The sequence below is a fragment of the Amyelois transitella genome, chromosome 26, assembly GCF_032362555.1.
Source record: "Amyelois transitella isolate CPQ chromosome 26, ilAmyTran1.1, whole genome shotgun sequence".
Taxonomy (NCBI): Eukaryota; Metazoa; Arthropoda; class Insecta; order Lepidoptera; family Pyralidae; genus Amyelois; species Amyelois transitella.
The window spans coordinates 1,929,108-2,058,721 of NC_083529.1; the positions used below are offsets into that span (position 1 = coordinate 1,929,108).

Consider the following 129,614-nt stretch of genomic DNA (forward strand, 5'->3'; position numbering starts at 1 on the left):
ACACCCTCCATGTATATCTGCTTAGCTTATAATCCGGTTTCGAACATTGAATTGTTGTATTACAAAAATCAAATGTCGTGTGGTTCCCGGCACCTATAGAAAAATGAATATGACCACTCCATCTCTCTCCCAGGGATGTCGTAAAAGGCGACTAAGGGGTAGGCTTATAAACTTGGGATTCTTTTTTAGGCGATGGGCTAGCAACCTGTCACTAGTTGAATCTCAATTCTATCGTTAAGCCAAATAGCTGAACGTGGCCTATCAGTCTTTACAAGACTGTTGGCTCCGTCTACCCCGCAAGGAGTATAGACGTGATTATATGTAAGTATGTATGCAAAAATCAAGCTCTAATATAACTAAAATGGGGTATGGAAGTTGTATGAAATCTTACTAATATTACCTTTGCAAAAGTTTGTGAGTATGTGCGGATGTTTGTTACTCTTTAACGCAAACTCTTCTTAAACCGATTACGATGCAATTTGGTATGTAGATAGCTGAAGACCCAGTATGAAACAAAAGCTACTTTTCATCCCGGATTTCCCCGTCATTGATTGTTACTATAGGGTTTCCACGCGTACGAAGTCGCGGGCGGAATGCTATCGGGTGGCTAATATTTTATACTAGCGACCCGCCGCGGCTTCGCACGGGTGCAAAATTATAAATGTTATCATAAATAAAAACCTTCCTCTTGAATCACTCTACCTGTTACAAAAAACCGCATCAAAATCCGTTGCGTAATTTTAAAGATTTAAGCATACAGACAAACAGACTAAAATAGCGACTTTGTTTTATACTATGTAGTGATAAACATCTAGCCTAATCAAAAATGTTCGCATTACCTCGTTATCACAAAAGAAACCAAGTTACCTTGCGCGGTCTTCCCTCCATCTCCAAATGCTCGTGATCGGCATGCTCGTGGTGCAAGTCAGCGTGCTCGGAGTGCTCGCCGTGCTCAGCGTGCTCAGCGTGCTCGTGCTCATGCTCGGAGTCCGAATGTCCACCGCTCTCGCTTTTCAGTTCCCGATCTAGGACAATTAGAAATTAAATCGATAATTGCCGTGTGGTTCTCGGCAGTTTAGGACAGTACTGTAGCGGCCGTTCAGCACTTTTTAACTTGACAATTTAAATGACCAAAACCGACTGACAGACTATGAAAAAAGGACAATCGACCAAGACGACAAGACGTATCTTGAACGGGAAAAATTCTTTTTTTATTCAGACACAGACACAGACAGACAGACAACAGACCCTCGGCCCGTTCAAGTACCAATTATCAAAAGTTAATAATTGACCTATAATAATCATTGAATGTCAATTACTACTTTCCATTAAGGCAATGAGTATACCAATTAATTAAAAAAACCAATACAATAATTAAGTTAATCCTTGTAGGTAATTCCCGATTCATTTAATCCTTGTACATACATACATACACAAAAATCACGCCTCTTTCCCGGAGGGGTAGGCAGAGACTACATCTTTCCACTTGCCACGATCTCTGCACACTTCCTTCGCTTCATCCACATTCATAACTCTCTTCATGCAAGCTCGGCGGTTTCGGGTACTTTTGACCTTAACTATTTGTTGTTAATCCTTGTAAACTACAAATAATATTTAAATAACAATCAAATAATTTAATTGTAATGATGTTAAATCTCATTGTTGCCAACTACTTTCCCACCGTTCTATAACGTGACATGACATCGATCTTATAATCCCAGTTGCCAACAAATCGACTAACAAACATACAGACAATTCTACGACCGAATAATTCGACCCCTCAACTTACTACCTAATTAAATAAATACACAAGCAAAGACAAAGCTTATACTATTAGCATAAAATTGATTTTGCAATTCAACTATAAATAGGGATGTCCCCCCATACCAAAACAACATTGATAAGTACGCGTTTTTTCTATACATTTAACGTCAGTCGATAAATACGCGTATTACTAATACCATTTTAATTTCATTGTATCAATTGTTAAGGGATTTCGAGAGATCAGTGCTAACAAAGTAACAGACAAAATGTTTATTATATTAGCTATTTTATTTTGAATGAACTCTCAACCTTTTGATTTCAATGTGTTTTTGAGCATGTTTTCATTCGAGTGGTACTTTATGATTTCTTTTATTAAAACTCGGAACGAAAAAAGTAGTTGAAGATCAACTAAATTAGCATAGAATTCAAATTCAAAAGTTTTATTCATTATTATGGGACACTTCATATCACTTAATAATTGTCATATCTTTTGGTTTCACAACATTGGTTGATTTCAAATAAATTACTTAAAACTAAGTTTACTGCCGCTTCCAAAGCTGCAGGGCAGAAGAAGCGGCATAGAAAAAGTCTATTTAAGTAAATGTATATTTTCATTCAGTATATTAGAAATAAAAGATGTTTCTTATTTTTATAAATTATTTTAATTATGTAAGTCGCATGTTTCACACCGTCTACAACTGTACTTTCCTCCGAACTTTGGATAATAATTGCTTTTGTTAAATTCCAAAATTGGTTAAATTTAAATTGTAATCGATAATTGATCAATATTATTTCGATTTCTTTTTTTTTAAACATAAGGTATATTAATTTATAATATGGAGATTTAATATTTAGTTCTAGTTAATTTTAATTAATTTGTAATTATATTATAGTATTAAAATGTAAGATAAGAATAACAGCAAATAGCTATACCAAAAGGTTGTTCATACAAGAATGTCTACTACATATTTAATAATAAATTATAAAATATTCTACTTATAAATTGGTATAAGTATTTTACTTATAAATAATTGGTTAAGAGACATCTGTTTTTCACATACTTACTCGTACCTGTAAAAATTTAACAGGTTTGAGTGGCCACTAATGCCATGTTAGAGTCTTACCACAAATAACTGTCATACCTACCTTACGGGGTAGACAGAGCCGATAGTCACAAACTCTGCCACGTTCATCTAGCAAGAATTCCAAGTTATGCCCTTCGCATGACCGTCTTTACAATCATCAATTACTTAATACATAAATAAACCCGTTTTTAATCCAAATCTCATAATGTCAATGAACAAAATAATTTTAATTAACTCTCTGCCATTTTGACACCCGTTCGTGCGAAACGCTTTTATAATTACACAGTCTACTGCTTACAATTGAAATTACATTTCTCATAACAATGTAACACGCCAAATTGTTTAACACGATATTAATATTCCGATGGCACTCGCCGTTTGATGTCTGAATTCACTCGAAAGTATCGCAATTAATTAGAATTAATAAAATTTAATTTATCACTTCGTTTGTGAAATATTACCTAAAATGTTCTGATGTGAGTAAAATCTCAATGAACAATAACTTTTTTTAGTTTAAATAAATACACAGACTATCTTACTCCATAGATTTCGGGAAACAAAATGTTTTGGGAAACAGGTATTACCAATTTTCATGGATTTATACATACCTACATTTTTTATGATCACTCTTCGTGTGGTTCCCGGCACCAATATAAAAAAAAGAAAAGGACCTCTCCATCTCTTTCCCATGGATGTCGTAAAGAGCGACTAAGGGCTTATTAATATGGGATTCTCCTATTAGGCGATGGGCTATTTGAATCTCGATTCACGCCAAACGAAAATGATTAATGATTTAAGCCGAGCCGCTGAACGTGGCCTATCAGTCTTTTCAAGACTGTTGGCTCTATCTAACCCGAAAGGGATGAAGACGTGATAATACATGTATATGTATGCACTCCTGTTTCCTAATGGAGTAGGCAGAGGCTTCATCTTTCCTCTTGCCACAACCCCTGCCTACCTACTGTATTTGCTCTGTGAAAGCTGATTAAGAGTTAACATTTTTTTATATTACGTAAATTTTACTCATAACAGACGTACATATATTTAAATTCCATCCACAAACCGATCGAAGGCCTTTTGAATCAGTATTCGTTTTCGAGTAATCCTGTCAAATTGGCACTCATGTCTCGTTACTAGCTTTACCTAGTCTGTATTTGCGTTCGTAACAGTTCTTATTTTCTACGCAACAAGGTCTCAAATCGTACATAATGGTGTATATGCTCTTGATACTAGTGAACGCTAAGCGGATTTTTATGGAATACCTGTTAGTATAAAACGGCTTGCGATAACATGTCGAGTCAAATGAAAAATGGTTTCAATTAGTTGGCTAGCTAGCTAGCTAGGCTAAGGCAAACCATTATGTCATCGTCTCTAAACACTTATTTCGAATTCCAATTAAGTACTTATAACAATGTAGATACATTTTTACAACGAACTCTTACTCTTTAGTAATTTACCACGTATTCAATCTTCCTGTAATTTCTGACATACAGAAAGAAGTACCTACTAAGAACGGTGTTTATTACTTTATTTATTTTAAAAACATCAAATGCCAATTACATTGTTACAACGAACGTGGGTTAGTTTTTCATTTACATACTTCTTTAGTAATTTACCACATATTCAATCTTCCTGTAATTTCCGACAAACAGAAAGAAGTAATGAGAATGGTGTTAATTGCTTTATTTATTTTAAAACCATCGGTAAGTATTTTACATACCTTCATTACAATGGTACAAGCGAAATTAAAAACAATTATTTAATGTAATTTTATAACAATCAATCAAAATTAATATAATAGATATGTTTTGTGATATTATATATGTATTGATTGTAGAAAATGTAGGATTATAGGTAGGTAAGTTCTAATATTTTAACAAAACAATATATACTTTTGTGTTATTATGGTACTGTATGTATTATTCGGTATAGGTATATGTAGTTGACGTTGAAAAGATGAAATGCGAGCCAATGGACTGAAATCCGAGGACGCCGAAAACCGGACCAAGTGGAGAGAGAAGAGTCGGAAGGTGGACCCCGGGTCCCGAAACACTTCTGTGGGGGGTACAAACAAAGATGAGAAGTGAGAGAGAGTTGACACGATGTACAAAAGGCATATAATAATAAATCGAATATTCAAAAATTTCTCCTCATATCAGACAAAGCAGTTTAAGGGTTTTAAGTGAAGTAAGTACTTCAAAAAAAATCTATGAAAAACGCATATTACTTGCGGTCACAACAACTCTGATATTCAAAATCCGTGGTTCTCAAGAGCACTCCAAAATTGCTTATTAGTTTTGTAATCCTTTAATAACTAACGGAGTGTGATAATCTCTTTCATAACGGCCTAATATTTATTATATTCTTTGTAATAACATGTGTTGGAATATAATAACAAAATATTGGCTTTGTCGGACGCTCCGGGGGGCGGCAGTGAGCACAAAATGTGTTGTTAACGATGATAATTTTGGGTTTTTGTAGTGTGTAACCCGGGGATAATTACCGTTACTCTCATTGGGTATAAGCGCTTTAATATTTAGCTACTGTATGTGTAACCATGATTCGATATGGGTAAGGTTTTCCAGTAAAGGAAAAAAGGCGGGAGTCGCTTCGTGCATAGACTTTTCCAAACCATAACACTATTTTTTTTAATAAACACCACCACCCTTGGTTCCTCCCGAGAAAGGTGACAATGCTACCGCTATTTAGGGATAGCGGTAGCACACGGGTGTCAAAAGTATCCGAAACCGCCGAGCTTGCATGAAGAGAGTTATGAATGTGGATGAAGCAAAGGATCGTGGCAAGTGGAAAGAGGTAGTCTCTGCCTACCCCTCCGGGAAAGAGGCGTGATTTTATGTATGTATGTATGTATCCCTAAATGTTATAAAGGATATAATTTTAACCTCTTTTTTTATTAATTTATTCATCTCATTCATCAGAACTTATTTGAATTTACATACAATTTCAAACATTATTATCTAGATTGAAGTGAACGACCTTTCTTCTGATTCGACTTTGTTACCCCATTTGGGAGCCATCCATTTTGTTTTAGTACCTTTAATCTTTGTTTAAGATAAAAAATGTCACAGATGTAAACACCTAAACAAAATGTTTAAAATGGGCTTAAAAAATATAAATAAATAAATAAATATCAGATGCTTTTGTAAAAATAAACATATGAAGAGCGTGGGTTTTTGTTTTTGAGATAGTAACGTCCCATCGATGTCTTTTGTATGGAGCTAACTATTGATCTACTGATAAATTTAGTAACGACTTGTGAACGTTTTCTAACTGTAAAAATTAATAAATATTAAGTAGTATTAAGTATTTAGTTATTAATAAATATTAATGAGGTAGTTTTGTATGTTTTTTGAACGTATTTGAAATGACAGCGTAACACATTTAAGTAGGTAGGTACATTTTATTACCGACTTTGTATAAAATATGTAGGTAGCTGACAAATTTATTTTTTGTGTGATAATTTTGCGGATGACCGTATACCTACATTAGTATCTACTAATACGATTAAAAAAAGCCTAGAACGAGTGTTTCTATTTGTCTGTTGACTACAAATATGTCGTTAATCTTCCCCAAGTGTCATTATATTTTTTATCAAGTTCTTTGGATTATTTGATACTAACTTTTACCAGCAACTTCGCCCGCGTGTATTTGTCTCTTATTTACATATAGGTAATTTCAAGAAGATTGGTCCAGTAGGAAAAGCAAGAAGAGACACAAACAAATAACTTACTTTCGCATTTATAATATAAGGTACTAGCTGTGCCCGCGACTTCGTCCGCGTGATATAGTTATTTTGGGCATCATTAAAGCCCTCATATTTCATATACCTACTTATTCCATTATTTCTTTGCTCCTTATAGTTGCAGCGTGATGTTATATAGCCTCAAGCCTTCCTCGATAAATGGTCTATTCAAAGCAAAAATAATTTTTCAATTCGAACCAGTAGTTCCTGAGATTAGCGGTTTCAAACAAACAAACTCTTTAGCTTTATAATATTAGTATAGATTTGTGATTGAATGAGGGCTCAATTACTTAAAGTGATGGTTTATTCCACTTTGATCACCTGGATGATAAAACTCCACATATTTGTGTCCTGAAATTACCTAATAGCATATCACCTGGGTGATCGAAATCGACAAGATTTGATTCTACATACTACTATTATTACCTATATATAGGTAGGTAGGGATGTATTTTTACCATTAAACTTACCTATAGGTATACATACATAAAATCATGACCATATCGTCTGCGAGGTAGACAGAGCCAACTGTCTTCAAAAGACTGACAGGCTACGATGATAGGTCTACAGCAGTTTGGCTTAATGATAGAATTGATATTCAAATAGTGACATTACCATGCAACCTTTAAACCTACTTATATATATTTTACCAGTTAGTATACAAGCATATACTTTTGCGATATATTTTTTTTCAGTAGGTAGGTACGGAAGAATAAAAGTAGTTAGCAACAATTGTGACAAGTTAAAATCCTCCGGTAAAGATTCGTATCTAACATTTTATATGAAGGTAGGTAAGTAAGAACCTTACAAAGTTGGTAGATGTGTAATACCCCCGCTCATGTAATAAATGACCTACTGTTTTATACGCGTGTCCTATGTAATACTAGCTGTGTCCGCGACTTCGTCCGTGTAGAATAGTTATTTTGGGCATCATTGAAGCCCTCAAGGGTGAAAAATTTTCCCCGTTTTATTTTCACATTTTCCACTATTTCTTTGCTCTCTTAAAGTTGCAGCGTGATATTATATAGCCTAAAGCCTTCCTCGATAAATGGTCTATTCAACACAAAAATATTTTTTTTAATTCGAACCAGTTGTTTCTGAGATTAGCGCATTCAAACAAACTCTTCAGCTTTATATCTAATATTAGTATAGATAATAAGCGTAATGTGACGAATTACTTATCTAATTATAAAAATACTCACCTGTTTGTCTGTCTGTGTGTCCAAGTATACTGTCTATGGTGTAGACAGTACCTCGCCTACCAGTATCTGACATTGCTAATAGTCCACACTTCACAAATTATAATAATGAGTTCATAAACTTCAGTGTCAATTATCACTTATAAAACTAAACAATTAAAATTAATCAATGTTTATTACATTAATTAATTTCCTAAAATCTTTTTTTTTTTGTAATTCTTATAAGTACGCGTAAATTTTTAAACAATGTTAACCCTCAAGATGCTCACAATCCAAAACCCGAAGTTACACTGTCAAGTTTTGCACGAACCCGGTTCGTACCGCCTGACAAGCGACACAACCTTTAATATCCTTTACTCTTTCCCTATCGTTACAATTCGTATCTATCTATCCTTTTCTATAGCCACGCCTCTTGTTTGCTATTGGCCGAGGGTTAAGAGTGGGGTTGTAAATTTAAGCCTGATGAGTTAGTAAGTTAAGTAGACGAAATCCGCCACTCACATGAGGCGGTTGGTTCTGTCGCCTTTTTTTGTATTGACGTATTCATGTTTCTTTTTTAAGTTCGTAAAATCACTGTTCGGTTTATAGAATTAGTAGATTATTAGTTTTGTTATATATAAATACACAGATTGAGTTAGTATCGAAGTAAGTTCGGGACTACGAGATAATAACTCAATGATAGGTACTATATTTTATAATAAATACTTATAGGAAGTTTATTTGATAATTATGTCTTTTATAATTGACGTTTATTTATTTTCCCATGATTAAATTAAAAAGTTACAATTATAATAAAGCACTAAGTACTTAAAGTATAATTTATAAATGACTACACAGTCACTGTAAGTCTGACATTGTCATTTATTAATAAATTGTTAAGGTATACAAGAAGGAATAAGAGTATTGTCATTCTAATGGCTTTTGCGGTTTCCATGTTGGAAACAAAAGGGTTTTTAGAAAACTAATGTAGGTAATATAATGTAATTCCGATAACAATTGAAACTTGACTGGGACTCGACTTCACACATAGTCACGTCTATATCCCTTGCGGGTTAGACAGAGCCAACCGTTTTGAAAAGACTGTAAAGCCACGTTCAGCTGTAAGGCTAAATGATGGAATTGGGATTCAAATAGTGATAGGTTGCTAGCCTATCACCTACAAGATCAAGTTTCCCTTAGTCGTCTTTTACGAAATCCATGGAAATGATATGGATTGGTCCTATTCCAAAGTGACGGGAACTACACGGCACTCGACTGCACTGTGCAGAAAATTATAATTATACATACAACAAAATTAAAATACGTCATTTCTATAATTGTGCGAGTACTTAACTATACCTAATACGGCATTTCTTTAATCTCATGTGGTTCCTAATTCTATAATTCCTACAGAATAAGAATCCCCGACCGACTAAGTATGCTAGCATAGCGAATAGCAAACTTACTTATGCAACACTTTTAACAACAACAAAAAAAAATTATAACTTTTAGGACCTACTCAAATACACAAAGTCAAAGCTAAGCATTTCATACCGCAAAATGCATTAACTTTTTTTGCATTCCCCGAAATTCCTATAAACTTTTTTGTGGTTACACATACATACACATGGTCACATGGTCACGTCCATATCCCATGCGGGGTAGACAGAGCCAACAGTCTTAAAGACTAAATGGCCGCATTCAGGTATTTGGCTAAATGATAGAACCGAGATTCAAATAGTGACAGGTTGCTAGCCCATCGCCTAAAATCCCAAATTTATAAGCATATAATAGCCCTTAGTCGGCTTTTACGACATCCATGGGAAAGAGATGGAGTGGTCCTATTCTTTTTTGTATTGGTGCCGGGAACCACACGGCACCAATACAATACATTTTTGGTGGTAAACATCTGTTAAGTATGCTGCCCACTCGGTTCCACATTTCACTACCCAAAGGTTGGCTGGAAGAGATTGCTTAGCGATAAGATAATAATCAGAAAATCACACAGATGACGTATTACGACGGTCGTCAAGACACTGTTGGCTCTATCTAGACCGTAGAGGAGGAAAGACGTGATTTTATTATAATTAACATTGTATTAGCCGTTCCTTGAAAAACTAATACAAGGAACTGCATAAAATAAGACTTTACACAAGTCAAATTTCCTCGAAATATACTGACTACAGTACAAAGGTGCAAAATCGCGAATTCTTTCTTTTTATAACTATTTGGGTTAAATTTTATTGTTAAATTTAAAAGAAAACATTTCTTATTGTTTAACTAATTGTTTTAAACAGTTTCTTCATTGTTCTATTTGTTTCTATTGTCAACTTAGTTTTGTATTTATCTTAGGTATTATAAGCGGCCATATTTCTTATAAACTATCTTTCTAATTTTTTTCCGTGTGGTCGTTTGAAAAATTGAATGCGTTAAGTATGTTGTTGTTAATGTCTTGGAAAGCGATTTACAACTAACACTAGTGGCTAAGAACGTCTTAAACAATCGATGTTATGATTGCCTCAGATAACACTCGCATGCATTTCCATCCATCTATATCGTAGAAGGCGACTAAGGGAGAGGGTAATCAATGCTAAGCGATCATATTATTGAAATGTATTTGCTGCTATTTCTTCCTAAATATTTATAAGTAGGTATATAGATAATCAATAATAATTGGTCAAGAGTACCCGAATGTGGATGAAGCGAAGGAAGTACCTATGCAGAGATCGTGGCAAGTGGAAAGATGTAGTCTCTGCCTACCCCTCCGAGAAAGAGGCGTAATTTTATGTATGTATATTGATAATAAATAAAAATCTAATCTAACTGCATATTTCCGTACCAAACATTTGATTGCCCCATGTTTAAAATGTTAATATGATGACTGCATCTTAGTTTAAGCATTTTATTGTAAATTCTTTTCTTATGTAAGTGGATTCATTGTAATCTAGTTATAAGAATAAATTCTTTAAACCAAAACCTAACAAACTTGGGATTCTGCTTGTAGGCGATGGCCTAGCGACCTGACACAATTTCAACCTCATTTTCATCATTTAATTTATAGGTACTCGTATCTACTTAATTCAGAGAAAACAAACTATTCTAAGGATTCGTGAGAAAAAATGAAGTCATATGTCTTTATTCACTCTGTATTATCTACTCTAATATTATAAAGCTGAAGAGTTTGCTTGTTTGTTTGTTTGAACGCGCTAATCTCAGGAACTACTAGTTCGAATTAAAAATTCTTTTTGTGTTGAATTTATCAACGAAGGCTTTAGGCATATAACATCACGCTGCAACTTTTTGGAAGCGAAAACATAATGGAAAATGTGAAACAAAACGGGGAAAATTATTCATCCTTGAGGGCACACTTTCAATGATGCCCAAAATAACTATTCCACGCGGACGAAGACGCGGTCACAGCTTGTGTAAGATATTAGAGAAACTATTTAGGAACACCTTGTGTAGGGTGGGGAGGGAATTTTTTACAACAATGAGAAATAATTATACATACATACATATGGTCACGTCTATATCCCTTGCGGGGTAGACAGAGCCAACAGTCTTGAAAAGACTGAATGGCCACGTTCAGCTATTTGGCTTAACGATAGAATTGAGATTCAAATAGTGACAGGTTGCTAGCCCATGGTCTAAAAGAAGAAACCCAAGTTTTTAAGCCTATCCCTTAGTCACCTTTACGACATCCATGGAAAAGAGTGGTGCTATTCTTTTTTGTATTGGTTCCGGGAACCACACGGCACCGGCAGAAATAATTATATACCTATCTGTAGGTAAGTACACATAAGTATGTATAGGTTTCTATTATCAAGTACCTAACCCGAGACAAAGCTGCAACTAGCCGGCAGTTAGGAAGCGATTAGATCAGTGGAAGGAAGCGCCAGTCGGAGGCGGCTTTAATTGTTTGCGGCATTGGCTTTGAACCGGCCATTGTATAACTGTCTGTAACTATACATGAAACGATGAAATTATAATGGATTTAATTACACGATAAAGAATAGATAATAGGAAAAAAAGAATAGGACTAGGTACATCTCTTTCCCATGGATGTCGTAAAAGGCGACTAAGAGATAAGCTTACAAACTTGAATAATAATAGGACCACTCCATCTCTTTCCCATGGATGTCGATAAAGGCGACTAAGGTTAGGGATAGGCATACAAACTTGTGATTCTTCTTTTAGGCGACGGGCTAGCAACCTGTCACTACTTAAATGAATCTCAATTCTATTAATATGCCGAACAGCAAAACATGATCTATCAGTCTATTTCTAGACTCATGGCTCTGTCTACCCCGCAAAGAATATAGACGTGATTGTATGTATATATAAAGATACGTTCAAGAAGTATGCAGGGATTACTTACCCCACCGGAATTTTATGTTTGTATAGAATAGAATAGAATTATTGGCTTTTAAACTTGAGAGTTTTACAGACAATGGTTTAGTTAGGTTATTAAACCATTGTCTGTCACTGATTATTTCCAAGATGGTATAATGTGTTGCCAAAATATTTTTAGCTAGTAATAATATAAAAATAAAATTTTGATCAGAACTATATTACTGTTTTGTTATTAGTATGCAGGTAGCAATAAACACGAAAATCATAAGCAAATGGGTAAGGCAAATTCAAATGAAAGTCTTGGAATCCCTTGCCAAGACTTGACAAGACGGTTGATGAAAGTATCTTAATCAAAACAGTCACGTTACAGGCAGAAATTCTGATCAAAAGAGAGAAAAATGTACATACATAGGTAGGTACTAGACATAATCACGTCTCAATCCTGGAATGGCTTAATAATGGAAATAAGATTACTTTGAATGACAGTCTTTTACGTCGAGGGAATAATTTGTGAAGAAACCTGCACATTCATGCAACTGGACTTACCATGATCCAATACGGGTTAGGTTCCCTTGCAAAGGTTGCGGTGCTCAGAGGGATTAGTGCTTGTTTAACTCGATCAAACGCGTCGAGCAAGTAAACGCGAATTTGTATGTAATTTGATCAGCGCCATCTAGTGGTAACGCGATGGAACTAATGCAATTCCATACGAATTCGTGACCCTCGCACTAAATAGCCCCTCAGATAGGAGTAACTTCGTGAAAAGACCTAACTGATACTCAATCCTGGATGCATGGCTTGTCCAGAGTGGTGAGGATGTAACCGGGATTTAAGCCAGAAGGAAGGAGATGGAAATGTGTACTATTATTATAAAGCTGAAGAGTTTGTTTGTTTGTTTGTTTGAATGCGCTTATCTCAGAAACTACTGGTTCTATTTGAAAACTTCTTTTTGCGTTGAATAGACCATTTATCGAGGAAGGCTTTACTACCTATAAGGAGCAAAGAAATGTGGAAAAAACGGGGAAAAATATTCATCCTTGAGGGCTTCAATGAGGCCCAGAATAACTATTTCACGGAGACGAAGTCGCGGGCACAGCTAGTCAGATTATAAAAGATGGAAATTAGAATAGACAAGCTCAAAGTGCGACAGCCTATCGCCTTAAAGAAGAATCCCAAGTTTGAAGCAAAACAAAGTACTTATTCAAGGATCATGTTACGCTCAAAGATGTGGTCTCTGCCTACCCCTCCTCCTTAACACACGGAAACCGAGATCCGACTGGTTTGTAATTAAGTAGTAGGTATGAAATAAAATCGTTTTCTAATGCCGCTGAATGACATAAGCGGCGATAGGGTGAGTATACGATAGAATCATTTGAGAACATTTTCATTTTTAATACTTGCGTTTCATTTAACTGGCTGTTTTGAGAAACATTTTGAGTCTTTATTTAGATAAAATAGAAGAGGAAACTGATTTACCGAATCTTGATTGATTTGAAACTTGACATGTTTGTTTATAAATTATAAAGTCTAGGTGTGCACTAAGAGAGGTTTTCACGAAATTTCCACGAATATGGAAATTAAAAGCAGTTTTAGTTGTAGGCTGGCGAAGCAGCGGGCGAATACTAGTCATTTCTTTTTAAGTTATAGCTTTAAACCGTTAGTTTACTCAGTAATTTAATTGTATTGAATGATCGATTTTGTGTTGTATATTATATTGTATTGACGGCCTCTGTGGCGCAGCGGTTATATGCTTGTCTGTGAAACAGTAGGTCCCGGGTTCGAATCCCTGTCAGGGCATGATGAGAAATAAACTTTGCTGATTGACCTGGGTCTTGGATTATCTTTATAGGTAAGTAAGTATTGAAGCAATTATCAAATATAGTAGTATCGTTGAGTTAAAATCGAAACTCGAACTTACTTCGCTTCGTGCTCGGCTCATAACCTAAGTGGTTGATCAGTGACGAATATAATATTTTTTTAACAATACACATCAGTGAGATGACATGACTGTAATATTTCCGTTTTAATTACTCGATTCTGCAAAGAATAAACGCTACAAATTCACCATGAAAGCTACCTAACTGAAATTATAATAACTCTTCCAGTCATAATTATCTACCTACATTATTTTCTATTTTATATGTCGAGACGAATGTCTGCCGTCTGTAGTCTTCCTACACCGGGTGTAGCATCAGCGCCGACGTGAAATGATCCGGAACGCGCCCCGACTCAAAGCAGAGCGTAGAACGGTAGAAACGTCAAATTTATTTCCGCCGATTAGCGTGGTGTCTTTGAGCGCGCGGGCGCCCTAATGGGGGCTATTATTTTATTTTCCGGCGCTCGGCGAATTGCCTTAATTCGCGACAAAGTACTTACGGAATCGCTTTGTGCCTGTTATTTATTGGGAAGAAATTAAGCGTGTTAAAGACTTTGCTATTATATTTTGGTAGGCGAATAGTTTTGAACTTTTGTTCGTTAATGGTCGCAGAATGGTTAAGTATTTCCAAATTTTGTTTCATGAAAGAAAAGGACATGAAATTTATACACAAGTCTTTTAAAATACCTACAGCATTATCTTCCTTGTTGTTATTGTACTTATAACATCAAGTTTCCATAGATTTCGGTCACAGGTTATGAGTCCAGCTGATGTCAAAATGTTAAACATCTTCAAATCACGAACGCTGGCATTAAAATCCTTAGCCAGAAGGCTTCGATTTTTCTCTGTGGCTTAACCACTCGATCGCAGCCATGTTAAAAGCATCATACGCCAAACAATGAACTGGAAATTAAGGTTGCATTAAAATAAAAGCGGCTATCGACTACCGTATGAATCGCTAAGCCGATAACATGGATGCTGAGTGGTTAATGGCTCTGGTTGGAATAGGGTGGGGGAAGAAAGGCGATATAAAGAGCGGAAAATATAGGGTGCGATTTGTTTCAGCAACTCATTTTGAAGTAACGGAAATCGACGTCTTATTATCTGACCAAATTCGGCGAGGGCCCAAATTAATATGTACCTAATTGTCACACACTTATCAAGTAAAGTCATCTTCTTGGTGTAAGTAATAATAATAATAATAATTTATTTATTTCATAAAAACATACATATTTGGACTTACGTCTAGTTAGGTACAGTAATAATGTATTTAGGTAATCGTAATCACATAATTATTGGTTGAGTCCATCACACTAGTGTTTAACTAGGCCGAGCCTGTATTATAAACACTAGGTCCCTTCACAAAATAACATTTTAGGAATATTTATTTACATTTAGAAAGAACATTTATTATTTTCTCAAGTTAAGTACAAAATTATAATATATTACGAACATAACGTAACGTAAGTCCTACCCCCGAAGCGTGGCACGCGCGACGTTATTTTTATCGCGCGTGAAGCTATCGCTGTTTCGGCTTTTATTATGACGTGAAACGGGACCGAGATAGTTTTTTAGCGCGATAAAAACGGCGTCGCGCGTGCGATGCTGCGGTGGATGTTTGAGTGCTCAGCATTGCGCCTTTTCTGACCATAATCCTGGATTGGGTGAGTTACGTTTTTACACGAGGCGACTCACGTCTAACCTCCAGAGCCTTCGCAGAGAAACTTAATACATATTGTATCATGGTTGGTTACATATACAGTTGCCTGTATGTGCAGGTTTTTTTCACGATGTCTTCCCTCACCTTAAGGGCATAGGTAAGTATAAATTAAACTAATGTACCTACAAATCACGACTCATTGTTAAAACCTCGTTTAGTAAACTAATGCTAGATATAATTACTTACACCGAGGTGACGATTTTCTAAGTGAGGACACCAAAAAGTATTTGTATTCTTCAACACCTATAAATGGAATTAACCAAAGACTGAAGTTATAAAACCGCTTATACCACCATAACCATATCTTCAAACGGCTTAACGACGCAAATCGAATGCTTTACATCGTGTCGCGATTTCTCGATTCTCAAGTGGCTGCCACAATACGCCCCGCATGTAGGGTTGCCAGGTACACAGACAAGCTTTTTACCGCTTTTCTGGCAAAAATTTATGTGTCCGACATGTGTGGATTTTTATTTATTTGTCGCATCGAAACTCAGGAGCGCGGAAGGATTTTAAAAAATTTTGGTAATATCCCAATAAAAAAAAAAACTCATACTGTCGATCAAATCACGAAATGACGACAAAAATGACGGTGTCAGGTGCCTCCGTCTGCGTAATATGAAAAATCTCTGTATCTCCTGTTCCTGCAGGTCTTTCGGGAAATTCTCTCATAGCACCCCTAGTCCAAGAAACCATAGAGAACCTACACGCCATATTGCAATTCGTCAAACCCAGCGGCATAGTGTGTGCGTTACTCGGTCACTCAGTATCTCAAGAGTTTTATATAATAAAGTTAATATATTAGGCCACACTCGCAGGTCTGTCCATCCATTCAAAATTTAAAAATTCAAAATTTTTATTCATTATTATAGGATACTTCATATCGCTTAATAATTGTCAAAACGTATGGTTTAACAGCATTGGTTGACGTCAAATAAATTACTTAAAACGAAGTTTACTGCCGCTTCCAAGGCGTCAGTGCAGAAGAAGCAGGTAACAAACTGCACTGCAGCATTTTCTTCTTCTTGTATTGTATATTATTGATTTACTAACATTGTATATTATGGCGCCTTGGCACAACCCTGCCAGCATCGATTTTAAATACGGAATGTGCATTACCACTAAACAATGCCTTAAAGTGTAATACGATTAAATGGGTTTCAAGAGGTAAAGGCTATACGTCTTAAATAAAATCATACCTCTTTCCCGGAGGGGTAGGCAGAGACTACATCTTTTCATTTGGCACATATTCTTTCGCTTCAAATAGGAGGAACAAAAAAATTAAACGAAAGTTATATTATAAAAACGTTTGCATATATTTTCATAGACATAACAAATGGCTAAACATTAGTCTTCTATGATTTTTACTTGCTTAAATTGCTAGCGATTTATTTTTACTGTAATTCATAATGTTCTGGAAAAGGTTTGTAATGGTTCTAAGATTACCAATTTTTTTAAACTTATACATTCATTGCATTTTTTTCCCAAAATAGTTATTTTTTTATTTACATCTGGTAACCTTTAACCGAACATAACCTGTAAAGGATGATAGACCCCACATACATTGATAAGAATAAGATAAGGTTGATAAATTCAGCTAATTCCAATAAATTTATCACTAACAGCTATGGCAAGCAATATTCATGATAGACTTACATGAACATTCCACAATTTTTAGCTACGAACTTAAGATTTACTACCTCAAGATAGCATCTCAATGTAACCATAAATAAACAAAATGAACTTATGGCTTATAATACACATACAACAATACATACTATTATCAACTGGATGTGTTACATACATACATAAAATCACGCCTCTTTCCCGGAGGGGTAGGCAGAGACTACCTCTTTCCAGTGGATGTGTTACCATGACCCAATATGGGTTAGGTTCCCCTGCAAAGGTTGCAGAGGTTAGACGGGAGTCGCTTCGTGTAATAACCTGACTCATACAATCCAGAATCATGGATAAAGGCGCACCCCGGGCTCCTCTCTAGAGAGGCTGTAACCAGGATTAACGCAGTGGAAAATGATCGTCTAGAAATAAGAATTAGATAAAAAAAAAATTATTTGATCATACACGACATTATCTTCTGAAATAACAAAACGAGGGAAGCAATATTTGTAGTTAGTTATCAGCCATTATTGTAACTTTGGTACATAATGAAATGTTAACCTCATATGACGTATCATTTGTAGTTTCCGGCACTTTCTAATACGACCACTCACACATCGTAAAAGGCGATTAAAGGATAGGCTAATAAACTTCTTTTAAGCGATACGCTACCAACCTGTCACTATTTGCATATCAATTACATTTTTAAGCCATACATAGCTGAATGTGGCCATTCAGTCATTGTCAGACTGTTGTCTCTGTCTTCATATATGTCTCCTTCTCTAACAGTCGAATAAAAATTTTCACACTATCTTTAAGTAGCTAATCTAGAATGAGTATAACAACGATACATATAAGTATTATATTGGCATAGTCTACGCGTATGTACAGCCAACAGCATACAAACCTACCCATCATTTCATTGCAAATCGCCTCTATTACGGCGTCATACATTTCCATATGGAGTAACTTGATATTATGATGTTGACTGTACGTCTGTTAGTATAAACATGTATATCTCACTTGTTTTAAATAGAAAAGAAAGAACTTTTTCTAATATTCAATTTGGTTCGTTATACATAATAAATTTAATTTTACAAATATTTTGCGCTGACTTGCTTAGATATGACACATTTTTATAAAAAATTGAAAATCACGTACGGCGTATGATTTTGGGACACCTATTAGAATAAGACCATTAGAATCTTATTCTGTAGATGGTAGAGGTCGTAAAGGCCAATACAATGTAGTATTTTTTTTTTATCAAGTAGATATTTATTTTTATATCGTTGAGTTACACCGTATAGTGTTAGGGCGCAGAAAAGACTGTAAACCATAGAATTCGGAATAGTATAAGACTATAGAAGTGGTAAATACTGGTAATTGTAACGTCTCAACGGTTGTGACATGATCAAAGCACGTGTTGTTTCCATCTTGTCTTCATTCGACAGCTTTACAACTGATCAGAAAATGTGCGCGATGCCAATATGCCATTTCTATTGTTTTATATTTTTTCGAAGTCTTTGCAATAAATGCTCCATAAATTGTGTGAAATTATGGCATTTCTTAAGTTAGACGACAATTAACATCGACCCTTTTATAACATTTACTAGAATAATGAATTTAAAACATCTAATTTTAAAATTTTAACAGGATTTATCCCCGAATTTATCAACTCAATTTTATCTAATTCGCAGAGAAACCTATTTCTTTTACAAATAGTATCAGCTTGTTGATGCAATCAATATAAGGAATGTTAAATTTTAGGGGCTTATTTTACGAACATTAATTATAGAATAACATACATACAACATACAGTTTAATAAATTCGTTAACAGATACATCATAGTGAGCTTATTTTATTCTTATTACAAAGCGGTAAGGTTGTTTTTATACATGCTTTGTCTTCATAATCGTCCGGACATCGTCACTGGGGAATGCCAGGTTTCACCTATAACCATGATCCTAAATTGGGTAAGTCAGGTTTTTTTACGAAGCGACTCCTGTGTGACCTCTGCAATCACACAGAAGTCGCTTCGTAAAAATGCAGGGGAACATACCCTGTATCATGGTTACACATCCAATCGCCTGAATATACCTACACTTTTCTCACGATGTTTTCTCTCACCATAAGATCATAGGTTAGCATTCACACTAATGTACGACACACACAAGATCTCTCGTTTACCATTCAGATACATTTAAATACTCTGTCACCGGTTCTCGCAAAATCTACTACTCGATAAAAAACAACATTAAATTTAAAATGAGACACAACGCATATAATATTGTCTTAATTATAATATTTTGTAGTAGTAATTTCACCTTACGTATTTGTATTTCGTCTGAAAAAAAAATCATTGAAATTTCTCGGTGTTTCTCGATGCGATCTTCATATAAACCTTTAGCGTACGGACAAAATAAACTTTATTTCATTAAAAAACAGTACAAATCTTTATAAACTTAATTGACATATACACAGATTTAAACAAAATCAGACTTTATTGTGACATTATAAAACAGAGAAAACATTAAACACCATCACACCCATAAAAAAAACTTCATAAGAACGATATAAAGAAATTTTAAACATCATAATACATTTTATCACAGCTTCAATTTTGTTATATGCCCAAATAAAATATGAAATTTAAACAAACACACTTCATTTTACAAGCGAATTTAGACCTATAAGTACAATTTTTTTATCTGCATATCATTCAGACAGTATAATTAATGAATTAATGGTCACTCATTCTTGTTTTTGCGCTATCAATCGAGTAAACATTCAAACAATAATGAAAAAGGAAATATTTTACAAGAAGAAATAACCAACTTAAAATTTTAACACAAATTGTTGCGCTTAAAACGTAGTATAATTTGAGTAAGTACTTACACTACAAACTTATCCAGAACTTATTTTGCAAGCCAATTTAGAGCCATTTTGCGCTTATTTTTTTTTAATTCTTATTGTTTAAGCGCTAAAGTCAGAGCTTTACTCTGCTTAGGTCTTTACGACAAGGTATAACTGACAATGCCAAGACTATATAGGTACTCCCATAACTTTAACTTGTTTTAAAAATATAACTTCATATTTATGTGGAGTTCAGATTTTTAAGTATTAACCTTCTGTTTAGGCCTAATATGTATGGGAATGACATGAATTAAACAAGATATAAACAAGTTCTATATAATATCTAAGTGTCAATTCTCTCAGCGTGTTCGTATAGAATAGTGACGCCATGTTTTTTCCGCCAAACTGACACTAACAGCTATATTTATATGTGCGTAATGTAGTTCAGCTATTTAACTATTAGTTATACTCTGTTGAAGGCCAGATTGTTAAGAAAATTAGTGATAAAACTTTAACAAGTGATGATAAAAATCCATATATATCTTAATGTATATTTTCAAATTATTGTTGTGTTCTGACGCCATATTTTCTTAGCACATTTTCCTTTAGCGCTTAATAATCAGAGTCTATCAGTAAGTCTGACTATAAATAAGTACATTCTATTAAGGTCCAATATTTAAGTAAAATTATATATAGTACAATAAACTGTAATTTTATAAACAAATGTAGCACATTTAAGTGTCAATCCTCTCAGCGTGTTCAGATAGAGTACTGACACCATGCTTCCCCGCCACTCTGACATTGTGGGCACTAACAGCCGTATTTATATGTGCGTTATGAAGTTCAGCAATTTGTGTGGAACAAGCCGCGGCCGGATCGCCGGAACCTGTGAGGCTGCCTAGCCTGGGGACGGGAAATCAATCAATCTATCATTATACGATACTTCATATCGCTTAATAATTGTCAAAACGTTTGGTTTCACAACATTGGTTGACGTCAAATAAATTACTTAAAACTAAGATTACTGCCGCTTCCAAGGCGTCAATGCAGAAGAAGCTGTAACAAACTGCACTGCAGCATTTTCTTCAACAACGTCAACTTCACAATTATCCAAACTTAGAATAGAATGTAGACTGATCGATCTGAATCTGTCTATCCCATAAAGGATTAAGACTTAGTTAGACAAACTTAGACTTAGTCTCCACTCACCAGAACTCATTCCCTGGATGCGCATTCCCGTCCCAAGGATAAGTCATAACGAGTAATTTGCCGGCGTGTTCTCCCGTCAATTTCGCGGCCGGTTCACGATTTTCCAATTGAACGTTGATACCACCTTGAAAACGTAAATCAATCAATAAATCAATTTATTTAAAACTAGCTGTGCCTGCGACTTCGTCCGCGTGGATTTGGGCATTATGAAAACCCTCAAGGATGAATAATTTTCCCCGTTTTTTTCACATATTCCATTATATCTTTGCTCTATTATAGTTGCAGCGTGATGTTATATAGCCTAAAGTCTTCCTCGATAAATGGTCTATTCAACGCAAAAAAAATTAATTCGAACCAGTAGTTCCTGAGAAACTCTTCAGCTTTATTATATTAGTATAGATAAATCAATTCAGGACGTCCTGACAAAGGGTCAGGTCAAGAGTACCAGAAACCGACGAGCTTGTATGAAGAGAGTAATGAGTGTGGATGAAGCGAAAGATGTTTGCAGAGATCGTGACAAGTGGAAGGATGTAGTCTCTGCCTTCCCCTTTAGGAAAAAGGCGCGACATTATGATTATGATGTATGTAATCAATTTGTTTAATTATACACAACAGGTTACAACCAAAAGTAGCAAGTAACATTATATATAATTGTATGAATTTAATTATAGAATGAGGTATTATTTTTGTTAGTTTCCAATACTTTTTAGATTTTAATATTAATATTGTTATTTTAATAAGACAAGCTTTCAAACTGGAACCTAACTAAAGTACAAGTCTTTTATCTTTTTGTGCAAGCTACCATGAGGACCGCTTACCTTCCCCCTTATATATCATCTATTTGGTTGTATGCATATTTGTAACGCGATAACTTTCGAACCGCCCATCTGATTTTGATGAAATTCAAAAAGTAATTAGGGTATGTCAATAGAATTTTTAAGTTCCTTGCAACAAAATCAGTTCAGTCGTTTTTGAGATACTCGGCGACCAAATAACATAATGTGCCGTGTGGTTCCCGGCACCAATACAAAAAGAATAGGACCACTCCATCTCTTTCACATGGATGTCGTTAAAGGCGACTAAGGGATAGGTTTACAAACTTGGGATTCTTTTTTAGGCGATGGGTTAGCAACCTGTCACTATTTGAGTCTCAATTCTATCATTAAGCCAAATAGCTGAACGTAGACATTCAGTCTTTTTAAGACTGTTGGCTCGGTCTACCCCGCAAGGGATATAGACGTGACCATATGTATGTATGTAAATAACATAAGAAAAAAATATAAATAAAAGGTTTCTCACCTCTTGGATGTTTCTTGCATTCAAAGAATATCTTCTTCTCATCGCTCTCGCCAAATAAAGCTAGTATACCAGCGCTGGGGCGAATATACGCGAAGTTTACATCCGAGACGTGATTCAACAAGTCCTTTTTGAGGTAAGACCTTATCCTTTCTAGAAATGATAGCACGTAAACGTCCGTTTGGTGTGGCGATATCTTCCACACTCCTAAACCTGGGAAGAGAATTTTTCTTTTATTTACTTACTTGACTTTTTTTTTTGACGGCCATAATTGTTTTAATCTGCCGTTTGTGAATAACTGATTTTTCATGCGAGTGTACTTGTTTTTTTATGTTTACTTTATTTATAAGATTTACAAAAAAATAAATTCACTAGACAGTTACATACTAGAAACTAATAAATTGAATTATATCCATACTATTAATAAAGAGAAAAGATTTGTATTTTTGTAACGTAATCCGTTACAAAAATACTCAAAACTACTGGCCTGATTTTTATAAACAGCCTCTAACAAAGTAGTTTTGCTCTAAGATGCTCAACCTCTTATAACACACCTCTATATGTAATATTATCTCATGTTCTATTAAAACGTTTTAAATACATACTTACGACGCCTAATGATATTGATAAATGCGTATTTTTCCACCTTTCGCTCTATAATCAGCCGCTAACAAAGTAGTTATGTTCTTAAATGTTCAACCTCATATAAAAGACATCATAACCTTTTTAAATGTGGCAACTCCTTAAATACTTACCTATATTGACTTATTACTTTATTATATTGACAAAACAACTTCTTCCGCCTATTCCGTTCTATAAACAGCCTCTTACAAAGTTATTTCGACTAAGATACTCAGCCTCTAATAACATACCTTTGTATCGAATATTATTTCATGTACTATTTTTTTTTTTTATTATATTTTTTTTTATAATAAATACTTACCACACCCAATGATATTGACAAACGCGTCTTTTTCCGCCTCCCTCGCTCTATAATCAGCCTCTAACAAAGTAGTTTCGACTAAGATGCTCAACCTCTTATAATAGACCTCATTGTCGAATATTATATCAGTGCCAGGAACTTTGACGTAACGGTCGGTATAGCGTTTGTCTTCGGATTTCTCCGATATATTGACGTAGGAAGTGAGCTCTTCGTGCGTGTAGCTGTGTACCTGAAAAAAAAAATGAGTAATTGATCACATTTTTTATTAAAATGTGAATATTTGAGAAAGGCCGAGGCGAACATAGCTTTATTAAATACATACATATGGTCACGTCTATATCCCTTGCAGGGCAGACAGAGCCAACAGTCCTGAAAGGACTGAATGGCCACGTTCAGCTATTTGGCTTAATAGAATTGAGATTCAAACAGTGACAGGTTGCTAGCCCATCGCCTAAAAAAGAATCCCAAGTTTGTAAGCCTATCCCTTAGTCGCCTTTTACGACATCCATGGGAAAGAGATGGAGTGGTCCTATTCTTTTTTTGTATTGGTGCCGGGAACCTCGCAGCACTTATTAAATGTCTGAGAAAATTTAAAATTTTCAATATACCGATAAGCTGCCTTAAACATGGTATGCAAGGATTTTGAAAGTTGTACTCCGCCTACCCCACCGGGTATAAAAACGAAATTCTGCCAGTTTGTCTGTCTGTAACAATTTCACGGAAGAACCGCTGGACGGGAGAAATACTACGTGCTACGTATATAATGTTTGTGTACTCGTATTGAGCGTTACTTCTTCAAAGTCAAACCACTGAATCAATTTTGAGCAAAAATTAAAGCATTAGAACATAAGCAAATTTTTCTTAATTACATACATACATACATAAAATCACGCCTCTTTCCCGGAGGGGTAGGCAGAGACTACCTCTTTCCACTTGCCACGATCTCCGCATACTTCCTTCGCTTTATCCACATTCATAACTCTCTTCATACAAGCTCGGCGGTTTCGGGTACTTTTGACCTGACCCTTTACCAGGACGTCCTTAATTTGATCAATATACGTTCGTCTAGGTCTTCCCACTTCGACTTTTATTAACTTTTCCAATTTTTCTTAATTACTACGAGAAAATGGAAAAACTGGAACTCTTACCTTACCATATCATAAAAATCAACATACCTGATAGAATTCCGACCACATCTGCCTCCACATGTGCTTAGTGGACTGATTGTTCCTCACGTAAGTGGTCTTCAACACGTTCAGACATGTCGTCGGCGTCACTTCCTCACCGTAGCCGTTGTCCAAACTGTTCTGCTGTTCAGTTATCAATATGTCTTCGCAATCCATGCGCAGTTTGCGTTCGAATCTTGCGCCTATTAAGCCTGGAATATGAAATAAACTTACATACATAGATACATATAATCACATCTATATCCGTTGCGGGGTAGACAGAGCCGAAAGTCTTGAAAATACTGATACGCCTAAAAATGAACTTGTAGGAAGTATAGTTACAGAGTTAGTTATTCCCACAGAAGATAGAAGGAGAAAATAGGTGAGAAATAATCAGTTTAAAATTACTATACTATATTATTGAACATACAAATTAAGAATAATTGACAATAAACATTAAATCTGACATACATATATACATACATATGATCACGTCTATATCCCTAGCGGGGTAGACAGAGCCACCAGTCTTGAAAAGACTGATAGGCCACGCTCAGCTGTTTGGCTTAGTGATAGAATTGAGATTCAAATAGTGACAGGTTGCTAGCCCATAGCCTAAAAGAGGAACCCCAAGTTTATAAGCCTATCCCTTAGTCGCCTTTAACGACATCCGTGGGAAAGAGATGGAGTGGTCCTATTCTTTTTTGTAATGGTGCCGGGAGCCACACGGCATAAGAATTAAATCTGTCATTTTTCTGACTAAACAAAATCCATGGCAACCGTTGCTATTAACCGTTCAAGAAGTTTGCCTACAAACTCACCAATTATAACTGCATTCTCTTCCACTCCCTTCTCCATGACAACTCCTGCATTATTTCTAGAACCATCGTTGATACATTCCGTATGGCCGCTGACGTATACCATCGCCGAGAGTTTCATTTCGTCGTAGGAGAGACAGTTTTCAAGGATCAATGGCGGTTTCTGTTGTAGAGTACCGATCGACTCCCATCCGTCGTAGCTGGAAGCATATAAAACATACATACATATTATATTCACGTCTATATCCCTTGCAGGGTAAATAACATACATACATACATACATTTAATTACGTCTATATCCCTTACAGGGTAAATAAATACGTACATACATACATATAATTACGTCTATATCCCTTACAGGGTAAATAAATACGTACATACATACCTACATATAATTATGTCTATATCTCTTACAAGGTAAATAAATACGTACATACATACATATAATTACGTCTATATCTCTTACAGGGTAAATAAATACGTACGTACATACATACATATAATCACGTCTATATCCCTTGCAAGGGTAAATAAATACATACATACATATAATTACATCTTTTTCCCTTACAGGGTAAATAAGTACGTACATACATACATATAATCACGTATATATCCCTTGCGGGGTAGACAGAGCGAATAGTCTTGAAAAGGCCACGTTCAGCTGTATGACTTAACGATGGAATTGAGATTCAAAGAGTGACAGGTTGCTAGCCCATCGCCAAGAAGAATCCACAGTTTTATAAGCCTTTCCTTAAGTCGCCTTTTACGAAATCCATGGAAAAGATATGGAGTAGTCCTATTTCGAAGTGCCGGAAACCACACGGCAGTAATTAAGCCTTTGTTATTTATTTAAAAGTAACTAACCCCGTCTCTCCGGTCAGTAACAAATAATGGTCATTTTCCTCCATGAAGGTGACCGCTCGCTTCTTCAATATCCTGTCGATGAGGTCTGGCACCGTCATGTCTTTATAGAAAGCTTTTTCTATGGCGGTCCCAAACTCCCTGAAAAAAGGCAATCATATATATGTTTATATATATTTCGCCTTCAATCACATATATAATTTTTGCCTTTAGTCAAAAGGTCGCCTTCTACAGAAAGCATTACTGACACAAGAGTAAGGAACTATGTATAGATTTGACAAAAGCAATCATGTTTTTTAATCCCACAAATATTTCGACCAGAATTGGAAAATAAAGAAACATATTTGTATTGTAGGTATGTTATGCTTAGAAATATTGTTAGTACGAAGTAGTTAACACAAATTATACAGGTGTTAACAGCCAAAATTTTTAGTTTATATTCTTGTCTTTTCCATTAACTTTACGTTAAAAAATCCTTACCTTTTATAAATGAGGAAATGTGTCATAAGATATAGCACCCTCTCGTGTATGATGGGGTATGTAGAGGCAACATTCTTCTTTAAATTCTCTATAGGCCTGCTTTCTTTGAGCTCGTGTAATCTGCGAAAAAATGTTAAGTAATAATTAAATGTTTATATACATACAGAGACTGTTGTTGAGGGATTCATATAGACGTGATTATATGTATGTATTTAATTATACATATCATCCCGCGTGATTCCCCCACAGGGGTAGGTAGACGATCGTAGAAAAGATAGATAGATAACCCATATTAAACAGTTGATACTCATTTACCTAGTGTACTTTCAGGTCACATCCTCTTTGAGAGGAGCCCAGGATATGGTCTTGATACTATAGATTGGCAAGTCTGGTATTTAAAAAGGTATTTTCCTGCCCAACTGGTCCATAACTTTTGCAGGGGATTCTTAGCAATATTGGATTATGTTTACACAAATAGTTGCCTGAATGTGCAGGTTTAAAAAAACTTGAGACTTATCCTTGTGGTTATGGGCACCAATAGAAAAAGAATAGGACCACTCCACTCATGGATGTCGTAGAAGGCGACTGAGGGATAGGCTGATATAGGTACTTGAGGTTCCTCTTTTAGGCTATGGGCTAGCAACCTGTTACTATTTGAATCTCAATTCTGTCACTAAGCCAAACAGCTGGACGTGGCATTTCAGTCTTTTAATGGCTGTTGGCTTTGTCTGGCTCGCAGAAGATATAGACGTGATTATATGATTCAAAATTAAAATGCCTAAAATTAACTTTTACGAAAGACTTTAGTAACTACCTCATAATAAGTCGCAATACAGTAATAAATGATATCACTTCAATAACGAAACAAAAACAAACAAATGAATTACTAATAAAATTCCAGACTATGATTTCATCCTTGTTCTTCCATTACGTATGAAGGTCAAATACATTAAGATGTTATATTGTCTGTAACTCCATGTTATCCCTTACTCGCTCATGGCATCTGTCCCAATGTCTGTTTTTATGTATGTACGTTTAGATCTTTAAAACAACACAATTGATTTTTATGCAGTTTTTTTATAGACGAAGTGATTCAAAGGTTTATATGTATTAATGCAACCCATGCAAAGTTGTGTCGAGAAGATGAGCGTTGGTGGTTGAATTGGTAAGGTGCCCGCCTAAAATATGTGTAGCGCAAAAAAGATATAGGTTCGAATCCTACCCTGGCCATGTACCAATGACTATTTTCCAAGTTATGTACATTAGTTTGAATACTAACTGATGCTCTTACGGTGACGGAAACATCTTAAGGAAACCTGCACATTCAGGCAACTGGATGCGTAACCATGATCAATCCAATATGGGTTGGTAAAGTTGCCCTGGCAAAGGATGTGGAAGTCAGATGGAAGTTGCTTCGTGTAAAAACCTGACTCACCCAATCCAGGAGTCATGCTGCATACAGCTGGGACTAAAGCCTACAGGAAGAAAGAAAAACTGGTGCGAAACCGGAGCAGTTGAATGAGATGGAGTGATCCTTTCTTTTTAATTTTGCCAGGAGTCACACAGTACATATTAAATTGATTGTTACATCAATACTTTCAGATTTATTTACCTCACAGTCTCAATGGGGAACGGCACTGGAAATGCTTTGCTCTTCTTGATGAGTTCATCCAAATCATCTGTTACATTGGCTTTGGGTAGGTCTATACATTGTCTCAGTAGCTCATTAGTTTCTTTGCTCATACTCGGAAAACACCAGTCTGGTTTGCACCTGTGATTGAGTAAAATTTGATGATTTACTTATACATTGTCAATTTAATACAAGTTAAAATAATTTATGAAGAAAGCGAACTTGTTGTTAGGTTAAATTATTTCAAATACCCTCAACAATTAGTATCCCTAACATGCTCAAAAATAAATCATGCCATTGATTCCAATTTTGTGAAATACGGCTGTAAATTTGGTTTTCATAAACCCTTTATGATTATTTAAGTTACTTGTTTGTGATTTTTATACTTTGGTAGCCATTGCACAGGCAGACTACTTTTTCTGGAAATCCCCATGGGAGCAATGCCCATGGGGATTTCCAGAAAAAGTAGCCTCTGTTATTTCAAAAGGTCAATTCTATCTGTGTACCAAATTTCATCAATATCGGTAGTAGTTTTTAAGTTTATTTGTTACAAACATACAAAAATGCAAACCTTCCCTCTTTATTATTAGTTAGGAATAATTTAAAGAAAACCGTATCTTACCAGGACAGATTTAGGAAATGCCGAAGATCCATCTTATATGCCGTTGTCTGTAATATAAAAAAAGTTAAAGAAAATAGTGGATTCATGATGAATGATTCATTATCACTGCGCAAAATCTCGGCAAAGGATAACTCAAATTCTATGAATAAACCTGTTTAATATTGTATTATTTGTAAAGAGACCAAACTAAGATTGCCCGGAAAACAGAGCTCTACCGATTACCTACAGTACAATCACGAAATTTATGAATAAATAATGAACTTACTGAAACTTTGTGATTAAATAATATTTGTACTGTTCTAACGATGTTCATATAACAGTTATGAAGTATTAATGCTCACTTCCCTTAACTAGAAAAGAAAAACTATTTATAAACTACAGAAAACACAAATGAAATAATAGCAAATAGCACATTAACTAATAATTTCAGAAATCGTGTTAATCGCAAATTCGCATTACGAAATTTGCAGGTAGTGCAATAGGTAGGTACCTACTTAAAATGTAGGTGCATGACAGAAGACACTGACTGACAATCGCACTGTAAATTTTAGTGTTGCAATTTATAAATAATCTACTGGAAGTATAGAAATCTGAAGCATTCACTATTAAAGTGAGAAAAATTACATTATTTGTTACACACTTTAATTTTTTCCATTCTGGGAATTAAAAACTACCAATGTCAAAATTAATTTAACTTTTTTTTTTTACTTCAGCCCCAGCCGTTAGCGATGGCAATGCTTATCTTTTGTTGTCAAATGTCAATGCCATTTTTGTCAATTTCATTTATTTATTTTGGCGGGCAGATTGTAAGAAGACACATACGCTACCTATTCAATTCAATAAATAGTAGGAATTTCATTCGTTTTTCTCTGAAAAGTGCTATGTTATCAAAAAATGGCAGATCTGCAGAAAATTCGATCTGATGTTCACAATACGTTTAAACTCAGTGGTTTTACAACTCGGCGGGAGGCGACTACTTTCGTCGCTGAACAACTTCTTCCACTGACTATTCAAGAAAGACAGAAGATGCTAGATAAGCTTACCACACGCTTACTTCACCAGTGCCTCTCACAGCCTGTCCTTGAAAAGGAACATGTAGAAACTGCCTTCAAAGAATGTTCTTCACAAGGTCTTGAGGAGACTGAAACTGTTTTGAACATCATTGATGCATTTAGCATTCCGAAGTTAAAGTATGACACAGAAAGGAAGAAATTCACGAAAGATCTGTTAAATACCAATAATTTGTATCCTGACCCGAAATGGAAAGCACAGTTTTTGATAGATAGATATATGATCATATGGCAAAGGACTGTTAGAAATAAACTTTTTGCACAAGAAACTTTACCGAGTATGGCGGAAGAAAAGAGGTTTCAATTGCGTAAAGTAGAGGTACTGTTGAGTTCTTCTAGTAAAATTGATGAAGTTATTGTTTTGGGGCTATTGACACAATTGACAGAAGGAAAGTTTTACATTGAAGATCCAACTGGAAGTGTGCTACTTGATATGACCCAGACTAGGTATCATTCTGGTTTGTTTACCGAAAATAGTTTTGTTTTGGCTGAAGGTTATTATGAAGACAAAGTGCTACATGTCATGGGTCTTGTGTTACCGCCTTCAGAAAATAGAGCAACATCTTTACCATATTTTGGAAGTTTAAATACTTTTGGAGGAAAATCAAAGACATTGTTGAAAAACTCTCAAAGTTTACTTAAAATTGAGCAAGAGAATGAAGATGGCATGTTTATATTTTTGTCAGATGTTTGGCTTGATAATCTAAAAGTTTTAGCAAAATTAAAAACTTTGTTTTCAGGGTTTAATGAATTTCCTCCAATAGCAATTATACTTATGGGTGAATTTCTCTCTTGCCCTTATGGATATGAACATAGCACTCAGCTTAAAATAGCTTTGACAAATTTGGCAGATATCATTAATCAGTTCTCAAAATTAAAAGAGTCTTGTAAATTTGTATTTATACCAGGTCGTGGTGACCCTTCTGCTCCAAATATACTCCCAAGACCACCAATACCAAGCTCTATTACCACAGACATAAGAGACAAATTGGGCAACTCAGTAATATTCACAACAAATCCATGTCGAATACAGTATTGTACTCAGGAAATGGTACTTCTCAGGCAGGATTTGGTCATGAAAATGTGTAGGAATTCAATACATTTTCCTGACACAGGAGATATTCCAGATCATTTGACAAAGACTTTGTTAAGTCAATGTACTCTATCACCTTTGACATTAGGTGTTCAACCTGTTTATTGGAAGCATGCTGATGCATTGAGTTTATATCCTTTACCAGATTTAGTTATTGTTGCGGATCATTTCCAACCATATACCAGAACTTACCAAGACTGTCAAGTTGTGAATCCCGGGTCATTTCCTAGGACAGAGTTTTCTTTTAAAGTTTATATACCTTCAAGCAGAACTGTTGAGGATTCTCAAATTCCAAAGGAAGAAAATTAGTAAGAAAAAAATGGCTTTGACACCCAACCATCAGTGGTTTTGGGTTCATGTTTATATCCTAAGAAGGCTTAAAACTTGTTTTTGGTCTCAATCAATTGTAGACTGATATTATTACCAGATAACTGATTGTAAATAATGAAATAAAGAACATATTTATTCTAACATCTTTATTATTTTTAAATATTGCTTACAAAAACTATATTTACAAATGAAAGATTTTATTAAATTCATCAAAAATTTTCATTCAGGGACGGATTCATACATTATTTATTGTTTAAATTGATATTTAACATGTCCATGATATACTACAAAATAATTAAATCCTTTATATTATAACAAGTCATGGTAGTTATAAAATTATTAATGTCTACAAATTTATTAATGTTCAATAATTAAAAGGTTTTATTTATTCATGCTCAACTATTTAGAATATTGTTTGGTACCTAATTGGTTTTATTGTTAAAAACAGAGTGACTAATTTAGAATACTGACTTGTTACAAATTAATAATATAAACAGGTAAATAATTGTCTTTATATGAAATAGAAGATAGATTTTTTGACAGAGAAATTACAAATAAATTAATGGCTGAAATAATTATGGTTAATTAATGAGACTTAACTAGTTCACAACAATTAAATATATTGCTATTGCTTAAACTTTAAAACTAAAGGCTAAATATATGTGATGTTTTTCAAAATGTCAATTTGGTTAAACTTACGACTAATATAGGTACCCCTAGGCAGATCTTTTTTTTCTTGTATTTACAAAGATGTTTGACGTCATTTTAAAAACGAATACCATATTACGTAAAAACTCGATTGCCTACTTGAACTGAAGGCAGAGGTTTATCTTATCTGGAGAGTGATTTTATCCCATAGGTTTTTTTTTATTTACCCAGTAACTCATTCTTAGCAAATAAGATCCTTGATGGATGGTAAAAGGAAATGAGAATAAAAAGCACATGTAATGAGGAGGTAAGCAAGTAGAAAGGTTGGTGTCAATAAATTTGATAAAATATAAATGATTTAGTAATTATTTGAAATTACAGACTATCTGTTGAAAACAATCAAGAATTTGATTCCTCTGACAATTGTCTATAGCCATCTACAATATACTTATGACTTTTGTCGTTGTTACCGGAGTGTGAAAAATGTAGCCTATGTCTTGAACTAGGACAGGAATTTACGACGAAATTTTTAATGCAGGTAGTCGGAAAGTCTGTCTCTGTTCTTTCAAGACAGGTGGACTTTTACATTTTTAGTATCTATTTGTATGCACCTTATATATGTATGACTGAGTAGCAATACTTTTACAGCCAGACTAAGTAATCTAGTGGGATTCTCGTTCTTTGATTACAGTCTAAGCTCCCATAATAGTGTTGTAGGTATCCACAATGGGCGCCAACGCCACTAGGCAAATCATGGCGATTGCGAACAGCACTATAATTGGCGCGTATATTCCTAACAGGAGTTTTCGGAAGCTGGAGTACTGTGGACAAGAGACATAAGTTATAATTATTGTATATCGAAATAGTAACACGAAAATAAAAAATCTAAATGCAGACTAGACGAAATACCTTTAGTAAGTTGGACTTGTAACTTTGAATATATCTTGTAGATTTTGAAATGGCAAACCAAAGTCGAAAGACAGGGCCCTTTTTGGGCAAAGTGGCCATCTAAGTTCTTGGCTCTTTTCTGAATTCTTTTTTAATATTAGATTCTAACCTCTCTCTCTCTCTTTCTAATCTTGGACGTTCGTCCAGGGGTTCCCCTGGGTCCTATCTAGGACGCAACTTGGACCCAAGCCTAGAGGATGACAGTCGAAAAATGGGTCAAGGAAAGGAAAGTTTTTATACAGATTTTATAAATTTTTTTTTTGGTCTTGCAAATAAAACCGGTGAACACGATGAAGGCACATACCGAAGAGTCGGTATTGTCGATTTGCGTCGTCTGCCTCGTCTGGCCCAGCATGTCTTTCATCGGGAAAGCATTCACGCGGCCATTGCTGATGCGACCATCCGCTACGCACACCGTTAACTGTAACAAGGAAATTGAATAAATTCGTTATCGTAAAGATGTTGACGCGTATGCAGACCGCCAATAATAGTTTGTAAAAGTCAAATGATTCGATGCGCCATCTTGTTACAGCCTCTTGCAAATCATGCAAAAGACAAACTGTTAAAAGATACGGAATTCAAAAACTGTAGATTTAATCGTTGCGATTTTAAGAATGCTCTGCTCTGCTGAATGTTGTGTTTTGTAACGAACGATAAAACACTTACACAACTTACGCTTCTCTTCCTGCGCAAATTGTAAAAGTTAATCAAATCCTTGTTTCATAGCTTAGGTAGGCAATTGATGCAAATCTATTTTTATTTTCATAATTGGATAGGCAAGGTATCACTTATTGACGTCACATCAATTAAATCTTATTATATCTACTATAGCTTCCAAAGCGCATGTGTAGAAGAAGTGGCGGAACAAACTACACTGCAGCATTTTTACCGGACATCAATTTACAAATATACATAGATCTCTTAAGTCTAAATCCTGGACGAATGCACATTGTCAACATAAAAAAAAATTATGAATATAAAACTAATTATTTCATTGCGAATATTTCGTCAAATAAAATAAAACAGCCTTTGAAATCTTGTGTGTGATATGTGCGTGTGTGTAATTTAAGGATATCAATTAATAATTTAATTTTAGGTAGATATCCTTTTTCCTTTCTTACTAAATATTATTTACAGTTTTTTTATTTTTGTAAATTTAAGTTTTTCATTTTGGTATCTACTCATATCGTTAGTAGGTAAATACTTACAGAGAGAACCACATGCATTATGACATGGAAGACCACGAAAGCAGCCAAGATGTAGACGCTCCAGGGCGGCAACTCAGCTTTCTGGAGGTACACCGCCAGGAAAATTGTTGCAACTGAAAACGTAACATATTTAATCACGTCTTTATCCCCTGCGGGGTACACAGGGCCAGCAGAATTCAAAAGACTGAAAGGCCACATACAGCTGTTTGGCGTAATGATATAGAATATGAGATTAAAAAATAAATATTATAAGAACCTACTCAGGAAAATTGAATTTTTAGCTTTAGTTTTAATTTGATTTCATTTCATATTTAGGTAATAAAATTTTATTGGAAAGTAAACGAAAAAAAAAGTACCCATATCGGATAAAGAGTACCTACTTACAAAAGTCATATTAATTAAATTATAGAAATCTTATCAACCTACATGAAAGCTGTAAACTAAAACTAAATTTATATTAACATCCTAGGTAGATAGCTAACTTACTTCCTAAGATATGAGCAGCATTCCCCACGAGCCAGTGAAGCCAGTTGAAGACTGGCCTCTTCTTAGTTCCGGGGTGCGGCCTGAAGTATGCACCTGGAAAATAAAAGTAGTAAAATTTAATACATATTTCACATACATACATATACCTAGTTACGTCTTTATCCCTTGCGGGGTAGACAGAGTCAATTATCTTAAAAGCCTGATAGGCCACGTTCGGATTTATGATAGAATTGAGATTCAAATAGTAACGGGTTGCTAGTCCATCGCCTAAAAGAAGATTACATACGTTGTTTAAATTAGGACGTTCTGGAGAAAGTCGTAGTCTCTGTCTACCCCTTAGAAGACGTACCTTATTATATTATTATGTATGTAGGTATATAAATTTCATCATAAGTAATATTATTGTGTGGCAGAAATCTCCAAAAAAGATTTTCACTTTTGACTGTTTGGAAGCGGCATGAATCCAATATCTTATTGCAACCTTATTACGCCGTGTGGTTCTCGGCACCAAAAGAAAAAGGACCACTCCATCTCTTTTCCGTAGATGTCGACTAAGGGATATGCCTGTAAACTTGGGTATCTTCTATTAGCTGTGACTATTTGAGTCCTAATTCTATCATTAAGCCAAACAGCTTGACGTGGCCATTCAGCCATTTCAAGACTGTTGGCTCTGTCTACCCCTCAAGGGATAAAGACGTGACCATATGTATGTATAAAGAGTTTAACAACAAACAAACAATAGTAACACCCATCTCGTCACTCGGAATTATAGATAGATAGATAAAACTCTTTATTGCACCATAAGAGTAAAACATACAAAACAACACAAATTATAAATTAATATTATATTTATTTTTTTTATTTTTTTTTTATTTATAAAGTCTCACCAATGGGCTGAATGAAGCAGAGTACAACGGTGACGATGCCGGTGATCGCGTGAGGGTTGTCTCCGGTGGAGGACCAGCCCCCCACCTCCACCAGGATGAGGATGAAGCCGCAGACGGTCAGCAGCCACGTCAGCACCATCAGGATTCTGTGGTACTGGAATCAGGATTAATAAGTATGATGAATAATATTTGAAGACCTATACGAACGTATCTTGATCAAATTAAGGACGTCCTGGTAAAGGGTCAGGTCAAAAGTACCCGAAACCGCCGAGCTTGTATGAAGAGAGTTATGAATGTGGATGAAGCGAAGGAAGTATGCAGAGATCGTGGCAAGTGGAAGGAGGTAGTCTCTGCCTACCCCTCCGGGAAACAGGCGTGATTTTATGTATGTATGTATGTATGTATGTATGTATGTATGAATAATATGACTTGTATAGCACATACATCTAAGTGCCACAAAAGCATACCCAAAGAGGGTTGAAGTCAGGAAGGCGGCCGGTCATAAAACTAAAGCCAAAGCTTTCCAGTATGATTAGTGATAAAAAAAACTAACATACTGTGCCTACCCCACGTTGAAAGTGGAAAAAGGTAACGACGAGAAGAAGAAGAAGAATATGACTTGTATAGATGTACCTTCTAGGTCATCTAGGTAGGTACACAAAAAAAGGTTAAAGAATGCCAGCTGTTTTATTTATTTCCATGCAGATTGTAAATAATAATTTTTTAGACCATTTTCAGACTAGGTAACTAGTTAGTAATATTTATTTATTTAGGTATTTAAACTTCATTGCACAAAATACAAATGTATAGCGCAATTGGCGGACTTAATGCTAGAAGCATTATCTACCAGTCAACCATTGGATCTGACAGATTAAAAAAGTACCTACGTGTTATGAAAAAGAAGATAAAAAAAACATAATAACTAGTCTCTCACCAGTAAAATCAATTTTTTACAGGAAATTCGCTAATAACGATCATTTTTTTACCATATCATAATCAGATCAAGTATCAAATAAGGATTATTTTTTTTCAAAATGTATTTGTTTATTATCGATTCAGTGCTGCATATTGATAAAAAATCGATCTTTTAAGATAGAAAAATTGATACTTCGATTAATCTATCTCAGATCACCATCCCTTATAATGATGCGCCAAAAGCTATTCCAACTACCTACTGTGGAAGCTGAACTTACCGCAAACCAAATGTCCTTGCCGCCCAGTTGCTTGCCCACCCACACTTGTCTGAAGTATCTGAAAAAATAATACGCAAATGGTTAGTTGTTTCTTGTAAGTTTTTACATACATATGGTCACGTCTATATCCATTGTGGGGTAGATAGAGCCAACAGTCTTGAAAAGACTGAATGGCCAAGTTCAGCTATTTAGCTTTATGATAGAATTGGGACTCAAATAGTGACAGGTTGCTAACCCATCGCTTAAAAAGAATCCCAAGCCTATCCCTTAGTCGCCTTTTATGACATCCATGGGAAAGAGATGGAGTGGTCCTATTCTTTTTTGTATTGGTGCCGGGAACCACATGGCACTGTAAGTTTTTCACCGTCTTCAAGAAAAGGAGCAGGTTTCTCAATTCGACCGTATATTTTTTTTAATGAGATAAATATATACAAAAAAAAAATTACACAGAGTTGCGCCCCCCATATTTAACCGGAGATCTTGTATGACTAACAAAAATCAATGTAAAGATAACATGATTAACCCATTCGGGAAGGTCCACCACCGCTAAAAGACAGCAAAATGTAGCCTAGTCTAACCTAGCGAGCAAGATCCCCAGGGAAGCTGTGCCGAGCCAGGCCGCTAGCATGAAGGAGCCGTGAAGTTTCAGCAGCAGCCGGGAGCTGCCGGCGGCCGTGCCCACGGTGGCCAGCGCCAGCGGTTCTCCCGTCGACTGGTAGGCTAAGCTGTGGAACCCTACGCGATCTGCGTCTGTGAATTAAATATACATACATTATAGTTAGGTTTATTTCCTTGCGGGGTAGACAGAGCCAACAGTCTATAAAAGAGTGAAAGGCCGCGTTCAGCTGTATGGTATTGAGATATAAATAGTGACAGGTTGTTAGTCCGTCCCAAGTTTATAAGCGTATGCCTTAGTCGCCTTTTACGACATCCATAGGAAAGATAAGGAGCTTTAGCAAATCTTTTAACAATATGTTAGGTGTTTTATAATTATGATACATCATTAGATATGATATAAGCTATTCTATTCTAAGTTAAATTAATATTGTGAAGTTGACGTTGTTGAAGTGAAAATGCTGCAGTGCAGTTTGTTACCGCTTCTTCGGCACTGACGCCTTGGAAGCGGCAGTAAACTTAGTTTTTAAGTAAATTATTTGACGTCAACCAATGTTGTTAAACCATACGTTTTGACAATTATTAAGCGATATATAGTATCCTATAGTAATGAATAAAAATTTTGAATGTTGAATTTTGAATTTATTTAAAATTATATTATTGACTCTCACATTCATACATACATATAATCACGTCTATATCCCTTGCGAAGTAGACAGAACCAATAGTCTTGAAAATACTGAAAGACCACGTTCAGCTACATATTTGGCTTAATGATAGAATTGAGATTCAAATCGACTCTTACCTTTCATACTATCCCCAGCTACGACCATAAGATTGTATTTATTATTCGCCAAATCAAAAGTCTGTCCCTTCACAACTGACACTGTATCTCTTCTATATTTACAATACAATTTGCCATCAATGACAGATGATTCCAGCAATTGCACAATGTCCTGAGGCGAATCCGATCTCCTCACGTAAGGTTCTTCTTTAGGATAAGTCCAGGAAGTGAATATGGAGACTCTCCCATTATCGTTTCTGACGCATTCTACAGCGCTGTCGTCACCCATTTTGCTGTCCATACTCAGGCCGGCAGACACGTATTTCGGATTCTTGGTAGCTTGAAGTTCGAATGTGTAGACGTCGCCGGCCACAAACACGGCAACTATCGCGTCGCAGTTGCCTTTCGGTATGCAATTGTCGGGAACACCAAAACATAGTTTGTTGTCGTCGCACCCTTGATAGATGATGTCGAGTTTCCTCGGCGCGGTATTTGGCTGTGGAGTGGTAGAAAAAGTGTTATTGATGTTTTTTGTCTGTGGTTTGGTTGGTTTAATTCAATGGATGTCTGATGGTAATATTGACACACTTAATAGATGAATATTTTTATTGTATATTTTGTATCCTACTAATTAAGAAGGTGACTGAGGTTTTTTCTAATGACGTAGGTAGGTACAGATCAAAAATTATGAACCTATTTCGCTGAATATTGGCATAAATGCGAATTGGGATTCTAAAAACATACATACAAATGATCACGTCTATATCCCTTGTGGGGTAGACAGAGCCAACAGTCTTGAAATAACTGATAGACCACGTTCAGCTATACGGCTTAATAAAAGAATGGCATTCAGATTCAAATAGTGCTAGTTCATCGCTTAAAAGAAGAATCCCAAGTCTATTATCATATTCCTCAGTCGTTTTCTACGGCATCCATGGACAGATGGAGTGGTTCTAAAACATTTTTCTGTTGGTGCCGGAAACCACACGGCGCAATTCTAGAAAGGGTTTTTAATACTCTAATGCTAGGGTAGCATAGGTATATTTATAAAGAAAATTGTCCTTATAGAAACTATCAATACTAGTAAAAACAAAACAAAACATTAAGCTATCATCATCTTTATCATTGCACACATTGGTTGGATATAAAAATATTTATTTACAAACAAACCTTAGACTCCATGATAACCGGTGGTGCCTGAGTGCCCCCCGTGGTGGTGGGAATTGGAGGAGACGTCGTGATGATGGTGTCAGGAGTGACCACTTCCACTAGAGGGGACTCCACGTTCTTCCAAAACATAGCGTATGTTTGGGCTACGGTGGCTCTGTAATAAAAAGGCATTTAGAAACCGTGTGGTTCCCGGCAGAAATAAAATAATAGTGATTCTCCGTCTCGTTCTTATGGATGTCGTAGAAGGCGACCAAGGGATAGGCTTATGAATTTGGGACTCTTCATTTACCTACGCGATTGGCTAGCAACCTGTCACTGTTTGAATTTCAATTCTATCATTCAGCCAAACAGCAGAACGTGGCCTTTTCAAGTCTTTTCAAGAATGTTGGCACTGTCTACCCAGCAAGGGATATGGACGTGATTGTGTGTATGTGCGTAAGAGCATATCGGTTAGAACTCAAACTGATGTGATTACCCTGAAAAAACATAGTTGGGTTACGGGCGAGATAGGATTTGAATCTATGCCCTCCACATACATATTCAAATTCAAATTCAAAATGTTTATTCATTACTATAGGATACTATATATCGCTTAATAATTGTCAAATTACACATTCCCGCTTCACATCCGCATTCATTAATCTATTAATTTAAAGCCTGCTCGTTGGTTTAAGTTGGGTATTATAGAATCTTTAAACTCGACCTTTACTCTGATTCTTCAAGGTCCTTACCTAAACTCGACTCCACCCAAGAAGTCAGTGGGCGCCTGCCACTGGAAGGTCATGGCTGGTTTGTCCTCGGGCGAGGAGTGGGTGACTGTATCATTCGTTCCTCTACAGCTGGTCAAATGTGTCGCCTCAGGGTCAGGCACTTTCAGGAACCGGCCTACTATTGCATCTGGGTTCTGAAAAGACATTCATTCAGGAGTAAATAGAAGGGGATAGTTACTGATTGACTGACCGACCGACTTATCATTGCACCGCCAAAATGGCTGGGTCTAGAGATTTGAAATTCGGCATGTAAGTTTCATTTTTCAGAGGAATTCGCGAAATTGCCGCGGGAAATTAAATTAACGGGATCTTACGTTCACGGGAAACATTTCTGGCAGGCAACAGACCTTAATAATTGTAACTTGTAAAAAGAGCCTTCTTTCGAGAAACACTTTCCTGAAAACCGCATCAAAATCGGTTCAGCAAAACGCGAGATAATCTTGCGCAAACATAAGTACATATAAAACAAACATACATACAGGTCAAACTGAGAAAAATCTTTTTCTTTCGAAGGCGGTTAAAAATTAAACAATTATATGTAGTTTCAATGTCTTGTGTCCTCATTCTAAAACCATTTACCTGCTCGGGTGCTTTCCTGTTTATAAATGTGATGGATACTTTTAAAAATTCGTCACCATAAAGTACGGAAATGTTTCGCTGAAGGACTTATTAGTTATGAGGAAATCGAATACCTGCTGTAAAATATCCCAATGTTTTACCAAGTAGTAAGTATTATTCATGGTGCGTAATTTTGTGTATGTCCTCGATATATTTTCCTTGTTTACGGTCAAGGGTTTTGTTCAAATATTCAGCTATTCATTGATAATGGGAATTTCGTAAATCTTCTCCCAGCGGTCAGTCAATCAGTTAGTATCTTATTTAAAAGGTACATATAGAAGAAGAAGACACCTTTTTACTACGCTTTTTTATACATAAAACAGATATTAAACGCGTAAGTAACATAGGTTCTACCTTTATTTTATCTCGGACCATGTAACATTGTACCATGTATCATTGCAACATGATTCAAAACGTCCAAGATAAAACAAAGGTATGTTACGTGCGCACTTAAAACCTGTTAAGTATTATTTTCAAACTAGCTGTGTTCGCAACTGCGTCTGCGTGGAATAGTTATTTAGGGCATCATTGAAGACCTCAAGGATGAATAATTTACCCCGTTTTTTTTCACATTTCCCATTATTTCTTCGCTCCTAATAGTTGCAGCGTGATGTTATATAGTCTAAAAATAAAAGATATTCAAATTCTTTCGCTGCTACAGCTGTCAGACTTTGGAATGCACTTCCCGATTCCGTTCAAGCTTCTCCGAGCCGCGCCAGTTTTAAGTCGCACGTGGTCCAGTTGTTTCTGACTCAGTCATGGGAGAGTAAATAATCTCTGTATGTAATCTGCTGCAAATATATATATGTATATATATATTTATATATGTATGTATGTGTAGTGTAGTTTATGGGTATATATATGTAAATTTTTATTATCACCCACACAAAGGTTCTCTGCTTAACCCAATGGTAGACTGTTAGATAATGCTATTAGCATTAAGTCCGCCTATTGTACTTTAAAAATTGTAATTGTTACAATAAAGAATAAATAAATAAATAAATAAAATAAAGTCTTCCTCGATGAATGGTCTATTGTAAGACCTACACAAAAATAATTTTTCAATTCGAACCAGCAGTACCTGAGATTAGCGCGTTCAAACAAACAAACAAGCAAACAAACTCTTCAGCTTTATAATATCAGTACAGATAGTACAATATAATACAATGCAAAAATTTAAAATAAGAAGTCATCTATGAAGAATTCTTACCTGTATCTCCCTAGCCTGTAATATGAAGCCTCCAATCGGGATAGGCGCGCCGGCCGGGCTCCCGATCGTGACGTTTAGAACGTCGCCCTGTCTAACTTGCGATGATGATGTTAGAATGATGTACGGGGGCACCGATGATTGGGGCTGGATGGTCGAGTGGCGTGGTAGCTGGTCTATGCATGCCTGAAATAGAAATTTATAATTTGTAATTCGAGTACAACTTAATCTATGAGTGTGAGGTAATCCTATATAAAGAGAGAAATAAATAAATAAGTAAATATATATACATACATACATAAGGGACAAATTACACAGATTGAGTTAGCCTCGAAGTAAGTTCGAGACTTGTGTTACGAGATACTTACTCAACGATACTATATTTTATAATAAATAGTTACTTATATAGATAAACATCCAAGACAATCAGAAAAAGTTCTTTTCTCATCATGCCCTGCCCGGGATTCGAACCCTGGACCTCCGGTGTCACAGACAAGCGTGTGTGTCACAGAGAGGTGAGGATATAACCGGGACTTACAGCAGAAGGGACAAGAAGATGGAGTAGCTCTAGGAGTTATACAGACCAAATTCTTTAATTGATAAAATGCATCAATTGATTTTCGCTAATTAAAAAAATAACCTTATACGAATAATACTTAAAAGCCGTATTTACACCAAGAGGATGATAGAAGGTCAAATGTAATAAGAAGATTATCTTACCCCAGAAGGAGCTCCAGAGCCGTGTTGTTCAGAAGAGTGTATTAGCAATAATACAGCTATCAGCACCAAATTACTTCTTTTCCGCGGCAACATCTTTTTTGTGCTCTGAAAGAAAAGGAAAAACTGAATTTTAATTATACAACAATCATAATTTTTACGATTAATTCTTTTCGGGGGAAATAAAAAGGGGTTTTTAATTTTAAAAAAAATAATCTTAAATGTAATAAATAAATTATGTGATTTTTTTATTTGTAACGAATATACTCAAAATATATGGCCGATTTGATGCTATTTGGCACAAAGATACGTAAAACCTTCAAGAATACCTGTGTACCTAACTTTTCTCAGGAAATTACTTTGGGAACGAAGTCCCAAACAAAACCTAGAACCTGATCTACTTCTTATCTTTTATGTGTACGGAATGAAATTTCAAGATAAAATTTATTACAATAAGTTTAAAAAGGTTTTGTGAAGAAATGCCAAGTAAGTTCTTAAGTTTTGTAGGTTTCTAAAGGAAGAAAATAAAAGGACTGTGAGTCCATCGTCTCGACGTTTATTTTTAGGATCGGAAATGTAAAACCACTAACCAGCGCCGTCTAGCGCAAATCAGTGGAACTACAACGCTGGTGATAATCACGCAATACGCAAGTTAAAAATTGCCTATGTTCGTTTTTTTTTTAAAAAAATGAGCGAGTTTTGATAAAAACCATCGACATTCCAAGTTCACGAGCCAATTTTAATCATAAATTAATCATAATTATGCTGATTCTACTATGAATTCATTGAATGTAATTGCTTATACACAAAAAGTCGTAAACGCGATGTTTCCTGCACCGCAGTCACCAGCGTGACGTCCGTGACCAACCGTCACGAAATGGTAAACATTAAATAGGTAAGTTTAAGTTCTTTGTGGTTGTGCCGTGTGGTTCCCGACACTATAGAATATAAAGGATCACTACATATCTCTCCCATGGATGTCGTAAAAGGCGAATATGCGACAGACTAATAAACTTAAGATTATTTTTGTAGATGGGCTAGCAACCTGTCAATATTTGAAGCTCAATTCCATAATTTTTCCATACGTACAGATAATAAAATAAATAATAAATAAATATATACGGGACAAATTACACTGATTGAGTTAGCCTCGAAGTAAGTTCGAGACTAGTGTTACGAGATACTAATTCAACGATACTATATTTTATAATAAATAGTTACTTATATAGATATATATATATATATATATATATATATATATATATATATATATATATATATATATATATATATATAGATATATAAGTATTTATTATAAAATATAGTATCGTTGAGTCTCTCTCTGATTGGCCTGGGTCTTGGATGTTACAATAAAAAATAAATAATCACGTACGGCTGTTAAGTTTTTATTAACATGCCTTAAAAGACTTATTTAAGATTTTCCTCAACAATATTTACCACGTAGGAGTATTGCAAAAAAAAATAACGACATTTGAATCATAATACGTTTGATGTCATAACTGTAGGTCATAGAAACAATAGTAGAAAGAGACGGATGATAAATGGTTTGAGGCAGAAAGAGATAGGTTGTGTAGTAGGAAGTGAGGTCAGGTGAAGGGAAGATATGGTGATCTGAATGTGACTCGACTTAAAGGCTCTAGTACTTATATATGTACCTAAAGAACTAGAGTATGCTCGCTATATATATATCGATACCTTTAAGCGAAATTCGGTTTCCACTAACTTGCAAAAAGTTTTTGTGCCGTGTGGTTCCCGGCACCATTAAAAAATATGAATAGGACCGCTCCATCTCATTCCCATGGATGTCGTAAAAGGCGACTAAGGGATAGGCTTATAAACTTAGGATGCTTCTTATAGGCGATGGGTTAGCAACCTGTCATTGTTTGAATCTCAATTCTATCATTAAGCTCAACAACTGAACGTGACCTGTCAGTCTTTCAAGACTGTTGGCTCTGTCTACCCCGCAAGGGATACAGACGTGATTATATTTATGTAACTTTCAAAAACAACATCACTTTTAAAAGGGTCAGGTCAGGAGTACCTACCCGAAATCGCAGAGCTTGACAGAAGACAATTATGAATGTGGATGAAGCGAAGGAATTATGCAGAGATCGTGGCAAGTGGAAATATGTAGTCTCTGCCTACCCCTCCGGGAAAGGCGTGTTCTTATGTATGTATGTAACTTTTAAAAATCGGTATAGCGACTTCGTCCAATATTAACTGAAAAAGCTACCCCTTAGCTAAGTTAGATCTAATTAAACCGCATCTAAATCGGTGCTACAGTTTTCGCGTGTTGCGATCACAAACATTCAGACAGGCGAAAATTCTAAATAGCTGGTCATATTAAGGGCCCACCATATCGATTTTTGCAATATATGTTTTAAAAATATATTTCTATTACAGACCTCAGTCAGTTACAATTCAGTTAAAATACAAAGTTATTTAACGTATGGAGGTATACACCCACATAAGCATAATCTATACTTAATATTATAAAGCTGAAGAGTTTGTATGTTTGTTTGTTTGAACGCGCTAATCTCAGAAACTAGGTACTGGTTCGAATTGAAAAATTCTTTTTGCGTTGAATAGACCATTTATCGAGGAAGGCTTTAGGCTATATAACATCACGCTGTAACTATAAGGAGCAAAGAAATAATGGAAAATGTGAAAAAAGGGGAAAATTATTAATCCTTGAGGGCTTCAATGATCCTAAAATAACTATTCTACGCGGACGAAGTCGCGGGCACAGCTAGTATATAATAAGGATTTATTAGAATATTCATTACTTTACATCAATCAAAGAAACCACCCCATTTCGTGACCCCAATACCTTCGTTTATAATTTACATGTTAAAAGACGTTGTCCTTGGTATTTTGGGTCACCCTTAGGGGTCACCCACATAAGATATTGTGGCCAGCAAAACTGTTACGTAGTGGTCAATTAACTGAAAAAAAAATGTCGCCTTAATCCTGGTTTTGGAAGCTTTATTAGCACGAGAATAGGATAGAATAACCGTAGACCGTCGGTGGTGGAATGGGTAAATGTCCGGTTAAATGCGTGATGCGCAGAAGGGCACAGGTTCAAATCCCACGTCGGCCATGTACCAATGAATTTATTATAGCTATTGTCCAAGTTATGTGCATTAGTTTGAATACTAACTGATGCTCTTACGGTGAGGGTAAATATAATGAGGAAATCTGCACATTCAGGCAACTGGATGTGTAACCATGATCGGTCCAATACGGGATAGGTTTACATGCAAAGGTTGCGGAGGTCAGATGGAAGTCGATTCGTGTAAAAACCTGACTCATCCATTCCAGGATCCATGGTCAAAGACATACCCCAGGCTCCTATCCAGAGTGGTGAGGATGCAGCCAGGACTAAATCCAGGAGAAGGAAAAACTGTACCATGATACAGTTGATGGAACTACTGATAACAATTTTCGTCACTAGATAATTTTATTTCCAATGGATCCCCTTTAATTCTTATAAGGTTTTGATACTTGTAGTTTCCACAAATTACGCGAAAAGCGATCTACACGCGACGAAATAAAATCATGTGTCATATACTTATTACTTTGACATCTGTTTGCGTAGGGGTAGGCAGTAACTTTGGCTTTCCATTGCAACGATCACCGCATTCTTTGTCAATTCCTCTACGCTCAAACACTTGCTCGACAATTAAGTATTTTGTTCAAAATGTTATCTATTTTAAGGTAAATTTATGCTTACAAAAATGTCAAGGCTTTGTGTTAATAATTTAGTTAAGACCTTAAGTCATATGAAAGTATGACGCTATAAAAATTTAATGGACACGCGGTCACTAGTTTTTGGAAGTGGATTTATTATTAATCAAGCTAAACAAGGGGTTTTACTAGCTTATTATAATGACACAGATAACAAAAGTACTTATACTTAATGAATGCGTGGATGTCGTCTAGAAAAAGAAAAAGTTAAATAAATGTTATAGAAATACATGTAGGTAGGTACAGTGAAAAAAATGTCGCAATAACATCACAGGTAAGGTTCTAATAGTACTAAATAAACTCATTGATTTTGTTAATCATATGGGAAGACATGGGACTTCACGACAAAGGGAATCCTAGTGTAACTGTTTAATGTAACTTGTTTTTGTGATTTTAATTAATAATTCTATACATATATTAATTGAAACTACCACTATAATATGTCCAGTTCTAGTTGAAATGTATTTGTCATCCATAAATAAGATGAAAAAGCGGCAATGGACTTCTTAAATATTTTTCCTTAACTTTTAACTACATACAGTTCATTTATTTATTCAAACGCTGACAATATTGACTCTAAACATGCAATTACCGTAATTATAAGAAATTGTAAAGAGGTTAATAACACGATTGCATTTTATTACTTATTCGTCTGCATGCAATGGTAAGTAACGACTTGATAGACTCTTTATTGTACCATAAGAAAAAGAAAAACAGAAAAAAAAACACAGGTAATGAGGTAACAAGGACTTATCGCAAAAGAAATCTCTTCCAGTCAACCTTAGGGTAGGAGGAAATTAAAATAGAGAGGCGATTGACGCAGCAAAGATAAAATAAAATGCAAAGTATAAATATACCTAAACTTAATATAAACACAATATTATATACATACAACATTGAAACTTACATAAATAAATAACTTACAAAATATATCTCTACAAATGAAATGCATGTGTAATTATGACAACCTACAAATATATACATGATATAAGTAATATAAATTAGGAAAGTGTAGGTAAATTTTCAAAGTCCTACTTAGTTTTGGGCGTCAAGATTTTATCCATCCTGATATTATATACTTTTTGTTTCAAATTTGCACGTTAAATGTGCTTTTACTTCGAAGAATACCCACAGAAGTCATGTCACTGGCAAAAGTCTAGTACCTATGCCAAAGAGTGTAATAACACTTTACCCATATTTTGCCAACCATGGGAAATGCATCGATTAAAGGTCATCGAACTTCGGATGTAACGCCTTGACACGATTCTAATTGCATGTGTAGTTAATAGACTTTTATCGACTGTAAGTACCTACCTACCAGACATATTGATTAAGTTAATAATCTATTAAGTACCTATCTATAAACTGTATTTTAAGTCTATCGCAGAACTATAAGTACTTAATTACTCAATTACAAGTAAAACACAGTAAGTATTTATATCGTATATGCCGTGTAGTTTCCGGTACTAATAGAAAAGTAATAGGGCCACTCCATCTCTTTCCCATCGATGTCGTAAAACGCGACTAAGGGATATGCTTATCAACTTGGGATACTTCTTTTAGGCCATGGGCTAGCAACCTATCACTATTTCAATTTCAATTCTATCACCATGCCAAACAGCTGAACGTGGCTTACCGGTCTTTCAAGACTGTTGGCTCTGTCTACCCCACAAGCGATATAGACGTGACCACATGTATGTATGAACAAATCGGTTTGAGTAAGTATCATTAACTTCATTAGTCTCGTTCTGTTGGTTAGTGGAGTATGTTAATTACGGAGAAAGGGAAAGTATATTTTGTAATATTTATTGTTTACTGAGGAAACAACTTTTATTCTTTATTATTATTAATATTGTACCACCAGGATTTGTATTAATTTAGATAGATAAAGATAAATAAATAAAAAAATAAAAATAAATACTGGACACACATTGGATCTTATTCTAATCCTATTGGCGTCCCGAATTTCCCTCCTAAATGACAGGACTTTGATTATTTTATAATCGACGCCATGAAAAATGACGGTTTAAAGACCTTGTAAACCCTCTAATAGGAAAATGTGACAAGAATGGGTCGTAAATTTAAGATGATAATTTGAGAGCGTTTAACGACAATCTGCCTAAGTAAGATGCCTACATGTGTTTATTATATCGTAAGCAAGATGCCTACATGTGTTTATTTACATACACACATACATACATACATATTCAGGAAACTGGATGTCTAGATGTGTAGTGTAACCATAATCCCAAAAGGGTTAGGTTCCCCTGCAAAGGTTGCAGAGTTGATACAGGAGTCGCTTCGTGTAAACACCTGACTTACTCAATCTGGGTTCATGGTCATAGGCGCCCCTCGGGCTCCTCTTCAGAGAGGTGAGGATGTATCTGGAACTGAAAACAGGAGGATAATGACGTTACGAGTATCACAGACTGTTCTTCAAACTGCACTTCAATATACTAGCGAATTATTTTACAATAACAGAACGTAATAACACGTTGATCCGCTTGAAAGGAATTTTAATTTGTTTTGATCAGGTTCATTATTATTCGAAGTCTGTCTGTGCAGTGAATCCGTTATGTAAAACATCACGCCTTAGGACTTTCTGATAAGCAATAGTGTATTTTATTTACAAAGGGAAAATAACAGGAAATTTAGTTTTTTTTTTAATGTATTTACTGAAGATAAGGTACTAGTCAACATAAGCGAATTACTTACTGCATATAATGGTCACGTCTATATCCCTTGTGTGGTAGACATAGCCAAGTCTTGAAAAAACTGATGGGCCACGTTCAGCTATTACTTAGGTACTGGCTATATGAAAATCTGTGTATTCTGACATATTTTCATATTTAGATAAATAGAAACAATAAACAAAAGTCTATTGATCAAATCCTTTTTCCAATAAGGGACTATACAAAAAAAACTTTTATAAAAAAGCTAGAATTTTAAAGCTAAAGTTATGGCCTCATTTTAGAAAAGAATATACCTATAGCTGACCATTACCCGACATTAGTTTGAGTGCTAACAGATGCTCTAACGGTGAGGGAAAACATCGTGAGAAAAACCTGGCAACTGGAAGTATAACCATGATCCATTTAATATGGGTTAGGTTTCCCTGCAAATTTTGTGGAGGTCAGATGGGAGATGCTTCGTGCAAAAACCTGACTTATCCAATCCAGGATCCTAGGTCACAGGCATACCCTGGTCTTCTCTCCAGAGTGGTGAGGATACAACCGGGACTAAAGTCAGGAAGAAGATCTAGCCGTCCTTGATCGGATCGAATAAAAAACAATTATTACGTGTTTTTATGTAAAAAAGGATGGTAACTTGTGATGATTAATCATCTATTTTAACCGAAGTAATTATTCATGTCATTAAAATCCCATCTACTTTATGACATCTTGATGTCTACATACATTGTTTTTTAATATGCAGGTAAGTATATATAATCAAAGCTAAGTTGGGTTTTTCTCACCGGATTACGAAGATTAAATGACAAATACCCCCTTTAATACACACATATGTACATATCATCACGTCTATATCCCTTGCGTGGTAGACAGAGCCAACAGACTTGAAAAGACTGAAAGGCCACGTTCAGCTGTTTGGTTATTTGATAGAATTGCGACTCAAATAGTGACAGGTTGCTAGCCAATCGCCTAAAAGAATAATCCCAAGTTTATATACCAATCCCTTAGTCGCCTTTTACGACATCCGTGGGGAAGAGATGGAGTAGTCCTATTCTTTTTTCTATTGGTGCCGGGAACCACACCCCCTTTAATACTCAAACCAATAAGTCTAGATGATTAATAACCAATAAGTTTAGTTAATTACGTACTCTGCTGACATCTTACTTTACGAATTTTATACATACCTACCTATTGTGAATTCTTTCGCCTCATCCACACAGACATTATATACTTATAAAATATGCAAGCAAATTCTCAATAAAAAGAACTGGTTAACCATAAACAAAACTTAAATGGTCATCTCAGTATCTAATAAGACACGAATTTGAGTTTAACCAAGCAATTATGACTCACATAACAAAATTGACCTTCGCTTAAATCGTGTGAAAATATTTTTGTTTCTACAACTGTGAGTACGGCGCAGAATTTGTTTTGTTAGGTACACAAAAATGTTCATTCATTAGGCATCTGTTTAAACTGTTTATGAAATACTAGCTACCCGCCCCGGCTTTGCACGCGTACCTACTATTTATAATATTCCTTAGAAACATGAAAATTCATTCATGTTTTTTAATGTAGACAATGTGCATTCGTCCACGATTTAGATTAAAGATATTTGTAAATTGACGTCCGGTAAAAATACTGTATTATAGTTTGTTCCGCCGCTTCTTCTATACATGCGGTTTAGAAGCGATAGTATTTATAATTAGATTTAAGTGATGTGACGTCAATAAGTGATGCCTTGTATCCAATTTTGAATATAAATCTTTTCTATTCTATTCTAAAATCTTTCCAACATTTCAAACAGGAACAAAATTCGTGCACTACTTTCAGAGATCAGCGCATACATATAGACAGAGAAAAAAAGGGGACCTTAATGTGTAGTGATAGTGAAGTAATAATAGTGATAGTGACGAAGTGCACTATCATTTCATCACTTTGCCCAATATGTAGAAGTGGTTCAAGTACATACATACATACGGTCACGTCTATATCCCTTGCGGGGTAGACAGAGTCAACAGTCTTGAAAAGACTTAATGATCACGTTCCGCTACTAAGCTTAATAAAAGAATCGAGATTCAAATAGTGCCAGGTTGATAACCCATCGCCTAAAAAAGAATCCCCAGTTTGTAAGCCTATCCCTTATTCGCCTTTTACGACAAGTGGTTCAAGTGATTCAAGTGTTCGAATAAAAAGCGTGATGCGCAGGGAGGTAAACGTTTATATGTATACTACCTCGATTTCGTATCAATGACTATGTTTTGAGTAATGTTCATTAGTTTGAGTGCTAACCGACAATCTTATGGTGAGAGAGAACATCGTGATTATACCTGTAACTTGTGATATACTAGCTAGATATATGAAATACTAGCTTTTGCGCGAACCTTCGCTCATTTGGGAAATTTTAGGAAAAAAAGCCTTTGTTACTAAGGACCTAAGGACTATTCTATATCTATGCTAAATTTCGTGATAAATCAGAGGAGCAGTTTTTGAGTTTATTCGTTACAAATTACAAAAACACCGATGATGATAAAACTATATACAAAACTAACGCCACGAGAATGATTAATTTTCAAGCTATAGATTGGCCTAAATTAAAAGGCTTTTCGTAAAAACATCATTGCCTACTAGAAAAAAAAAACAATACAAATATACAAAAATATCGATGACAATGATGTAACCGGGAATAACGCCGCGAGAATGATTAATTTTCAAAGTATAGATTGGCCTAAATTATAAGGCTTTTTGTAAAAACATCATTGCCTACTAGAAAAAAAAAAAACAATCGAGTCCGCTCCACGGACGATCGGCTTCGGCTCCGAGGTCAACACCTACAGTTTGAGGTCATTATACAATGTTACAGCCAACTGAGTAATCGAGGTGATTTTCGTCTCGCGAGATTCGTTCATAAAATATAAATCTTGTGAAGCGATCTAAGTTTTCCTAAGAGCTTCATGTCAGTTGTAATTTTCTACCAAAAGATTCTAGCCCTAGAAGTCTGAATCATTTTCCCGTTTAAATCACTGACGGGGTAGACAGAGCCAACAGGCTGAATGGCTGAGATTCAATAAGCGACAACTTGCTTGCCCATGGCCTAAATTTTAGGCCCTAAAAGAAGAATCCCAAGGTTTATTATCCATGCATAGACCGAAAATATCTTATCATAAAAAATGACTAAATTTACCAACAAGTGAAAGTTAAATCTAAGTCATTCCTTTCGCTAATTTTCAAGGATTTCCACGTTTTCTTCCGTTATTCGCTAAAACTAAGTAATTGGTTTATACATACAAACTTACATGCATATAATCACGTCTATATCTCTTCCGGGGTAGACAGAGCCAACAGTCTCGAAAAGATCAATAGACAACGTTTTGCTTGATGACAAAATTGAGATTTAAATAGTGATAAATAGTGTCTTAAGAATCTCAAGTTAATAGGTCTATTTTAATGAGAAATAAGCCTATTTGTGACTGGTTGAAAATAATTAAAGGTTTCGTAAAACTTGACAAGTTCCACATACATATATTACTACTATTTCTTTGAACAGGGAAAGACATTACCTATAGTATATCCTAAGTTTTTTTTTTAAATTAACGTATATCTTAAATTCATGCTATCAAAGTTTTAATTTTAAATCAATATTATTAATATATGTACGGCACACCTCAAAATGCAGTCAGTACTGTGAAGACGAATTAGAAAATCTCCCTTTTTAAAATCGGTTAAATATGCTTATCATTATGTGAACAGCGTATGGGTTATGTTATGTAAAACTTACTTTCTATTACGCATCTCTATGTTATTTATTACAAGAGGCCGCCCGCGACTTCGTCCGCATGGAAACCCTATCAATCCCGCGTGAACTCCGGGATAAAAAGTAGCCTATATGTTATTCTGGGTCTTCAGCTACCTACATAACAAATTTCATCGTAATCGGTTCAGTAGTTTTTGCGTGAAAGAGTAACAAACATCCATACTGACATACAAACTTTCGCATTAATAATAGTAGGATTAGAATAGGAAAAATTTGACAAAAAATCCTACTATTCGTAATAGTAGGATTTTTTGTCAAATTTTTGAAGTAAATCTTATTTGTATACATCTTTGCCGATTTTAATACATCTTGACCTAAGTAAAAATAATAAAAATAGACTTTGCGAGCAAGGAATAATATTTGAAACTTACCAAAAAAAAATTGTTTTTAGTGATTAAGTCTAGTAATTATGTGAAGTAACATAACCAAAAATTTCATCTTTATACCTTACGGCGTATACACATACTGAGCTACGGAACTTGAAAATTTGAGTTGTACGGCTGAGATTCAAATAGTGACAGGTTGCTTGTTCATAGCCTTAAATTAAAAAAAAAATAATATGTCACTTGAATAAAACAAAAATATCAATTAAAAAAAAGAATTGATATATATATAAGTGCTTCACATAAAATTTATTTTTCTGCCACAAATATAGCTCATCTTTGTTTCACATACATACATATAGTTACGTCTTTATACCTTGCCGGGTAGACAGAGCCAGCAGTCTTGAAAAGACTGAAAGGCCACGTTCAACTTTTTAACTTGATGATTCAATCGAGATTGTAATAGTGAAAGGTTGCTAGCTCATCGCCTAAAAGAATTCCAAGTTTATAAGCTTATCCCCTATTCGCCTTTTACGGCATCCGTGTGGTTCCCGCCATCAATGAAAAAAAAAAAGAATAGGACCGCTCCTTCTTTGTAACACCACACATTCTATTCATGCATTACGCGCTTTCTCTGCATGCTTGAACAACATCATGTGTATGTATGTATGTACGTGAGCTATGTTTGTTTGTTTTACAATTGGAAAATTGACAATTATTGGCTGACAGCGACTGTGGAAAGTGCAAGTGATAATAACTTATATGTACTTAAAAAAACTATTTGTTTTGAAACTGCACCAAAAAGTAAATTTACGAGTAACTCAGAGCAGAAACATTTCAACAATGCAGTGAGTAACTTGTTTACAATTTTTGAAAATATCATAAAAGTAGCTGTGCCCGCGACTTCGTCAGCGTGGAATAGTTATTGTGGGCATCATTGAACCCCTCAAGGAGGAATAATTTTCCCCGTTTTTTTTCACATTTTCCATTATTTCTTCGCTCCTAATAGTCGCAGCGTAATGATAAATAGCCTTAAGCCTTCCTCGATAAATGGTCTATTAAACACAAAAAGAATTTTTCAATTCGAACCAATAGTTCCCGAGATTAGCGCGTTCAAACCAACAAACTCTTTAGCTTTATATTAGTATAAATAAGTATTGCAATTTCCATGTTTTATTTAAAATCCACTAACGATCCTATAAATTTTATCTACTAAGTAGCATATAACTAGAACCATTTGACACTTGCAAATTTAGGACATAAAAATATCCGGGTTTTCTTGTCGCTAAACCCATGTGAAGTTTCATGTTATTTGATTTTACTTATGGCGATAACTAATTAACTAACTGAAAAAAATGATAATTTATTCAAGCAATGCCATGATTTATAATCGCCTCTCTTACAACAAGGTTTGACATCAAGGTTTGAAAACAGGATGTCCGCATACGATTTACGATAAGTGATTAATCGAATCAGGTCAGTTTTTATACTACCCTCGATGTATTACTAAAAAGTTAATTAATACATATAAAATGACAGTAAAAATCGTGTGTCTGTAAATTGATTATTTTTAGGTATGCCTTTGACCATGGATCCTGGATTGGGTGAGTCAGTCAGTCATCTGACCTTTGTAGTTTGGATACTTTTATATAGGTAGTGTGAGGGAAAATATCATAAGGAAACCAGTAATTCAGGCCGTGTGGTTCCCGTGCCGTGTTTCCGTTCCCGTTCCCGGCACCAATACAAAAAAGAATAGGACCACTCCATCTCTTTCCCGTGGATGTCGTAAAAGGCGACTAAGGGATAGGCTTCCAAACTTGGGATTATTTTTTTAGGCGATGGGCTAGCAACCTGTCACTATTTGAATCTCAATTCTATCATTAAGTCAAATAGCTCAACGTGGCCATTCAGTCTTTTCAAGACTGTTGGCTCCGTTAAGTCGATCAAGTCCCAAGGGATATAGACGTAACGATATGCATGTATGTATGTAATTCAGGCAAGTGGATGTGTAACTATATGATCGATCCAATACGAGTGACGTAAAAAATGTTATGAAGAAGTCTCGACTACGAGTCATAATAAATAATAATCGATTGAAATACAATTCACCAGATAAAGGTGGTCTTTGATTTCATAACTACTGGCTCGCTTATTAAACCGATTATTTTATGGTTGAACCACCAAACCGATTTTAATAAACTTTGTAATAGTATAAATTATTCGAGGGCACTTTTTCCATAAAGTTATTTTGTATTTAGATCTCAAAAACATGTTATTTTGTAGCGATTCAGCAAACCAATACTATGCAAGTTATAACTTATTAAGTAACAATTAATTCTAACAAAAAATAACTACAAACAAATAGGAACATAAACTTATAGAGTATTTTAACTTACATAGCATTTTATCATGTAAGCAATAGAATTGATTTTGCATAAATTATGGGATTTTGGCCAGTTCAAGGTCTTATAATAATTGGTAAGTTGAAATTGGAACTGTAGAACTGGTTGTAAATGATATAATTAGATTGTTTTAAGAAGGATTTTCCGGTATCCCTTTAAAGTATTGAACAACAAAAACATAATCAAATTAAAGGTTTATAAACTTTGAATACTTGTCTGAGTTACGTTCAGTAGTTTATTTTATTTTACACCGTAAGAGCATCGCTTAGAAATTAAACTACTGAACTCAAATACTGTATTATGAAAATTAAAAAATATATCTTTTTATTTGCTTAATACAGTATTTGATTACGTACATCGCTAGTCTTGGTAAGAAAAACTATTTTTTCTTTCTTAAGTACGTTTCTTAGGTAAATGAGACATCGCGATCTATATGTATATTGAATACTAGCTTTTAACCGCAGCTTCGCCTGCGTGAATTAAGCGCCATCTACAGAAACTCCTACAAATCTCATGGAAACTACTTATTAGTAGTTTTTACCGGAATGATTACCCTCTATCCTTCTCCTGACTCTTAATCTATACTAATATACTCGTATTAAGATCAGCTTATAGCTGAAGAGTTTGTTTGTTTGTTTGAAAGCGCTTATCTCAGGAACTACTGATCCGAATTGAAAAATTATTTTTGCGTCGAATAGACCATTTATCGAGGAAGCCTTTAAGCTATATAACAACACGCTGCAACTATATGGAGCAAACAAATAATGGAAAATGTGAAAAAAACGGGGAAAATTATTCATCCTTGAGGGCTTCATTGATGCCCATAATAAATATTCCCCGCGGACAAAGCAAGTTATATATATGTATGTGTGATATTTCAAGAAGATTAATTTTGATGATAACTTGTGAAGAGATAACAAACAAACAAATAAACTTTCTTTCGCATTAATATAAAAAGTTGGCTTATTTTGACTTTGAGCAGGATCCAATCTTAAATTCTTTCGTATTTGCAAACAATTGTATCTTTATGTTATAACTACGATCGCTATGTCATATTTACACTTGTAATAGTGCGGAAGTTGATATCTTCCCATCCATCGTTCTCGTGGGAAAAATATTGTATGAATTATTAGGGGTAATGATGTACAGTAGTAGGCAGGTTAAAAAATTTCTTTGTTTTATTGGGTTGACAGAGCCAGTAGTTTTCAAAAGATTCAGAGGAGTGATAATTCAAATTCAGATAGTGTCAAGTTTACAAACTCGTTAAGTATCAGCGTGATTAGGCTGAGTCTATTAATTTCTGTATCGAATTATTATGGCAGTAAATTTAATTTTAAGTAATTTATTCGACGTCAACCAATGTTGTGAAATCAAAAGATATGAAAATGATTAAGTGATGTTTAAAATTTCTCAAAATAAGGAATTAAACTTTTGTATTTAAATTTGCATTATTTTATCTTCCTATATGTAATTTGATATGTAATACATATGGTCACAAATGATGTTATCAGGTTCTTATAGCTTTGTGCCTATTATATGGATTTAACAACTTTTTACGATAGAAAAACAGCGTTGGGAGAGAGAGAGAGGGAGAGATAAATTTACTTGTAGCATTTATAATAATATTAGTGGATAGAATTACCGGCACCTACAATCGATAAACGCCTACGCCTTATTTTCAATATGAAGCTAAGTAAGTAGTATGTCATTTAAGACTTTATATGTATTTAATTCTATGGTTGAAAAAAATGTGCCTATTAGTATAATTTCAAAGTATTTAGAGCGGCTCGCCGAGCTAAGGTCACTGCTGTCACGTCGCTGACGTGTCAATGACATATTTGTGCACGCATGACAGATCAGAATCTCTTTACAAATTTAGGAATAAAAAAAAAGCGAATTTTAAAATGCGTATATTAAAAAAAAATATATATGCAATTTCAAACGTATGTATATTAAAAATAAATATGGCTACGGAATTTCGAACTCACAATTTTGAGATCGTTTGGATGAGTTCTAAAGTGAGAATATCCCAATTTATTTGTGATTATGAATTTTAAATATAGGTACGTGAACAAAGTAAATTAAAATAATTTATAAATTAAATTTGGATTAAAAAAAACTTAAATCAATTAATGCGGAAATCTATTTAGATCTGATAAAGAATAAGGGTGACTGAATGGAACAGTCACTTCCTTTTATTAGTCATTCTATGGAACGCATTGCACGTTCATTCATTCATTTGATTACTGATTACGAGCAATTTTTAAGTCTGACTAATGACAGTAACAAAAATTCATACATTTTTTCCTGTAAGTTTAGAAGTAGCTTTATTTTAATCAAATTATAATAAGAATTTTCTTAGACGATATACTACTCCAAGCTATCTAGCAAAAGTAAATACTCTTTTAATCTAGGTAAGACCGTGCTTAACTTCTACGATAATATGACTGATCTTAGTCTTTAAACTTTTTAATACGTATTTAATTGGAAATTAGGTACTTTAAACTTCTCTTGCTAACTGTACTTTACAGATGTTATGATACCGCTAATTGTAAGAACCACGATCACATGGACCATTAGACTAAGCAAATGGACATGTTCATTATACAAATTAGGTACCTATAACATGTTTTATTTATTCTCCATCTTCCGATCAACTTATGTTTGTAACAATTGAAAAATTGGTCTAATTTTGATGAAATAAAATGTGTGTAGGATCTTTCAATAAAATTTTTAAGTTCGTAAGGTATCAACATCAGTTAAGTATTTCATTCATTCATGTAATCACGTCTATAACCCTTGCGGGGTAGACTGAGTCAGCAGTCTTGAAAGACTGACAGGTCACGTTCAGCTGTTAGGTTTAATTATGAAATTGAGTTTGGGTTGGATTGAGATATAATTTCTACTAAGAAATGTTGCTATTGAAGGTCTAGTCTATTTTTGTAATAAATTCCATAAAATAATGTACTGTACCTATAATACATAAGTTTTGATTTAGGTATTCGTAAAAACAAATATACAATTCTTTATTTTTTCTTTCACACTTTAATCAAATACCTATAGGTATTTAAATAAAACGAAACTCCGTGCACTCTACTGGTTAATTATTATTACTTTCAAAGCATATACTACGTCCAGTTGACGTGAAGAATTTGTACTTTTACTTTCGATTACTTACAAAAAACCGGTCAGGCAAGGTTGTCTCTCCAGCGCACCTGTATCCAACGTGCTGTGTATTCTAAACTCTTTGAGCAAACGTAAACCAAATATATTTGTCACAAGAAACACTATATTTCTCACAATACACTCAATGTTGTGGAATGTTGTAACTTATACCTCTTTTCACTATTCACACTGGTCGAAAAGAAAATTATTTACTCAATTTCTCAATCACAATTGCAAATGTCAATAAAACAGGCAGATACAACTACGGTTTTACGATTAAAAGTTATTTTGAACTTCGAATTTATCATTGGAAACGTGACGTGCGCCGTTGTCGAAGGCTTTACAACGATTGAGTGAATGAACGAAACGACGCGTCGCTATGGCGATGAATGACCGTTTCATTTCAATGAGCACCATTTGAATGAATTGAATGATTGTGTGAATCACTTTAATAGCGGGTTTTTACGTCGGAAAGCTGTTGATTTGTATTTCTTGTCCGCTCAATTCGATTTTAGACTGGGTTTTCCTGCTTCTCCTTTACATATGTGGACCATTACCTATGTTTTTTTATGAATAAGTTAATGAGGAGGTTCCCGTTATGAGACAATAATACCTCTAAGTTTATTAAAACCATGCTGTTTTTACTTTACTGTTTATTAAAATATAATACTTTGAGATATTTATTAAAAATTAAGAGTAATGCCTTTATTTCTTTTTTCGTGTCAACAATTATCTAGATCAGTTCAGTAGCTCAAAAAAATTAATATTTGCCTCAAGGTTTCTTTAATGAAAGTCATTTTGTACATTTTAATTTTATTTTATTGATATAATTTTGTACAAATAACGGCATATAATACATCGGACAGGTTTCACATACAAAACTAACGCTAGTCAAGCTATCCATATGTCACAAGTAGGTCTACTTATACAATCGTAACCCCAAAACCAAGTAGGTATGTAGTCGTTTCTTAAATATACAAAAAAGCAGTCTGTAATTTCAGGGCTATTTTACGGAAATTCTTTGAGAAATTATAGTTATAAAACTTTGGTTAATTTGATGTTTTTTTTTATTATAACATAACGAAAAACAAACAAAACATAATAAATAAAAGCAATAAGGTAGGTATGTAGATAAAAATTAAAAGTATATATAGTATTACAGTAACCATTTTACTAACTACAAACCATTAGTGTTCGTTTATTATTTGAAAGGAATAGTGTTTATTACTTTCCTGATTTCATTCAATTTTTACTTTACTGAAGGAGTTAGATTTGAAATTCTTATAATGAAAAACGTCAGTCGATAATTACAAATTAATTAAATTAAAAGATAATGTTCTTTGATGTGACCAGGACAATCAGGATATGCATGATATAAATTTCCCACACCCTGTGAAATACATAATTGACAAAATCATTGGGTTGAAATAAATCCCAACTGGGCTCATAAGGTAGAAAATATTTATTTTGCTTTTTGATTATTTAATGAATTAAGAGTTACAATTGAATTCGAGTTATCTGTTTAAGTACTTAAATGAATAAATAAATTAAATTTTATATTCATTAAATAATCAAATTGCAAATGTATGAATATATTATTACATACAAAGCGCATTTAAAATTACACTACCTGATAAATATATCTATGATTATTATTACTAAAGCCGTGCTAAAATATCAATTAACCGTTTTTTTTATTGTAAGCAAAGAAATGCAATGCGTAAAACTAATTTTAGGACACGCTCAAGTAAAAGCTTTTATAAAACTCTAATCGTAACTAACTAGATACTTACATTTCTCTAAACCACGTCCATATGAAAATCCCGATATACAAACGCTATGTATGTATACTTATTGAACTATTTATAAAATACACTCACATGGTAACAAGTTTCGTGATTAGCTATTATTCCATTTAAATTATAAAAACTAAAATGCGTGCATACCACTCGTAAGACTAGAATTTCATTTAATTTAACATTACAAATAGTTTTTTTTTCTCATATCTACTAGATAGTAAAGCACTTTGAAACGTTCCATAGACAATGGAAAAAATAGACAAGAAGGTATCATTAGATAAATAAATAAATATAAGTAGAAAAGAAAATACAGGATAAGATAAAATAAAGGAAAGGTTCACTGATATCCTATTACTAAATTGACTAAGCTTATTTCGTTTAATAAGTTATAATTGTTTATGTAAATGGCAATATAAATATTGATATTGTATATTATTGCCGCCGACTTTACATTACGTTGATATGTAGGTACAGAGTTACAAATTAATTGGTCATTCATTTAAACAGATCGGAACGAAAACGCGCCAATAAATGGGTTCTAATAAATGAATGAACAAAATGAATGAAACATGTCTAAATTTATTTGCGCCTAAACAATCCGGTTCATTTATTGAAACTTAAATTTGTGGAAACCATCACTTCGTAGAATAATTTAACTTTTTTTTCAAATCACTGTTTAATTTCTTTGCTTCTACTTTTCTTGTTGTAAAAATAAATAATCTTGGTAAAGAGTTTTTTTCTTTTTATTTATGAAAAATACATAAATCAAACCACTTCTTTCTACCTCAAACATAGTAATAGTCTTACATTAAACGTTGAAATGAATTTTAAAGAATTAAATCGGAACTAATAAATGAACCGGACAGTTAGCGCCATATAACGAACAAATTCACTTAAATGAATCGTTCGATTCATTTAAATGAATTCTCTTATTTTTATGGTGTGCACCTCCCTACGTTATTCGTGATCGTGTGGGGTAATTTGGACAAAGAGAGGGGTATATCGAAATCCCCGCTCAGAGATATTTGCGACACGCAGCCAACTAGGCCGGTTTTGTATTTTCCCATCGTGTTCAGTTCTATAGATGGCAGTCCTCCTGCAAAAGATAATAATCAGTAAAAAACATTTTTTATAAGGCACAGGTAGGCAGCGACTATACATACTCGTATATATCTTTCCAAAATTCCAAACCTCATATTATGTTGGACATAATTCCATCAAACCTATACCTACCAGTACAATTATAAAATAACTGATTTAAATGAAAATGAAATCATAATATTTAGCGAATTTTCGCCCAGATATGAGAAAAATAAATATAGAAAGAATGGTAACAAACCTATATAGAGTCCATTTTCAGTGTTCAGCTGTTTCAGTTTCCCTGGAGAAACTTTACCAACGGAACCCAATCCGTCCACTTCCAAAACTCCAGCTTGTCTATTTCTGCAATAATAATTAATTTTAAAATAATAGTACATAGGGGTTCACATTAGAAGTAGATTAATTGCTTGAAGCCCACCATTTATTAGAATTTAAGTACATGGTTGACCGAGCGGTGATTACAATTTTATCAAAAAAAGTCATACATACATGGAAAATTACATACATTTAATCACGTATATATCCCTTGCAGGGTAGACAGAGACATTAATCTTGAAAATTTTTGGGTGAAAATACGGGAAAACGAATTGTCCCAGACATGCGACCCAGCTGGAGGCATTAATGGATGTATTTAAAAATGAAATTTAATAAAACCAGTATTCACCTGGTAGCCCGCGCTCTGTGCCACAGTCCGTCGTCTACCTTCGTGTGATTTGCTATTATGACAACTTCTCCGCTTCCAAGATCGTATCTGTAACAGACGCGAAAACAATTTGTTTTCTCATTAAAATATCCAAATTATTTTATAATAATATATTTTCTCTTTGTCCAGCCTTCACTTCACAAATTATGTTGTATAAAAATTTGGACATGTAGGGTATTAATTAATGGTCAAAATACATTGACACATGAACAAAATAATGAATTTGTATTTGCGCGTTCCCTCTCAACGGCTATGCGTCGGAGCATGTTACGTTACCGTTCATGGTTTCTCAGCGATCAGATATAAAAAGTACTAGGAAAAAAGAAACGAAAGAAGCTCATCTGAAAACCAGCACTGAATTCTTGACCGAGGAAGTCTCTGCGCCTTTGGACAGTCTTAAGTCTGAGTTACGTTCCTGGTTACTGGGCTAATTCATGTAAAATGTACTAGGAGATCAGAAACAAAAGAAGCACACAGCCAATAAGAGGAACTCTTTCCGATTATCTTTTGTCTGAGTTACGTTTCTGGCTATTTCATTTAAAATGTACCAGGAGATCAGAAACAAAAGAAGCTCACCTGAAAACCAGCACTGAATTCTCGACAGCCAACGAGAGGAAGTCCCCGGGCGGGGAGAGGGGCGCGCGGCCGCTCCACACGAGCAGGCCGTTCGCGGACATCGACCGGAAACGGATGTTGATGTCCAGCGTATAGCTTAGCAATCTGCGAAGAAAATTCCAGAGTAAAAATTTTTGTTTATTATGTAAAATGTTTATTTTTATTTTTTATCTATCTAAGGTCAGGTCTAAGAGGTCGATTGATAGAGAATGTTTTGTAGAATTAATTCCACCTATTTTAAATTACTTAAGGTGCAATAAAGTATAAATAAATAAAAATAAATATTGATCTAAATAGTTTCGCTAGATAAATTCGTCTGACGATAAACATGACCCTGTTCATATAAACCAAACTATAGGGGGTCAAGTATGGCTGGAGGTGACTCTTCTCCTCACTTCACTAATAAATACAATCTTGGATTTTTGGAATATTAGATTTTAGATTATATTTAGATTTCCTTTATGATACATACTTATGTCATAAGAACGTTCATTAATTTAAAGTTTTTAAGAAATTCTGAACTATTACATCATCTTATTCAATATCACACAAGTCTATTTATTGCATTGTTATTGAGACCTTTTCATTTTCAGCATTAAAATATCATAAAAAACTTTACTCTCCTTACCTTTTCATGGTTTCCTCGTCATCTATGTGAATAAAACTGTCTTTCCCAGTAAAGCTGGGATACGTGTTAGTATCGCCCCAATTAATTTCGTTATTGTTCAAATATTTCACTTGCATATAAGTCCTGCCGTCATAAGGCCCATCTGTAACAATCTCATTTATTTTCTGATCTTGGAAGTATTGGTATTTTTTTGTTGGAATAAACTTCTTCTTCTTAAACTTCTCAATGCGAATATGTTGTGAGTGTTTCTTCGATTTAACTTTGTGGTATTTCGGATGGAATCCTTTTTTTGGTACAATTGAGTGGTGTACCTCGTTTTCAGAAATATTTTGTGGATACTGGGGCACTGGTTCAAGTATTTCAATGCAGAGGTTTTTGTCACTGGAATAAAAGACAACATTTTACGTAAATTTATAAACAAGAAAAAAATAAGAAATTTTAAATTGTTTGTTTGTTTATAATAATATCTTTATTGCATAGAAATTTACACAGTAACAAGAAAATAGTACAAAGTTATAAAATAAACAAATCACTAGCAATGGCGGACTTATCCCATAAAGGGATCTCTTCCAGTCAACCGGCAAAAACAATTGTATTTGTAATATTATGTTTAAAAGGTAGCACAAGCTTTAAAATTTTCTCTTAATTATATCTAACAATAAAAAAAACCTATTCTTTAAACACACATAGCAGGCAAAGTGAGATTTTTTTTTATACGTCTCTCTTTAAATTCTTTTGTCTCTTATTTTCAGATACCAAATATCCACGTAAATCAAGTCTCTCTCTTTCTCTCATCTTACAATTCCGGTTAATCCTTTACCGCTATTTTCAGGGACCGAGGTCCGCTTTTAAAGTAATTTCTCGCGACTTCTTACAAGGATATCTTCGGCCTGTCCCTTCTACCCAATTTTAATAATATGTCTTGGAAGAGGAATACTTGATAGTTGATACTTACACACATGTGCTGTTATGTCCATCACAGTTATCCACATTGACCCCGCCAAGTGCTGAAGATACTACTGAGAGTTCCTCGTCGTTTATCACCAGCTGAAATAGAATTAATAAGCTGCTCAGTATATAGTATTATTAAAAATAAAAAATTGGACTGACGACCTACTTTACTTTAAAAATCTTATCCATAACAAAAATAGCACATCGAACATTCAAAAACTGCTCTTTATTCTTCTTTATTTTAATTTCGACACTATGTATTCGCCCTAGTGAGGTGTCGATTAACCCTGTTTCGTTCTTTTAAATGGAATGACTGTTGTGAAGTTCAATTTATAAAATGCAGATAATAATGGACGAATCAAAATATGTAAGTGCTTATTTTCCACCTTCTACAGCCTACCAATATTATAAATGCGAAAGTTTGTTAGTATGTATGGACGTTTGTTATTCTTTCACGAAAATACTACTGTACAGATTTCGATGAAATTTGGTATGTAGGGGGCTAAAGACATTTTAACATTAAGCATAACATTCTTTAACCTAAAGTTCCCGCGGGATTGATAGTTACGTTATGATAGGCGGACGAAGTCGCAGACGGCCTCTAGTATTAAATATAATGAAAAAGTTTTACACATACCAAAAAAAAAATATTCAAAATTCAAAATTTTTATTCATTACTACAGGATACTATATATCGCTTAATAATTGTCAAAACGTATGGTTTAACAACATTGGTTGACGTCAAATAAATTACTTAAAAACTAAGTTTACTGCCGCTTCCAAGGCGTCAGTGCAGAAGAAGCGGTAACAAACTGCACTGCAGCATATACAGCTACCCCTAGCATACCTGTCCAACACAACCACTGTAAGAGCTCCTCAGCGCCAATCGCTCCGGTAACGGGTGAGGCGCTCCTCCCAACAGCATGGGCTGATGCAACGTCAGTCTTCTGGCCGTGCCCCGTGACGTCACGGACCGCGTCGCGTCGGTGACGTCACGGGTGGACGTCGCTCGGACGCGGAGGGAGGCGTGCTTGCCCGATCTGCTGACGGACACTCGGTGCCATGTGTTAGGTTGAAGAGGGTAAGCGGACCTAAAACATATAAAAAAATAATTAAAAATATTACCTTATTAATTAAAATTTTTATTGGGAGGTTTTTGCGCAGCCTGCAGCCGCAGCAGCACGGTGCCGTGTGGTTCCCGGCACCATTACAAAAAAGAATAGGACCACTCCATCTCTTTCCCACGGATGTCGTAAAAGCCGACTAAGGGATAGGCTAATAAACTTGGGATTCCTCTTTTAGGCGATGGGCTAGCAACCTGTCACTATTTGAATCTCAATTCTATCACTAAGCCAAACAGCTGAGCGTGGCCTATCAGTCTTTTCAAGACTGGTGGCTCTGTCTGCCCCGCTAGGGATATAGACGTGATCATATGTATGTATGTAAAAAACAATAATTTCTATAAATACTAACACATATATTTGCAACACATTTGAAGTTTTCAACGGAGTCGAATAGGTAACTGTTTATTTAATACTATGAAAGTCGTAGATAACGATAAAAGGTAACTACTAGCACAATAAAAACGACCCAAGGATGTGTAACTGACCATCAATCAAACAATTTGACAAATCAAATATAAGAAATCACTTAGGTACATGAAGTATCATAAGTTGACCTCACATAAGCACAGCTAAAACTTCTTAAGAAATTATAAGAGATATAACCAACCTGACCAGAGCAATCCCAGAGCCAAGATCAAAAGCGAACTCAACGTAATAGTCTCTGAGGTGAAGCGAGAAGAAGTCCCCATCGCCACTCGCATGCTCAGCGTTGTACAGCACCAATCCATCGCCGCTCGTTGGTTTAAGGGTTATCTGGTAAAGAATACAAAATATTTGAGACTCACAATAACTTACTCTTTATGATCATATCTGACTAACATCAGTAACTGATTAATCGGTACAGGGGTCCAAGGGATTTTCGAGTCATGAGTCAAAATTTATAGCTGGTAGCTTCTACTTTCATAGCTGGTTTAAATGACAGGAATTTATTTAGTATTAGAGTAGAACCACTCCATCTTTTTTCCTTGGACATCGAAAAAAGCCGACTTAAGGCGACCTATAAACTTGGAATTATTTTTTTAGGCAATGGACTAGCAACCTGTCACTATTTAAATCTCAATTCTATCATAAAGTCAAACAGCTGAACGTGGTCTATTCGAGACTGTTGGCTCTGTCTACCCTGCAGGAGATATATACCTGATTAATTGCATGTATGTAATTAATTAAAAGTCTAATTGATTATCTACCTATGGTACGACGCTTATCAACTGTAATCTATTACTGTACAGAAATTTTAATTTAGAATTTCGTATATATCCATCATAAAACTTTAGTACGATACGAATAAGTAATTAAAAGTTGGTAAATTAAAGTATAACGCGTACTAAAATATATAAACTCATTTTCCAAACTGAACAAGTGTGGTATATATTTCCACTACACGAGAACATCTCTCGTCGAGAATCGTTAAAGCAAGAAAACTACATTATTAATATCGGTAAACTTTTAATGAAATCGAGCGAGCGAAGCGGCGGGCAATCGATCTTCGGCCAATGAAAACAAAATAGTCGTGAGCTCTCAAAGAAGTTTACACTCGTAAATATCTGTTAAAAGTTTAACGAACTGCGCTGTGCAATTAATGAACGAAGTTTTGTTTCACCCTATGTTGCCCATCTGCCCCATCATATTCGTTTTTCCCCGTTTCACCATTGGGGTAGATTCGGGTTCAGCCTATAACCATGATCGAACGTGGGAGGTACTTTTTTTTTAACTTTACGTTATTTTAACGACGTGAAGTCTTAGTTTCTTCTTCAAACTAGAATCGATTAAGTAATGCGAATGAAATCCGCAATACGCTAATATGACTTATGGTATAAGCAGTCCGCGATTCGATATGTTACAAAAACTATAAGTCATTTTATTATTTCCTCTTTCAAATCAGTACTAAATGATCTTATTTTCCTCAGTGGTTTCTCAAAAAAATATTGTCTATACAAAGTTAAGAGTTTGGAGAAGTATAGGCAGGGTAGTATATTTACCCCGATAAAGCTAGTTTTAGTGAGATAAGCGAAAAACCCGTATTCTATTGTAGGTGGCGCAAAATTAACGCAGGCGAAACTGCAGGTAAAAGCTAGTCACTGATAAAGCAGATGTCATCACTTTTATTTTACTAGAAAAAAGCATAGGTATAAAAATTGTAAGTTACATAAATAACGTTAAACTAGAAAGCCGTGGTCACATAAAATTACTAATAGATGGCAGCACCAATAACTGCAATTAATACTAGTTTCAATAGTACTTTCATATCGTGCAGCCCCACAGAGAATCAGTTTGTAACTCTGCCAACTTTGCAAATGATATTACTCACGTTAGAGGTTATAGTTATACCAATATACATAGGTAGTGCCCGCGTTTTAATTAAATTCCTCAGTTTATTAAACCTGCTCAAGAACTCGATTGCTCATTTCAAATTGAACTATTTCTTGGTTTAATATGAAAGAGCGCAAGTTTCTCTCTGCATATACTCGTATATCTAATCACGTGTATATAAATAAATAAAATAAATAAATAAATAAAATGTTTATTTTCAAAAACTCTTTACATGAGCAACACAGTTGTAGATTGGTGCCTCCTTTTAAGCGTTACGCCTGTGCCAGGAGACGCCGCTCTTCTATTAACTACACTACTTATAGCTATAATATATATATATATAAGTGAGTATAATAAAGAATTCCTCGCGGGAAAGACAGAGTCGACAGTCTTGAAAATACTGATAATGCACGTATAGCTGTTTGGCTTAATGATAGAATTGAGATTAGAATAGTGACAGGTTGCTAACTCTATGGCGAACACTAGTATATCTTTTCCTCCGAAAATAGGAGCGATTTTATGTATTATGGAAATTAACTCCAAGATAACTCAGTGTAACCAATTTTGGGACTAGCTCAGTCTGTTTGATTAGGTGGATTAAGATACCTATTAGATATCTATTTATTTATTTGAAAAATACATGATCATTGTATTCATTGTTTATTTATGTTGTTTATTTCATTAGAAGATGCATTCTTTCTTTTACCGCCATTTTGCAAATTACTTTGTTAGTCACAGTCAGCAAATCAAGTTTTCGCTCGCAAAAATTTTAAATGGCTCCTATTCACCCAATTCTCTGCCCTCGACTTTTAGTACGCCCATTACCTCACATCTGCGTAAAAACAAAACATTTAGAGCAAAGAACAATTGAAATGGACATTAGTGAGCCAATTTGTTATAACTTTAGAGTCTGTTGGGGTTCGTTGCTTGCTTAAAGTGTTTTAGGGTCCCGAGGGGGTTGAGTCAATTTATAAGCTTCTCTCTCTTCAAAAAATAACAAATTTCTTTTTCAAGTAAACACGTCTTGCAGAGGCTCGAAGTTCACGTACAGCTGAATGACTTTATGGAATTAACTAAATAACATGTTGCTAGAACATAACCTTAAATAACCCAGGTTAAGCCTTTCCCAACCTCGGCTTTTACAATCTGCGCGGAAAAGAAGCAGGTGGCACACACTGTATTTTGTTTACTACAAGGTTTATGTTAACCTTTGCCCAAGAGCTTTAACGCTAACAGAAGCTTTTTTCTTCAGTGGATACTAACGTAATTTTTACTAAATTATTAAATTCTTTTAATGTACCTACATATTTCAGAGAATGTAGTTTTCAAACCCGAACCCGGGACCTCTGACAACCGCATTACCACGCCACGGAGGCCGTCAAGAAAATCTTAGCTACCTAGTTATTAACTTACTTGTATATCAAGCCACGCTTGAGCTGAGTTTCCCAGACCTGGTAGCCTCAAGTACGAGGAACCGTTGAATCGTGGCACCTGTAAAGCATGGAACATAGGGTTTAAAAGATATTCAGATAAAACTAAAACTCGACTCCTAAAACACGCTCTAAGAAGTACGAAACAAGAAAATAATCTTTGCTGAAATTATTATGTAGATACTTAGATTATGTAGAGTTATAAAGAATTACCGACTAAGTATTAAATTCACGTAATGAAGAGCATTGAAGGTTCTACTCAAAAGAGCGTGCAATTTTTAAGCGCATTCGAGTTGTTCCAAATTCCTTTTTCCAAAAGCTGCACATTTAGGAAACTTTATGTGTAATTATAATCCAATATAAGTTAGGTTCCCCTGCAAAGTCGCGAAGGTCAAACGGGAGTCGCTTCGTGTAAAAACCTGACTTAGACCTTCAAGATTGTGGGATATAACAGGGCTATGATTAATTTTTACTAAGTTATTGCTTTTTGATCACCCTTTTTCTAAAATACTAGCAGAAACACCCACAAGACCAGTTATGGACGATATGCCGTACCTTGTTCAAGACTAAGTTTGAGGTTGAAAGTAAAAAAAATAAAATAAAGTCTAGTCTTGTCGAAAAAGGCAGTACAAACAGTTTTATTACGAACTTCAAACAAAGTTCTTTAAACTGTAATGGAGTTCTTAGTTTTCTTTGAACATCGGGTTACTAGGTTTTTCCGATAAGTTCGCGAGAAATAAGTATAAAGAGTATTCAAATCTAGAACTTGTATATACGTGAAATTTAAGCTTCAACAGTGATTATTATTTGCATTTCCTTCAAACAAGTTTTTGGATAAATTAATTTTTAATCTATCTCATTTTTTCTTTTCTTTTCCAACTGATGATACACAGCTTTGTGCGTTTATAAATTGTCTATATATGTATATATAAGTATTTAAATGCTCTATCACGTTAATAAATGTATGCGTTATTAATTTTAATAACGCATACATTTATTAACGTATGTGAATTAACGTATACATTTATTTTTCTTTAATTTATTGCATTAGGGAAGAGTATTTACTCTTCCCTAATGCAATAAATTAAAGAAATTCAAACCTTCAAATCCAGTGTAATTTCGCATTTAACTCCAGCATAACCCAACGGACACAAGCACACTCCCCCGACGCAGCCTCCGCCATGTTGACACTCGCATTCACCATCAACTTTATCCATTTTCATCACCTTCAACTCATCACTTTTCACGTCACCATCAATATCATTACTTAGCTCATTATTTCTTATATTCAATTCCGGTTTTATTTTTTTAATGTCGTGATATTTCTTAAATTGAACTATAGAGTTGTCCAAACTGTTAAGATCACTTTTAGCGTCTCTCATGACTATATCGTTGTCTTCAAAATGGACGATATCGTTAATATCGTAGATGCCATGGCTGTCTATGTTTTGGTTGTGATGTACTGTTTCGCTCGTGGTCACTTCATTGCTGGGTTTCCAGGGGGCGAGTGTTGGTGCGCATTCACCTGTAACAATTAAATAAAAGGGTTACCTACGAGTACAAGTTTAATTTGTAGTATGTGTCCATACTATGGAGACCATATCTTTCTCTATTGATGTCGTAAAAGGCGACTTAAGAATATGTTTAATAATTTATTAATGTAACAAAATAATTAATTATTGTAATTAAACTAATGTAAATGTACATGAAGAGAGTTATGAATGTGGATGAAGCGAAGGAAGTATGCAGAGATCGTGGCAAGTGGAAAGATGTAGTTTCTGCCTACCCCTCCGGGAAAGAGGCGTAATTTTATGTAAGTATGTATGTATTAATGTAGATTAATGTACCTTGATGTAGATTAATGTAGTTTAATGTAGATTAATTAATGATTTTTCTTTCTGGTAATTTCCACGGGACGGAAGCATAACCTGGGCAGAATTTCAGTAAGTATCCAATAAATAAAACTGCCCAAAATTCATACATACATACATACATATCGTCACGTCTATATCCCTTGCGGGGTAGACAGAGCCAACAGTCTTGAAAAGACTGAATGGCCACTTTCAGCTATTTGGCTTAATGATAGAATTGAGATTCAAATAGTGACAGGTTGCTAGCCTGTCGCCTAAAAGAAGAATCTCAAGTTTATAAGCCTATCCCTTAGTCGCCTTTTACGACATCCATGGGAAAGAGGTGGAGCGGTCCTATTCGGCCCAAAATTCAAATTGTTTAATTTACAACGGTTAATTAAATTGCTTATAATTATGTTTTAAATACGTTTTAAGCATTTCCAATTAAGTAGTCGTTTCGAATTTAAATATTAAACAGGGTCGTTAACTTTATTATGTAAATTAAAACAATTGAGAACATATATTTTTCATATAAATCTTTTAAGCATACCTTTCCATGTTGGTTTGGTAGCAAAAAAAACTAAGTGTGTGCCAGCTGCTTCTCTTCCCGTGCAGGTTGTAAAAGTCAATCAAGGGAACAGTTTAAAAAACCTGGGATTCCCCTTTTAGGCGATGGGCTGGCAACCTGTCACTATTTGAATCTCAAGTCCATCATTAAGCCATACAGCTGAACGTGGCCTTTCAGTCTTTTCAAGACTGTTGGATCTGTCTCTCTTAAGAGATTACGATGTGATTTTACTCTTAAATGTATAAATCTTTGAATTTTCAAAACCATACCTAAATCGATAGCTCCACAAATACAAACACTTATAATAACATAAACTCTTTATCTTTCTGCTTTCTACGATTCCTGCATACATGTTTTGTTTCATCCAAATTGATAAATCTTTTCGTACGTCTGATTAAGGTACCCATGACTAGAATGTCCCCGATTTAATCAATATACGTTCTAGGCCTTTTCACATTCGCCTTAAACTCTTAAGGTAACTCTTACCTAACGCACATTAGTTTTATTGCTAACCTAAGCTTATACGGTAAGGAAAAATATTGTGAGGTACAAGGCAACTAACTGAACGTGTAATCATTGTCCAATATGAGTTAGGTTCAGAAAAGGTTGTGGACGTCAGACAGGAGTCACGTTTTTGTAAATACTTGACCACAATCTTGAATTCGAAGACAAGATTGTCAGGTCTCAGGTTATTTTCCTGGGGTCCTCTCCAGAGCGATGAGAATTTAATTAAAACCTACGCAAGAAGGATAATAATTACGACTGACGAGGTTCTGTGGCGCAGCGGTAGTACGCTTGGCTGTGTCCCAACTGGTTCCGGGTTCGAATCCCGACCAGGGCGTGATGAGAAACGAATTTTCTGATTGGCCTGGGTCTCGGATATTATCTTTATAAATATCTATCATAAAATATATCATCGTTGAGTCAGTATCTCGTAACACAAGTCTCGATCTTAATTCTACTAACTCATTGTATGTAATTTATCCCGTATATATTTATTTACACATAAACACGACAACCGTACCGTGTGGTTCCCGGCACCAATACAAAAAAGAATAGGACCACTCCATCTCTTTCCCATGGATGTCGTAAAAGGCGACCAAGGGATAGGCTTACAAACTTGGGATTCTTTTTTAGGCGATGGGCGAGCAACCTTTCACTATTTGAATCTCAATTCTATCATATGCCAAAAAGCTGAACGTGGCCATTCAATTTTTTAAAGCCCGTTGGCTCTGTCTACCCCGCAAGGGATATAGACGTGACCATATGTATGTATGTAAACACGACAACTCACGAATTATATTGATTTGGTAGGAGATTTAAAACAACATCCACCGTTTTAAACAGAGCAACCTGTTAAAATATTTAATACGGAGAAGGATTATTAATTTACAGAGCATACAGATGTACCTTTTGTTCCTCTCAGGAAGCTGATGTAAGTCCCCGGCTTGAAATATTGTAAATTATTAATTTCATTTCATTACTTAGCCATCTGAACGTGGCCTTTCAGTATTGTCGAGATTGTTGGCTCTGTCTACCCCGTAAATGGTGAAATATGATGAGTATATATATATATATGTAGTCTCCAGCACTTTAGAATATAACTACTCTATATCTTTCCGATGCCGTGTGGTTCCCGGCAATGCCGTGTGGTTCCCGGCACCATTACAAAAGAATAGGACCACTCCATCTCTTTCCCGTGGATGTCGTAAAAGGCGACTAAGGGATAGACTTGGGATTCCTCTTTAATGTAAATCCCTGCCAATCTAAGGTCTGCCGCGCCGATGGATGCATGGCTAGGGGCGAGCCTAGTCTCGAGCGTGCCACTTCCGCCATGGGGTTGGGCGACCCCCAGGTAATGGCTAGCCTTACCCTGGCATGCGGGGCTCTGCTGGGGCGGACAAAATTTTTCCCTAGCGTCTCGTGGGAATCGCATTATGAACCTTAAAAAGCATATAAATGGCGGCGATGGTGTCCGCACCCCATCACGTCTCGTTCCCGGCGGGAGCGGTATGCGGTCTGCTGAAAGCCGCTTTGCGACGATGAATGTAAGAGGAGGAATGAAGGATAAGATTGAGGAAGTATGCCAGATGATGGATGAAAGACGTTTGGATGTGTTGTGCGTGAATGAAACGAAGCGGAAAGGATGCGACGCGACGCAGCACGGCCCTTACACGGCGTATTGGTCTGGAATTTCCAGTACCAGCCGAGGCTGGCAAGGGGTCGGTCTAATTCTTTCTGCACGAATGGCTGAGTGCGTGAATGAGTATGAGTGTGTCAGCCCTCGTCTTCTATGGATTAGGCTGAAAGTTGGAATCACTCGGATCTTCGTTCTAGGTGTTTATGCACCTTGGGATGTGGGTTCGAGGGGTACAACATCAGCAAAAAGCGAAAACGAGGAGTTCTGGAATAGTGTAAGAGAAGTATTGAAAGTTACCAAGCCAAATGAGAAGATTATTATGTTAGGTGATTTTAATGGATGGGTGGGTGTAAAGCGTGATGGATATGAAAAGGTGCTTGGTGCGTTTGGTGACGAAAAGGTGAATGATAATGGAAGAAGTGTATTAGAAATTTGTCTAGAGTGGGATCTTTTTGTGTCGAACTCAATGTTTCAACATAAAGAGATCCACACCTACACAAGAGTGGAAGGTATTTTAAAAAGTATGATAGACTTTGTGATTGTAGATGAAAGATTGAAGAACAAAGTGCTGGATACCCGTGCATATCGCGGTGCTGGCATTGACTCGGACCATTTACTGGTGATATCCCGGATAAGGGGTATCTTCAATCGCTGGCGGCACAGGGTAAGGGAGCAAACCAGCGCTTTGGAAAGAGTAAAAGTAGAAAATTTGCAAGATATGGATGTAGGTAAGAAGTATATTAATAGACTGAAGGATGAATTTGAAGATTTAGAGGAAATGAGCGATATTGAAGATGGATGGAAGGAATTTAAAGAAAGAATTGTGAAAGTAGCTGTTGAAGTGTGTGGTGTAAGTAGAAGAAGGAAAGGAAAAAATCACAAAAATGCGTGGATGCGTGGAAAGTAAAGATGTGCAAGAACTTGTGCGATTAAAGAAGAAAGCATGGCTGGATTTGTTAGCAGCAAAAGCTAACTTAAGAATGCAAGAGGTTATAGATGAAGATGTGAATGAAGCACGTAAGGAATATAAGAAAATGAAAGATTTGGTTAAGAAAGCTGTGATTAGAAAGAAAGAAGAGTATAAAGAGGATTTTGATAAAAGGCTATCAGAAGACTTTCAGTCAAATCTGAAAGTATTCTGGAAATCCGTAAGGTCAGCCCGAGGAAATACTATAACCAGAGAGCTGACTAGGATCAGATGCCAGGATGGTAGCGTTGTGAAAGGAGAAGAATGTGTACTAAAGATATGGAAGGACTATTTTGAAAGTTTATTTGAAAAAAAGGAAGGAAATAAGAAAGATTTCTGCTATAGCGAAGAAAAAGAGAATGAGATGGAAGGCGAAATTGAAATGTTCGAAATTGTGGAAGCACTTAAGAGTATGAAAGCGGGAAAGGCTGCTGGGTGTGATAGAGTGTCGGTCGAGATGCTTAAAGCAGGAAAAGGCGTAGTAGCTAGTCAGTTGTACTGCCTTTTCAATTTGTGTTGGAGAAGCGGCCGAGTACCAAAAGATTGGTGTAAGGCTGTTATCGTGCCACTTTACAAAGGAAAAGGGTCACAGCTGGACTGCAAAAATTATCGTGGTATAAGCCTGCTTAGCGTCGTCGGCAAATTGTATGCTAAGGTATTGATTAATAGAGTCAGGAATGAAACTGATGACAAAATATGGGATGCTCAAGCGGGATTTCGAAAGGGAATGGGATGTACTGATCAGGTCTTTTCCTTGCGGTGCATAGCCGAAAAGTTTTTGGCCAAGAGTCAAAAAGTCTATTGCACATTCGTAGATCTGGAAAAGGCCTATGACAGAGTTGAGAGGAATGAATTGTGGTCAGCACTTTCTATGCATGGGGTGAGCAGTCTCTTAATACGAGCACTGAAATCCTTATATGAGGATTCGAGTGCTTGTGTCAGGATAAACGGAGCGCACACTGAGTGGTTTAAGATTGAGAAAGGCGTTAGGCAAGGATGTGTTGCGTCACCGTGGCTGTTCAACCTATTTATGGATAGCTGTTTGACAGATTTGAAAGAGTCTAAAAGTGGATTAAGGATGAATGAGTTACTCGTCAAATGTCTGCTCTATGCCGACGATCAGGTTATACTGGCGTCATCAGCGGAGGAGTAACAGGAGATGGTAAACTGTATGCATGAAGCTTTAAAAGAGAAAGGAATTAAAGTGAACGTAAGTAAAACTAAAACACTGGTTTTTGAAATGGAGAAAGAAATGACAGCATGTAATATTTTGATTGGAGGAGAAAAAGTGGAGCAAGTGAAAGAGTTTGTATATCTAGGATCAAAGTTTACATCAGATGGCAAGTATGATAGTGATATTGAAAGGAGAGTGAACGCGGGGAACATGGTGAATGGAGCTTTGCATGCCTTTATGAGCAGTCAGAAACTATCCAAAAAGGCTCGACTGGCTGTGCACAGGGGCGTGTTGGTCCCGACATTAATGTATGGGAGTGAAAGTTGGGTATGGCAAAAGAAGCATGAAAGCAGAATAAATGCAGTGGAAATGAGAGCGTTAAGGAGTATGATGGGTGTGAAATTGAGTGACAGGATAAGGAACAGCGTGATAAGGGAATGTTGTGATGTGAAAGAAGATGTAGTTACAGGAATAGAAAAGGGTATGTTAAGATGGTTCGGTCATGTGGAGAGGATGAATGAAAGCAGGTTGACTAAGCAGATATACAAGGAGAGTGTGGAGGGAAAGGTCGGAGTGGGAAGACCTAGACGAACGTATCTTGATCAAATTAAGGACGTCCTGGTAAAGGGTCAGGTCAAAAGTACCCGAAACCGCCGAGCTTGTATGAAGAGAGTTATGAATGTGGACGAAGCGAAAGAAGTATGCAGAGATCGTGGCAAGTGGAAAGAGGTAGTCTCTGCCTACCCCTCCGGGAAAGAGGCGTGATTTTATGTATGTATGTATGTATGTATATCTTTCCCATGGATTTCGTTAAAGGCGACTAAGGGCTAGGATTATAAACTTGGGATTCCTTTTTAGGCGATGAGCTAGTAACCTGTCACTAAGTAGGTATATGTATCTTAATTCCATCATAAATCCATACAGTTGGATGTCGCCTTTCAGTCTTTTATCTTTCCTAAAAAGGAACACGATAAAGATAACAGAAAGAGAGAATGATAAGGAAAATAAAACTTAAAAAATAATGTCCAACTTCGCATATTAGAAGTTTAGTTTGATGTCGAACAAATCGGGATAATTTATCTTTGAAAAGAGTTCCTTCCCGGAGGACATGAACGTTACGAAGTTTTTGACATTCAGAATATTTGATACGTAGAGTGCGTATTGGCCTCGAATTTCTTAGTTAGCGAGTCTTGTCAAAATTCAATTCATCTTTAAAGTAACTTTTTACGTTGTGTGTTTTTCCCAGCAGTTTAGATAAGGACCAAAAGGAAAAGATAGGTAGGTAGTAATCTAGCGCAGCTATTCATCATGACCCTTTATGATCTTGGTTGCACTACAAAAGTTGCCGTTTTGTATTAAAACCTAAAAACAAAGAACAAAGTTTTTGAATTTATGAATAGCTATTTGTTTTTTATAAATTACAATACTGCGCGCTCTTTTTCAAATAAGTTAAATACTCTATGCGTGCCAAACTTTATACCTCCAAAGAAATGCTATTTTTCACGTCAATACTTAATCTTTTAAGATGTCCGCACTCGGTTTTCTTGAAAAACAAATGGGTTTTAGAACGTTTATAGGTTTAAATGCTAAGCTTAGAAGAAGAATGGACTAAAACAATAGTTCTTTTCCCAATGGGAAACTGTTAAAAAGCAATTGATATAAATTTAAAGTAATTGAAATCCCTTTAGGTTATACGATAAAAAAGGCAGGCATTTTTCGGAGCTAACTTTTGTGAGTAACTAGGAAACTACTCAGAGAACAAGTGAAAATATTCAGAGTAACTAGGGATGGTGGTGGTTTTGATTTTTAATCATTTCGATAAATTATTATCGATATATGTAATACATATCAATAATTTTATCGGATTGATGCAAATATCAATCATGTATAATTTCAACGATTTGTAACGATAATATTGATATTCTAAATATGTGTATTAATCTGTAAATCAACAAAAAGAAACTCATTCGAATCTTCAATTCCTTATCTGAAAACTTTTGAAACGGAAAAAATTACATATATTTAAATAAACTTTACACTTTATATTCTCCAAATATTATCGAGATTGTGAACTATCGATGTAGCTATCAATATTATAGCTGTGTTATTATCGATACTATCGGATTTTCGATATATCGTTGCAACCCTAAGAGCAACAATAGGAGTAGAGTGCGCGTTAGTGACATGTGTCACAATTACGAATGTCCCGCTTCGACACATGCCAGAAGGCTTATTGTTTTCGTGACATGAACGGAGTATATTCTTGTTTGATTTGGTACGGGTATGAGAATCGGCGAAACTCGTGTCCCATTGTAAGGTATCTTAGTAATGAAACCATGTTGTATGCGTAAAAAATAAATTATATTTTATTTATTTTGTAAGGTGAGTCAGGACGATGAAATTGAGTCGATAAGGTGACTAGCGTGACGACATCTCTACCTATCACGCTTCGCCATCATCGCAAATCACCTGTCAGTTGTTCTCCAGGCGGCGGTTCCCCAGACATAACTAGCCTGGCGGAAGATCTTCCTTGTGGTGGGATCGAGTCCAAATTATCGGACAATGAAGAAGAATAATTCATAAAAAGTAGATGCTTTTTAATTCCAAGATATGCCTTGGAATTGTTTGACTATTCGCTAAATAAGATGTATCTAGTAAGTTATATTTTTAAAAAACCTTACAGGTTTTGAAAATGTTTATGATATAAAAGCTTTCTTGTCAAAGATCCGGGTGGGATTCTTAGAGGGGATACAAAATATAACTTTCCAGACTCTATCTATCTATATAACTATGCTTAACATTAGCACTATATACCAAATCCAATATAGCTTGAATAGGCTCCAAGCTCAAGTTTGTGGGTGACAATAAGTTTACTTCTGCAAGTTGCCAAGTTGTGGCGTGTTAGGTTGTTGTGTATTGAGAATATTATGCAATGTACTATAGCTGAAGCTTACGAGTAGGTTCGCGTGGCTGAACGGCCATTTCTATATTTTCTATTGGTTAACTGGAACATCATGGTGCAGAATTATGTGTCTTAGATATCTTAGATTTTTATACCTAACAAAAAAATTATCATTAAACTTACAACTTTACCTTTAACGTGTCATTTCTATATCTTCTTTAGTTTAGCTGTACCATCATGGTTCTCCAACAAGTGTTCAACAAAATCAGTCTGTATGTTGCCCAGGCCATTGAAGTTTATTTATAAAGGCGTACATACATACATATATAAAATCACGGTAGTATAGCAGAGTAGCTATTTGCCACGATCCGTGCATACTTCTTTTACTTCAAACTTCATCCATAACTGGCTTCATGCAAGCTCGTCGATTTCGATACTCTTGACCTGACCTTTAGCCAGGACGTCTCCGATTTGATCAAGGTTCGTTCGTCTAGGCCTTCCCACTCCAACGTTCCCATTCACACTCCCCTTTAATATTTGTTTAGTCAAACTGCTTGAAAACATATTAAATTAATATGTTCAATGATGTAGACAGAAACAATTGATAGTCATCATTAAGCCATATAACAAAACGACACTCATGTTTTTTACAATTGTGTGTGTGTGTGGTTTTGTCTTCCTTAAGACATATGAGTAGTTGTTAGAGCTGTTGTTCTTTAGTTTTCTCCCACACCATCCACAAAAAAGACACATTCCTATTAACTCTGCCTAAGAATATACGGCATAATTACTAATGCCTAACAGGCAAGACTCGAAAAAGTTAGGATGCCAAAAATATCTTCTTCGATCCGTATAAGGCGAGTGACGTGACAAGATAGCTAATTCCGTTACAGCGGTGGGTAAATGGCGGAAAATGGCGACGGGTGGCGGGAAATGGCGAAGTCTCAGTGCGACCTTGGATTAACTTTAGACACTGCTTATTAACGTTATGTTTATATATTTGATTAACCTACCAAAAGTCTTGGTTGCGTCCTCACCTGAAAAGGAGTGCAAGGTCGGCCAGTTAGATTTCGAAACGTTTTAGTCAAGCATTTAATAAGAAGCGAATCCCATGTGACCCTTGCAAGGGTTAGATTGACCGTGGCTGTGGCCTTATACATACATACATATGGTCACGTCTATTTCTCTTGCGGGGTAGACAGAGCCAACAGTCTTGAAAAGACTGAATGGCCACGTTCAGCTATTTGGCTTACTGAGAATTTATTAGTGCACTATTATATCAGCCTAAAAAAGGTAGTAAGAGCCAACAGAGAGAAAGACTTACATATCATCATAGCTTTATCGAAAATTTAAAAATGTTACGAATCCTGAAAAATCCCTCGGCATGGTAACTCCAATCCTCTCATCATAACTTATGATATAAATGTTAACTTCAGAAACGTGAAGGAACTTCTGCACAGAGTATGGACACGTTTTATGAAGATTGCGTGCTTGGCCTAAAGAGTAAATAATCATTACGATTTAGTCCGACCTGCTTTATTTGTATCAAGTTCCAAAAATCTGGTGAAGACATATTTATTATTTAAGTGTTCAAAAATTTTTTGTGCGATTTATGTGTAAATATTTTAATAAAACTCCTGTTTAAATATATCGATATTTAGTAGGTTTTTTTTACCCCGAACACCGTATAATTCATTAACAAAAATCAAATGTCACGAAAACTTGTCTCAAATCAAATAAATTATATTTAAGTAAAAAATATCAAAAATTTTTATTTTTATTCTCAACTATTTTTTTCCCCACATATTTATATATTATTCTAAAACTAAAAAAAAACAAATGGTGTACCTTGTACCAACATAATCTTATTAGTAGGTATAAAATGCGCACTCTATGTTTAATAGTAACTCAATGTCTGTCGCAGATCAAATATACTCGTACCAAGTGAGTCTGTAATGATTTTCGTTGTCGCATTCCGATCACGTACTTTCTAATAATGGCGGCGATAGACTTGCGTGCCGTAAGTCACCGGAGTTTAAGTTAGTTTTAATCATTAAGTTAGTTTATGACACGGCGACAGCGTTAGTTGGGAATCTTGGAATTATAGGAAATATAGCTATTGCACGCAGTTCCGCCCGCGTTAAAATTAATAGTAATAGTTTTAACTATCTCTATACATAATATAAAGAAAATAGGTTCAGTAGCTTTTGAGTAATTAGTTGTTAACGGAAAGAAAAGGTTTATTCTACTTTGATCAAATTGTCATCTTGAATCATAGAGCCAAAAACTATGAAACGGATTTTCATGAAAATTTGCAATCATAGCTTCCAATATGTAGTTAAAATTTAAGACTGACGAAGTCACAAGCAACAGTTGATATTAAAATGTATTTTGATTATTACACGGTTAGAACATAAATAACATAATAGGTAAATTATTTTTTAATTTCAAAATTCCAAACGGGGCAAATTACACAGATTGAGTTAGCCTCGAAATAAGTTCGAGTCTCGTGATAAGTATACGATGAACGGTATATAGTGTAAACATTAACAGGTAGGAACAGATGTATGTTTACACTTTCACACATAATCCATCCTTCAACCCATGTTCCGCCCCCCCCCCCCATAAATAAAATCCGTGCGGTCAGAAATATTATGTGTTAACTCAAACTGTGTGCTGATTTATTTCTTCTCGGCACCAAAACTGGGGCGATATCCATCTTTATGTCTGCATCTTTTTCAATGGTCTGAGAAAGCTATGTGAAAGGATTTGGGTTTGATACCAATGTAAATATATTCCAATTTCTATAGTTGTGTAATGTGTATGTATGTAATAAACAAATGTAAAATTTAAAATGTATCTAAGTATGGATAATCTGTCAATAGAAATTAAGTTCGCGGAGCATCAAAATCGGATGAGTAGTTTTTGAGATATCCACAATTTTGCAAAAATAAAAGTGTGCGCGAGGCTTATAAGTTCGCGGCAAACGGCTAACTATCACTTTATTTTTTTAAATTTAATTGACACTCCCCATTTTCATTCAAATAACTACGGCAGTCATTTATCACAATATTTTGCCAAACTGCCAATTGGAAACGATATTGGGATATCCGTCGCCGGTACCGAAAATACCGGTAGTTTATCGGTAAATTATGAAGGACGGTTTCACGGCCCGCCGATTTCGGTTTTCAATTGGCTGCATATTTAGTTGATTTGTATAGAGAGGTTATTTTTGAAATCTCGTTTTTTTTTCATTTCACTGAATTGGAATACCTAATATTTTTATGACACAATCGTCTTTTAAAATTTTTAGTAATGATTGGTTTCATACTTGAACATGAAAAAAATATGCCATCATATGTTTATCCCATGCGGTGTAGACAGAGTCAACAGTCCCGAAACACAAAGACTAAGTTCATTGCTGATTGTATATGCGGTTTTTTAATGGATAAATTTTAAAATGTGAGGAAATTACATATAACAAGAGATAAGTTAAATAAATACCTACATAATAATAATAATAATACGTGACGACCCCATCGCCCCCTGGGTCACCTTCCCAGTGCAATCAGTCTCCGCAGGGCAGCTTGTGGCGAGCTGTTGGGGAGTAGCGACGCCACGGACCTGAGTGCTCCCAGGAGAGGCCCCTGTTCCTCGCCTCCGATCTTCCTTCGCCAAGGTCGGAGCGGAAACCGATGAGAGACAGGACCCCTACCTCTGGCTTGCCTTAACCGGCCGGTCAGAGTGGAGTCGCGAGAGCTATACGCTCGAAGGATGGAAGTGTAAAATGTCATAACGCCGGGGGTGCCTGACTGGATCACCACGATTTCACGCCCCGCAGTCTCACCTCTCGACATCCTTAGCCACCCACGCCGATGTTGCCCCTTTGTTGCTTATCATGGTGACTGATTTGAGGGGCCCATTTAGTGAGTGGCGAGTCACCACCTGCCACATAATAGTCACGTATTCATGATTATGGCAGGTGTCCGAACTTCTCCAGCAATAGCTTAGTTTTAATCTATCCAAACATCAACTCCATAATCCATCATCCTTTTCCTTATTTTGTAATAGCTCCACCTCCTGCCGAGACCTGTTCATGGACATATCGTCTATTGATATGACCGGGAACGGGTTTTGGCAGGAGAACAACATAACATCAACTTCTCCAAAGGGCCTCTACGTGTTGGATTTATATCCCCACGCAAGCCTCCCAAAAATCCGGGGTGTATAGACCCGTGAAATCCAAGCGGAGAAACATAATAATAATAATAAATTCTTTATTGTCTTGAAAAAAATTACATTTTTAGAACCAACATGTATCATGCTTTTTCCCTTAGGTACTGGGTAGGCAGAGCCAACAGTCTCAAGATGACTTTAAAGCGAAATTCAGATAGTGAAAGATTACTAGCACATCGCCTAAAAAATTTGTCCATTACATTAAAAAACAAATCTCCTTTATTTCAATATACAGTTTGTCGAGCTAAGTTACTCAAGCAGCGATTTGCACAATTCAGACGAAAGATCTTTTCCAAGTTTCTCCGAAGTCGTAAAAATGCCTTCCAAACAGTCGTATAGTAGACAGAATTCAATCTGCAACCATCACAATACATTTTCCCGCGCAAACATGGCAAACGACTTGTTTGTCGTGTCAAATGGAACATTTTTAAATCGAACGGGCACAGGCGCGCATTTGCGATTGTTTAAACGGCTCAATGTGCTCGCTTCCAGTGCTAAACTTGACTTTCTAAACAATTTTCGCGTTCGGAAATCCAATGGAAATCGAACAATTCAAATTTGAAATTTTATTGACGGATTTTACAGGTCTTTTGTTACTGGTAGTTGCAGATTTAACATTCTGATATCTTTTTTAAATTTGATTTTTTTGTTATTGCTGCCAGTACCAATTACATATCTATTCTTCCGCATGTAAACGGTTTATCCGCGAAAAAGTAGAATACAGCCTTTAGCATTGGTTTGCTTTAATCTGCCAGGCGGAAATCGAATGAATTACTGAGAACTTGTTATAAATATGTTTTATAGAAACGGCATTAACTTGGTTCTTTAAGGGTAACGATTAATTATGTAAATATGGATTAGAATACCTATGCTAAATTTATTTCCTCTCCATTCATTGACCATCTGGAAATACCGGTTAGTATATTTTTTATGCTAGGAGTTCGCACATTGTAATTTAAAAATATTCCTTACTCGTGTAATAAGTAAGTGTAAAAAGTGTGCAAAAAGTTATTCATTCATTCATTCAAACTCAACTTATATAACGTAATTAACTAATGACACGATGACGAGGTAATTCCTAAAGGTTGTGCCATAAAACAACGAGATCATAGAAAGAGCCTCATCATCTCAACGCACGTTCGAGATTGAAAAGGTCTGGTCAAAAAAACCCGAAACAATTGATATTGCATGAAGAGAGATACCAATGTGGATGAAGCGGTAAAATAATATTCCGGGATAGTATCGAGTGGGAAGATGTAGTCTCTGCCCACCCCTCCAGGAAAAATGCGTGATTTTATTTATATATGTATACTTACTCCATACACACATCTTAATCTTAATCCCTTACAGAGTAGATGGGGTTTATATGTATGACTATAAGTATGATTGAAATGAAATTCAAGTAGGTATAATGACAGGTTGCTAGTCAAGTCAAAAATACAAGTAGCATATTAAGTGTATAAGTGTTTCATAGAGGTAAGAGAAGCAGTTGGCAGAATCTAGGTTTTTTTCTTAAGCAGGAATATTTTTAATCACTACTTCACTACTAATATTATAATTGCGAAAGTAACTACATATATATGTCTGTTACGCTTTCACGCCCAAACCACTGACCCAATTTCAATGAAATTTGGTACAGAGATTAAATCGACATTGAAGAAGAACATATAATGGTAAATATGATGGGGATAAATAATTTTCAATTAATTTTTACGTTAGTTAAGTTAAAGAAGTTAAGAAAAAACTACATATTTAAATAAAACATATAAACAGCCTCCTTTCTCTTTGTTCTATGTTTTATGGTTGTACTTAGTGCCCAAGACTTTAACCTCAAAATAATTTATTTCTACTGAAAGCAACGCGAAATTGATAAAGAAAAGATAAAATGAGGGTTGAAACCCGTCTATTTTATCTCGTATCCTTTGAAAATCTGTGGTTTGAGTTAAAACGTGCTTTACTTTAATATTTTGGCAAGAAAAATATGAGAGTTTAAGAAGCAAATTTAAAAATAAATCTTATTCAGTACAAATGCAGACTTATTATGACGGTATATACAAACATATGTTTCCTAATATTATCGACTAGCAACTGAACAATCCATCTTAGTCATGCACCCGGGTAGCTAAAGCGACTTTTGATGGAAGATGCATCTTGATTCGAGACGAAGTCTTTCATAGACAACTTTAATGGAGTCATAAACTATATAAGTTTTGTTGTGAAAACGATGGAACTTAATATTTAAAAATAATCAATTTTATAAAAATCTCTGCTGTTGTCATATAGTTTCCTCCTTACATACATATATGTCACGTCTATATCCTTTGCGGGGTAGAAAGAGCTAACAGTCTCAAAAAACTGGAATGCCACGTTCAGCGGTATTACTTAATTTTTCTACTTATTAATTTCATGCTGGCTATGAACAGGCTGACAATACAAGTGCAAATACCTAACATATATTAAGGTAAATTTCTCTTAGGTATTTACTTCTTTATGCATTTGGCAAATTTAATATTAATCAAATTTAAGTTCTCCTTCTTTACAAGTTATGTACAATTTTATAAATTTCACAATAAACATTGGATGCATATTGATGCATTTCTATGCTACTACAAACTCATTGTTTTTGAACTCATATTTAGGTATTATAATACTGGCTACACAAAATCGAGTTTCGACTCGACTCGCCTCGTGCCGTGTACGTGATTCGAATAATCGCGAGCAACGAGATCCTAGTGCAAAGACCAGATCAGACTTTTATAGAAATTACTTTTATAAAATTTATCTCTTATTTATCATTTCAAATTTAGCTGCGCCACGGCGCTTTGCTCCCTTGGGAATGATATGCTATTCCTGGTTATACTAAAGTTGTACCCGTTTAGTACCGTGTGGTTCCCGGCACCAATACAAAAAAGAATAGGACCACTCCATCCCTTTCCCATGGATGTCGTAAAAGGCGACTAAGGGATAAGCTTACAAACTTGGGATTCTTTTTTAGGCGATGGGCTAGCAACCTGTCACTTTTTGAATCCCAATTCTATCATTAAGCCAAATAGCCGAACGTGGCCATTCTGTCTTTTCAAGACTGTTGGCTCTGTCTACCCCGCAAGGGATATAGACGTGACCATATATATATGTATGTATGTACCCGTTTACTAAATTTCATCAAAATCCGTCCAGAAGATTTTGCGGAAAGAATAACAAACACACACACAAACTTTCGCATTAGGTACATGGGCTATAATGCTAGAGTAAAATAGGTCTTTATTCTGATTTGACATTCACTGAAAGGGCTGTCTGTCAGTCAAAACCCTTACTTACAAAGTGCTAGTTAAATCGGCCAACTGTGTTTGTGTAACCCAAAACCGACATCTGGGTTTTTAGCTCATTCGGCTACACTCCAATAATGAAGACCTATTTCGATGTTCTTTTGACCTAGGTAAAAGTCTGGTATCCACTTTACATTATAAATGATTTAGGTCTTTTTTCTTCTTTTTAAATTAAAGAGCTAACTCTTGTCGGTGGAGTTAAGTGGAGCGTCCTCCATTTTTTATATAATCTTATATATTCATAATTATTATTTCTTATAACTATGAATATGAGCTAGAACAACGTTCAAAATAAGAATGGTTTTTTTTAAATATTAAGTACCTGGGTGACCGAGCGGTGCTCAGTAGACATCAAAAAAACCATAAAAAGTGAATTAATATTTTGTTGAAATCTATTTATATTCATCCACACAATAAAAAGTTAATTTATCTAATTTGATTGACTCACTCATAGATAACATAAAACCAAAACTAATGTTATGAAAGCTTATATTGCTTTTTTAGGAACTAACTGTCTATGTAAGCTCGGCGGTTAATTGTACTCTTGAGCTAACCTTTTGTCAGGACGTCTCTGATCACGATGATTACATAATACTTACAAAGTAGCTTCACGCTGTCTGCCCCTTAAATTCTTAAAACTACTAAACAATTTTGTTGCGATTTCATTGACTCAGGAGGAAGGTTAAAATGTAGGTATATATAACTTCAGCATCGAATCCGTGCGAAGACAAAACTACTCACTAATAAACAATAATCTGGAGAAACTCACCAATCCCCAGGGTAGCGACAGCATCCTTCACCAGTTTGTAGGTGTCTCCGTTTATTCTCAAGAAGTCCACGCAACCAAGAAGTCCGTCCGATAGACCCAGTTTGTTTTGCAGGCCGGTCGTGTTACCAGCGCCGCCCACCCACACTGGCTCGCGGAAGGTCATGCGTGAGAAGAGACCCTGGAAACAGTATAGCAATAACAGTTAGATTAGGACATTAATTATAATTAAAATTGTTTTTAAAATTGCCGTGTGGTTCCCTGCACCAATACAAAAAAGGAATACGACCACTCCATCTCTTTCCCATGGATGTCGTAAAAAGCGACTAAGGTATAGGCTTATAAACTTGGGATTCTTTTTTAGGTGATGGGCTTGCAACCTGTCACTATTAGAATTTCAATTCTATCATTAAGCCAAATAGCTGAACGTGGCCATTCAGTCTTTTCAAGACTGCTGGCTCTGTCGCAAACGCTAATTCAATAATTTTTCAATTCGAACAAGTAGTTCCTGAGTTAAGCGCGTTCAAACAAACAAACAAACTCTTCAGCTTCACTACATAGTATAAAACAAAGTCGCTATTTTAGTCTGTTTGTCTGTATGCTTAAATCTTTAAAATTACGCAACGGATTTTGATGCGGTTTTTTGTAACAGGTAGAGTGATTCAAGAGGAAGGTTTTTATGTATAATAACATTTATAATTTTGCACCCGTGCGAAGCCGGGGCGGGTCGCTAGTATATTATAAGTATAGATTAAGTCGATACTTTAAGTATATAACTAAATCGATTACCTAATAAAAGAAGCAGTTACGCACATTACGCAACCAAACGGTTCCCTGATTGACCCACTACGGCGTTCCTCGTGTAGAAAATTTGCGAATCGAGCGGGAATTCGGTAAATTTGTGCGATTCTTCTGAAACATTACCCCAACTGTTTGGGTAATTATGCAAAACTGAAATTGTGCCGTGAGCGAACGACCCAAGTCTAAGGAATGATGAAGATATTAGATTCAGTTACAGGGAATTATGTTTTAAACATTAACTACTTAATGAACTATCTGTACCTACCTATATGTATGTATTTATTAATATTGTGAATTTGTTTTTACTTTTTTTGATGTCAACGAAACAGGCGAAGCCGTGTGTAAAATAAATGGTAAATCTTACGAAACGTATGTAGTAATGTCGATTTAATATTACCTACTTCATTTAATAATAATTCATTCTTATTTTTCTAATCAAAACGTATTATTTGCATTGCACGCAGATTCAGCTTCGGAGAGATTCGAGATTTTTATCTTGAAAAATTTTCCAACATTATTGTAGTCGCCTGAAAATATACCTAGTACCTATTTATATGATCATCTAAAATACGCTCTCCGTTTATGCTTTAGACATTCTCAAACAGTACCCTATTTGCCACCTCTAAACGACGCGAATTTTCTTAATGAGAACTTCTAGGAATAATAAATTTTACGATACAGTATAAGAGAAATTTGCTTCACGCTACCACCTTTGATACATATAATCACGTCTTTATCCCTTTCGGGGTAGACAAAGCCAACAGTCTTACAAAGACTGAAAGGCCACGTTCAACTGTTTAACTTAATGATGGAATAAAAATTCTAATAGTGACAGGTTGCTAGCCCATAGCCTACAAGGAAAATCCCAAGTTTATTAGCCAACCATCAGAAAGATTCTAAATTTCCGGAACAATTAGGTTACTACAATGAAGTTGCTTTTAGTGGGGCAGCTTAAGGTAAATAAATGATGTAAATAGTAAGGTACTTAAATGTATGTAGGCGTGTGTGTGTACTTTCATAGTATAAATATTTAATCCATCTACAATCCAACTCAACGTTGACTCAACGATCTTTCAGCATTACTTCTTTCGAGACCCTATCTGTCCCGTAAGAAATAAAGTCGTGATTTTTGCATCATAAAAATTAAGGAAAATATGTTATTTAAAATTGACTTGCTTAAATATTAGCTGAATGTGGCCTTTCAGTCTTGACAACACATTGTTGGCTCTGTCACTCCGTAAGGAATAAAGACGTTATTATATGTTTGTATGTATGTACGTTGACTTCCTTTTGTCCAAGGCATTGTTCTATTTTATGATTTTATGTATGTATGTTCGCTAAATAAAAATGAAACCACAAATACCCACTTCAAAAAAATCGTGTGTTAATAATATACTCAATTCTGTTAAATCCTAAGCACTCATCACAATGTCTACCTTCGCAGGTAATAAATTAGCCCACGAAATAAAAACAAAATCCCTGCTTAACCTTTACTCAGGCGTCTAAAACCAGCAGACCTTTACAGGAGTGACCTTAATTGAATTCTAAGTCTATTAATTTATTTATTTAAACTTTATGGTATAAAATTCTATAGCACAATTGGCGGACTTTATGCTAGAAGCATTATCTACCAGTCAATCATTGGGTTTGACAGAGAACTAAGTCTTAAGGGTGAATTTCATATAGAATGTAGTTCTGTTCTCATTTCAAAAGTTTAAATTGGATTTCTTAATGCTAGAAGCATTATCTACCAGTCAATCATCGGGTTTGACAGAGAATTTTAAAGAGTCTTAACTTAAGGGTGAATTTCATATACATAGAATGTAGTTCTGTTCTCATTTCAAAAGTTTAAATTGAATTTCGATTTAGGAGAACGCTTAAGTACGAGTAGTTTTAAAATTACTTTCGTTAGTAAAATAAAATTGCGAAATCCACTTATTCTAAGTCATATCTATGTGTGTGATCTGTTGGCCAATATATATATACTAGTCACATCTATAAACCTTGCGGGGTAGACGGGGGCAACAGTCTTGAAAAGATAGAAAGGCCACGTTAAGTAAGTATGTATGTATGTAATATTATAGTTGGGATTAGGATTCGTTGGGATCTTTCCTTACATTAAGAGCAGTTAGCAATCAAAGTAATATTCATAACTCAGAAAGTCATTAGTGCCTGAGACATGGGCGTGGTATTTTCACCTGATTATTATACGCTTTTAAACCACCTTACAGTAACGATCAATTATTCATTCATATAATCACGTCTATATCCCTTGCGGGGTAGGAAAGCCAGTAGTCTAGAAAGACCGACAGGCCAAGTTCAACGATTAGGTTTAATGGTAGAATTGAGATTCAAATAGTGACAAGTTGCTAGTCCATCGCCTAAAAGAAGAATCCCAAGTTTATAAGCGTGGTCGCCTTTTACGACATCCATGGGAAAGAGATGGAGTGGTCCTTTTCTTTTTTCATTGGTGCCGGGAACCGCACGAAAGTTTCGATCGCCAAATATTATTTAACTTCTCATAGCGATAATAAAACTCTACTATAATTCTCTAACATCCGAATTTCGGCTTAACAAGCTTCGTTCAATTTAACTTGGTTTTCAATAAAACTTTCAAGACGTCAGGGGATCGCAAGCTTTCGTTTTAAATCTGCAGGTCAAGGCATTTGAAGGGACAGTTCGGGGCACAAGGTCAATGGGGTTAGTTTTTCTAAAAGTAATTTTTTTGTAAAACAATGTTTGTAAGTAAGTAGGTATGTATTGATATGATTTCAGCGCATTTTCGTTTTCACAAATCCAACGGGAAATGATTTTTAGAGATCTAATTTTCCTAACTTATCTTTTTTTTTTAATGTAAAAAAAAATCATGTAGATAAGTCAAGAAAATAAGAAAGAAGAATAACGAACACACTTTCACGTTCATACGAGTAGTACGGAATTACGGATTACATATTTTTTTAACGAAGATTTGAGTCAAATGTAGTGAGAAAAAAAGAAAGAGAGAAATCTCATTGAAAATTAGACCCACTCATTCTGGTTTTTTTTTTAAGATTTTATTGTAGCCATAAAAAAATTGAAATTAAAAAATAAATTTAAAAGGCGACTATAAGAAAGGCATTTGGAACTCATCTTGTAAGCGATGGGTTAGCAACGTGTCACTTTTTGAATCTTAGGCATACAGCTGAACTCTATCTACCCCACAAGGGACACACACAAAATTATATGTATGTTTGTATAGAAGTTTCATAAACTTGAATTTAAATGAACAAACCGGAAATTCCCAACTATTCTATTGTCACTCGCCAAGTGAAAACATCGATCAAATTTCGATATTGCTCGGCGGCGAATCGTGATTGTTGTGAATCGATTTAAAATCGATTATTTCGAGTTCGCCAGAAGGCATGGATCGAATGAGTCTGTGGCTGCGGGAAATATTAAAAATTCCCTTTTACAGGAATTTTACAGGTTCAATATTTAATTAGGTCTTTTCAAGACCGTCGGCACTGCCTACCCCTCAAGGGATATAGACGTGATTAGATGTATGTATGTATGTCAATATTTATAATCAAAATACAATAGATCAGCAGTGATGGTACTTTTTTTCTATAAATGATTTTGGTTTATATGAAGGGGTCATATTTGTGTGTCGTCGACTGAACATAGAAACTGTAGCTTTGAGGTGTAATAAAGTATATTTTTATTTTCTACTGATAGATATAGTATCCATCTATCTTTCTGTGATTACCTTATTTTATTCAAAGCGGACTTCATTATCTTGGTCTGTATAAACTCCTGCGTTTAAACAGCTCTTGTTTAAAGTTAAAAGCACAAATAAAAAGTTCAAAGCTAAGTTTGTTTCTTTGTGAAAATGAATAAAGCCTGCGGGAGGTTTGATCTAAATAAATAAGAAATGCTTTCGGAAAAGAGTGATTTTCAAACTATTTGTTGCGTAGCTGCGTAAAAAATCTAGTAAATTATATTTATCTTTACTCAAAACATTTTACATCTGACATTTAAAGAAAAGGTGAACTCAAGTGATTTCTAAATTTAGCCGAATATCTCATAAAATATTTACACTTTGGACGGACTGAGGAGGTTGTACGAGGTTAACAAGCTCGGATTTATGTTGAACAAAAAAAGATATGGCAATTTTCTAGGTAAGAGCGAATAGGCACTATTTGAGCTTGCGTGAACCACCTTAGGTATAATCTTGCTTACAACAAAGGCAGATTGAGGTCAAGCGCACACAAATCTATTATACATACATACATACATATGATCATGTCTTTATCCCTTACGGGGTAGATAGAGCCAACAGTCTTGAAAAGACTAATAGGCCACGTTCAGCTGTTTGGCTTAATGATAGAATTGAGATTGAAATAGTGACGGGTTGCTAGCCCATCGCCTAAAAGAAGAATCCCAAGTTTATAAGCCTATCCCTTAGTCGCCTTTTACGACATCCATGGGAACGAGATGGAGTGGTCCTTGATTCTTTGTTTTATTGGTGCCGGGAACCACATGGCAATCAAAATCAAACAAATCTATTATAAATATATATGTATATATATATTGTATACAAGCTTATAAACTTGGGATTCTTCTTTTAGGCGATGACCTAGCATCCTGTTACTATTTCAATCTCAATTCTCTCGTTAAGCCAAACAGTTAAACGAGGCCTATCAGTCTTTTCAAAACTGTTGGCTTTGTCTAACCCGCAAGGGATGTAGACGTGACGTAAGTATGTATGAATTTACACAAGCTTCTCTTCACGGCTTTGTGCACGTCAATGTGGTAGAACAAGGAAGTGTGAATGGAAACGTGGGAAGGGGGAGGTTAATTAACGTACTTGATCAAATAAGGGATGTTCTGGTGAAAGGTCAGGTCAAGAGTACCCGACAAGCTTTCATGAAGCGAGAGAAATTCAAATGCAAATTCAAATTCAAATTTTTTATTAATTATTATAGGATACTTCATATCGCTTAATAATTGTCAAAACGTTTGGTTTCACAACAGTGGTTGACGTCAAATAAATTACTTAAACCTAAGTTCACTGCCGCTTCCAAGGCATCAGTGCAGAAGAAGCGGTAACAAACTGCACTGCAGCATTTTCTTCAACAACGTCAACTTCCTGAGTATCCAAAATTAGAATAAAAATGTGGACGAGAGAATACATTGTTCAGATTAATTTATTTATATGAGATTTTAATATAGATTTATGTACAAAGTGTAGTGAATTTTAATTCAAACTACAATTCATTACGAGGTTCCTGTGCTAAGCTCAAGCCAGATGTTTTTATCATTCAGGTAATCATCAATCCTAGCCTTCTCACAAAGTACTTCCTTTACTTGTTCTTTGAATTTTTGATTAGGCAAATAGAAAGATACTTATATCGAAAAGAGATGACATTTGAGGATTGGATGATAGCATGTAAATTTTCGAGTCGCGTACGAGTCATAGACCGAATAAGGTCTGAAACGATTAAATATTTTAAGTCTATTTAACAAAAAATATGTATATAAAAGTGGACACTGACTGACTGTTCGCCAAAGTGTAGCCCAAACCATCGCGTCTAGAGATTTGTTCTGATTTCCTAAGGCGTGTAAAATATATATCGAAAAATACACAAGGTAAGGTCTAGCAAAACTCAGCTAGCTAAAATAAAAGACTTATAATCTAAGGGTAAGTTCTCATAAAACTTTTATCTAGTACGTTGTAAATCTTCTAGGATTAATAGTCTCAAGACTAAGTAAGAATTAATTAAGTGTGTAATTGAGCTGAAGCGACGTGGAGGGAATTTTCTGAAGAACACTTCTATAAAAAAGTTACGGACATAAGATGGATTTGATTTTCGTGTAAGCTGGTTCTATAAATATATGGGATTTTTAATTAGATCGTTCTGTTTTAAAGTTTGCTATCACTTTTATTACTTTTTAATACGTAAATGTAATTTTCCTCTTGTTTTTTTTATATGCTTGGGCCATAGCGTGGTGTTTGTTTAAAAAAAAGTTATCGCTCTACGGATAAAATTCAAATTTCATCGCGGCGATGTGCCAATTATTATCTTCTGAATAACGTACATTAGTTTGGTCACTAACCGAAGTTCTTGCGGTGACAAAAACATCGTTGGCACCTGCTTACGGTGTAAGAGGTTCTCCGTTAGTAAAACAAGAGCCAATGGTACATGTAGTGCAGTAGGATTCGAACCTGGGCACCTAAGAGCGGTTGCCACTCTATTACCAATGCTTTATGTACTAAACTTATACCTTAAGTATTAATAATTACACTACACTCACCTTTTACAACAACCACATTAACTGTACCTACTCTTCCGGAAACCGGTTTTCGCAAGAGAAATCTATACTAATATTATAAAGCTGAAGAGTTTGTTTGTTTGAACGCGCTAATGTCAGGAACTACTGGTTCGAATTGAACAATTATTTTTGTGTTGAATAGACCACTTATCGAGGAAGGCTTTAGGAAAACATTACAACTATAAGAAGCAAAGAAGTAATGGAAAATGTGAAAAAAAACGGGGAAAATTATTCATCCTTGAGGGCTTCAATGATGCCCAAATTAACTATTCCACATGAAGTCGCGGGTACGGCTAGTCTAATATATTTAAACGAGCAATTCTTGTATATATATAATCAGGATCTCAGAAACGGCTCCAACGATTTTCATGAAAGTTACAGATTAGGGGCTTTTCGGCTCAAGGAATCGATTTATCAAGAGCATATATAAACATTTTAAAAACCGCGTTTTAAGAAATTATATCAGCGCCATCTCTGGTAGACGGAGCAAAGCTCGGTCAACCGGGTACTGTATAATAAACAGGGTAACACAAAGTTAGTCTGTTAGTCAGCGCGGTGGTCTGCCTACAGCTCTGCAATTAAAACTTTAATATTTGCAGCTTAACTCCGCTGACCGCTACGCTAATTGAATAGTTTTGTTATTATTTCAACTACATACATATGTATGTGCAGTGTATGCAATTAGAATTTTATTGGCAGAAATTATTGTAAGAAAATGTTACTTAGTAAAAAATTTAGTTATGACCGGATATTTTATTGAAATATCGAATTTGTAATATATTAAGCGCTTTACTCGGGCAATGGGAAGATATCATTTTACTTTAAGGGTAACGATTTTTCTATTTGAAAACGGAATCCTAAAAAATATTTATGTGTTCTTAGTCTGGGCAAACCATGTTTTAAGTATACCTAATCTAGGTATACTTAAAACATGGTTTGCCCAGACATCATAACTTTTTTTAAATATAATGTTCTTTATATTTTAGTTACATTTAGACTTAATTCAATAGAAGCCCTTTAAAAAAAACAAATATACGTTTTGTTTACATTTTACTCATAATTTTATAAAATTTGATATATAGCTTAGTACATAATTTTATGAACAATCGTTTCGGCAAACAATTATGACACACAATTTGGCCCTCAGCGGGGGATTTTGGGCAAATTTCCTGTTCAATTTAAATTAATTACGAAGAAAATATTTAATTCATCCGCGAGACTCGGAAAGTTGCGGCGAGGCTGGAAACTCAGAACCTCAACACAAATTTATTTTAGTCAGCTATTTCTGTTCTGTTCGTCCAAGTGCGATGAAAAAGTATGGATTCTGGCCTTCAATAACTTCTAGATAAAAAGGTAGGGAGATATGTTCATTTGATTGCCTACGTGCCGTGTGGCTCCCGGCACCAATACAAAAAAGAATAGGAGCATTCCATCTCTTTCCCATGGATGTCGTAAAAGGCGACTAAGGGATAGGCTTACAAAGTTGGGATTCTTTTTACGGCGATGGGCTAGCAACCTGTCACTATTTGAATCTCAATTCTATCATTAAGCCAAATAGCTGAACGTGGCCATTCAGTCTTTTCAAGACTATTGGCTCTGTCTACCCCGCAAGGGATACAGACGTGACCATATGTATGTATGTATATGTATAAAGATTTGAAGACCTTGACTTTGATAATATATATGACAAGAACATCAGAATATGCTTACCTTGGACCTCCCTCGGACCCTCTTGCCATTGTTCAGCCTCAACCAAGCGTCCCAGCGATGGCGGTATACGGATATGGTGTTCCAGTGACCCAGGCGAATCGGCTCTGGTGACCTGAGGACTCCGGCTCCACTGCCGCAGTCGAATCTATGGAGAGAATACATTATTATGTCCTTGAAAGGAGGAATATAAATGACCTTGTATAGACGAGTGCCAAATCAAATCAAATCGTTTATTTTGTGAACATAGGTTATCACAGGTTGACATTTTATTGTGAAAATGTACACTATGTCCCGCCATTGGGCATACAAAATTAACATTTTAAACTAAATAATAAAAATTACATTGCCTCATATCAATTAACAAAAACAAAAAAATGTTCATGCATTTATAATTTTTTTTTCTTTTTACGTCATTGTTAGTCAGATAGGTAATAAATTATTCAAGATTGTGCCGTGTGGTTCCCGGCACCAATACAAAAAAGATATACATATGATGAAATTGAGATTTAAATAGTGACAGGTTGCGAGCCATCGCGCAAGAGGAATACCAAGTTTATAAGCCTATCCTTTAGACACTTTTTACGTCATCCATGGGAAAGAGATTGTTCTATTCTGTTGTTATGTGGTTCAATTCTTAAGTGCCGGAAATCAAACTGCTTTCAAAACTATCAATAACACTTAAAAAGTATTAAACAACATAATATTTAGAGAGAAGCTCATCTTTTTTTTAGGTATTAAGAAGTAGGTACATCTAATTTGTTTGTCAAAGAAAATATCTCAAAAGCCATAATAAGAAAGCACCGAGATTTAATATTTTTGTCAAACAAGACGTGAGCATTTTACGTAATACATGAGGAAGGAACGTAATATAGTTAGAGGTTAAAATGCAAATGGCAGACCCTTTCATCCTGACGGCTCAGTTTGAGGGATGAAATCGGGGAAAGTATATTTTTAAAATGGTTCTTTTCGGGGTTCCTTAAAACAAATTATTTTTTTTTTAATAAAATAATTTAGATTAAACGATGTTCTGGAAATGGGAAATTTTGTTATAATTATTATTTTTGAAAGATAATACATATACAAATAACATTTATTGTATGAGTGACCTCATAATTTGTGAAATACAAAATTTATGAAATTTTCACCTTTCTAGCTATCACGGTTTACGAGAAACAGCCCGATGACAGACAAACTGACGGATAGTAAGCGAAGGCGTATTATCAGAGTTCCGTTTTTGCCTTTAAGATACGGAACCCTAAAAATTTACAAAACTCGTAATCGCCATAAAAAAATTGAGATTTAAAAGATAAAATTATTTATTGTCTTTAAGACAAAAGGGATGAAAGGTCGTGTCGTGGCCAATAACAGAGGCGAAATCGGGGCTTTCGAAGACTTAACCAAGCTAAATATCAGATTACTGAAGACGACAAAGATAATAATTCATTATAACGCAAAAACCGTAATTCAGTGAAAAAAAAACATTGAATTACACTAATACCATAAAAGGTCGTTACCCCCACATTAGCCCCAATTTTCAACTAGCTCACTAGATGGCGCTCATTGTTTTTAATCCCCGCCAATAGCCGTTTAGAAGCACTGCCTTTTATTGCTCGTTACACGTCCGCTCATAATTGGATTTGTTTTATGAAGTGGCTGCTTGGAACGGCAATGGAACACGAATTTTACTGGCTATTAACGAAGGTATTGTCTTATGACATGTTTTAAGCATGAAAATTGTAATTTAAATTTTTCTACATGTAATTTAAATGTTTTCATGTATCCGGCAGCCGTGTGAATGCCTGCACTTAGAATGTGACCCCTCCATCTTTTTCATATGGATAGATAGATAGATTAATTATTTATTTGATTTGCTACACACAATTCACAATTTCATATTAAATACAAATTAATAAAGGTGTGAGTTGCAGCAATACAAAAAGGTCACAACTCAACGAATTTATTGCTATAGAGCAATACGCTGATTTTCAGTTATGACCTAGGTGCTAGTGCAGGTCAATCTGCGCACGTAATAAAAAAATAAACATAAACAAACAAAGACTCGTGTCGTGACTTAAAGTTTCAATTGTATAAGTGTAATAAATGTAGCGGCTTTGTACCAAAAGAGTATCCCAAAATATTCGAAAATTCAATACACGCCCCGGCATCACTCGTGTAACGTTTATAAACCTTCGTCTTGAAACATTCTTTAAAATATATAATGGGGAGAGAATAGAAGAGTACATGAGAAGCAGAAACCGCCATCAGTTCCGAATATGAACATGGTTGTCGTTAGTGACCCTGAGAGAATTGGCACATTTATTTAGTATCGGTTAGGTTACCCTTGAAGGTTGACATTAGACGGGAGTCGCTTCGTGTAGTAAACCTGTCTTACCCAGTACAGAATCCTGGCTGTAGGCTCTTATAGGCACGTGTAACCGATCCTTTTATGGTGAAGGGAAATCAGAAACATTTAGGCTCCTGGATGTATAACAGTAAACTTAGTTTTTAAGTAATTTATTTGACGTCAACCAATGTTGTTAAACCATACGTTTCGACAATTATTAAGCGATATATAGTATCCTATAGTAATGAATAAAAATTTTGAATAACCATGATCTATAGATATAGGTCAAGTTCCCCTGCAAAGGTTGCAGAGGTCAGACGGGAGCCGCTTCTTATGAAAACCGGACATACCCAGTCCAGGATCGAGTTCGTAGGCGCATCTTCAACTCCTCTCTAGAGAGGTAAAAAATAAGGAGATAATAAGCAGCTTGTAGTAACTGAGATAATAAGCAGCTTGTAGTAACTAGGTAATAGTACCGTGTGGTTCCCGGCACCAGTACAAAAAAGAATAGGACCACTCCATCTCTTTTCCATGGATGACGTAAAAGGCGACTAAGGGATAGGCTTTTCTTTTTTTAAGCGATGGGCCAGCCACCTGTCACTATTTGAATCTCATTAAGCCAAATAGCTGAGCGTGGCCTATCAGTCAGTTCAAGACTGTTGGCTCTGTCTACCCCACAAGGGATATAGACGTGACCATATCGAGGGGTGAAAGGCTATTTGGTTTAAGCGACATTTTTGCAACTTTACAGGAGACCTATTTAAAGTTCCAATTTTGGGGAAAAAATTCATAACAAAAAATCTTCTTGAGCTATTTTAATGGGGTAAACTTAATTAATATCTAATTAAATCAATTGAGTTATTGATGCTATTACCAAATTAAATGGAGCTTTAATTGCAAAGATAAATGTCGCTTAATACAAATGGCCCTAAGCTCTTATTTTTCAGAGTATGGAAGAAAGATTTAAGTGACAATGCAGTTAATTTTCAGAGTGAGCCAAAAAGCATGAAGTGATATAGCCCAAAATTAATAGTACCCAGCCATTTATCTTAAGTGCCAATCAAGTTCAACTGACTGACCATCTAATTAACTTATGTGCCATATAATAATGAAAATATAATGTTTGATGTTACATTTTTTTAAGTCTAATACTATCAATGGCTATTGAAACAACCCGCATTAATTTCAATCACTGAACATTTCAGATGCTTACGTTGAATAAATAAAAAATACACACACTACAATATTATTTTAAGTATTTTTTTAGAATAATAATAAAGTAAGTCTCTATGTAGGTACAATAATATTTATTCACTTTTTAGGCTTAAACAACGACGATATGTTTTGTGTAGACGTCAGTAAAGTCAGTCTCAAAGTAGGAATATCAATTATAATTAGTTATTTATTCAGTCTTACGTGAGATTGGTCTTCCATAAACCTTACCTACTAAAACAACTAAAAAAAGTTCTAAAATCTCCAAAATAATAACCTTTTTTTAATAAAAACTCAAACTAATCATTCTAATCAACAAATAAAGTTTTATTGACAAAAAAATATAGATTCAATAAAGGTTTTTTTTTTGTAGAATTTATATATTTTTTTGTTATTGTATTAATTACTAGCTGTGCCTGCGACTTCGTCCGCTTGGATTAGTTATTTTGGGCATGATTGAAGCCCTCTAGGGTGAATAATTTTCCCCGTTTTATTCACATATTTCATTATTTCTTTGCTCCTTATAGTAGCAGCGTGATGTTATATAGCCTAAAGCCTTCCTCGATAAATGGTCTATTCAACACAAAAATATTTTTTCAATTCGAATTAGTAGTTCCTGAGATTAGCACGTTCAAACAAATAAACAAACAAACTTTTCAGCTTTATAATATTAGTATAGATAAGACACAGGCATTGCTTATATATATATACATATAATAATATATAATAATTACAATACAATAAAAAATCACGCATTTACTTATTTCTTCAACTGTATCCGTATCCAGTAGAACATCCTTGGAATTGCAGTGTTGCAGGTTTAAGTATTCCTTATGAAATATCTTGGGTATAACCCCAGTGTCGCACAATTTCTTTCGATCCAAGTATTTGGCTTTGGTAATCGTTTAACTGGAATTATATCTACGACTGACAACTTTAGGTTTGGCAATAATTTGTATTAGGGTAGGGCGGGGCTTAAAGGTCCGCGGGTATAAAGGTCCACCATAAGTATCTAAAAATCTAGTGGTATATCGTTCGTTCTAACTACGTACGCGGAATGAAGGGGGCGCGGGAGGCGTAACAAGGCATCGCCGGCGGTCGAGCAACGTCGCTAGCCGGAGATATACGAGTATGTCTAAAAATTTTAACGTAAGTAAATTTTTTCATCATTATTCTTTTTAGTTTCGAGCAGTGGTTTTTCGTTTATAACACCTAAACATAGTTTATTAGTATCCGTGATTTATTTGTTTTTCACGATTTATTATTAGTTTTAGGCTAGGTGTAACGGTAATTTCGTTATAACCTCTTAAAAATATTTACATGTGGTTGGGGTAAAAAGGTCCAATGTGGACCTTTAGTGGACCCCTCATTCATATGTTGGTTAATAAAGAGTTTTTTGTTTCAGTATGCGCAACTACAAAAGAAAATCCGATCGTGGTGGTGGGTAAAGCCTTTAAAAGATTATGTGTGATTATGATTATGTAAGATTAGTTATAAGATTTTAAAGTCAGGCTATGTCAACATTCATAATGAATAGTGCTGTCTTCTTTAATTGTGTTTTTCTATAGAAACTGATTAGTGATTAAACTATTATAAATCAACCAAGTTAGAAATTATTAGTAAGACTGTTACTGTTGTAATATGATTAGAAACAAATAGGCTTTGTTTGTTAAAAAAAAAATTTTTTTTTAGAATAGAGACTATTTAAATAGTATGAAACTTGGAATTATAATAAAGATTTTTTTTTGTTAAAAAATTACAATACTTTTGACTTTTTGTTTTTGGAATAAAAATAAACGACTGAATTTAATTGAACCAAATATTGTTTTAGTTCCATAAAATAATTTTTAAATAAAAATTAAATACTGGACCTTTTTGCCTCCTGCCTGTCCCTTTTTACCCCTACTATGGGACAAAAAGAGACAGACGACAAGGTCTAGAAAAGTTGTAAAAACACATATTTCTATTACAATAATTCAACTAAAAATTGAGTTAAACATAGTCGGATAACTGTTTGTTTGATTACTGTTATATATTTTGATATAGTAGGGTCGGTTTTCACAGTATAATTCGAAATAATCGAATTGGACCTTTAAGCCCCGCCCTACCCTACTTCTTCCGAAGCATTATCTTCCATTGAAAATTTTAATTTCATCTGATTCAGGCGAGATTTCTTAAATGTCGCTGTATCGATTTTGCTTATTTTACCAATAAGGTTACCCTTGAAATACTTTTCAGACATAGCATCAAAATTTAAGAAATCCTCGTGTGTCAGGTTTTCCACAATATAAGGTGCCGGTTCTTTTCTCGCTATCTGGCTTATTGTAGCCCATTGCGAAGGGGCCCATACAGTAATGTTTCTTACGGATTGCTCGATTGTAGAGTGAATGCTGTCTACTGGCATCTCCGCATGGCCAGGGAGAAGCATACTGAAATCAGTGACTTGTTCATGATAAGAGGTACTTTCTAATGTTGTTACTATAGATTCGGTCGCGTCGCTTTCATCAATTACGGAAGACGCATCCTTTTTCGAATTGCTGAATCAATGTTTCATACTAAAATGTATTGAGTGAAAACCCGACTCGTATTTATATTAACACTATTCATTTTATTGCCCGTATTAAGCGACATACATTTAAAAAATAATGGGTCGACTTTTTGATTTAAGTAGCACCACGTGTGAAAAATAGATGCAGCTGAAAGAGCTTAAGCGACATTCCATGTCGTATTTCGGTGACGGACAAATGGTTTAAGCGACATTACACCATATTATTGGTGAAAGTCAAAATGATCTAAGCTACATCTCCATAAACACTAAAAACAGGAAAAAAGGTTTAACTGTTATTGAATTATTTATCTGAGAAAGGTCAATTGGTTTATGTCTCGGTTCTTTTAATCATAGTATGGTTCAACCACATAACTAAAAAAAAAATGCAAAATGTATGTCGGATGAGACATTGCTATTTTGGTAACCTCCCAAAAATAGTATTGTATCAAACGCCAAAAAAGTCTTCTGTTTTTAATGAATCCTGCATCAACCGACGGAGAAAAATTAGCTGATTCCGAATATGTATATAACTCAATATCAGCCTAGATGTCGCTTAAACCAAATAGCCTTTCACCCCTCGATATGTATGTATGTATGTATGTAGTAACTAACCTGAGTTCAACATGTCCATTCCTCAGCATCATAGCCAAGTAGTCGCCAGACAGGTCATCATGTTCCCGGCACCAGTACAAAAAAGAATAGAACCACTCCATCTTTTTCCCATGGATGTCGTAAAAGGCGACTAAGGGATAGGATTTATCGTGGCCTATCAGTCTTTTCAAGACTGTTGGCTCTGTCTGCCCCACAAGGGATATAGACGTGACCATATGTATGCATGTATGTATGTATGTAGTAACTAACCTGAGTTCAACATGTCCATTCCTCAGCATCATAGCCAAGTAGTCGCCAGACAGATCATCATGTTCCCCAGTAAGCAACAGCACCCCCCTCGCTCGTTCTGGACGCACTCTCATCCGTAGTCTGACCCTCTTGTAGGCGCCCCGTAAGGCGCGAAGGGCCAGCCAAGACGTGCCTGAGAACCTTGGTGTGGAGATTTTTAAGTCTAGAACAACGAGAAGAGAATCAATTATTATGTGGCGACATCTCTACGCCACTCGTCACAACATCCAATCGCACAACTACTGTCAATCATCGCGAAGAAATTAACGCGCTCAACCAATGGCAGCGAAGAAACTAAATCGCGATTTCAAAGATTTTACGGATTGGAGCTATATATACAACCTCCGACTCAATATCGTCGGAGCCGCGGTTCCCCAGGCATAACACCTAGCCTGGCGGAAGATCTTCCCTTTGGTGGCGGTCGAGCCGAATCATCGCTCCCGCTACAATTAGAATAATCGTAGAAACTGTAGCGGTAGCTTATCAACATACTTACGTACAAATTTTGTTATAAAAATGAGAATCGGCTCCAATCGAAATCGTCCTTTTTTGAAGTCGGTTTAATTTCTAAAACGTGTATGTACCTATGTGTAACAAACACTGAAAACCGCTTAAAAATCAGGTTCAACATAACACAGACAAACAAATATACATGACAAATGTATGTAAGAGTAATGAGTGTGGGGGAATCTAGAGAATATAGTCATAGTCTCTGCATTCATTTGTCTATCGAAGAGGGGACTTATTCACAACGTTGCAAGGCATTTTGCAATATCTCTCTTTTCAGTTTTGAGGTGAGGTTACACTTATGTAGAAAGAGAAAAAAGATAAGACATATTGCCGCTTTCGAAGTCCCTTGATCAATATCATTACTTAGATGGATTGACCAACAGAGGTTTTAGACAGGGCTATTAAAGAAGCTTCTGCTGGTCCTATCACTTGTCCCATGGGATTACTGAGGCAAAATCGTTCCACTTGTCTATGGGACCACTCAATGGTATTAGTGGGACAGACGTATTCTTGTAAATATAAAGATATCTATCCCCAAAGAAAATTATAAGCGTAAAGCCTAACAACTGTACGTGGCCTATCAGTCTTTCAAGACTGCCGGTTCTGTCCATCCCGCAAGGGCTATGATTGATATATATATTTGATATATATATATAGTTACGTCAACATCCCTCGCGGGGTAGACAGAGGCAACAAGTATCAGAAGTCTGAAAAGTCACACTCAGCTTGGCTTAATGATGGAATTGAGATTCAAATAGTGACAGGTTGCTAGCCCATCGCTTAAACGAGGAATCTCAAATATATAAGCCTAGCCATAAGCCGCCATTTTTTTTTTCAAAAAGAAAAATATACTTTGTGTTTTAAGGTTTCTGTAGATTTTCATTGAAATTCATTGAAAAGAGATGGAATGATCTTATTCTAAAGTGTCAAACCACGAGGCACAAGCTATAAAAGCGAGATGATCTCAAGTACTTATTTCGAATACGTTCTTCATAAATTAAGAGGGCTTATCCAAACCGTTCATATTAATTCTATTTGGGTGCTACACGTCAAAATACAAGGGAAAATAATTTTTATGACGAAATAATAAATGTCAAAATCGCAAGTTAGGTATGCGTCTGCTATTTGTTATTCAAATAATGCCACTTGCGTCTGTAAGCTTTATTGAAAGCGATTTATTTAAGAAATGGTTTGGGTGTGGTATAAAATTTACGAAAAATTTGCTTCTTAGAGAGAATATTAAATTAACCATAAAAGAATAAACCTAGTATTATTTTTTTTTCATGTCTTGAAAAGACTGACAGGCCACGTTCAACTTAATGATAGAATTGAGATTCAAATAGTGACACTACTAGACACTAACAGGAATCAGCCAGGAGTAAGAAAGAGTAATTATATTAAAAAAAAAAAACTATAATGCCAAAATAAAACGCTAAAATTCAAATCTCATACTATACTAAGTCCATTGTCCTACGCTACAAATATGCGTCCTAACTCCTAAGCCCCGTAGACAAATGTTTGCCGTGACGGCCAATATTTGTTCAAAGCTTGGTCAATAAGGGTTACACGCTTCAATATTTGCACGGACAAAATAATTGCAAGAGTCGAGATACTTGATTCCTTTCTTGTAACTTTCCATATGCATTGAATGGAAAATACGTACTTAAAATCACGTCCTTATCTTTTACGGGGTAGACAAAGGTAACTTTAAGGTCTCGCGTAATTAAACTATCATACATATATCACGTCTTTTCTCTTATTTTTTACGGGGTAAGGCGAAGCCTTGAGATTTAAAAGCCAACAGATAAAGTAATCTGGAGTTTGAAAACATCGTTATGTAGAATCCATGTAAAACACGACATTGTCTTATCTAGATTTTATCACTACATAGTATAAAACAAAGTCGCTTGCTGCGTCAGTCCCTGTATGTATGTATGTATGCTTAGATCTTTTAAACTAAAACAAACGGATTGTATATATGTGTAAATACTAACCGTGCGAAGCCGGGGCGGGTCGCTAGTTAAACATAATTCCAAAATCATCTCAGCGTTTCAAGTCTCGCAATTTATCCCGGAAAATCCCTTATGTATGTGACCCTACCCCTATTTGAGTACAAAGGAGTGTCGCCCATATCATTTTCGTCAGGGAAATAGGTTAAGTGTGGTCATTTAGATAAGTAAACTCCTGCGGTAGTTTCGTGAATAATAAGAAATATGAATGAATGAATGAATATACGATTGATTTTTCAACCAAAAAGGAGGAATTATAATGCCCTATGTAGGACATAGAACTCTAGATTTTAAACTTTTGAGTTGCATTGCTATTTATAAAAAATACAGGGACTAGTATCAAACTCGCAATTAACGTACTATAGCGGGAGCGATGGGCTAGCAACCTGTCACTATTTGAATCTCAATTCTATCATATGCCAAATAGCTGAACGTGGCCATTCAGTCTTTTCGGGACTGTTGGCTCTGTCTACCCCGCAAGGGATATAGACGTTTATGTGTATGTATGTTAATAGAAGAATAACATTGGGCAATCAAAACGCATATTTTTATTACAATGTTCTCCAGACCCTCCAAAGATATCCAAAGAATAAAACTACAACCTCGATCGAAACTCAAGGGCTCTCACGAGGAGGGACCCCTCAATATCACTAGATATAATTCAAGGGGCTGGCATTCTTTGAGAGAACGATTAGGGGAACCGTCACAGACATAGGTTTAAATAGATACCGCTAGTACCATCTGTGTTCAACCAGTGGCGTCAAGAGTTTTCTGATAACTATAGTATAATCAACGGGACAGACATGTATTTCGCTTATCTACAAATAATATTTTTAATTTAATTATACGCTTGAAATGTGTTACTTATTCATGTCAAAACTACTGAACTTTAAATGAAACTTTGCAGTAAATATGTCTTACGTATTTAAATCAAGGGAAACTTTTATATTTTTAAAATACTATTGTTTAGAGAATTATTATTTTGCTATCCACTACTTCACCAATGCAACATAGCTCAACGGGAACAATAGAATTTACTGATATGGCTCAATAGATAGAGATAAGACAGTTGGTACAATATCGATTATAACATCAAATCGTAATAATACTAATTAGTATAATTTTTGTAATAAGTTGTACCTTTGATTAATTTATTACCAAATTTTTCCAAGCAATTTGTCCCGCAAAATCCATCTTTCGCGGGATCTTGTTTTATATCTATGTCTATGGGCACCTCCCTACAGAGGACGCCTGGGGAGTGAATGATGTAATTGCTAAATCTAAGGTGAGGTGTAATGATGAGAAAAAGTGACGCAAACAAAGGCCGATTGGATAATGAAATTTACCTTCTTCATTATAGGATCTATTCTTCATTACATTGGTACTCTCTCTCATCTTGTTTAGCTGTATGATTCTACGCAGACTTGAATTGTGAGCTTTATCAAAAGTTTTTTCGCGTTAAGATAAAATTTTTGCGAAGTAAAGTATACTTACATACATATTATATGTATAGACTAAGTTGATTTCTTTTCTGTTTGTCAATTTAAATCTCAATTTTATCTTAAAGCCAAATAACTGAACGTGGCCTAGCAGTCTTTGCAAGACTGTTGGCTCTGTCTACCCCGCAAGAGATATAGACATGATATGTATGTATGTTATCAATTTGTGAAGATTGAATAGCACCTCGATAATGTTAAACATTTATTTAGATAATGTTTTTACATTAAGTTCACCTTTTACAGCATTAAAGGCTCGATGAAAATTTAATTTAAAAAAATACCTATTTAAATTTTGCAGATTTTTTTATTCTATCCTCTATTACCCTGTAATAACGAAATAAAATTATACCAAATCCATTTAAATACAAGTCAGTATCATTTACAATTAATTTGAGCTAGTAATATCATCAATGTCAGAGCTTCGGCTGCGAACTTGCGTGTTATTTTGATGAGTTAATAGAATAAAGACTGTGAAAAAAGAAGAAGAAGATTATACATGGTTATGGGCGCACCCTGGACTCCTTTCCAGACACGCCATTGGACTAAATATACTACTACATATTTTTAGATTATCTTTAATTTATCTTTACACTTATTTTACTTAAAAAAACACTCACTTTAATTATCTACCAAGTATTTTTTTATATCAAAGAAAGTTTATTAACAAGCCGATGTACCGGAAATTACGCCGGTCTATTATCGCGCTCCGTTTTTGCTTTTTTTTTGCTAACCGGAAGTAGACCAACGGGTCGTAATGGCGGCTACGACTTCCGGTTATCAGGCAAGTTATGTGGACTTGGGTTAAGGATAATTCCTTAATAAGTTATAAGTTATTGTATGTTCCTGTCGATAGTAAGAATTATGGTTTGGCAAACTATTTACTTGGACGAAAAAATAACTTTTTGAAATTGAATTTTAAATATATTTATTTAATTAACTAATCGCCACAAAAAGGGCATTTCTTTTTTTTATTTTAAGAGTTTATTTTCCTCAATTTTTTCACCTTAACTAAGCACAGAGTACGGAAAGTGAAGTGAAGCGTTTATATTATTTCTAAGAATTCTTTCCCATGATTATCGCAAAAGGCCACTAAGGGATAGGTTTATGAACTTGAGATTCCTCTTGCAGGCGTTGGGTAAGCAACCTATCACTATTTGAATCTCAATTCTATCTTAAAGCCAGCTGAACGTGGCCCATCAGTCTTTACAAGACTGTTGGCTCTGTTTACCCCACAACGGATATAGACGTGATTATATGTATGTATGCTTGAACGACGCTAAGATTTTTCGCCTGTTAATGGATCTTATCTACTTTGTTTGTGTGTGAGTGTGTGTTATTTCGTGTGCTTCCGCTTTTATTAGTTTGTTAAACTCGTTTATGTAAGCGAGCCGTGTGGTTCCGGCACCAATAAAAAAAAAGAATAGGACCACTCCATCTCGTTCCCATGGACGTCGTTAAAGGCGACTGAGGGATAGGCTTATAAACTTGGGATTCTTCTTCCTTTTTTTCTTGGCTGGCAACCTGTCACTGTTTGAATCTCAATTCCATCATGAAGCCAAACGGCTGAACGTGGCCTATCAGTCTTTTCAAGACTGTTGGCTCTGTCTACCCCGCAAGGGATATAGACGTGATTATGTGTGTGTGTAAGTAAAACATACTAGTTACTAGGTACTTGTTTTTTAAATGGTCTACGTACGTGGTTCCTATTTTTGTTCTTTTAATTAACTATTGTGTGATTAATACAAAATATTTTATACTGACGTTGATTTTAACACTGTGGACAAACCTCTGTGGTTTTTATCAGAATTCTTATAGGTATATGCACTAGATACATTAAATTTTTATATATATATTGTGAAATAATTTAAAAAAGAAATGTAAATCCAATAAAGAGTTTACAAACAAACAAACAAAACAACATACCTGATTTGCATTTCGATGGTAGAGGGCAGGAACAACGACTGTCACAGCCACAATCGCAGGTTTCCACCGCGGCCGTCCATGGGGGTGACACAGTTGCGCCGGGTACCTGAAGAAATAATAGATTTTTTTATGTGCCGTGTGGTTCCCGGCACTAATGAAAAAGAATAGGACTAATCCATCTCGTTACCATGGATGTCGTGAAAGGCGACTAATGGATAGGCTTTTAAACTTGGGATTCTTCTTTTAGGCGATGAGCTAGCTAACCTGTCACTATTTGAGTCTCAATTCTATCATTAAGCCAAGCAGCTGAACGTGGCCTATCAGTCTTTTTAAGATTGTTGGCTCTGTCTACCCCGCATGAGATATAGTCGTGATTACATAATGTATGTATCTATGTATACATAATGTATGTATCTATGTATTTATTGTCAAATTGGATACAAAGTATCGCTTATTGGCTTCAGATATGTTTACTAACTGAGACATACAATACTTTATCAAACAATTTTGATCAATAATTATGTTTACAATCGGATTTAGCAAAAATCGTAAATTTAAAACACCGTTAACATCACAAAACAAAAAACTATCGCTGTTTCGCTTTTTATTATGACGCAACCGGAACAGCGATAGATATCAGCGCGATAAATACGGCGTCGCGCGTGTCACGCTACGTGGTAACGGTAGATACACTAAAAGCAGGCGAGAAGATATAATAATAAATAATAAATAAATATATACGGGACAAATTACACAGATTGAGTTAGCCTCGAAGTAAGTTCGAGACTTGTGTTACGAGATACTAACTCAACGATACTATATTTTATAATAAATACTTATATAGATAAACATCCAAGACCCAGGTCAATCAGAGAAAGTTCGTTTCTCATCATGCCCTGGCCGGGATTCGAACCCGGGACCTCTGGTGACACAGACAAGCGGACTACCGCTGCGCCACAGAGGCCGTCAATATTCCACTCACCTTTTGTTCTAAACTGGGCCCAAGCGTCGTCACCTTCAATTCACTAGCTTCAAACTCGTGCCCGTCAGCTATGATGTTAATATCGATCTTACTAACACCATCTTCTATCAAACTTTTCAATCCGTCAACTTCTTTACTCCTCTCGCCAGTATACGTATAGTTTTGTTTCTCTGGCAGTGCTGTTTGTTTCTCGATATGTTTATCTCTTAGAGTAGACTTATTCCTATTGGACGGAGCCACTTCTAGCTCGGCGGAGAAAGAAACGTCTTTCTGATATAACACATCTTCTTCTGTGTCGGTTGACGGGTCTGTTGTTTTTGTTGCGTTAAGCTCTGTGGAGAGGTTATAAACTTTATAACGAACTTCGATATTATGTACGTATTCGATAGTATGTAGTGCCGTGTGATGCCCGGCGCCAATACAAAAAAGAATTGGATCACTCCATCTCTTTCCCATGGATGTCGTAAAAGGTAAACCAATTAGCTGAACGTGGCCATTCAGTCCTTTAAAGACTGTTGGCTATGTCTACCCCGCAAGGGATATAGACGCGACATATGTACATATGTATGTTCGATATTATATTTAAGTATTCTGTAAAGTTGGTATATAAACCTGATCTCATATTACATGACATATTACTATAGTCAGAAGTAGATAATTTTTATGTTTTAACATTATTTTAATGATTAGAGAAACCCTTCATTTAATACTACCAAAGGAACATTATTGATTAAAAAAAAACTATTTTTGAACATTGTAAGATTAAAAAAAAACTACATCAATATATAAAACCAGAATAAAGTCGAGTTGCATGTTTAAAAAACAGTTACCTCGTTAGTCAGTTAAATAGCTTGAGGTGGGGATGCAAACTTTTTTTTTACGTATGGAAAGACCTTCGTCTACCCGGCCGGCTACGAGAAGCCGGACGGGTTGTGTGGGGCACGAACCCACTAAAACCACACGGTGCCGTCGCCTACCGCTTCGTTGCCAGGAGCATGAGCTGCCCTCGCTCATATTCCTGACGCGGGTGGGGATGCAACCGGGACTAACACCATGAGAATGATAAATGCTCATGTTGAAGATACATATATACATATGGTCACGTCCATATCCCTTGCGGGGTAGACAGCGCCAACAGTCTAGAAAAGACTGAATGCCCACCTTCAGCTATTTGGCTTAATGATAGAATTGAGATTCAAATAGTGACAGGTTGCTAGCCCATCGCCTAATAATGAATCCCAAGTTTGTAAGCCTATCCCTTAGTCGCCTTTCACGACATCCATGATAAAAAGATGGAGTGGTCCTATTCTTTTTTGTGTTGGTGCCGGGAACCGCCCGGCACATGTTGAAGATCGATATCTTGAACATGTGCCGTGTGGTTCCCGGCAGTACATACATACCAAGACAGCCGTAGCCATCGACGTGGAGAACAAACCCAGGGCCGCAGCCGCACTCGTACGTGCCGTCGTGGAGCTCCCGGCAGAGCTGCTCGCAAGGGCTCCCTTCACCACACCTCCCTGGAACAAGGATTCAGCTTTAGAAATCATAGCAGTGCGTAGTTATTAAGATTAGTGCCGTGTGGTTCCCGGCACCAATACAAAAAAGAACAGGATCACTCCATCTCTTTACCATGGATATCGTAAAGGCGACTAAGAGATAGGCTTACAAACTTGGGATTCTTTTTTAGGCGTGGGGCTAGTAACCTGTCACTATTTGAATATCAATTCTATCATTAAGACAAATAGCTGAACATGGCCATTCAGTCTTTTCAAGACTGTTGGCTCTGTCTACCCCGCAAGGGATATAGACGTCACCACATGTATGTATGTATGTTATTTAGATCTACCAGTGAAATGTAGACTCTGTCTACTTGTCCAGAAAGAGGTCCAATTGGTCAAATACATCAAATTCGCAAACTACCAAAATAGGATAACTACGAATTAACTTAACGTCATTAAGAACTTATCACTACATAGTATAAAACAAAGTCGTTATCTCTGTCCCTATGTCCCTTTGTATGCTTAAATCTTGAAAACTACGCACCGGATTTTGATGCGGTTTTTTTCAATAGATAGAGTGATTCAAGAGGAAGGTTAATATGTATAATAACATCCATTAAATAGTGGAGAAATACTGATATTTTTTGTTATAAAAATAAAATAAATGGTCACAGTTTTCCTGTAGTGTATTTAGCATCAGCATTGCACCCATGCGAAGCCGGGGCGGGTCGTCTAGTTCTATATATATGTAACCTAACATAATGAACAACAGTACTCCCTCTCTCATTTTATTATCATTTAATCTACGCCTACGTCAACAATTTCATCATAACACATAGAAAAAAGAGGTTGAAGTTAATACCCGACAAAAAGCAACGGAAGTCTGACCCAAAATATGTATGATAAATGAGCCGGCCTACGAAAAATAACCCATCCGCCATTTTGTTCCCATCGTTATAAGTGCCGTGTGGATTCCGACACCATTAGAAAAAAAAAAAGAATAGGACCCCTCTATCTCTTTCCCACGGATATCGTAAAAGGTGACTAAGGGATAGGCTTACAAACTTGGGATTCTATTTTTCGGCGATGGGTCAGCAACCTGTCTCAATTTGAATCTCAATTATATCATTAAGCCAAATAGCTGAACGTGGCCATTCAGTCTTTGCAAGACTGTTGGCTCTGTCGACCCCGCAAGGGATATAAACATGACCATATGTATGTATGTTATAAGTTCAATATTTGACTAGCTTTCCCGCAGGACTTCTCTTCCGTTTGAATTGAATATAACAGCGTGTGTTAATTCTAAATAATGTAATTTTCGTAAGATGAAATATTTTAGAAGAAAAAATATATAGTAAGGAGAATAGAAAAGCAAATGCTTAGATTATTTGATCGTGTGGAAAGGACAAATGGAAGCAGGTTTACTAAGCAAATATAGAAGGATAATGTAAATGAGCACGTTGGTATATAGTATATATGGAAAATATATATAACATAACATATAATCACGTCTATTTCAGTAACCACAACTAACAGGTAAATCATTTACACTGTGTCATAAAGGTGCAGCCGGTGGTGTTAGCCGATTCATCGAGCGCGTTGATTTCATTACTGGCGATTTATTTGTGGGCCAAGTTATGAGATGAGCGATTGGCAATTAGCGATAAAAATACATACATATCATCACGCCTATAATCCTTGCGGGGTAGACAGAGTCTTGAAAAACTGAATGGCCAGGTTTAGCTGTTTGGCTTAATGATAGAATAATCTGATTTTCTTCTATACATACATACATATGGCCACGTCTATATCCCTTGCGGGGTAGACAGAGCCAACAGTCTTAAAAAGCCTGAATGGCCACGTTCAGCTATTAAGCCTAATGATAGAATTTAGATTCAAATAGTGATTTTTCTATTACTGTGTTTTAATTTTAGATTGTAACAAGACTATCTAGTTACTGATACAAGTTTTCATTACTTCTACCACTAAGTTCAATTTGTAAGTTTTAAGTATAGTTAAATTTTAAATGTTAATAAGAGGTGTTTCAAAATAAAACTGTATAGTTGTAGCTTCATTGCAGCCAAAAGCAGACTTCTTTCAAAGGTAAGGACGTGGTAAGGACTAAATCGGAACAACTTATAAGTGTCATGTAAAACAAATGTTGTATTTCTTCCCATTCACCCTCAGTGACGAAAAATCAACTGGGAAAATACGTAATAGCATTATTATTATCCTGACCCTGAAAACAAATCTTAGGTTAGGAATGAGAAAGAAAATATAATAGTCATGTGATATCAGTATTAATTTAGCCGTTATTTTAAGAAATTTCACGTCCTGGTAAAGGGTCAGGTCAAAAGTACCCGAAACCACCGAGCTTGCATGAAGAGAGTTATGAATGTGGATGAAGCAAAGGAAGTATGCAGGGATCGTGGCAAGTGGAAAGAGGTAGTCTCTGCCTACCCCTCCGGGAAAGAGGCGTGATTTTATATATGTATGTTTTAAGAAATGTAATCTGTAGGACACAATAGATTAATGCTACAGAAAGTAAGTAAAGTAAATAATATGGTATTAAAGTAGACAGTTAGTGCCGTGTGGTTCCCGGCACCAATAAAAAGAAGAATAGGACCACTCCATCTCTTTCCTATGGATGTCGTAAAAGGCGACTAAGGGATAGGCTTACAAACTTGGGATTCTTTTTTAGGCGATGGGCTAGCAACCTATCACTATTTGAATCTCAATTCTATCATTAAGCCAAATAGCTGAACGTGGCCATTCAGTCTTTTCAAGACTGTTGGCTCTGTCTACCCCGTAAGGGATATAGACGTGATGATATGTGTATGTGTATGTGTGTGCAGTTTGTAACTTGGACCAAACACACAACAACCCGTTACGTGGGCGTCCGTTTTAATATAAACTGGCTTTGATCCTTTTTCGCTCGACTGCTCACCACTATGTTTATTGGTTATGTCTAAATGTAAACGATGGTTTAGACTCTGTGAATATGTGAGGTTCGAGGATTTTAATTATAATAGAATATTACTATTTAGTTAATTTTTATCATTACGAAGATAAATTTCGTTTATAACACGTTTTTTTATTTATTTATCTATTTAACACGTTGTTCTTACTTTTGTCCTGTGTCGTCAATAAGTGATACCTTGTATCCAATTTTGAAAATAAATCTATTCTATTCTGTGGTCTCCAGCACTTTAGAAATAGATCCACTCCTATACCTTACCCATGGATGTCGTAAAAAGCGACTAAGGTATAGGCTTATAAACTTGGGATTCCTTTTGTTGGCGATGGGCTATTAACCTGTCACTTTTTGTATCTCAATTCCCCCAGGAAGTCATACACCTGAACGTGGCCTTTCAGTCTTTTCGAGACTGTTGGCTCTGTCTACCCCACAAGGGATAAAGACGTGACTATATGTATGTGCGTATCTACATTTATTTTCTTACTTTTGGTGATAATCACGATTACAGCCTTACGTGTATGAAAAAGAGATCGAGGTGTGCCTATGACCACGATACTGGATTGGGTATGTTTGATCTCAGCAACCTAGTAAGGTAACCTAATAATGGATCTTGTTTATACGTTCAGCTGCCTACATACATATATAGGTTTCCTCACGATGTTTTTACTTACTTAATTATACAATATGTCTTTATAAGAATAAAGGACGTCCTGAAAAAGGGTCAGGTCAAAAGTACCCGAAACGACCGAGCTTGCATGAAGAGAGTTATGAATGTGGATGAAGCGAAGGAAGTGTGCAGAGATCGTGGCAAGTGGAAAGAGGTAGTCTCTGCCTACCCCTCAGGGAAAGAGGCGTGATTTTATGTATGTATGTTTTTCCTTACTGTAAGAGCATCAGAAAAAAAAATTGAGCATTATGGCCCCGTTAGGAATCAAACCAGTACAACTTGGAACCGTCACGCTTTTTTGAAAATCGAACGCTCGAGCTTTCACGCTTTTAACTAGGGACGATGATGTATCAAAGTCATTGCAAATAATAATATAATCTTTTCTCACAAAATTCCCTTGTTAGCGTCGCACAATATAAGTAGGTTGGCTCGCATTCGGTCCGGAACTGACACAAATTAATTGCATACAATAAGGTATTCTACGCCAAAATGAGCTATAGACCTATTTACTGGGAGTCTGTTTTCAAACCGCAATAAATACGGTTCTTACACCTTACCACGTTATCACCTTTTTAGATAAGTATGTGAATGAGCAAACATACTTTCTATAACCGCGTTTGTACTGTATAGGATTTTAATAAAGGTATAATATTTAAAAATAAGTATTTTTAAGATTTGAATAATCTTTGTGTTTAATTAATATTACATTCCTCTTCCTATGTTACATTTAAACGAAAAGTAGGTACTACTTAGTTAGTAGAAGTATTTATTCATTTAGTTACTCGCTTCGCCCTGTCGCTAGCCATCTCATGATCTTCTTGCATAGAATCTTTTTGGTTTCTGATAAATATGTAGGTATATAGAAATGATGAAGTATCAATGAATTAATACTACCTATCTAATAAATGACATCACCTAACATAAGTATTTTGGAAAAAGTTTTGCAACGAATTGTAGCTCATCCAAGTTAACTAGTGGTCTTTCATAGAGTCAAGATAGACCTAAATTCTCACGAAAATGAAGCCATTCATATAAACACATCGATATCCCTTGCGGGATAGACAAGGCGAACAGTCTCGAAAAAACCAATAGGCCACGTTCATTTGGCTTAATGATAGAATTGAGATTCAAAGAGTGACAGGTTGCTAGCCCATCGCCCAAAAGATGAATCCCAAATTTATAAGCACATCCCTTAGTCGCCTTTTACGACATCAATGGGAAAGAGATAGAGTGGTCCTATTCTTTTTTTTTTCTTTTGGTGCCAGTAACCACTCGGCAATAGAACAACTGAAGAAGGTACTTTTAATAAAACTGATACTATTTTATCCTTAACTTTCTCATTACGTGATCCCATTGTTCAACACAAAATACTCATAAGTATTACTCTAATTAATGAACCGGAGTTTACATAGCGTTCGTGCCCGGCGCCATTACGCTCCGAAGCATTTTTTCTTGAAAACGAATTTACGGTAAAGTAGGGTTGGGCTCCACTGTTAGCGCCAAAAAAAATTAAACAATTGTATAATCACTATTTCTTTAGGTACTGAAATAAAGCCTGATACGTCTTTATGTTGAAAATTTATTTAATTAATTTTAAGCTATAAGTGGAAAACGCGAAATATATTAACTGATGCCATAATGAACTAATTTTGCTATTAACTATATACTTTATCAATTTATTTTTAACGAAAAATGTATGAAAATTGTCTGCTTCCGTAGAGGCTTAGCTCGTTTTAATTGTTGGTACCCGCATATTCCACAGGAACAGTTCCTTTTCTAGATATTAAAAGTATAGTATGCCCCTTTCAATAGAAGTACTGAAAAGGGCATGTCACCAAAGACTAGTCTCAGTTGATTGAAGCATGCAAACCTTGCTTAGGCGTCTGCGCAACATTTCATTAAGATGTGAAGAAGAAAGATAATTTGGAAATAAGCAAAGAAGGTCATAGGATGTATTTAAGCAACTCAAAAAACCAGGGTGTACAGAAATTATTGACAAGGCTAATGAAAAAAAAACATTTTTTCACAGCACTGTTTACAGTTGCACCATACCTCTGAGGTCTCATTCCGAAGGGCGAACGAATATTATATTGTTTGCAATTAGTTTGTGTCAGGACACGATGCGAGCAACGAATTTTGTGTGTAAACAGCCTCCTTTGTGGTTCTAAACAAATATTTTATGCCCAGTTCAAGCAACCCAAATACATACATACATACATAAAATCACGCCTCTTTCCCGGAGGGGAATATTCCTAATTCCATACATCAAATATTCCTAAATATCAGTTATTAACGTCGAATTTCCTAACCAGTTTTTTTCAGTCATTCTGGCGATTCTGGGTCATCTTTGGCTTTATGTTTTGTTTCCAGTCACATGTAAAATACAGTGTTTTTTAAACAATAACCAATTTTTTAAAATTATTTGTGGAATAGTTTTCCATAATTCATATCAAATGTTAAACATTTTATATACCATTGAAGGTAGGTACCTATTTAAAATTTAAAAAGTCATGAAGTCGGTCTTGTAAAAGCGAAGGTTCATCGTATCAATAGAAATTATGTGAACATGCAAAAATCCCCAAAGAAGTCAAATTAAATTGCTTATTTCAAAAACAAATTTAAAAAAAAATCGCTGTAAATACCGATTTCAGAATTTCAGAGAAAACGCGATTTTCCGAAATTGAAATTAAGTAATAAGTTTTTGTTTCACATAAAGCTTTGATGTGAAGCAAAAACTTGCATCAAACTGATAGACATCAAACGTCCAACACACCTAAACCTTTAATAAAAAAAATCTGCTAATTAATAATTTACATGTCCCGTCCAACAAAATTTATGTTCACACATTATTATTTACGTGCGTGTAACTACCCCCACGCTATAAATACTCATACACATTTAATTCTACCCTTGTCTCAAACTGTTAGGGAATGACGTATGGTCCCGAAGGCACCTAAATTATTTACAAGTAATGGAAGAAAAATCTTTTATTACTTTTCACGTGGTTAGTGGTAAATTTTTTGCTCGGATTACTGGGTCGATTAAGTATGACAATATTTGTCTCACCAATAATGATTTTCGTGAGTTACTATGGGCTTATTTAAAAAGTAAAATTGCCGTGTGGTTCCCGGAACTTTGAAATAGGACCACTCGCAACTCCGTTCCGTGTTTGTCGTGATTGAAGGCTAATTAGCAATATATATGTATAAATAAACATTCAATTAATGTTACTACGCTGGTAGCAAAGAAAACATACACAAACATAGTAGGTGCCAGTTACTTCTCTCCCTGTTCAGAGCCAGGCCAATCAGAGAAAGTTCGTTTCTCATCATGCCCTGGCCGGGATTTGAACTCGAGACCTCCGGTGACACAGACAAGCGCACTACCGCTGCGCCACAGAGGCCGTCAAATTCGGGATTCTTCTCATGATTCCATTATTAAGCCATGCAGCTGAATTAAGCCTTTCAGTCCTCTGTAGGTTGGTTTTCCCTAACCTTTATGAGATAAAAGAGTAACTATGTATGTATCTGTGTATCTTTTACTAGCTGTGCTCGCGACTTCGTCCGCGTGGAATAGTTATTTTGGGCATTGTTGAAGCCCTCAAGGACAAATAATTTTCTCCGTTTTTTCTTCACATTTTCATTATTTCTTCGCTCCTAATAGTTGCAGCGTGATGTTATATTGCCTAAAGCCCTCCTCGATAAATGATCTATTCAACACAAAAAGAATTTTTCAATTCGAACCAGTAGTTCCTCAGATTAGCGCGTTCAAACAAACGAACTCTTCAGCTTTATAATATTAGTATAGATAAGCCCCCACAGCATGACACGCGCTACGCCGTTTTTATCGCGCAAAACACTGTCGCTGCTTTTATAATTGAATGGTCAGCTTTATCTGCTTCTCACTGTACAACGAAACATGATGCAATTAATAAAGTCCGCCATATTGAATCAACGCTATTTTCACCAGCCAAAATGGGTTTACCTGCGCGGAAAATGGAAAATTTATCGATACACGTATTTGAGGATATGATTATACACACTACATACATACATACATATGTTCACGTCTATATCCCTAGCGGGGTAGACAGAGCCACCAGTCCTGAAAAGACTGATAGGCCACGCTCAGCTGTTTGGCTTTGTGATAGAATTGAGATTCGAATAGTGAGAGTTTGCTAGCCCATCGCCTAAAAGAGGAATCCCAAGTTTATAAGCCTATCCCTTAGTCGCCTTTTATGACAACCGTGGGAAAGAGATGGAGTGGTCCTATTCTTTTTTGTAATGGTGCCGGGTCCACACGGCACACACTACATTAATACGTAAAATAACACCATTGTCATGTAGGGGTAGGTAGGCAATAGGCAAAGACTTCATCTTTCCACTTACATAGATACTCATCCACATTCTGCCTCCTGGCTTTAGTCCCGGTTGCATCCTCACCGTGTGTCGTGTGGTTCCCGGCACCTTTTATTTATAAGTAGGTAAGATGGATTGGACGAACCGTCTGAATCTCAACAGCTTAACTCTGTCTACCTCGTAAGTAAATAAAGACGTGATAAATTATATAAGGTACTAGCTGTGCCCACGACTTCGCCCGCGTGGAATAGTTATTTTGGGCATCATTGAAGCCCTCAAGAATGAATAATTTTCCCCGTTTTTTTCACATATTCCATTATCTCTTTGCTCCTTATAGTTGCAGCGTGATGTTATATAGCATAAAGCCTTCCTCGATAAATGGTCTATTCAACGCAAAAAATATTTTTCAATTCGAACCAGTAGTTCTTGAGATTAGCGCGTTCTAACAGATAAACAAACAAGCTCTTCAGCTTTATATAATAGTATACATAGATGTAGATATAGTTTACCAACATCTTACCTAAACCAACGTCGATATTCGCATAATGCTATTAATTAGGCTGCGACCGTAGGCCTATGCACGCAACGCTGGTTTAATTATTCATTCAATTTAGCGGTATAATAGGGCTATTGTTTTGGACAATGGAGCAAAATCTGCTACGCATCAATATGAGGGCTAGGGTTGCCAGTTTACCTCCACCGCGTAAGTCATAGATCTCGGAATAATGTGAAATTACAGAAAAGGCTGAATTTTCTCACAGAAAAAAAGGTGCATCGGTCAATATTAAATTTAAAAGAAAAATAGTCCAAATATACTAAGAGTTAATAGCATAATGATATTTACGTATAATTTATGTTCGCATAACAAGTCATTAAAGCGAAAGGAGGGGAAAGGTTCTGTATTCTTTAGCTTGTTAAACAAAACGTAAACCCGAATGGTAAAAATTTTCGTGGCTCAAGAACCTAAAGATTGGTTTCACTTGAGTAGGTACAGGACGCTCTTACACGCACAGCTTCAAAAATTTGACGAAGCGGCACTAAAAGAAAAAATTAAAAGTAATAAGTATAACACCAGGCAAATAAGTAGCCCCTAGAATTTTACACTTCTGGGATGCGCAGTAACATTATTTCATATAAAAAAAGCTTCAGCGCAGCGTCCATAGCACAGTCACTTACGTCCTTTACGTCACTTTACACCACAACTTAAACGTTTTATTTTAATACATGTCACTTATTTGTCTGCTTTACAACTGCACAGAAAACTGGATGACGTCGTCACTCCTATAGTTTCAAGTAAAATAAGTATGGCATTTCTATTGTCTTACATTATTCCGATTTCTATGGTGTTAACCCTAAAATATTTGGTAGAATTCGTGATATTAGCTATGAGGATTGCGGGGCTGTCTGTTTTCATAAATAATGAGTTCATGTTGATAATCGGAAATGCCTGAGCATACCAAAAGCAGGTCAGAAGCAGGGCCCAGCCAGATTGTAATCTAAGAAACTCTTTGAACTCTGTACATCAAATAGAAACATGAACTTGCGCTTGGACCGCGCGGCCGGTCCGCCGCGCCTCTGTGTGGCGACTTTAAAGAGTGTCTTGTATTACAACTTGACATGGGCCGGCTTCCAAACTGAGCTGCTTCTAAAAAAAACAAAATCACGTTCATTTCCCGGATGGCAGGGAGAGACTACATCTTACCACTTGCCACACTTTTCTCTTATTTTCTCCCAAAATTGGGTGTTCGAAACTACTCTCTTCATACAAGCTAAACGCGTAAGGACTTTTGGTAAAATTTATTGAAATAAATACAGTTAGCCCTTAAATACTTACCTAACTCATACAAATATAAGTAACTTAGGTACAAAACGAAATTACCTGAGTTCTAAAACAACATTAAACTACCTAGCTGCTACAAATGAAACTTAACTAGCGAAGGAAAAAATATGAGCTCTAAAAACATTTTTAGAGCTGCATTTCACTGCTTTTAGAGCGCTCGTTCTAAAACCAATTTGGTCTGCGGTTTCCTTTGAGCGAAGATATAATTCTATCTAAAAAGAGCGGGAAATATAACAGGAATACGATAGATAACTCGTGAATTGAGTCCCGAGCGGTAAGGTCTTCAAAAATACCTGTTCCGCACCTGCGACCACGTATCCGTCACAAATAAAATAACTGTGAAAAAATATCAGTAAATTTTACGAATACGCGTCGCGCTTCGTTATTGCAATATTTCATCTTGTTTTTATATTAACAGGTGTTAAAATACTTTATGGTATTTACGGCTGATTAATGTAGGCAATTAATACCGACCTTTGTTTGCTTTAAATTAACTGGATTGCAAATAATTTTCACAAGATGTCGATGATTTAACTTTTGAAATTTCGAAGGTAGGTACTAATAATAAATTTTTTATAAAACAAAATTAAAGTTTCTTTTATTTAATTATGTTTTCAAACGGTAATTTTCTAATTACATTTTCCTATCTCTACAACTAAATTCAAGTATTTTTTATAGTCAAGAATAAAAAGAGGTTTGCCGTTAAATCAAAAATTATGCAGTTTGCTTTAGGTAAATATTCGCATCTTCTTCCGCGTCCAATGTAGTTTCTCACAAACCCCACTTTTTTTATTTATCCAAGATTAAAGATACCCTATCTTTTTTTTCAGAACTCCTAGTCAAATAAAGTACCATAAGGCATTCTGCACAATTCAGCTATAGAGTAGAAAATTTAATCTTTAATTTATTTTAACCATTGCATACAATGACGCCTTTCACCTGGAAGAGAAGCAAAAAAATTTATTATATCTCTCCATTTCCACGATCTCTGCATACTTCTTTCGCGTCATCCACATTCCATTCCATTCAGACCGTCATCAAGATGCTTTAAAAAATATTAACTCTTGTGGAGACATCTCTACGTGACTCACCATCAGCCAATAACAGCAAGGAATGCTACGCCGTCAATCAATCACAGAGAGTATGCTAAATCGCGGAAGCAAGGTTTTTTTGGATTTGAGCATAAATAATCTTTGTTATCGTTATCGTCTTTATCACCTAGCTTGGAGGAAAATCTTCCCTTTGGGGATGGTGGAGCCCAAACATCGCTACACCCTGATGAGAGAGAAATGACAACAATAACATAGGCAACTCCCCTCGCATATCGATTAACGGCATTGTTATTTTACTGGCCACTGAATTTTTATTGAGGATAAATGCATACCTATAAAACTGAATAGGAATTGGCTCACCAACAAAATACGCCCCTATATTTTTACTGATGGCACGAATCGGTTTTTTATTTTATTTCAATCGACATTTTTACTGAGAAAAATAGGGAAGCAGTCTCACGTGCGGACGTAGCGCGTCGCTATTTTTCGTTGCTTCGAATATGGGTCAATAATGAAATGTGTGACAATTTTTCATTTTGTTACGATTCAAAACTGAATGTTAATTTTATAAACTCTACACTGTGGAAATAAAAAAATGTAAGGTATTCATTGTAATATCTAAAGTATTTTTTTATGTAAAGTCAAAAATAGCTTAGTGTAGTTATCAGTCAAATTTACATACTTAGATTACTTCATTCTTAAAATTTAAAAGAAAAGGACAGCAGTAACACTTGTTTTTTCAATTTCTGCTCTTGTGAGTGTAACAGTCTCGAGTCCCGTTTAAATACTCATCTTTTTGGAAAGGAATCCGGGGTGCGTTAATAATTAAGATAGTAATTGAGTGGGTAAAGTCAGTTTTTTTTTTTTCACGAAGCTACTCCCGTCTGGTCTGACCTCTGTCACCTTTACAAGGAAACCTAATCATGGTAAAAACTGCATTCTAGTGCAGCTTAAATGTGCTTATTCCCGTATTCGCCACTCATGACATCCATAGGAAGCAGTGGATCTTTTTTTTACAATGCCAGGAACCACACGGTATCTTCTACCCTATGAAAAAAAGCTAGTAGGTAGGTAAAACATTTATATTTTTTCAAGTCTGTCTCTTACAAGTTGTTCTCTAAGTAGTAGGTATTTCCCAGATGTTTTCTGACCATAGCTCGCTTGGCATTTGATGAAGGAAAACATTTTACGACGATTTAGTCATAAAAACGGCTTAATGTCGCCGCTTGAGGGATTTCCACGCGACCTCTGTTAGGTTTTGTTAAGAAATTGTTATTCTTTATTTACTTTTTTTTTATGAGAGAACTAAGTTCTGGTAAGTTATTTGAGTATATAACTAGTCACAGTTAAAAGCAGAATATCTCCCTTTTATGCTCTATACCTAGTCAATGTAAAAATGTGTGGTTTAACAATTTGTAGGAAGACGGTGGACGCTCACGACTTCCAACGGGCAGGCCAAGATATTATTTGGGAGTCGAAAAAACAAATAAACTCAATACATTACTTCTAAGAAGACAGAGATTGGCTTTGCATTGATTATGTTTTAAAAAAAAAAAAAAACAAATTTTGAAGGCGACGTAAACTGTTGATGAAATTTAAACTCAGAAAACGACAGTTATTAGAATTTCAACTTTAGAAGTCTTCCCCTTCATTGACAAATAATGAGAAGACAAATAGAAGCTTCCAATTTCCTGAACAAAGTGAAAGAAACACTCAACAACCAACCTCATTTCCGAAGCTCATAATTCTTCCAAAAGAATTCATTTTGGTTTCGCCGCAAGCGCTCATAAATGTTTAGTGAGTAGGCCACTCCGTCATATCTTATGTTTATTGGCTATATAGGGCTGGAAATACCGACTTAATACGCATTTCGACGCGAAACGACTCGATTCTATCTAAAGACCTTCAGTTATGGCCCTTAAATTGATGATGTATAACAGCATTAATTTTTTTTTGTGGTTGGCGTGTAAGTACGATTTTTTTTATAGGCACTAGTTACCTTTGAGATTATTCAGGTATTTGTATATGTAGCATTGGCGTGGCGTGAAAAAAAAGACGTACCCGGACCAAAAAGTGATAACGCGTAAACAAAAAAAAAAGGCGTAGGTATCTAAATGATTTCATTTCCGTAATATTTTCCAGTCTACTTTTCACATATTCAAATAAAAATTTGAGCATATCATAGTACCTACCTACGAAACGCGCTAAAGGGCATTCACCTAGTATCAGCGCTTGAAAGTCTCAATGTCTCAATGTATGTCTGACCGATCAGTTGTTGCATCGATATTGTTCAATAATATCTACGTCCTATCCAAAGGGGGGTGGAAAATTTTAGCAATTTATATGAAATTGCGGAAAATCCTCTCTGCCATGCCAAATTTCAAATCTTCACACCCAGCGGTTTAAGCTGTACGTTAATATATGTGATCTTTAGGTATATTTTCTTAAAGATCACATATAAGTATATATAAATATTATTGCGATTCTATCCCAATTTCTGTCAGACTTCATGATCCTACTTCATATTCAAAGAATAAGTATTTTATAAGCCTGACTTGGTAGATAGAACAAAACAAAACAGAAATGAAATGATTAACTGAAATGAGCTACGGTAACTTTTAATGAAAAAGTTCATTTTCGGCAGATGTTTTTCATATTTTTATGTTGGATTTGGAGTAAATTATTGCCATAGCTTCATCATTTCTTTGACTCTCATGTTTATATATTCGGATTTAAAGTTTGACCATAGATTGATGCGACAGTGAGCTCCTGAATTCGACATTTAGCAAAGGATGTGATTATCATCTCCGAAAAAATACTTAGTAGTACATTTTGAATTACTTGACTTTAAAATAGAAATAAATGTATAGATATTTATTATATTATGGTCGTAGAACATAAATTTATGGTTTTACACAATTGGCATCAATCAATCGCTCAATTTGAGATGCAAAAATTATTCTACATAATCAGCTCCAGATTTATGTCACTTCTAATAAAATTAATCAACTAAACTGGTTCAGAAAATTTGCTGTTGTTTGAAAAATTTACCCAAAAAACTCTGGAAATTCTATTATAGGAGCCGTATGTTTGTCGTAAGCCTAAATTCAGGGCTATCATTTCATTGGAACCGGCTGTCGACATTAGAAACGACGACAACACTAATACTACTCCCCTGACAGCGTAATAACCGCGTGTCACGAAGTAGTTTTGAGTTGCGGTTGGTTTCAGAAATTAAATATGATCTTTGTAGCTTTTAAACGTATCTGATGGATGAATTGTATCGAATGCAATATCATTATCAATGATGGACAACAAATAATAACACGCCTCTTTGCCGGAGGGGTAGGCAGTGACTACATCTTTCCACTTGCCACGATGTCTGCATACTTCCTTCGCTTTATCCACATTCATAACTCTCTTCATGCACGCTAGGCGGTTTCGAGTAATCTTGACCTGACTCTTTGCCAGGATGCCTTGCTTCACGACTCATCCACCCATGACTGTGTTCAAATTATACATACATATAGTCACGTCTATATCCCTTGCGGGGCAGACAGAGACATAAGTCTTATAAAGATTGATAGGCCACGTTCAGCTGTTTGGCTAAATGATGGAATTGAGATTCAAAAAAAGTGACAGGCTCCTAACCCATCACCTAAAAAGGGATCCCAAGTTTATAATTCCTAACCCTTAGTCACCTTTTATGACATCCATGGGATAGAGACGGAGTGGTTTTATTCTTTTTTGTCGGGAACTACACAGTACATTTCACATTCTTAATGGATGGATTTGGATTGTCGTCTATCGAAAATAATACCATGTCGTATCTAAATTAAACATAATAAACTCCAATAAAAAAGGATAGGCAGGTAAATACAATCCAAGCAAAACACTCGTAACAACGGAATGACACGGCGGAGTCCTCTACAAACAAAACTTCCAGATATTAACCCATTAGCAAATAAGAGATCGGAACATTTCGCAAGTACAAGTACCTCCGCAGACGGAAAACGTTGTGTTACATTACAAAATATAAATAAGCCAGAAGGAACGAGTGACAGCGATGCTCTCATGGCGAGGAAACCTATCGTGAGGTAACATCCAAAAGTATTCAGGCAACTGAATGTGTTTCGATATGGATAAGATTCTGCTGAAAAATGTTTCGGAGTTCAGGTGGGAATCGCTTCGCGTTAAAGCTCGACTTACCTAATCCATGATGATGAGGTAAAAAGCGCACCGCAGGTTCGTCTCCAGATAGGTGAAGATAATAACCGGGATCAAAAGAAAGAAATAAGCATATGTGTGTCAAATTACAGATTTGCTTACCCATAAGGTTAAGAATTCCGCACCTTGGTCGCATTGCAAAATTTCACTCTTAAGGCTGAGGGGTTATAAACGCACGGAGTAAAAGTTCCATTCCATTTAGGTATTTGTATAAGATAGTGCAAATGTTTACACTTTTGCTTAATTTTTATTAAATACTTATCGTTTATCATGACGAGAGTCGTTTTTGGATTGAAATTAAAATTTAAGTTTGTAATTTCAAGAGTTAATTCTGTTGCAATTTTATTTGCAACTGTAGAGTTGCGCGTCTGATTAAAAATGTTCGGTGTTTGCCCTCCAACTTTTGTTTAAACAACCCATGATTGTGGGGTTCCGCGACATAATTAAATGAGGATTACGCCGAGCAAGGATTAGCTGATGTGGACACCGCGACGATTAAAAACATTAAACACAAATCCCCGACGTTTGAAGACTTTTATTGTTGGGAGCCCTTAATTGATGTAAAAAAAGACCCAGATTAGCACATTAGGTATTAAGTGTGTGTATTCATCACGCTTGTAGAACTCTCTATAGATTTTGAGAAACAGTACCTTACTTATTTTTCGAAACGGTGCGCACCTTCATTATGTTGTCCAATCATAATTAGGTGCCTTTACATTTTTGGGTACTTACAGTGGCTGTTGAGTACTCGTATAATTAGACTACTAGTAGTACATCATCCTCCTGGTATAAGTCCCAGTTGCGTCCTCATATCTCTGAAGAGGAGCCCGGAGTTTACTTGTGACTTTTATCGATGGTAGAATGAGTCAATTTTTAGTGAAAGTGACTTTAAGGGAAATTGAGCTTAAATATTGAGATTGAATGATTGAATTAATCGAGAGAATTTGAGATTGATTTCTCTAAAGCGTTACATGTGATTATTTTTCGAGATTTCAGTATCATACATACACTAAACAGTGTGTTTAAATATTATAATATTCATAAGCATATTTATAACATTTAGTTTTATCATGTTTAATGATTGTGGCATCAAAACATCATTTATCTAATTTACATGGAGGCGTACCACAAGGAGCATATCTCGGCCCAATCGGAAATTGAACTTGAGTTTTGCCAAAAATGCTGCGAACTCACTTTAGCGAAGGAAGATGTATTTGTCATACTGATGGAGCTTGGAGTAGGGCATTGACGTACTATAAACTTGTTTATAGTTGATCGAAGGAGTAGGGGTTAATTAAATGGATATTTAATGAAGTCGGTACTTTAAAATGTGGCATCAAATCGCACAGGCTTCTGTTCTGTGAGGACGCGCGCATCGTTGAGTTTTATTCCTTTCTCTTTTCTCATCCCTCATGAAGCGGGCTACTAGATATTAGAAGAAGCAATAACCTACCTTGGAATGCTGCTTCAAATCGCACGGGCTCCTGCGTTGGCGCGCGCGGCGTAGCCGTGACTAGCAGCGCGGCGAGAAGCGCAACTAATGGCGCCACTCGCGCACCCATGGCGCCGCTACCACATGCCATCTCCGCCCATACTCGAGTTGGCACGCTCGCGCTGTTAACAATAATATTGTCTCAGGCATGGAGAACAAATGGAAATAAAATTAGGCTTACATTTTTATATTATTGCTAGGACAGTATCTCTCCAATTATTTCTGACAAAATTCTTGGCAGGCATAATGATTGACCGAAACGTTGGTCAGGTAAGGGTTGATAAAAAATTGTAAAAAGATCAATAAAGTAGCATTGTAGTACGTATAAAGAAATATATGAATGCAGACCCCAAAGCCCATGTTTATTCCGTATGATACGACTGGGAACATTTTCATACATACATACATACATAAACTCACGCCTCTTTCCCGGAGGGGTAGGCAGAGACTACCTCTTTCCACTTGCCACGATCCCTGCATACTTCCTTTGCTTCATCCACATTCATAACTCTCTTCATGCAAGCTCGGCGGTTTCGGGCACTTTTGACCTGACCCTTCACCAGGACGTCCTTAATTTGATCAAGATATGTTCGTCTAGGTCTTCCCACCCCGACCTTTCCCTCCACACTCTCCTTGTATATCTGCTTAGTCAACCTGTTTTCATTCATCCTCTCCACATGACCGAACCATCTCAACATACCCTTTTCTATTCCTGTAACTACATCTTCTTTCACATCACAACATTCCCTTATCACGCTGTTCCTTATCCGGTCACTCAATTTCACACCCAACATACTCCTTAACGCTCTCATTTCCACTGCATTTATTCTGCTTTCGTGCTTCTTTTGCCATACCCAACTTTCACTCCCATACATTAATGTCGGGACCAACACGCCCCTGTGCACAGCCAGTCGAGCCTTTTTGGATAGTTTCTGACTGCTCATAAAGGCATGCAAAGCTCCATTCACCATGTTCCCCGCGTTCACTCTCCTTTCAATATCACTATCACACTTGCCAT

General features: G+C 35.6%; 5 protein-coding genes and 1 non-coding gene across 7 annotated transcripts in view; 1 reads left to right on the forward strand and 5 right to left on the reverse strand.

Annotated features, from left to right (window-relative positions):
- The window catches only part of LOC106138491 (aristaless-related homeobox protein), a 22,874-nt gene extending 14,787 nt beyond the window's left edge, over positions 1-8,087 (reverse strand). For both annotated transcript variants that reach the window (XM_060951825.1, XM_060951824.1), the window contains exons 1-2: positions 7,815-8,087; positions 868-1,025 (exon numbers count right to left, since the gene is read on the reverse strand). In XM_060951825.1, the coding sequence (XP_060807808.1) occupies positions 868-1,025; positions 7,815-7,887 (231 nt within the window). In that variant the 5' untranslated portion in view covers positions 7,888-8,087. The remainder of the gene's footprint in view (positions 1-867; positions 1,026-7,814) is intronic.
- Positions 8,088-19,022: 10,935 nt separating this feature from the next.
- Positions 19,023-29,744, reverse strand: LOC106138514 (uncharacterized). Its single transcript, XM_013339684.2, has 11 exons — positions 29,504-29,744; positions 29,239-29,285; positions 28,599-28,757; positions 26,987-27,106; positions 26,510-26,647; positions 25,646-25,842; positions 24,834-25,036; positions 23,659-23,887; positions 22,719-22,928; positions 21,420-21,543; positions 19,023-21,113 (listed from the first exon to the last, which is right to left on the reverse strand). The coding sequence occupies exons 1-11, from the start codon at positions 29,549-29,551 to the stop codon at positions 20,945-20,947; spliced, it is 1,644 nt and encodes a 547-aa protein (XP_013195138.2). The 5' UTR covers positions 29,552-29,744; the 3' UTR covers positions 19,023-20,944.
- A 296-nt stretch (positions 29,745-30,040) lies between these two features.
- Positions 30,041-31,986, forward strand: LOC106138513 (DNA polymerase epsilon subunit 2). The gene has a single exon (XM_013339683.2). It carries the CDS (start codon positions 30,133-30,135, stop codon positions 31,708-31,710), a length of 1,578 nt encoding a protein of 525 aa, XP_013195137.2. The 5' UTR covers positions 30,041-30,132; the 3' UTR covers positions 31,711-31,986.
- Positions 31,987-32,072: 86 nt separating this feature from the next.
- Positions 32,073-59,501, reverse strand: LOC106138512 (putative ferric-chelate reductase 1 homolog). The gene is made up of 13 exons (XM_013339682.2): positions 59,158-59,501; positions 42,986-43,090; positions 42,269-42,451; positions 40,402-40,574; positions 39,671-39,824; positions 38,522-38,996; positions 37,680-37,851; positions 37,102-37,159; positions 35,909-36,062; positions 35,022-35,114; positions 34,536-34,648; positions 33,632-33,748; positions 32,073-33,200 (listed from the first exon to the last, which is right to left on the reverse strand). The coding sequence occupies exons 2-13, from the start codon at positions 43,076-43,078 to the stop codon at positions 33,072-33,074; spliced, it is 1,914 nt and encodes a 637-aa protein (XP_013195136.2). The 5' UTR covers positions 43,079-43,090; positions 59,158-59,501; the 3' UTR covers positions 32,073-33,071.
- A 501-nt stretch (positions 59,502-60,002) lies between these two features.
- On the reverse strand, positions 60,003-103,334 carry LOC106138520 (pikachurin). Its single transcript, XM_060951841.1, has 13 exons — positions 103,274-103,334; positions 96,558-96,702; positions 87,738-87,915; positions 70,906-71,330; positions 69,789-69,866; positions 66,673-66,818; positions 65,789-66,032; positions 64,946-65,037; positions 63,991-64,371; positions 63,324-63,467; positions 62,709-62,795; positions 62,283-62,386; positions 60,003-62,039 (listed from the first exon to the last, which is right to left on the reverse strand). The coding sequence occupies exons 1-13, from the start codon at positions 103,303-103,305 to the stop codon at positions 61,879-61,881; spliced, it is 2,217 nt and encodes a 738-aa protein (XP_060807824.1). The 5' UTR covers positions 103,306-103,334; the 3' UTR covers positions 60,003-61,878.
- A 6,168-nt stretch (positions 103,335-109,502) lies between these two features.
- LOC106138471 (uncharacterized) lies at positions 109,503-112,007 on the reverse strand. Its single transcript, XR_009657411.1, has 3 exons — positions 111,885-112,007; positions 110,485-110,816; positions 109,503-109,608 (listed from the first exon to the last, which is right to left on the reverse strand). It is a non-coding gene; the product is annotated as an uncharacterized LOC106138471 (transcript).
- Positions 112,008-129,614: the final 17,607 nt, after the last annotated feature.

What these genes read in the sequence shown, in the direction of transcription:
- LOC106138514 (XM_013339684.2), bottom strand. Translation starts at nt 29,551, where the DNA reads ATGAACATCGTTAGAACAGTACAAATATTATTTAATCACAAAGTTTCA. An exon ending in CATTTCCTCATTTATAAAAG is followed by an intron (nt 26,648 to 26,986) that starts GTAAGGATTTTT and finishes GCCTTTTTTCAG; the next exon opens with GGAGTTTGGGACCGCCATAG. An exon ending in ATGCAAGAAACATCCAAGAG is followed by an intron (nt 21,544 to 22,718) that starts GTGAGAAACCTT and finishes TACGTTTTCAAG; the next exon opens with GTGGTATCAACGTTCAATTG.
- LOC106138513 (XM_013339683.2), top strand. Translation starts at nt 30,133, where the DNA reads ATGGCAGATCTGCAGAAAATTCGATCTGATGTTCACAATACGTTTAAA.
- LOC106138512 (XM_013339682.2), bottom strand. Translation starts at nt 43,078, where the DNA reads ATGTTGCCGCGGAAAAGAAGTAATTTGGTGCTGATAGCTGTATTATTG. An exon ending in TTGGGTGGAGTCGAGTTTAG is followed by an intron (nt 39,825 to 40,401) that starts GTAAGGACCTTG and finishes TTTTTATTACAG; the next exon opens with AGCCACCGTAGCCCAAACAT. An exon ending in GCAAGGACATTTGGTTTGCG is followed by an intron (nt 36,063 to 37,101) that starts GTAAGTTCAGCT and finishes TCCTGATTCCAG; the next exon opens with TACCACAGAATCCTGATGGT.
- LOC106138520 (XM_060951841.1), bottom strand. Translation starts at nt 103,305, where the DNA reads ATGATGCTGAGGAATGGACATGTTGAACTCAG. An exon ending in AAGCGTGGCTTGATATACAA is followed by an intron (nt 66,819 to 69,788) that starts GTAAGTTAATAA and finishes ATTCTTTACCAG; the next exon opens with ATAACCCTTAAACCAACGAG. An exon ending in AATTCAGTGCTGGTTTTCAG is followed by an intron (nt 62,796 to 63,323) that starts GTGAGCTTCTTT and finishes CGTCTGTTACAG; the next exon opens with ATACGATCTTGGAAGCGGAG.